Genomic DNA, 132621 nt, shown 5'->3' on the forward strand with positions numbered 1-132621 from the left:
ATCTTCCTCCCTTCCTGTCTGCCATTAATCAAGATTCATTTTAGTAAATTATAAATTGTGCCTGCAGAGACTTGAATGTACTGTCTCCATCACAGTAAACATCCAGTTTCGGTTATTGTTGCTAGGTAATGTACTGTGAACAAAAACCGACTAGAAAAGTCTTGACAGACGCCGATAGTTTAACTTTGCAGCTTCGTACTGAGGTTCTGCTGCCAACAAGGACGAGACACTCCCCGAGCCAGACACCAGGCATTAAATGAGCAGAGCAGGTGAAGGTTTAGCGAGGAGAAGACCGTCTGCGTCTTCTTCAGGGGAATTAAATCACCTTTACAGACATGGAGACAGAGTGGGGAGAAGTGGAAGCGTGAGAGGTCCCTCGCCTCTCTTCTTTCTCCCGGGAGGGCTGCTCCTCTGAGGTCCTGGCCTCTTCCCTTCCCCTGGGCACTCGGCATGCCCACGCTGAGGGAGGGCTACTTTGGTGTGACCAAAGGGAAGCAGAGCGATCAAGAGTGAGACAGAGAGATGGAAAAAATCTGAGCAAAGAAAAGAGAAAAAAAAGAAAGAAAAAAGATAAGGAGAGGGAGAAAAAAGGACTTAAAATATAAAGTGAGAGCGACAGGAAGAAAAAAGGGGGAGCGAGACGAGCGCAGCAGCCCATGGTTTGTCTCAGGGCTGCAGGAGCTTCCAGAGCTGGTGTGCAGCAGACTGAAGAGAAGCACGTCTGCCCCAGAGGCAGAGACTGGAAAACAGGATCAAAGAGTCGCCAGGGCAACCTGCATGACACACATTGTATTAAAGCCACACGGTTAATTTGAAAGAGAGGGAAGAAGGGCAAAAGGAGAAGAAAGGGGGAGGCAGAGGTAGCACAGAGTAGAGTATATTTATCAGGCACTCCTGTCTCACTCTGTTAACTTTCCACTCAGAACTTTCTTCAGCTGCTCCACTTTGACTCTCTCTCTTTTTTAAACCTCTGGCTCAAACTCCTCTGTGTCATCTGCATTTTCCTGATTATCTTCCAGCAGCTCAGGTTTCCACGGGTCACGCTAAATCACAAACCAGAGGTACTGTGAAGAAAACATGCAAACTTTAAATTCTTTAAATATTTTGTGCTAAAACATGGAATGCAAATAATCCATTATTCAAATATTTTCCCATTCATACCCATTTTGACCAAATTTATGCACAAAACCCCTTCAGCTCCACAGTTCTGCAATTATTCTGTGAATAACTGCATTATGCCCCTCGATAGCATTCAGAGGAAGTAAGAGGACAAATGTATCAGATGTTTTACTTCCACAGTTTAAGAAGCAAAAGTGATTAAAATGCCAACAAGAACTGTGACGGTAATTTTCGTTTTAAAACGTAAATTGCCTTTTTTGAGACAAATGCAAGATGAGATAATAACAACAACAATGTAAATACTGCATTTTTAAAGGTTTGGGTAATGAAATGACATGAAAAAGCCAACACTGGTGTGATCCCTAGTCAACAGATTTATTTTGCTTTCAAGCAAACAAATGCATCATTCTCACATCAGGTACAAAAAGTGGTTAAATCTCTACAAACCTGACAAAAATACTGATCAAAATAACAACAAACAATACAGAGTACGCAGGAAGGAGGAGGTGTGAACATTATTCATAAGCACATCTTCGGGACAACCACACACCTGTGGCACAATGAACATGACTCATTTTAAGAGGTGTGGAGTCCACCTGAGGGCAGCCGCACTGAACTGGCTCATCTAGGCCAAAGAAGCCCCATCGAGCAGTAATGGAAACAGGGAGCAGAGCTGGAGTGGAGGGGTAGTGTTGGTTTGGATGAAGTGGGGCAGAGGTATGTGATAAACAGCAGACGGGGAGGGGTCTTCAGACAGTTGGAAGGCATTAGTGTGTCGGACAGCGACTTGTCAGATGCAGCTGTTGCTGTGGCTGATTGATAGTTTGTATTTCACCCCGATGGGAGTCTGCAGTCACAAGCCAATGCTGAAAGGGATTATATCAAATTCAAAAGAAAAAGAAAACATACTGTAAAAAAACAAAAACATCATCAAAAAGTGACAATTTTAGTGTTAAGCAACCAAGTCCATTACATTTCTCTACTTGTGGAGAAATCCAGCCTGGTCAATCATTGTTTTTTGTTTCTTTTTTTCTTCTTTGATTTGAAAAAATTCCTAAGTGTGACTCGTGTGTGTATGACATATAAAAAAATCTGAATGCAGCTCTAAGAGGTTAAGACACAGAGCTAGAAAATATATCCTAAGTTGCACATTTACAAAAGCATTCAAACTCATTTCCACTTTCTCTGAAAGAATAATGTCTCCATAAACTCACCTAACACTAGTCACATGATTAGTAGTACTTGTGTATGGCTGCACAGGAGGGTACACAGCAATATACTTGTCTGCATGTGCATAAGATACATGAGATACTCAGACTACACTATTCAGATTAGATATTCAGACACGGTGTGACACACCGATATGTAACTACCGTTCATAACACAAGGCTTTGGACTATGCACTCCAATCACATGATGGCATTCGCTGTTACCGAGTCAAAAGGAGAAGCACACTTGACAGCCATACAGTACTTCCCAGTGGAAAGAACTTCAACCATTCCCACCCAAACATCCTGCAAAGTAATTAGTGGAGATGTTAAACATATCTACAGAGAACCTGGGCTCCACTGTGTGTGTGTGTGTGTGTGTGTGTGTGTGTGTGTGTGTGTGTGTGTGTGTGTTAGTGCTCAATAATGACCAAAGGAATGCCATACCTTCCAAATGCCATTGATTTAATCACAATGGCACAAACAGCAGTAACCAAGATTTCTGTTGTCGGCAAAGTTCAGTGATTTCTTTTGACAAACTGCTTTACGCTGGGTGGGTTTAACAGTCGCGCTCCTCTGTCAGGCTGTAGTAGTTGACTGTCGCTTGTGCACGCTCTTCCAATTTGAAAAATGAGACCGCAGTGAAGGGAGGATAACATACAATACACATCTCACAGAGAGAAACCAACAACTGCTGTATTTTCTTGTGTGTGTGTGTGTGTGTGTGTGTGAGAGTGTGCATGTGTGCGCATGTACATGGGCACCAGCAGGATGTGTTGGTGTTTAACCGCTAATGTCTCCTAGCATTAGCAGCTTTAGCATCATATCCTTGCCGGCTCTGTGTCTTTGTCCTCCAACAGGCTAATGAACTGACCGAAGCTCTCCTTCACCGCCTCCATGTTGTCAGTGGTGCTGCCCTCCAGGATCCAGCGCTTTCCTCGGGCCAGCGGTTCCAGCTCAAAGTACTTCTTGATCTGCAGCCAAACACACGATGCAATCAGCTAAAATAATCATTTGAAAAAAGTTAAATCTTATATTTAGCATCTAACAACAGCTCCTGTTTTCAATACGAATAAAAAAATATGAATCAACATTTTAATTTGTATAAAGTATAAAAAGTAAAATAAAGCAAAAACACAATCGTCAAACTACAGCTTGTAAAGGCATGTAAGCACATTTTCATCTCATATCCTCACCACACTAGGTCAGTTCACACATTACGTCACCCTCAAACATGTGGCAGAAAGTAACTTTATAACGTTGTTCTTTAGTAACACATAAGACTGAAGACATGGTACGTTTTTTAGACCAGTATCCAGTAATTGCTGCTGTTCGACCCCCCCCTCACACACACACACCTAAATGAAACACAACAACCTCTTCATCTGAGGAATAAAAGGGTTGGCACTGCTCTTTGTAACAGTTATTATAAAGTTCATATGTTGGCTTTTGGCTGCTCTTGACAGTGGGGGTGCTGTGAGGTTCGGGGGAGAACCAGAACCAGCTGTTATGTAAAAACAAATCTCAGCAGAGGGAAACAATATCTTAGACCTCCACTGAAGGTACTGCAGGTTGTTAGGGTTTCTGACATTTTCAAGCTGAGAGATATGGAAACAATTTTTTTGCCCGATGTGAACCCAGTTCAGCCATCTCCTCCCGTTTGCCTTATAGCCAGTGAAGAATGCACAAAACCAAATGTGTACTGTCAGCAGCTCTGGGAGAAAAAGGCAAAGCTTCAAATGTAACAGATGCAATAAAAACACAATTTCCCACCTTATTAACTAATTTAGTCAGTTTCACGCTCAGTTTGACAATGTGTACAGACGCTGGGTTGAAATATATGAATATAGGCATCTCTATTTCACACTCATCTTTATTAGAATATTAAGCTACAAGCTAAACTACTGCGTTTTTTCGAATGTAATATTTAGATTAAGTATTGACAGGCTGGAAAGAGGACAGCACAAAGCTATGCTCTGAAGCTATTTAAATCATTACATTAGCTATTATCAATTTAATTGATTTCTTTAGTGCTCATTTCTACACATTTCTGCAAATATCAAACCGAGATTAATGACTGCAGACAACCTCAGTGTTCTGAATTATACAAGAAAACAAGGAGCTATGTGCAGCAAATAAACACCACAAAGTCCACAAGGATCGTCACACAGTCAAATTACTTTTCAACTTCAAGTGAAATTGCTTTTGTCTAGACCGTGCTGGGCTGTCTAGCTGTGCCATGGTGTGTGGCATGAAGAGGACGGAGAGGAGGAGGAGGGGGTGCGCACTCTTTGTGTCTGCTCAAACCCAGCCAGCCATGCCAGCGAGTGGGAGAGTGAGTGCCGTCTCTGCCCCCCTGAGCCGAGTCTCTGTCCGGGTGTAATGTGAGTTTAATGACAGATTAAGTCACCTCAGCCGCGTTTGGCTCAGAGGCCTGGCTAGAAAGCCGAGTGGACCCAAACAGTGTTAACAAATCTGTCTGGGTAACTTGAGCTGCCCTAGCCCAGGCTCTAGCCCCAGACCTAGACTGTAGACGATGTGGCTGGCTGCCTGTCTGGCTGGCTTACTTGTCAGCCTGTAGCCAAGGCCCTCTTCTGGAAGACTTTGGCCCCTGCACTGGCAGACAGTCAAAAGTCCAGAAGTGACCTCTGTGCAAGTGCAGACAGGCTCAAGCTTCTCTCACTTCCCCTCACGGGCCAATAGAACACACCCAGGGGCATCTCATAGTGTGGCAAATACCTTCTTTAGCACTGTGCGACAGATGAGCGGCCTTACCAACGACGGCAGATGACTTTTCAGTTTTCAGTGCAGCTTTACACTTACGTGCGCATGATAAAACCACTAATCTGTGATCTCAAACAATCCCCTTTTTACTTAATAGCCAACTGATATGAACACCTTCTTGAGAGCTACATTTAGACACTGCATATCAAATCCAGAGACTTTAATCACACAATTCAGCTATTATATGCTGCTAAAAACACTGCCTCAGTATTACATTACTGAAAGAATCAGCAATGTAATGCAATCAGCAGTGTGGCCCAAACCAGTTTCTCTGAGATTAAATCCTCCTAAGCACACTTATGCTTGCTTAAGGAATTGCGTGAGGCAGTGGTATGGGTAAGCCACACAAGACGTGGATTGCCAGATGGCTCCAAGGATGACCACTGGGTCATCCAGTCTAGCTTCTTCTAGGTCATACAGACCGGAGCGTCTTGCCTTGTGCATGTTAGAAAGCAGCTTATACATGCATGAGGGTGTCAAAAATTCTTTAATCGCTTGTGTCTGTGTCAGCCGAGTTCCTGCTGCTCGAGCCTATTCATGTTAGCCAACAGTCTGCGCTCTCAGGAGGACAGACATGAAACCCAGGAAAGGTGAACTCTTTGGTAGCAGCCCTGAATAGTTAGTAACTTCTGAGACTATGAAAAGTCTAAAGACTGGGAATGTGTAAGGAATCTAACATACCCAAGGGGCAGAAGACAGACATATAAAATAATGTTAAAGCATGATTTCTTTTTGGAATATGAGCCTCGACTTAAGTAAATGAATTATAGATCTAATTTTTAGGTTGTATAATATGTGACCCAGTGTCCGCAGGGAGTGGCTGTATAATATAGTCAGCTAAGCTTAAGCTCCAACCCTGGCAAGCCTACTTTGGGCTATTTAAGATACCCAATGGGCATATATGGCACGTGCATCCAGCTGCTCCCTGACCTGTGCCGGATTACTGCATGTATGGTCACTCTTGGCATCATGCCATGTCAAGAGGATCTCCTGGCAGAATAAAAGAGCTTTAATGAGCTCTGCTCTGGCCTCTTGACCAACTAAACAAACCGTGGAGCCACCTAAAGGGGCAGGGCAGCTATGGAGATACCTGATATTGCTGTCTGATACTACATGTGAAGAAAAAAAAAAACCCCTAACAAATTTATATCCTCTCCTCTGCAGTTGTCTTCACCTTCTAAAAAAGCATAAAGTAGAGCAGGTGGCAGTGGGCTCAGATGTCTATATTTTAAATTATAAAGCAGAGAAAAAACAAAAACAACAAAAACTGCCAGAAGTTTTTTCTCAGTATGCTTATTTAGCATATATTTAGGTACACCAGTACAGTTTCAGCTTCTCCCAGCATGCCCTGGATAACAGGTTTCCAACCCCAACCCCAGTAATTACCTCCAAAAAGTCAATTTCATGGATCATTTTCATTATTTTATTGGTACGCAGTGTTCCTTGTAGTTATTTCTGCTGTTGAATTTGTGCTGAGTAATTTGTGGTTAAGCACCTTTTCAATAGTGCGATGGCAGAAGTCCAAGTTAACACGGTGACATTAACATGTTCAGGATCTTTCTGATAAAGCTTACTACGGTTCAGTAGGTTGGTGCTATGTTTTTAACATATTCGCAGAGGTTTACAACAAAGCCAGATGAAAGAGATTTAGATTTGTTGGATACACTTCTACAGCAGATTAGGACCGAAAGAAAGTTAAATGATCTGTGCTGTAAGCTTTCCATTTCTCATGTAAGGTTGACACTTTCCTCGGGTTATAAAAGCCTGAAAAAACAATTAAATTAAATAGAGTATTATCAAATAATACTAATAACATCTTACTGTTTAAGTAATAAGACCATAAACCGAAGAACACAGAATGTTAATCTGAGAAGATGTTGGTTCTTTTTAAACAAACGAAACAAAGTCAAAACCTAAAGAAAAGCCGTTAAAAATACTCAGACAAGTTATGATTTCCTCCACACAACAATTGGTCAACCAACAGTTTCGGCCTAGAGCTTTTAATTAGGCTAAACTTCAGCAGAGACCCTTTTTAAACAAAAAGAGCATCACTTCTTCTCACAGGATGTGAGCAAAACACATCTTTTTATGTGTATGCAAATAAATGAATAACATGGCCTTCGATGCCCTTCTCCTAATATTTACCATGACAACATATCTATGAAGCGTCACTGTCACATGTCAAAACCTCACCACACGAGCAGGCACAAAACTGGAGAGGGAAGCAATAGGGGGTCTCTTAACCAGGGAAAGTGGCAGACTCAAATATCCAAGACAATCAATTACACCATCCCTTGACATGTTGGCCCCTGTGAAGATATCAGTCACTTGGAAAATGGCCCACACTGGCGACTGCATTGAAACGGGAGGGTAATGTGAGATCCACTCACCATATAATAGATATGCCTTTGTTTGCTTTTCCGCCTTACCTAAAGAGCCTTAAAGACATGAGAAAGCCTGGAGGTCCCCAAGAGAGGAACACCTGGGAAGCCTGTGAATAAACAAACACTGTGCCTCAAATTGAGGGAGGTGTGAAACGAAACAGCCCACTGGCCAGTAAATAAACCCCAAAGCCTATGTAAGCACCTATTTAAAGCTATAACACTTTCAGTAATGGACTGAAGATTTTGCATCTAAGGTGGGCAAGTCAAGGTAGATCATGACCTGATCACTTGTTTGGTTAATGTATTAGCAGTAAGTAGGGCATGAAGTGAGCACTGCAGAATCCCTCTTTGAATATAGTTGAGACAGCCAGCAGCTGGCACAGCACAGCGAGAATACAATAATAGAGCTCAACAGGATCTCCATACCAAACCCTTTCCTATTGTGTGTGCACAGCAATATGTATACAAGGGCTTCCCCCAACCAAAGACTTTCCCAGCCATTAGTCGCATAGTCATTGCATGTTGTTGATGATATTAATTAAAACATTTAACTATACTTTTGGGATTCTTTTAAAAACGGTTTGAGTTGCTGAGCCCAGAAGAGACACTACAAAGGGTAACACTGTTGATGCTTTGCTAAATCACAAGGAAAAACGCCATATTCTTGGGATTTTGCCTCTCCAAAAGATCCAAAACTTTAAATTGCCTGCAAATCATATATACTCATCTAATAACAGCAGACACCAGTCTTTTACATGTAAAAGCTGCCACATCACAAAAGGTTTGAGGTTTTGTTGTGCATTTGTATGTTTCCAGTCAAATCCCATTTAAACGCTACATGGACTACGAATCTCGTCATCGACCAAGCTTGGGTCCATTTTAAGGGAGCAGTGATATGATTTACATGACTCCACTGTTGTACAGCAGAATAATAGCTTTGCTTTTAGATGCATTTTGTTCAACTTTGTGTACATAAACTGACTAACGTGGCCCAGTGGACCAATCGATACTCTGACTCCTGGCCAGCGGACGTTTGTTACCGTACCCTACGCTATACACTGACCGACAGACACAGGTGAAATGCCAAATACACAAAAGCACATTAGCTGTCTGGTAGCAATTATATTTTTGAGGGATACAGAAATGGAAGCAATCAGCTTTTGTATACTAAAGACCAGAGCAATCACCAATAAGAAGTGCACAGCCGAAGACCTTGATGTTTCAAGCTGCAGTAGATTTAGGGCACACTCAGGAATGCAAAGATCCATGAAGAAACCTACAGCTGTACTTTGAAGCAAATAAAGAAAAATGGATGTAGGAGGTTTAAGAACACACCAATGGTGTCAAAAAAATATCTTGCAAAGACTTTAAACCTGAATTCTGAGCATGACAGGAGTGAGCGGGACAAACAAAGATGTGGACTTTGAGTTAAATCCTTTCATTTGCTGTGGAAACAATCCAGGTCTAGCTAGCATGTAAAAGCGCTGAGGCCACCCTGGAACCAGACCAGAGTTGTAGAACTGTTGGAGCAGGCAAAAAATGTCTCAAGTCCCAATGTCACAATGTAAAACCTGAGCAGCCTTGAGATTTACTGTCGTGTTCCACTCAGGTGAGACCACAGGGCTTCCCTTGGGCTCAGCTTAGCGCGGGTTCAAAGTGATTCACTTGCAGTACACTTTTCTTCAAAGCCAACTGACCACTGCCAGATCAGAGTTATCCTCAGAGGCTCTGTAAATCAAGGATGCACAGGGGACATTCTTACAGACTCCTTCACTGTGCTCCTTGGAACAATGTTATTGCTTTTAAGAGGTTACACGGTGATAATGTTCTTTCCATATAAGCATTTTGAAAATTTATCTAGAAGATGTGCATGAGAAAATTCCCATTTGGACAATGAACAGGTAGATCTTTTCTTTTTGTTTTTGCTTTGTTTTTACAAGCACAGAGGTATTTGCTTTTATTTTTCTTGCAGCAAGTCATATGACTTCCAAAAACGTCTGGCTTCCTCATGGGTAAATGATGCATGTTTCAAATTTGGTAGTGACAACATCAGATGCAGTGTTTCTGCAGAACACATCCTTACATATCTACATAGGAGAAAAGGGAAAAAAAGAAAAAAAAACATGGCATGGTATGTGGCATAGTGAGACAAGGGTCTAGAGGACAGGCTAAAAATATCTAAAGCAATCTGACCAACAGAAAAATAAGTAATGACTCAAAAACACCAGAGGAAAAAAAAAAACCAGGATGGCAACCTCTTTGGTGTCCCAGTGAACGCACTGGATTTTGTCATTTTTAGCAACTGATGGCAAGAAAACCTTTTTCCAAACAATCGCAGTCCAACTTGGATTAATGGCAGTCACTCTGAGTCAGACTGGCAAACATTTGCAAATTAATTTCTATTCTCCTCTTGGAATGGAACAACTAAAGAAGATGTCATTAAGATTTGTTTAGTGCAAAGTTAAAATGAAAAAGTTCTTGTCTGAATTTAATAAGCTGATGTAATGAAATGGGCAATTAGAGGCCTTAAAGCTGTGGCTGATTAATTTATATGCTGATATTGGTACAAAGATGTCCAGAAGATCACTTGAGAAAGGAAAAGATAACATGCTAAAATCATACCTGAAAAACAGGGCGCACTTAATTTCATAAGCTTCTGATGCTATATATATTTAGATCACAACATCTAAGAGACCTCTTTAGTTGTGGTCGCTGGCATATATCGTTAAGTGAAGCTTAGAGATGAGGTGATGTTACAGGCCAGAAGCATGAATGGCATTTTCTATAGAGTGTGGGCTGGGGGCAAAGGGGAAGGAAAACATCCGCCCTCTTGTGCAGGCTGGAGAATAATTGGCAGGTTCAGTACAGGGAACAAGGCCCCTTCACCAGGGTTTGACCTGCAGGACACTAAGAAACGTCTGCGAGGGTAGAATATTTGGGAAGTGTGTGTAGTGGGTGGGGGGATGCGTGCGCATGTTTGGCTTGCCTTATTAAAGATTTACAGTATCTCAATTTATGAAAGGCCAAGGGCTCCCTGACAAGGAACATCTGGTCTATGGGACTTAAACGGGTGAGCTGGCGTCCTGCCCATGCTCCCTGCTGCAGGGGCCAATGTGCCAGCACCTTCCTTTAAGCCCGCCCTTTCTCTCTTCTTCTTGTGAAGGGGGCTGCCTTGCTGTAGCAGCCCACACAGAGGGCTCTCAAAGCCCAGGAGGTCTGTCCCAAGCCACCGCCTCCTTCTCCAGGACCCCCCTAGTGGGACTGTCCACCCCTTTCACTCTGAGGCCCCCCTTTCACACTGCAGTTCTGACAGTTAACCAGCTTGAAAGCTGCAGCAGGCCCCCGCTTCAGCACACAGCACGCGGCAATAGAATCAAAGTGCTCCACTCCTGCAAAAGATTTAAACCATGCGTCAAGTTGGAGTCTGTACACACACCCTCACATAGCAACTTCTCTTTGCAACGCTTACTCTCACAGACACAGACGTGCAAATCAAAGGCTATCAAATTTTTTTCATTCAAGGTTGCAGGCTTTCATACTTTTTTGTTGTTGCTTTGGATACCTTCTCATATTTATAATCGTAATCACATAATCAAAGGATTCAAAAGCATACATGAACATGTTTGCTTGTAATGTGTAAACTAATCACAACAAAGCTTTTCCCCCTAAAAACAACCAACTGGCAGGCAAAAAGGACGAAAGGCCAATCAGAAAACAAAAGCTATGATGAAACCAAGGCTTGTTTGTTCAAAACACACATTTCCCAACATGTGTTCCAGCTGCTTCAAGCAAATTTCACTAATTAAAGTGCACGTCACTCTATGAAACCAATTTTCGGGAAATTCACACATCGGTGGTGTCTCTGTGGATATGCATGGTTGTGGAGCTCATCATCAAACATGAGGTTTGATGTAGTTTGAGAAATGTGTTTGTTTTTGATGCATGGTTCAATGCCCTTAGTTAGAGAACTGCTTCTGTCTGGTTTTAATCTCTTCCATAATAAGAAATCAGTAGTGTATACCCAAAGATGTGGATCAGTACAAACAAAAGCAGCCATAACCACACACGATCATTTTCGTACCGCAACAGGCAAGGAAAGCCAATCCTGTTCTTTTTATCGCATCAATTAATTATCAATAAAGCCAATAATGGCCTTTAACACTAAAGCATTTAAGAAGTTAAGAACAAACTTCTGTGAAGCCTGGATATAAATCTACCAGGAGCCCCACATTTGTGAAACAGTGCTATATCCATCAAACTTTTAGAAAACTTGTGAAAAAGGGTACATTTCAATGGATGAAAAACTCAATGGAAGGGAACCCCCCCGAGATTCCCAGCGTTTGATCCATGTGAGTCAGCAAGGGAACTTTGGGGTCAAATCGCATACTGAATAGGCTTTTCGGAAGTCTTGTCCTGGCTTGTGGCGGCCGGTCGTCCGACCCTGCTTGACCGAAAACAAAGGGAGGGCCACTGACCACAATTGGGAAAGACGGGATTCTTTTCTCCTACAGAGGAAAGTACGGTGCTGAATAGGGTCTGGCTGTCTGAATTGCGCTCCAAACGGATTCTGAGAGTGAGGACCCACTAGGGTCAGGGTTCAGCGGCATTTGACGTGGGCTATGGGAAAATGCGTGCACAGTGCCCACACAACCTGCCAACTGCCCTCTCACCCACAGTGCCCCTTAACCTCCCAGAGGGACAGACCACCTGCCCAGGGATGACAGGACGAGAAAGGCGGTATGGGTGGGAAAAGGAAAGAAAGCAGAAATGAAGGTGGGCGGGAAGGCTGCGCTAGTGGGTTAGACAAAGATGTAAGCGAGATAAAACATCAAAGAAACAAGTAGTCTCTAAGTAACTTCACATACTGGTCTTCCAAGGTCTAGCACACATTCTCCAGAGGGTAATCAATATGTGCTGCTTGACTGATTTTCCAACTTTTGCATCCCAAGGTGGGCTGGATGAAGCCCCGGTTACATGTCTAAGATCTCTCTTGAGATTTGCAGTGCTTTTTTTTGTAATCACTCACAGACTACAGCACATGGAAACAGAGGTTAATAGCAACATGGAAATGTATGTTACAGTACCCCTAAAAGTGGCTCATCATTTATCAAAGACTCAGGTATATCTATCAGCTAAAACATCTGGAGTCAACTTTTCCCTTCTCAGGAGTACAGTTTCACATGGGACCACCAAGAAAGACAGAGTTTATCAGCCCAGTCTGCTCTGAATCCTCTATTTTTTTTGTAAGCACTTTCTGGTTATCACTACCAGGAGTGACAACATCCTGCTATGTCTGTTCCACCATCTGTAAGAGGATATGACCAAGCAAGAGTCAGGAGCAGTGTACCACATGCAAAATGCAAAGGGGACGGTCACTCCGGTGCTATCACCAAGGATAAATTCCTCTGTCCTGTTGATAAGAAACAAAAGTGTTTTCACAAGCCCATCTTATTACAGTCACCAAGAAATATTGATAGAAAAAAAAAATCATATTGAAATGCAGTGTGAGTTGAGGGGAAATCAAAAGTATCAATTTAAAGTGTAAAAAGAACCAAAAACCTGACGGGACTTGTTGAGTTCTAACACCTTGAAACATCTCTGCATTAAATTACAATACTACCTGAGTGAATTGGAAAAATGAGAGCACAGACTGATTAATTGTAATAGAAGACGTAAAGGCAGACGCTGACATTTAAAGACAGCTTAATTGCAAGAGTCTGTTGGAAAATCAAGCTGTCAACACCGTGTTTTACCAGAGAAGATAGAGTCATCTAAGTGCACATGGTGGGGCCACTGGCTGGAGACACCTCTTAAAAAAATATCACGCGCCGCTTTACATGGAATGTCACACTTCGGAGTGCCATGCGGTTCACCTAATCAACTGACGGAAGGGAACTGAACTCAGAAACTACACCGAACCGTGTGAAGTGTTAGCAAGCATATCTGTGTGAGATAAAAATCCACCATTAAGTGCATGTTGTAGACTTTCATCATCGCTATTCAGTTACAGTTACATACTATTCTAGTGTTTCAGTGCTACCGGAACACAAAGGAATGCAGGACCGTAATCTCATTCTTACTGTACATTTCCCCAACCAAATGATATTTGTGTACTCTGTACAACAGCATGGACCTCGAATATAATGAGCAAATATGAAGTGAATACATTTGATGCTAGTGGCGCCTGCAAGAAGAAGTTAAATATTACTCATAAACTGAAAGTCAAACGAATAACAGCCAGCAGAGTGGAAGAGTGCATTTTATAAATCCATAGAAAAGTGTACTCTTATTTAAAAAAAAATACCTTCAAGAAAAGACACTGGATGAACTTACTCTAATAAGCAACAGATCACCAACATATCGTTTATGTAAATGGGCTGAAAATAATATATATATTTTTTTATCATCTGTACAGATAACTGCTGTTAAAATGCTGTCAACGTGTCCGGAGGCTAACTCAAGCTCGGCTTTCTGGATGTTGCTACATTATGGTCAATATGTTTATATAATGTGACCACAGAGTCATTTGCACTTGGCAAGAATTAAGGGACAGAGCTCAGCAAGGGCACCTGCTCCTCATCCATTTTTCTCCTGTAGCCAGCAACACAAGTCTGGGGTTGGAGAGAGGGAGGTGGGGGTGGGGAGCACTGGTTGCTGACCGGCTTCAGTCTAGACGGCTCAATACGCAGTTGACTTTTTAAACCCGCTTGTCTGGAAAAGAGCAGACGTGAGGTAAGAGGGGGGTGAGCTGCAGCAGAGAGCTGGTGGTGCATTTTGGCTGCCATAGCCAGCGGGCTAAACTCACTAGGCACAAGCAGAGGGAGAGAGTAAGAGAGGGAGAGAGGGAGAGAAGAGGGGGGGTGGAAGAAAAAAGGAAAGAGAGGAAAAGAGAGCGAAAGAGAAACAGATAGAGGGGCAGAGAGTGCAAGCAAGAGACACTATCAGAGAGAGCCATCAGAGTCAGTGGCTGGGGCTCCATTGTCAAGGTCAGTGAGCGGCAGAGTAAAAAGTCACACCACCTGACCCCCCCCCCACCTCCGCCGCCTGTCTGCTTTCCTGCTGTTCATCCCCTGTCCTCCTGCTCAGTACCGCCATCAGTCTTGTCTGCTCACTCAGCACACAGCAAGGAAATCTGATCTAAGTGACCGAAAAAAAATATTCTATAGTGAAGCTGTCATTGTACGGGATGTATTTTACAATTCCTCTATTTACTTAGTTTGATAAGGGGAATACACCCCAGGCAAAAACAGCTGTATATGATTTCGGTTAACATCTGAATACATTCCTTTTTCGCATGAAATAGCCCGTCGATTCCCCAGATCTGTGAACACTATGGTGGTCTCCCTGCTGATGCCGTTTTTAACTCTGCACCAGAAATTTTTATGCAACAGCTGGACCTTTTAAGTTTGGAGCCCATTCATCTTCATTTGGCATCGTGGAGAAAGGTTTTATTGGGAAATTAGTAGAATTCAAAAAGAATGTCTGTTAGAAATGCTGACTGCACTCGAGCTGCAGTTTTCATTAGTCCCAATTTTTGGCAGTCAAGCTGATAAAAATTATTTGACATTGCACAATGATCTCATCTTTACAAGACTGGCAACGAGCCCGTTTGGAATTTGTCTTAATTATTATTCTGCAGAGAGCAGGAGAAAGATGAAATTGGCTCACTTTTACTTTTGCAACATTACTTAACTCTCTTAAGGCGAAAGCAAACCGCTGAAGAATACAGACATCTGCTGAATCATTTGACGAGGCTGCAGCACTCCTTTACCAACGTACGTGATTAAACCTAGATGAAAAGACTAAGACAGGTCATAGCTCTCAGACTGCCCTTGTGGTGATTAAGCACTGACCGCAGCCTTTTCTGCCCATGAGGTATGTGAAAAAACAAAGGGCAAGCCACGCAACACATACATGCCGTGCAGCGTTAAGCATAGCATCACTTTTGTCGTGAGCATCAGTGTTTACAGACCAGCTGAGTTGTGCAAACACTCCTTTCGATATCACCGCCCCTTCCTTTTCCATCAAAGGCAAACTGAGAAAGGACATCCATTAGGACCTCTCATAGATTAAAGTCAGTCAATGGAGAGACATTTAACATCATCATATAAATAAATAAATAGCACAGAACACTTGTGATTAGATCAAAGTTTCCTTTTCAACGCTTCGTGTCTGTGTAGAGTTAAGACTTGTGAGTGTGTGTGAGGACAATAAGAGTAGCCCCCCCACTCCAAAACCTAAATCAGTGAGATCAAATCTCACAGATTTTGCCCTAAAACTTGTCTTTTTGAAGTTCCCTTCAAAGAAGTCAAATTATGATCCTTCACTTCAACTGCACGACCGCGTTTTAACTAAACATGACTGTATTCTGCAAAGCGATCAAGACTTTAATGCTCTGCTGTCCCAATGACTAATTTAGCATTTTACTGAAGGACATTTTTAAGGTCAGCCTATCACATTTTTTTTTTTCTTTCATTTTTCACTCTTGAAGACGTGATTTCATGTGTTTCAATGTGACTGTGTGTCTTTTCCCTCCTCTACTCGGGTCACTCCTGCAAAAAAGCTCTTAACACTGAATTTACTACCTCCCTTTTTGCTTGTGCTAATAATTATTTTCTAGAGGACAAAAAGGAGGAAAAAAGGTTGGTATTGGCAGCCTTTGTAAACTCTTGTTTAATAGACTAGTAGGGGAGGACTGAATAAAATAAATTGTCACATTTCAGTCTCATTTGTGACGTATGTGGTGCACAACTTTTATCCCGATGATTATTCTAAATGAGCTGGCAATTATTAGACATTTGCACTCAGTAATGACGCAAATGCAAGGTATTGTAAGGGTGATCTTAACAACTTAGTTATGGCCATTTGGTAAAGGAGTTGCTCACGCTGTGTTGTTTCCTTCTTAAGGTTCATTGATTGGCCCTCATCTTCTAAACAACCAATCAGCAGCCACTGGGGAATTTTGAGCCACCAGCGTCACAGTCCACAATGACACACACACCATGTGCCAGACGTTTGACGAAAGTTTCAGACACTGGGCGCCACATGAGTCACTGAGCACAGCCACCACCCAATGTGTGCCAAGACCTGCAAGTTCACCATGTGCAAAATGTGACAGAGGACAGTGGTTGACTAGCCACTTCCGTCTGGACTATTCCCAACACAGTTTGATCAAAAGTTGTGAGAGGACTTTCTGCAATGTTAAATTACTGTCACGGACACTAGAAAAAAAGAATACTGTTCCAGCTACATAAGAGAGTCAAAAACCTATAGACTCCGTTTAGTAAATTAGGGGTCTTATGCAGCAGAAATGTTGTTCTGAGGACCCTGCTTTTTCCCCCCCTCTATAGAAAGCCTAATTTGGTCTGCATTAAATTTCCTTTAAGTCATATTTGCAAACTAAAATAGAATTCTGATGGTTTTATATTAACTGAACAAATGTTTTTAAACTCAGTTCCATCATAACCACATCCGGATATATATACTTCCTGGGCTTTGTGTGAGAATTTATGGTGAGTCATCTTAAAAGCCTCAATTTTAACAAATTACCTGTTTTGGTCATAACTGCCAGATCGCATGCCAACACAAATTATTAGGAACCCCTCCACATTTGGATCACATTAATGCACTGTATATTCAATTAGCAAAGAGTAGGCAAGATTCAGCATGTGCAAGAGCGACATAGTTTGTGCAGGGTACAACTTGCAAAAATGTATTACTAACCCGGCAGTGCACCTACGTACATGCTGCATGCTGAGATAACTTATGAACTAATTAATGGCTAAAAACAAGCGATCAACTGGATGTAACATTCAAGTAGCCATCTGGATGTCTACCACCTGTCGTGGGTGAGTAAGAGCATTATGTGGCTAGGAAGAGATGTGTCATATTTCAAACAACAAGTCAGTGGATTTTACAAACTTTGTCCATTACTACAATTGCTAAAGGGCATATTTTTAAATTAACAGATTAATTTATTTATAAATACTTTTACCATTTGATCATGTGTGTCTCTCTAGTTTTAATTGTAATCTCAGTTTTCGCACAAAATGTGATGCATTCACGTGACTGATTTATTAAATCCAACCTCTATCTTGTGCAACAGGTATAGATAGCAAAAAAGGTTGCATAGTAACGTCATAGTCACTTTTCTAATGGTAAAAGAAATGATCAATATATTTCAGTGAAAGCACACAGTGCTTGTCTTTGTGCTTTTACTGCTCACATAAAGATAAACCCTGTAAAGACAGACAGATGACTTGTGTTTGAGATATCCCACAGAAATAAACAGATAAACCATAAATAAAAACAAAAACAAAGGTTTTAGAATTTCTAGTAAGAACACCAGTGCAGTACATTACTTCAAATTTATGCATCATCACATCACTGGCTTAAAGTAAAGATAGTACAGGACTTTCTCTGATGTTAAGCTAGAACAAAGATATAAAATATGAACTAAACTGAAAAGAAATAATAAAATGAAGACATGACTTTAAAAAATACACAAGGGTGCTGTTTTGTTTCATTTACTGTGTGAAATAAACAACATGAAAATATGTCTGGCAGCTATTCTCTGACCAGCAGTTGTAAAACAACACCCGACTGTAATTAACTTGAATTAATTTAGCATGCTTTTCTAAGTTTGGCTCAGAAAAACATACAAATAAGAATACGCACAGTGAAGAGAGTCGTCACTATCATAATCAACAATGAATGACTACATTAGAAAAAAATACAGATTTCAAAAAGCATGATGAAACATCTAAAAGGGTAATTATGACTGCACGTAGGTTTTCATAAGAAACATAAACAGCAGACTGTCAGAGCTTTGCAGGGAGGCTTGCAACGCTTCCCTGCAAAAAAAAACGACAACAAAAAGAAACAACCGTCACCAGTACAAAGATTTCTGTTCGGTGTTTTTCTGAAGAGAAAACAAGGATGCTGCATCAGTGCTGTAGAAAAAAAATACTAATAACTGATGCACCTTAAAAATGGTTTCTGTGACATCCATGGAACAAAAGGATGAGAAAGGAATACTTTCCACGCGTTTCACCCCTTTACTCAGTTAATTAAATAGAAAATACTGCTATCAAATGACTCTTGTCAGATTAAGTGGGCGTTAATGACGATAATGAAATGCCTGCAAGGGCAGAGGTTATTAGTTACTAGAAATTGTATATATATTATTGTGCAACATTAAAGTATCTAATATGCAATTAGAGGTGAGAACCTAGAAAATGAGCTACTTTCTGAAGAGTTACAAGCAATTTAACTTTAACTGATTAAGTGACACAATCACCAGAGGGAATGAACAGTACTTTTCAGATAACTGAAGTAAAAACGTAATCAGAGAAGATGAAGCAAAGCCTGCTAAGTGAGCAACACTTGGAACTGCACCAAAACTTACCAGTAGCTTTTTTATTTCCACAAAGTACTTCTCATTTCCATTGTCTGGCTGTCTTTCCAAAGCTTTCATCTTTCTTTACTTAGACCCTTTGGGACTGTCTCTTCAAGCGAGTTGGTCTGCACAGAAGTACTAGAGGGGTATCACCTGCAGCTGCCACAAACACTGCAGAAAACAGGCTTGGGAAAGACTGACTCCATCTGAGGTGTCAGCTATACCGTTTGGTGTGCATGACAGGTAAACAATAACATCCCTTAACACCCACGGATTACTTTAAAACGCATCAATTACGAAAGATTATTTCGACGCATCCGTTAAGCATGCCATTATCCGGATGTATACACATTTCAACAATAATCGTGAGAGTTGGAATCCCATCCTCTCTATTGTCAATGACTGGAAGTTCATTTTCACAGATGATAAACAGATTCCATCTGTCTACAGGCTAGGATTACTACTGAAAAGGGGGAACAATATCATACATGTTTAGCAGAAAGCCCGTTCTGCACAACAGATGCTAAAGAAGCCATTTAAAAAGAACAGAAACAAGCAGAAATCATATTTCAGAAAAGAAAAGGTTTTTGGCTTTTTACCAGTTTAACAGCACATGGCACACATCCTGTTTGTACTTCCACATGCTCAGAAAGCAGAGCTACCACAGGCTTCAACTGGAGGCTATGACACCCAAAATCATTTGATTCACTTGCAGACAGTTAGTGCCCTAAACTATTCATCAGAAACACGGTGTTCTGAGTGGATGTTGGCACTGAGGACTGGTCATGCCGCAGCCCACGTAGAGTCCTTCTGGTCATATGGTCATTGGAGACCTTTAACATTTCACTATTAGCTCCCATTAGGTCTTAGGGGGCTTAGTCACATCCTTAGACATTCTGTTTATTCTCTCACAATTACTGGTTAAACCTGAGGGGCAGTGACTAGGCTTTATGATTGACATTTCTTGCCACATGCAAGCAGACAGGATGCAGTCATACAGATTCACTGATCAAATGTTTTTTGTAATTTGATTCACAAAAAAAGAGAAGAACTAAAAAAATAATAAAGTTAACAGTTTTCTGTGCTTGCTTCCAAAACTGCTTCCACTCTGCCAACCAACACCAAAAACGAGTCATGTTACCAGCCCACAATTCCTTCATGGTATAATGCAACATGGCACAGTGATGTTAATGCTTTAAATTTGTGCTCACGTATCCACAATGACAACAAAAAACAAATATGTGGGCTTGCAAATCTGGTACATGCTGATGGTACAGACACAGATTTGTGCTATGCCCACAGTATAGGAGGCAAATTGAAAACAATTACCACCACCCACTTTGGGACTGGAAATAATACTGTTCTGAGTGGGAAATGAGAAAGATTTCCTTCTATATTTGTACTTAATAACACAAGACATGGCATCGTGACGCTATGACTATGATGCACACTACACTTGTCAGCAATACTTTGATAACAACTTAGGTGTGAAAAGCTACCTTAAAATCTCGCTTAATACTTCAGACACAAATGCATATGAAACACTGGTAAAACAACTATTCTCAAATGTTTAGCGCAGATCAATGTAACATTTCACCAATGCTGCACTAAGAAGGGTTTAATTGGTTTCAAGAATATTTCATAATTTCATTTATGAAATATTCATAAATGGGTGCAAAAGTTGCAGAGTGAATGAAGTAAACAGTCTTTGGGCCGAAAAACTGCAGAGACAATTGATGAATACATCAATAAAACACATTCACCAATCTTTACTTTGATCACATGTGGTGCAACATTCTTATTTTTATCACTTGATATTAATTTTGTTTGTTTTTTGGCAAAAATGTGTATTAGTTTATTAGAACGTGTGGTGGGGATTATTGCTCTCTGGATGTCGGTGTTCCCCCAGAGGAAAGTGGTGGGAAAAGGAAAGTCTGGACATCCCTGCTCAGACTTCTGCAGCTATGATCAAGACCAGTAGCAGAAAATAGATGGCTGTCTATAAGTTTCAGAACTTTGTTTATTATCCATTTTAACAAACACAAACCACAGCCATTCTAGTCTACTGTTTGTCTGTACCATGTATTATTTTTATTATTTTGCGTTTTTAATTTTTTATACCCTATAAACATTTTGTGGTTAAAGTTGTTACCATCTGTGCATCAGAACTGCAGACTGTCTTAGGGCGACATTTACAGAAATGTCTCGGTGTCCATGTTCCTTAGCAGTGATCCAATAAGAGCCTCTAAAAACTTTGTTTAAACAGACGCTCAAACTCTCGGCCTCTCAAACGCACCTGTATTAGAATCTTTTTTTCCCCTTTTAGAAGATCACTAAAATCCAGTCGTCTACCTGGTTTTGTTTGTAAAGAAATGCTTAATGGTTGAAAAAACACACAAAGGACGAGTTAAGTACCATGTATACATGGCATGGTACTGTGTTGGTGAAACATGGAGCTTTATAGTCCTGCACAAGGATGTTCCATGTGTCTACTCCCACTTAGTAACAGTGTCAAAAATCTGTGGTAAAACTGTTAATGTGGGGTGATGTTTGTTAACCTTAGCTTTTTGGTGGTAGAGTAAAACCAAGAGTTAAAAACTGCAGCCATTGTCTGTGCTTCTCTTCTGAATGTTTTGATCTCTGAAGTCATTTTTTTCTTCTTCTTCATTTTGTGGTCAACTTTGCCGTGGCCATTCCCTTTCATCCTGAAGCAAACTCTTCAACTAATCAACATACAACAAAAATGATGAACAAATTGTCACCTTGCTGGATGTACACAAGCATGACTCCATATCCTCTGTCTTGGCTGTGTCCTCTTAGCCTGTCCCTCTGCACAGCCAAGACACAAATGTGGAGAATTAAAACTGTCTTTGGATGAAGACCCACATTAGTCCCAAAACTAACTTATTCCTTCTGACTGAAACATGAAAATTATCTATATATGAATCTGTGCTGATTTAAGCCAGATTTGCACCTTCACACAAATGTTCCTGTCATGGCAATTCAGACTGAAACAACTGTTACTGTTGCCATTTTATTTGTTCTGGTTTACAATGGTTTACAGATGGGAATCCACCTGATGGATATCCATTAAAAAAGATGGAGAACTTAAATCATCTGGAACTACATTAATCAACTTGTGTATTACAGAGCACCATCTACATAGAGACAAAATCTTGGTTTATCAGTTAATTATTCTTTTGAATCTTACAGTCTTTGAATTTAAAAAGAACAATCAGATAAACAAGGTGGATCACAGGATTTGGTGTGTATGAGTAAACAAGCAGAAAAGTAAAACGGTCACGACTAAGCTACTTTTTCACAGTTCTTTGTATTTGAGTTAGAAGATGTTTGCATTTAAGAGTTTCACTGAGGTTCAGGTGCAGACCCCGAGGCTTGACTAATCCTACTTGGAGTGCCAGTCCCATTAGACCATGTAATCAGGAATGCACTGCAAAGCAGGTGTGTTAATAATGCTTATTAAACTAACGCCCATTTACTGCTGTCTGCTTTGGATACCTGATGTTTGTGATGTCATGACAGACATGGGATGGGAGGGAGAGAGGAGGAGGTAAGGTTAGTGAGGAGTATTTTCACAGACTGGCAAGTCCAGACAGAGAGGCAGAGCGAAAATAGCTCTAGGGGCAAACAAGGTAACCTTTTTCAAAAGACGCTTCAGGGGGTGTCTGCCAAGTCCCACACAATACTGTCTGCAGTGAGTGTCTGTGCTGCAGTTGTATTGTACTGCCGAACAAAATATCTTAAAATGTCTGGGTCCATCTTCTTAAGGCAGATCAAATACACTGCAACAGTCCAAAGCTGCTCATATAAATGCCAAAAGTTCATCACCACCTGCAAATTCACCTGAACCCCCCCCCGTTAAATTATTACTGAACAAATGGCAGGAGTTCTGCATGCAAACAAAAAAAAGCTAAGAGTACAATATGAAGCACTGCTCTGGACTTTAATACCACTTTATTACAGGTTGACTAATGCAGAAAATTATTACCATGCTGAAAAAAAAAAAAGCTATTTAGACTATGAGGGAACAAGGTTTAATCATTCCGCTGAATTGTGGTATTGCATTTCCTTAGAGATTACAAGCGGAAAAGCATCTTATAGATTACATTTTAACTCTGTGATTATAGGCCATTTATTTCTTACTGTACTTGTGTTTGATCATTACCACTGCTGTCTGCTGTTATCTGTTTTTTTTTCTGGTCCATGGAAGTTTGGGACATTTGTTTTTTCCAACTGTAATGATAAACATGTTATACATGTCTATCACACTGTTATACTGTGGAATGCAGACCTAGTCTCCCCACTGGTGCCCCGGATTAAGCCAGGCACATAAACATGCTCCACTGAGGTCATGCATATCTCTTGTGTTCATGATATCATGACCACAAAATAAGCCGTGAACACCTAGGATGTAGCTATAATCAGATGTCCTACATGGTAACTGTTGTTAAGAATAAGACCCAGAAAATAACACTGCCTAAATCATTTGAAAGATGAGCATATCCCTTCTGAGACATCTCCGTGATTCACAGGGAGGGAGAGAAGGGGGGACATGTACAACAAGTCTGGGCATATCCATGCCAGCCAGGACATCCCCATTAAGGGGCCACTTGCTTCTAAAAGTGGAGAGAGATGGGCCATGTGGATCAGATGGCCAGTTGTTTACAAGGTGGGTTCCCACTAACATAGATAAGAACTGACAAGAAAGTAGGTGATGCTTGACCTTGCTCTGACACTAGGATCAGAGGAAGAAAAAGAAAAGGGGAACATACAGCCCTCTTTCACAAGTGTTGGGACATACTATAAGATGTAAATAAAAACAAAACAAAACGTTTCAAAATTTTCAATTCACCTTTTACTGAAGGACAACATATCAAAAATAGAGATATGACATATACCATCTGCTCAACCTTCGCATAAAATAACTACAGTAAACTGCATTTGAATTTAAGATTTACAGAATCAGTGGCCAGAATTATTTTCTCTTTGCGTTCTCTTTATTCTAGGACTGCATCCTCTTTGAGTTTACCGATGTGTTCTGGTCTCATTCACGGGTAATGTACCAGACAGAGCAGATTACTGCCTTTCTTCATTCTCTCTGCTTGGCTGAGGAAGTTCTCCCTGCCCATTTCCTTTTGCCAACTTTCTCCGTTGTCCTCTTAGTCAGGCTGACAGGGACACCAGTAGTAATTCTGGAAAGCCCTACCTTGTTTTTCATAAAGACCAAATAGGTCAATGCAACTCAACCAATTGCATCAGAAATGGGAAGTAAACAGACTTAGTTTGAATTAAACAGGATAGAAACCATTTCAGTTGCTTATTTGTTCTTGCTCCATGACTTTTGCCCACTGTTTCTTTTGAAGCAACAATTCAGCCACAAGGACTGTTTGAAGTGATGGTTACAACTGGATTTCTGTGACTGAGTGATTGCTATCAGTGACTTGTGTTTTCTTAAGTCCTTCAAGAGCGAACTGAAGAGTTCCACATTGGCTTTGCACTATGAGAAGACCTGGGACCCAATGCAGTGTTTACATACACTCACTCATCCATCTCTCACACAACAGTGACTGAGGAGTGTTGGGCAATGAGGCGTTCAGATCTTGTCCACGGTCTATTTGTCCCCAATGAGCGGTGGCTTTTTAAATGCAAATAGCTGAAAATATAGTCATGTTTCTTGGCTATGCCATGTAAGGTGTGACACACTAAAAGAAATTAAAATAATAAAACAAATGTCTTGTCTACAATAACTTGTAGAATGGAATGAATAAAACTCCATATTACAGAAGTAGCTATATAGGACAACCCACTAACGATTGACCAGGCAAAAAGAAAAATGTTATGTATGTTCTCTTACTGTCTGGAAGTAGTTGTATTCTCATCATGCGTGCCTCAAGAGGAAAGTAGCTCAGGAGTATCTTACAAATATACAGATTCTACTTTGACACGTACCACCCACCCAAACAGTATTGGCAGCAGTCTCATCCAGCGTGATAATGCACCACGCCACATAATTTTAAAGTGTCCACAGTGGGCTTGGGAACTGCTCGAGAAACATGAAAAAGAGCTTAAAGTGTAATTTGGCCACCCAACTCCTTGGGCAGCCACAGGATATGGCACAACCCATTGGACCCAAGGGATCCACTGCCAACATCTTGGTGCCAGACACTACGGGACACCTTCAGAGCAATCTGTGTCCATGCCTCGACAGGTCAGGACTGTTTTAGTGACATGAGACTGACCTAAACAACATCAGGCAGTCTGTTTTAATATTGTAGCTAAGAGTTTTATATTGACATTTGTTCAACTGATTAAAAGCTTATCTACAATTTGCATCTGTCTACTCTTTCAATTTCGACTTAGGCTAATACAGTACAACAGCCATGTGGACAGTACCTTTTCAGGACCTTTTACCAGTGACTTAAACCCTGCCGGTGTCATGTACTCAGACGTACTCAGACAGACACAGTGAAAGAAAAGAAGGAGAAAGAGAAGAGCTGGCACAGAAGTAAGGTCCACAGGTTTGGCATTCACTGTGGCTGGCAGAAACATAGCTAAAGATGGCTGAGTGCATTCCCAGCCCTGGCAGAACAAATGGAGCTGTTGTTTGAGTTCAGAGAAGCTGGCCATCAGAAAGGACTCTGCAGGAGGGAAGTGACAGGGTGGGTAAACCAGACAGGGACATACGAGGACACTGGAACAGGGTGGCAGGGTTGCATCGCTGACACCACCCACTTCAGCTCCAACAAACAGCATCGAACAGTTCCCGCAGGAGAAAGCTTATGTAGAAAACAAAACAAAGGGTCAAACTCAGTGTAAGCCGCCAAGTGAAATGCAAAAGAGTTTGTACTATATACGAAGAATGTGATCTGCTTGGAATGTACAACAAAAATAAAGGAGTTACAAATAAGATGAGCAAACACGCCGTGACATGCTACTTTCTCTAGGCATTTAAACTGCATAATCAAAGCCCGTTTTGTTTATATTTTCTGAGTGAAAATGACTGATTCACAAAACAGAGCTTCAAAATGTTAAGAGATTATTTAACCTCAAATTATCCGTTAGGATAAAACTGTCAGGATTTTCCTGTCTTCTTTTGCTTTCAAGCACTTTGGGGGGGTAATCTAGATCACAGCGAGCTGAGGAGGACCGTCTCATGTGGCACAGATAGCCCAGGGGATTCATCTGTCATCGGATGTGATTAAGACATACACTGAGCTGGAACAGTATCACTGCCCAATGCAACACACACTACGAGCTGCCACAATCTAAAGTAAGACCTTTAGGTTGTGTGTGGAGGTGATGGATTTGAGCTGACTTGAGGTAGTAAGATGCTTCAAAAACCCTTTGGTCCAAACAGTTCAAGTAACTAAAGTTGCTTCACGTCAAGAATTATAAAGAACACAATGCTTTTCCTTGAGAAGTAAAATTTTCAAGACGAGCCAAACCAAAACAGTTACAGTGTAATGTTAAGTGGCTCTATACTGGAAACTATTTCTATTTGAATACTTTTTTTGTTTAAATAAATATTTTGAACAGTTGTGAAACTATGCCTAAAGTTTTGTTTTTGGTTGTTGACAACCGCATGCAAGTCATATTTAATCCCATAACTGTGTAGGGTCTGTGGATACCGACTAATGAAAAACTAAAACACGCGTAACAAGACCACAATAATATTGTTCCTTTCCATAGAAACATTTATAATTATTTCTAATCAGATGTACATGATGCAACCAGCCTGCTCGCTAACTGGAAATGATGTGAGGACTGTGTAATGGCGTACAGATTGGGTTAAGTACAAAGCAGCCAGTATGGTTCAGTAACCCTTTTAGCATGATACGTTATCTTGTGTGAAGAATGTTTGAGATAATGCTGCAGCTTTAATCATACCCAGGCAGGCTTGTGGTGCTCACAACACCTGGCTTCCAAATCCTGTCCGTCACATCTCCATTTTTGGTAGACATTTTTTAGAGGCATTAACGGTGCCTCGGTGTACGTCTGCAGACAGGGTGGCTATGGCTGTTTACCAGCTTTGGCTACAGCACTAAAACAAAAGAATGCTGCTTTTGACAAAAGACAGGATTTTATTACAACTCATCTTAGAGTCATTTGTTTTTAGGTTTAGGAATTTACAAACAGAGATGGGGTTTTTTTTTTTGCAAAGTCCAGACACGACTACCTTTTTCTATGCTCTTATTTTCTGAAGAAGAAGAGCAAAACCAACATATCATTGGCTTTTAGCAACACTTTAAACATTTCATTCTTCAAACACTGCTCAAAGGAAATATTAGCTACTTTACTGGCCTGTTCTTTTTGACAGCACCGATAATGTAAAAGCAGTAAACATGTAATCTGAACCCCAGTGTGTCTGGTCTGAATTATACCTCAGAGCTCAGATCGTATTTTAAACATATATACGTAGACAAGACTGAGATTACAAAGACTATGAAGAAGACTAGCTTGTTAAAATTCCATGCATCCGCTTAAAGACCCCAGACCTTTTTAATTGTTCATCCATTTGCCTACTATTAGTACCCAATACTTACACATTATGAAGCTTACTTATGTTCATTTGTATAATCACTGGTAGAATCTTAGTGCAATAACATGAACGGTAGTCCAATGGTATGGGGGAAAAAAAATACATGGCTCATTTTAAGTTTAACAGCTTCAAAAGAAACAAATGATTAAAAAAGAAAATCAGAAATGATACTTTAGGAGGTGATATTTAACAGACAGGTTCTAGGTGACTCTGAAGAGGCCGTGTAGCTCTAATACAAAACATTTTGACAGATGTGCACAGAACTTTATCAATCCCCAAAATGTACAGGTGTGCAAAGCTTAACCCTCATGCACAAAAGCCTGTTTCCACATCCAGCATCACAAATCTGTTCTCTCTTTGACGGGTATGGCCATATACTGTTTACATGAAAGATGATGCTTGCTGATGCAGATGAGCACCTCCCAAGCAGCTACCTCACTCCCCACCTCCCTTTTGGCAGAGCATACCAATTTCCACCTGGATGGTCTTCAACTATGTGCCAAGAGGATATCACGGCAGCTCCATATCCTCTGTGTGACAGTGTAATTCCCTCTGCCCTGCAGCCATGTCTGCTAAACTCAGACAGTTTACATGTTCATGTAGCTACATTGCACTGTGGAAGAATGAATTGCCAAGTATTCTGTGCATTCATTTGATTTCTGGCACACACGGTTTAACCCCTCCAACATGAGCTGTCAGAAGCGCAGTCAAAAGGTTAGCGTGTTCAATCTTTCTATCGGTTCAGAATACAAATAACTCGAACACTACTGAGTTATTAATGCACATTCTCCTTTGTTATATTTTATTATATAATTGTATTCTGTAATTGAAATGTATTAAAATATCTCAATTTAATGCAAAGCAGCAGAGAAATGAATATAATACATGACTGAGTGGCTCTGCGGTACAGAGATGTATCAAATTCCACAATAATTAGGTATTATACCATTTCACACTCCATTACAGTACAAAGGAAACCAGTTATATACATTTCAATCACTTAAAGTCAACATTTAATTAAAACTTCCAAAACATGCCAAAAGCTTCAGATAGTTGACAGCTGGAGATTTTTTTAAGTGGTGTTGAAATATAGCATGATTTCATTTGAATAAAGCAAAGTATAAAAACTGCACAATTAATTTTAAAGACTCTGTAACTGTAAGTTACTGAAACTAAGACTCTGGCTTAGTTTCAGTAAATTACAGTAACTAAAAGTATAATACTACCTGCACTGCACAAGTTAAAAGGAAGTGTAGTTACAGTTGAATAAATGCACTGGAGAAAACATTCCAGATTTACTCTTAAACAGAAGAAGTCAGATATTAAATGGGATCTATTACAGTTTTCATTGTTTTCTTTCATACTGATACAGTTATACTCATAGATGCTTATATTTAACAAGTTATAAGGTCAACATAACAGCAAGAATTTGCTGTGACTCAGAACCTCAGAAAACTCTTTTTTCCCCCCACTTGCATTTCTGTATGATGTCAAATATAGTTGATATCCCTAATATGGCAAGCAGAAGAGGTGGTTCCCACACATACAAGGTTCTGGTGGTAGAACCTAGGCAAAGCCACTTAGAAGAATGTTGCCATAAAGGGAAGATGAGCTTAAATGGAAGGTAGCTAATAGCTAACTTTGCTACAAAAAGAATGAGTGTCAAGTATATTATCACCAGAATTATCACCTTGCACTTGTATTCCTCCACCAGCACATCTACATGCATGCAGGGTACATTCATGTCTGTCATACAGTAGTTTAACTGTTAGGCACCAGAGTATCCATCTCCTTTGAGTGTTTGAACAATGGCCAAAAATACGTTCTTGTAGAAAATTATGAAGTCACAGTAAAGTTCACCCATGACCTTTTTGGATATGAAATGTCATCACTTCATTACTTTATCTTACTAGACAGTTGCATTAAATGTTGTCATAATCACTAAATGAATTTTTGAGTTATGGCCAAAAGCGCATTTTGTGATGTCACACTGTTCTTGACATTTGTCCAATGAATTCAGGTTTGGAGCTGATGTAATGAAATACCCTTCAGATGTACCTGAGGTATTGCATTCACAAGACTGGGACCGACATGACGTCGCAGTGACCCTCACCTCTGAAGGAAGAAAAAAAAAAAAAAAAAATCTAATCAGTTCTTCCTCAAGGGTTCAAAAGATGCCATGTTCACGACAACCGGACAGGCAAAAATAAACCCCAAAAATATAACGCTTCCAACTACAGCTGTTCTTTTTGCGGAGGCATAAAAGTCTCACCTGATGTCAAGCATGACTAAACAGGCTCTGAATCATAATGTCACTGACCTTTAAATTTATGGCCGCTTTCAGATGCATTATATTCTTAAATGATTCATAGTGAGCAGCGAATGTAGCCTGACCTTTTAAGTAGTACTGTAAACATATCCTGTATTTTGGAAGGACTGGATAGTCCCAGTGTAACTACAAACAGACATTGCTGATCCCATATAACTTGTATACTTCTAATGAATTGAGATGATTCGAGCCTCTGATTAGGCTTGTCTTAGCTGTTTTCTGGCCCAACTGGGAGGAGACACTGTGATAGTCTCAGAACCTGTTAGAAAGTTTATCTAAGATGGTCTGGGAATGCTTTGCGATCTCCAGGAGGAACTGTAAAGTGTTGTTGGGGAGAAGGCTGTCTGGAATACCCTGCTTTCTTAACAAAGCTAAAATGCTAGTACTTCATCTGAATTTCAATTTAAGCTTAAAAAACTAATGTATTTGACAAATTTGAGTCTAAAACATTTTTCAAACCTAACTTTCCAATCATGTCAATGTTTCATAATGGCCAACTTAACTGGGTGCCTTCTCTCAGACGTGTTATGGGCTTAAAGATAGACAATGCACCCACAGAATGTGAGAATCCATGACAGGTTCCCAGACAGTATAAAAATTGGCTAAAGGGTTTTTGTAAATAGGATGTAACACTCATTTGAAATAGCTTGAGACAGTAACAAACAGACAAGGGCAAACAGAGGCATACGTTCATCAGCTTTTTAGAACCGATTCTCTATCGTAGACAGCACCCAATACCCCCCACCCTCTACTTCAAGCTAAGGCTATCAGACAACTAAAGCTGCAAAAGTAAAATGACCTGGTGACTGTTAAAGCCCTTGAGAGAGTTTCTGTCTGGTTTCTGGGCTCATCCATCAATCCTTAGACTAGCTTATATATACACACACTGTTCCACAGAGCAAAAGAAAGGACTGACTTCTGCTGCACACAGCTCAAAGAATGACATAATTTGATTTTGCAAAAAAAGCTTTCTGGTAAGTGCTGATTGTTGATTTTATGCATTTGAGTAAATGCTACCAAAAATCGCGTCATGAATAAACAGTAGCTGGTGAAGGTACAACCAAATAAACCTGAAAAAGGGTCCACTGCAGCTTTTATGTGTTTAATCGATACATATTTGTGTTAAGATGTTTTTATTATCTTCACCCTGATGTCTGAGAACACCCGTTGCGTGGGTACTTCAATTCATGTCCTTGTCCACTTCTATCTTCACATACACACAAGCTAACAACATCATTGTGGGTCCTGCCCTTGTGGCCTTCAGGTCAGTGGACGTGCCGATTACCCGCAAGACCTTGACAGAAGACAAATCTTAGCGCTTTGATCAGTGTCGGTGGGTCACCCCTCAAAGCCTTGTTGCAGGATTGGCGCTCGCCAATTAGCACAATTAGCTTCTGGCAAGCTGCCAAGGGTGTCACATGGGACCAGCTTTGCACTGATGATACCTGACAAGCCCACAGAGCTGTCATGGTTGCTGGAAGGACAGGAAAACGAAGACAAATCAGATTGTGCCATGTACCTGCATAGGTCAGTGACAGAACAAGCACTTTTGGTTCAACGTGTAGCAGAGAAATAAAACAACTTTTATAGCACATGATCTAAGTTCAGTTTAAATAAAAAAAAAAAAGCACTGCTTTTAGTACATTCACCATATTGCTGCACAGCAAGGTACAAAAACAGTCCTGAGGAGGCATTGGTTGTGCAATGGACTTGTTAAGTTTTACTCTCGGTTTTTATAAAAGTGGACAGTCATATATCCTTAGCTGTCATTTGCCTTTTAAGACAGGCAGAGATTTTGTTTGTGAGGCCTAGTTCTCTTAATGTTTTATCCAGAATACTCAGCTGAGGGACTCCCATATCTCAAGTCCTCTGTGGAGATGAAAAACATTTGCAAATAAAGTGACTTTATGGGGGGAATTCCAACCCATGCAAGGCTTTGCTGCTTTTACACACACAAATGGGTACATGGGTACAGTATAGAAAGACATCTGGAGGTGGTTGTGCCATAAAGAAATGTAGATATCAAAACATAAAGGCTTGGAAAGTGCAGCGAATCATATCAACGCGATTAAATCTTCAACAGGAGTATAGCTGCTGGAAAAAAAAAAAGATCAGCTGCCTCAGTCACTTTGTGGTCATAAACTCAGACGCCAGTTAGATATACTAAATAAAAATGTAAAAAAATAAAATTAAAAAAAGATCAACTGGATAACAATCACAAACCAGACAGCTGCCAAGAAAGGACAAGGCAGGTGCCCTAAAAATCTAAAAGAAATCCTACTTCTCTTTTGTCACCTAAGCGAAAAAGTTAATGTTTCTGTTAAAATTAGATACATAAATAGAAAAGGGTTCCAGCATACCTACAACTTTGTGCTATATAAAAACCACAAGCAAGAACTGTGGGATGGTTACAATTGGTGTGCTGATTAAAAAAAAAGAAAGAAGAAGAAGAAGGAGGAGGGAAAAAAGCCCCAGACGATGGGCAGAGAGATAAGGAGAAGGGGAGGTCTGGGGCACTGACGTTCTGCCACAGAACCAGTCTCATTTGCAGCTTTGTGTTTCCTTAGTCCTCTCGCTTTTCCTCAGCCCAGTCAGTGTAAACTCTGTGCTTGGCTACACTGAATATCTTAGGTAACACTGCTTGAGATCAGTATCTCCTTTCAAAACAAGAAGCCAGGAAGTGTTCCGTCTGTCTTCATCACAATTCACCCAGCACTGTGGTTTTCCTCTTCACATCAATTCCACTCTTTATGGTTTCCTTCTTTGTGTGAGTTAGGTTTAAACCGTTCCAGCTGAGGACAGTAAAGGAGAGTGAGACCACAGCGTCTGCGTGTGTGGGTATCTACTTGCGGTTTATTCAGAGTGCAGCTGCATTCCAGCGGCTGAGCAGTGAATTGACCACATAACACCATGGTGTGTGCGTGTGTGTGTTTGTGTGCATGTGTGTGTGTTTGTGTGTGGGAAACACAATGAGGAAGGAGATTACAGTGAAAAGGACTGTTGATGTAAAACTGTTTGATTTCCACCGGTGCACGCTTGCATGCATAAATGAGTACATCCGCACAGCTGCTCAAGGATGGGCGTGTTACAACACACCTTGTCTGACAACACTCAGACGCATCTGGAGGTCTTGAAGAAGAGACAACTTAAAAGAAGGACTTAATTATCTGGCCTGAATACCAAAGACACTCTAATGAAAACATTCCCATCTCTTCTTCTCCTGCTCTTCCTGTCATGTTGCTCCTTCTCCATAAAAGTAGATGTTTGCTATCCACATTAAAGCCTCTAAATAAAGAGCGGCCCAAAACACCTTATCATCATCTGCTAATTGCACTGGGAAGGAGGCTTTACAAAGAAAGGAAAAACAGTGACCTCAATAAACTGTATTGCAAAACTATGATTTATGTCAGCGAAACAATAATCAAAGAGAGGAAGCTGAAACTTCAACCTTTTCTCATTATGTCATTATGTCCAAAACTGGTTTTAAAACAACTTTGTGGGATTTATGCACTGTAATCAAATCAAATGGACCACCTGAAATAGTTGCTTCACACCTTGGGTGTTTTTGCAAAATTATTTGGCCTAAGACACTGATAATTCATGTCTTCCCTTCTAGTTCAGAAGGCTTTACATGAACTAATAAATATATGAGTTCACAAGAAGTCATCTAACTTTTCTACAAAGGGCTGATGATGATGTTAAGCTAAGCAAACTGTGTTGGAAATAGACAAACCCTGCTCTTAACGGCTGTCTTAGTAAAATGCACTGTACTACAGCAACAGTCGCGTGCTATCCCCCAATAACTAACATTAGCTTAATATAAAGGCAAAAGGTTTAGATTAATGGCATTCAGTTTATCCATATTTGAATATTTAGTTACAAAGATACAAAGGCATATCCCATTTCTCCCATTACCGTTTTACTAGTAAAATAGATTGGTTTACTTTGCATTAAAGCTTATTTAAGCAGACAAAGATGCTGAAACAGCATCACTGTACTGTTGTTTACTGCATGGCAAATAAAAAGGCAAAATGTCTTTTTACTTTCAGTGCCTAGAACAAATTGAGGCCAGCCAATTAGTGCATTCTAGTGTGGTTATAAGCCAGATATAACTGTCTAAATACATCTGTCTTTTTAAGAAGCACACAATATCTGATCATTATTCCTCCCACAGTGTCTGTAAACATATTCATGAGTTCATCTATTCTCTTAAAGTAAATGTACCAAATGCACTTCTGTGATTTAAAAAAGCTTAACAATAAATCAATCAATGAATTTTTCACAAACCGTTACAAGTTATTGTGTAAAAATAGTAGCATGTATGCACGTCAGCGCCTGAATGTGTTGTTTTGACTGACTGATCAGGATGAAAAAGCAGTTTAAACTGTGGTCTGTTAATGTTGTGTCATCCTGCTTTATGACCTCATTAAATCCATTAAAAAGAATGAGCAATCCCACAGCTATCATCTAGGAATACTGCCTCATTTTCCTCCTGTTTCTACCCGTTTTATCAATAGTCACACCTGATTTATTTGCAGACTAAAGAGATAAATTATTAGTAATAAAACTGATAATCATGATTTCTTTGTGACATCTATGAGCCATCAGAGAGCATAAATATAAACTGGCCAACAAAAATTTCTGTATATTTAAATTGAATGTTCATACATTTTACATGGCTTTTATCTGGATATTAAATACATGAAATTAGTGTAAAAGCATTCACCAACTTGGAAAAAACCTTCCTTTCTCTTAAATCAAAGAATAGTTGACAAATCGGATAAAAGAAAGTCAGAAAACTATAATAATGCATATGGCTATACAACCCCCTACAGCATCTCCACTCTCTTGATAGTTCCCAGTCAAGATCCACCCCTGAAACCCTTCCTTAAAAAATCCTTCAGGAGGTCAACAGAGAGATTAAGACCCTTCGAATGGGGTCATGGAGATCAATGATCAAACAGAGAGCCAGGGACAGGCCCCATACCCCCCCCACTCCACCCACTTTATTTCAGAAAGCCTGATAATAAAGACAAAAAGGCTGGCTAACAATTACTTCCCTACACCATGACCCAGCCACCCTCTTAATCTCAGGAGGTGGCCTCACCTATAGCTGTCACTGAAACTTCCACCAATCAGTGATTAGAACATTTCTATTTTGTGTGAGTCTCAAATATGAGCTAAAAAATACAAATGAGGGCAAAAAAAGAAAAAAAAAGAAGATTTGTCTCAAACAGTTTGAATTGCAAACATTTTAAATAAACTAATGCAATACAACAAAATGCAATTCTGGGCTTTTTAAAAGTGAACATTCCACAAACCTCTTTACATGGGAAGAAAAAAAATGTTAGTTGTGGAGTTTCTATCATTGTGTGAGCCACATTCCTGGGGACCACAGGAGAACAGAAACTGGCTGCGAAGAACCCCACTCAGCTGTGGGGTTGCTGAAGATGTTCCCTGCAGAAAACTTGCCTCCCACTCAGTTACAGCTTTTCACATGCTGGAGTAAGTTCAACATTTTTCCAGCAAACTTGGATTGTAAAAGAAAGGACGCCACAAAGTTTTGCAAGGACTTGCAAATAAATTTTTGGTATAACCACGTATGAATAGACAAGAAATTAAAAGTAAAGTAAGTGAGCATCAAATAAGAGAGGGGCCAGAGATTTTAAACTTCCTGTCCCTAGTGCTTTTGCAGTGACACTGATAAGATTTAGACGCTCTAGATCTCAGTAAAGAGGACAGAAATTGGCCTTAGTTTCTAAAATTTTAAGAAGCTTCACATCATAAAGTCAGATTTACACTGTGAGCGATGAACTGGTAGAGATTTAATTTGATTTTCAGTTTTAAGTTCTTTAATAGCTGGAATCCCTCAACAGACTTGAAAATAAATAAATAAAGGTGAAAATCTGTGCAATGCATATGCAAAGTCTCACTTGACCACTCATCAGATGGCATTTCACGATGTGTAATTTTTTTTTTTTTTTTTAATTTAGAAATGAGCGTGTCTCTCATTTATACATATGCAGTATGTGTTACAACATAGAATACAAATACAAAAAACAAAAACAAGTCCAAAATGCCAAATGTAAAAGTGGGATTTCCTCTTTTCCCCCATTAGCTTAAGCTAAAACAGTAACCACTCTAAAATTGTGTAACTCAGATAAAGAATCACAAAGAGTCACAAACCAAGATATTTCAAAGAAAGTGAACTTTTTTGGATACATTTAAGTATGGACAAGGAAAATATGTGGGGGAGCATACTGGTTAACAGTAGATGCAAAAAAAAAAGTTCATATAGTTATGTACTCCTGCTAGGATCAGCTGAAGGCAGAAACCACGGCACATATAATGCATTGTCTGCGTCTGTGTGCCCGCTGGTGTCTCTGTGTATGTTTGCGCCTGCCAGCCTGTTTTAGTCAAAACATGGCCAATTGATGATCAATGATTATTTGCATGTTTGGTGAGGAATCTGTCAATATCTGTGTCCTCTTTCGTGTCTTAATCTTCTAGATTAGGGGTCGGCAACCTGCGGCTCCGGAGCCGCATGCAGCTCTTTAGTCCTTGTAGTGCGGCTCTGCGTGGTTGGGGAAAATAAATTAGAAGTATTTAGCTGAAGTGTATTTTATTTATGTTAGTTTTTTTTTTTTTAACTTGTAGTTAAAAAGAAGATTATTGTGATTTTGAAATATAAAAATAAAATTATATTTTATTATTTTTTCATCGCTCAAAATAAGCGTCACATTCGCGGAAGCCGGTGTACCCGCCGAAACGCCGTGCATTTATCGAGACTTTCAACCCCAAATAGGCCAGTTATGGATCTTCGGATCCACATTATGTCAGCAGCTGTTCTCCACCCTGAACTATATTAAAAACAAACACCGCTCACGCCTCACAGATGACAGCTTACAGTCCTGCGTAAAGATGAAAGTACAGCCCCGATTTGCAGACGCTGTGCGCAGAGGTTCAGGAGCAGAAGTCCCATTGTAAACATACCACGGCAGACCTGACGATGTTTCCATGAACATGCTTTTCAGCATCTCTTTATTGACCACTTTTCACACACGGTTGCTGTACGCATACAGCCAGCTGTAGCTTTTCAGCTCACAGCCCGACATATACCTAAAACAGCATAGATAGCACAGACGTTAAGGCGGTGAGGCGTGATTGCGGGTGCCACTCAGGGGTGGGGGGAAAAATCGATACTGTGTAGTATTGTGATATTTTGTTTGCTAATAATGTATAGATACAGGGCCAGCAGAAATCGATATTTTGTTACAAAAAAAGTTTTTGTGGACTGGAACATGCTCTAACTTCAGAGCATGTTGATCCTTTTTCTGAGCAAGAATCCTGACATTCCTTCACTGTCCAAATGTGTTTAACTTTTTTTTGGCAGCAATAAACATGACAGTTTACTTATTTTAATTTAAGACATGTTTTATTTTAATTAAGTTTAAAACTTTTTTATTTAATGTAAAATTATATTTTGTTTTAATTTACTTTCAAATTCTTCAGTTGCTGAATGGGCTGCATAGTTTTCATAAATTGCATAGTTCAGAATAGCTATAATTGTACCAGATGGTTGCATTCAGTTAAGTTGGACTAGACTGTAATACAAACCGTTCCAAGTTTGTCAACAATAAAACTGAAATGAGAGAAAGACTGAGTGTGAGACTTTGATATTAGATAAAATGAATATTGATAAAGTTTACCTTTATGTACAGAATCTGAATATCGCAAAATATTTTAAAAAATTGCAATAATATCGTATCGTGCGTTAAGTATTGTGATAATATCGTATCGTGGGATGTATGGTGATTCCCACCTCTGACCACACACATTAACCTGGTAAAATACATATTTAGGCAGTATGTTTCATCTTTTAGCAGCATAGTGCTTTTTTTCCAATTATTTTTTAAAAGTCAGGTCAAGGCTCCAAAAGCCCAAAGGCAATATAAGGGTGGCTCACAAGAGTTTTTGTTTGCTATATGGATCATTTTAGTTCAGCTGGGTTCAGAGAGTTCAAAATGTGTTAATTACATGAATAAAATGTTGCACTTCATGGATTTCATAAGCAACACAGCTTAGTTGTTCACACAAAGCATAAAGGTAATAACAATATATACAGTGTTATCTTCATTTTAGATGTCAAAAAGTATTTGCGGCTCCCAGTGTTTTCTTTTGCGTGGAAACCGGGTCCAAATGGCTCTTTGGGTCTTAAATGTTGCTGACCCCTGTTCTAGAAGGAAAGGCAGACTGGGAAATCATTTTTAAGAAACAATTTAATAATTAACAGACCAACAAAAATTGTTTTTCCTCTTTAAAATGCCCTCCACTTGTCCAGTTATGATGCTTGTCTGTGCAGTGCAACTCTGCAAAGGCAACATGAGATTTCACATGGTACACTGAAAACAGATGTGCTGCAATTCATACCAGACTACAAAATGCTCAAAATGAAGAAAAGCATAATGGACTCTTCAGGTCTGGATTCACTTGAGCTTGAGTGTGTGAGTATAAGTGAGGGAGTGAGTAAATGAGGGAATGAGTGTGAAAAAGAGAAAGAACGAGAATGGGGAAGAAAATAAAAGACAGTACAGTGTGTGCGTACGTGTGCATATGCGTGAATGTGCATGGGGTGGGGTGGGCTTTTCAATCATCCAGGGAAGCTGACCCCAATGTTTCAACGCCTCTGTCTTCAATCCTGCAGGGGAGCCTTTCTAATGGCTCCCAAAGTCAGATATTGCAGCCTGTTCCTTCTTCCTCTGTTTACCGTATTTTTTGTGTTAGTTCCCACACCAGGCATGATGACTCAGTCCAGACCTCCACTGGTTTTCCCACTCTTCATATGCTGTATCATCAGTTTTATTTCTACTTCTGTCTTTTCCTCAGACTACAACTAAAAAACACCAACATCCACGACACTGATAGCATTTTCTAAAACAACAGCACCTCATGGATGCATTCCATTAAGGCCTGCCATCCAAACAGACCTGCTTTGTTGAGGTGTTATATCAACAGGGTGACCTCCCCTCAACACCTCCCTAGCTTCCTTGGGCCCCCCAATGGCAGGAGATTGATGTCAACAAGGAATTTTATCCCATGTTTCCTTCTACCTCCTCCAGACCCAACCTGCTCCCAAAAACACTTGCTCCAGCACAGAGGGCTTCAGTCAGGCCTTAACAGGCTGGCTAAGCTATATTACCCCATTGCCACCTACTCTCACCCCTTGCTCTTACAGTGTCAGAAACACCCTAAGTCACTGATGTGACACCATAAACAAAGAGTGCTCCAGAAAACAGCACTAACAAATGCAAGCATGTGTGTGTTAAGGAAATGATCCTTGTTCTGTCAACAGTGTGGTTGCTGTGAGAAAAAGGTCAACAAGGAGACGTAATTTGTGTATAGTGTCATCGCCAGAAAAGCTGCCAATAGAATTCAGACCAACTAAATTTGGGACTGTTTCATGGGTGGTGCTTGTCAAACATTCACAAGAAGCAAGAACCTGCAATGCAGCTGCTGTCTTTGGAGGTTTGTAGAGTTCAAATGAAAACCTCCTGGAGGAGTAAGGGGTCTGCAACAGCACATTTACAAGTTCCAGTAAAAATTTGCAGCATTACTTAATTCTATTCATCTGTGGCTATAATCTAATATTGCAATCTAGATAACAGCCCTGCAATGACAGATACATGATACTGCTTTTTCAGCAGGCTTCCAGAAAAGCTGTAAAATTATAAAATATTCACTCAGAGGCCAATTTGATTAGATGTTAATGACTGCCAATTAAACAGGTGTACCTAACAAACACTGACATGGCAGCAGATCAATGTATTTAAGCAGGAAGATGACTTGCTAACATTGAACCAGGCCGTCAGAATGCAGAAGAAAAGTGATATAAGTGACTTTTAATATGGTGTGGTTGTTGGTGTCAGACAGACTGGTCTGAGTATTTCAGTAACTGCTGATCTACTGGGATTTTCCCACGCAACTGCTAGCATTTACGGAGAAAAAATAATCAGTGAGCAGAAGTTCTTTAGGAGAAAATGCCTTGCTGATGTCAGATGTCAGAAGAAAATGCTCAGATAGCTTCGAGCTGATAGGGAGAGAAGAAAAATTCCTTGTTGCAACCAAGCTATGTAGAAGAGCATCTCTGAATACACAACAGTTCAAACTTTGAAGCAGATACCTTACCATGTCCAACCCTTTATGACCACAGTCTACTCATCTTTATCACTGCTGCCTCTATATACCATGTCATAACGCTTTGATCATCTAAAACGAATGTCCTGAACATTACTTTGAATTCACTGTTCACATGACCTCCACAGTCACCAGTAGTGCACCTTTTGGCTGTGGTGGAATTAAACAGGGGATCTGCATCATGATTATGCAGCTGACAACTGTGTAAAGCCATCATAGCAATATGGATGAAAAATCTCCGAGGAATGTTTCCATGATCTTGTCAAAAATTGGTGCCATGAAGACTTAAGGCATTTCTGAAGGCAAAAAGAGGTCCAGCAAGCACTTTACTATGGTGTACTTCATAAAGTGGCTGGTGTGTGTTTCTATTAATCATCCTAATTATACACATTAATGTCTAGACACACTACCCCTTTAAATTGAATATGCGTGGCGTCATGGGCGCCAAAGGCTCACTGACTGGCACGGGGCACAACAGCTGGCCCATGTGACTTCATTGGACATAAGAGGTGAGACAGCCCAATTTTCTGAAAATCTCAGTGTTGGCTATGACAGGAAGTTGTCAGAACACACATGCATCATCTTGCTGTGTACGTCTGGGCTGTCCACTGCCTGAGACACCTGTGACAGACACATAAGCATCAGAACTGGACCATGGTTCATCCTTCAGATTCAATACTTATTTTCCTCTTGCATCAAAATGCTGAATAAATAAACACACATAATTTATCTTATGTCTCCAACTAGAACCAATATCATGGGAACCTTGGCAGAAATGGAAACAAACTCCAGGAAGAGACCCCTGTGGATGCTGAACAAATGTTTAGTTAACGTATACAGACGTTTTCCTCTCAGCCGTTCTATTTCCACAACTTTTCCATTACAGTATCAAAGATATTTAGCTCTATATATAACACAGAGACAAAGAAACAAAAGGTTCTTTAACAGTTGGTCTAAAATTTTGTGTTGTCTTATGCAAAGATTATTTATGAGTCACTGAACATTAAGCTCCTTCAGTGACAAGGCATGAGTCAGATATGTGCACACAGGGACGGTAACACTCATAATGACCATAGAAATACAAACACACAAACAGATTACAACGAATACAAATATGGACATGAAATATCATTTCTTTGGTATCTAAACTGGATTAACCGCTGTGAAAAATCCTGTCAAAGTATATTAATAAACCATAAGAATAATTCAATTAAATAATACCTGTTATCACTCGCAGCAGATTCCAGTGCTTTATGTTAATCACTAATTTGTCATATGTGCTAGACAGGATGTATATATACAAGAGCATAAAAGGTAAAGTAAATAGAAATTAAAATAAAATTACAACTGAAGTTTCTTATGATTTGTAATCAATTCAAGTGCATGCATAACTAAGTCAGAAATACTATGACAAACACACATAGAACAGCAACATGGAAAACGTTCAAATTCCCAGTGACGTTCAGCTGATAGTAGACATAGTATAAAAACAACTGCATCGATCCTGAACAACTAGTTTTATGCAAGTCTTTCATGATGAACTAAACTGGGCCTTCCAACGGGGTGCAAAAAAGGCCTTTAGGCAACTTTTATCCAACCCCTCCATCCCCATAAGTCAGTCTCACGTGTCATCAGAGTTTGCACACAGTTCAGCCAAATCAGAAACTGATGACTGACTGATAAGGACACATCATGCCAAGACCGCTCAGAGAACATGGGCAGGCCACAGGCAGATTAATTAATCTGCTATGATTTGAGGGCCAACAAAGGGACCAGTGTTGTTGAGCTCAAAACAAGCAGTTGCCACTTAAATGATCAATAAGATGAGTGGGTTTCCGTGACTATTGTGGCTCATGCTCAAGTGCATCCAATCCATACTAATTAGTTACATTAAGTTAAAACTGATTCTGGTGGTGTTGGGCTCCAGAGTGCTGCAGCTGATTCTTTTATTCATTTCTGCTGCTCAGAGTGCGATCAACACCCACTAGCTGATCTGTAAAATTGCACTCCTGCTTCATGAACTTTGACTCACAAGTGTGGCTAAAATTGAACCGCTGGCGTTTGGTGTTCGATTCCTGCGTCATAATATCGAGTACTCATAGCCCTTTTAAACACTGTACCTAATTAGAGAGAAAAGGGTATAGTTCCGATCATGTTCTAACATTGTCTATGAACAAAGTATGATTATATTTGGAAGAGTTAAGCCAGTTGCTCCACTAAATACGAATGCAAGTAATATATAAAAAACCTAGGTTAGAGGTCCTTGCAGCACAACACAAAAGTTATTATTGTGGCACCAAAGACTATGGTTTGCTTCACAAATTAACTGCTCGCACACCTAAATGCAATATTTTTCTGAAGCCCAGCAGAGTAACATCTTTGCTTTAGTTACAATTACTTTATGTCACAACAGAATCAGTCTCACAGCTTATCCCTTTTTCATTTCCCACAGTGGATTTGACATCCCTGAAGTAGCAACATTGGTGGTCCAGGGTAGGAAATGCAGATGGTGCTCTCTCGATTTAGAAACATCAAATAGGACCCTAAACATGATGTATGTGTGTATATATTTCTGTGCGTGTTAGCGATTTTGAGAGAGAGTGTCCACGATTTTAAACCGTATATAGTGAGCACTGCATAAGAAATGCTAGATATAACATCCTACTCTAAGAGACTTCTTAGAGTCTCTTAGAACTGAATTTTTTGACCTTTTTGTCCTTTATACCCAACACACAAGCAGTCATCAACTTTGTCCCAAGCTGAGGGTGTCACACGGGTTGTTCTGATTGATTACATTAAGATCTTTAGAATCAGAATACTTTATTGATACCTAGGGGAAATTATATAATGCTGCTAATTATGTTATGTTATGCTAAATTTTGTTATCTGAGATAGGTGACACAGTTAGAATGCTTTGCTATAGGATCATTTCACAGCAACATATATAACCAACACCTTCATGTTTGGACTTGGGCATGCTTTGAAATTAAATTAACAGATGGATATTTCTGACTGCTGAACTGATTTTTAAATTAGAGTGTGACGTATATATGCATTTATAGAGATGCTAGTTTATCTTATCTCCTTAACTGCTCTCTCCCCACCCAAGTTATTCAGCAACAAAAATGTGAAAGAGACAAAAAAAAAAAATGGAAAAGACACCGGTCTGGTGGAATTTTCTACTACAAAACTGATCTAAAGAGGTCTTTAATAATCTGAGTTTATCCCCTTGCTGGGGACCAAACTGCCTTCGGAAACAAAACAAAAACAAACAAAGTCCATTGACAAACAAAAGCCAGAACTCCACTACCATGAAAAACACAGACATTTCATCCTTAAGTTTCACAATTTTCAATATCTGGCAATATGTTAAGATTCCAAAAGTCATTATGTTGTCCACAGTAAACTGTGTGACAGCCCTAATGGGCCTATTGTATACAACAAGTTGTTTCAGTGTAAAAAGAAAAGGGTCATCCATGTGTATGTGTATATTTATATGAGTGTGTGCAATGAATTATGCAAAATGATGTCTTTACTAACCCAGATGTGTAAGGGGCAGTGTTTACATCTGCAAGACAAACTGAACTTTGAGAGAAACATCAAATGGAAACATTAGCAGCAGCACTGACAACAAACTAACTTACCTGGTTCGGCGTTCTTGCAGCAGGCTTGTCCTGATGATTTGCAAGGATGAGGAAAGGTAGTGTGCAGAGCTGTGGGTGTTGCAGAGCCGAGTGGAGCTCATTACGTGCCGCCTCCAGGTCCTCATCTGATGATGCGCTATCCAGTACGAAGACTACACCCTGTGATCCTTGGTAGTAACGACTCCAATACTTCTTGATGTTGTCAGCTCCTGTGGACGGATGTGATGCTATTAAATGTAGCCACTGTTAGAGCTCTATACTAGAAAGTATGACACTTGTAATTGTTGTGTTTGTGAATTAACTTTAATGAAAACAAAACATACATAACACTCAAATATATATATATATATATATATATATATATATATATATATATATATATATATATATATATATATATATATATATATATATATATATATATATTATGGATTAAGGAATCTGTTTGGTGTAAAACCAAAACAACCAAAGAGATGCTGACAACACGAGTCAGACATGACCGCCACCTTCCTCTGCAGCCATTCTAATTTTCACTCACAGCAAAGGTTGCAGTTGTAAAAACAAATTTAAAAAAAGACTTGCGAGAAAAGACATTAATAATTAGTTAATAACAAAATAAACACACGTAAAAAAATCTATTATTTTTAGTTTTTAATGTAACCTTAGTGTTTCAACCATAGTATCCTATTACAGTATTATGCTCAAATTCATTGACCTCTTTAGAATGACCCATTCCTCCACAGATGTCACTAAAGGCCTACTGCATGGTTAGGTGTTAGATTTATTACACCTGAGGCAAAGAGATTGAAAACAGACAGAGAGGTGTGGCCCATTACGTTTGTCCATATAGTCCAGAGCATTGTACGGCCCTCAGGTCACATCCGGCTCTTTGACTGTCCCTGAATGGCCCATGTGAGATCAATAGGAAACTAGGATGCAAATATAAATAAGTATACGTCACCCAGGTTGTCCCATTTCAGCCACCAAACACTTTGATAAAATCCTCATCAGTGAATGGCTTAATGATTTTGCTATGTTTTGGATATCACAATACAGCTTTGTTGCTTTATTTTGGAGGTCAATGCTATTTTTGTTTTAAATTTACATATATTTGTGTGCATTTGACTGCAGCTTCACTGTAAATGCATTGGACCAGATGTTTCACAGATGCAAGTTCTACTAGCTCTGAAAGACATCAGCTCACATTAAAAAAAGAAAAATTGATGAAGAACGTAGAGTTTTTCCACAAGACCTGGACTTCTAAATATTTATTTACTGAAGTCTGAGTTAAAGCTGGGTGCTTACTTGGTAGAGGGCAGATTGCTGTTTTTAAATATTACAGTTTAAAATGTCATTAGGAGACTAAACACTGAGAAAAAAACAAACAAAAAAACCAAAACCAAACAAATTATTGATGCAGAACAGGAACTGACATCTGATCATTTGCTAGCAAAGTTGCAAAAGCAACAAGGAAAAAGCTTGGTTCATCCCTGGATGGGGCTTGGTCCATCAAGACCAGCTTAGTGATTCGGGACAACAACAGGAAGTGATTTGTTCACAGAGGTAACTCCTCTGGCACCTGGATATTCTGGGGCTCAAAATGGGACGAACTGGCAGGTGTTTCAAGCAATGGCTGTCCAAATCTGACAGTGAAAAATGTTCCAACTTTTAAGATGAACCCAGAACTGAAATTCAGATTTTTGCAATGTATTACACCTCAGGAGGTGTTGTGTAAGTCAGTTCTAAAATGAATGTTGTTGATGTAGTATCAGTGCAACTTCAAGTTGCAAGACAATCACAGACAGTTTGTTCCACTTCTGGAGGATCATGAGACTGAACATAGTGACATAGGCTACCACACAGCTGTCAGAGGGTTCAGCCTAGGTAAATTGCTAAAAAGAAATGGGATCCGAGGATGCAATTTTGAGAGCTTTGTGAGAAGGTAGGTAAAGACCTTCCAGGGCTCTCAGATGCAGAATAGAAGGCAGATCTTCAATTTACTAGACACTCAATGTGAATTCAATACACTTGTTCAAGTCCAAAACAGAATAGATTTCTATAACTGAATAAGAAAAACGATCTAAACTAACTAAACTACAAACAAAACAGCAACAGCACTTTGCATAAAGTTAAGTCTGAAATTTAGTAGAAACTGCACATACTCATTAAACATCTATAAAATGCTGGTACTTTTATTTTGTCTTTTTCCCATTTTCATTGACTAATTCTATTGACTAATTCTAATATCTACTGTGATAGTAGTTTGTAAAATTAAATCAATATTAATAAATTAACACTGAGCAGAACTGAGTTCAGCTTACTGGTGTAACCCTGCACAACAGCCCCAGTTTCCCATTGGGAAAATTAACTTCCCACCCTAGAAATAGTTTAAAGGTCATTTGTCATCTTTGCTTACTTTTAAATGAACATGTTAAACAAATGGTTAATGTCCTTAATTACAGCACCAACTGTTGGATGTCTGCTATGAAAAATAATTCCTAATCACTGCCACAAAGTGCCATCATCAACATGCTTGTCAGTTAGAGAACCATCTTCAATAACAAGAAGGACAAGCGAGTCCTGCAACAGATGGCATGGCCACCACAGAGTCCTGTCCTCAACATCACTGAGTCAATCTGAGATTATAAGAAGAGACAGCAGCAATTGAGATCACCTAAATCCACCAAACAACTGTGGCAGGTTCTCCCTGATTCTTGGATCATCTTACCTACATCACTTCTTCAAGGCAAACTTGCACTTTTACCAATAGGAACTGGTGAATTTTAAAAACAAAGGGGGTAGCATACAATTTTTTTTAAATCTTTAACGCAAACTGTATAAATGGAAAGTCTGAGTATAAGTGTTATATGATTGTATCTATGGGAGTGTCTTTTTAGACATATAATCATTTATAATGATTTAAATATTCATTTTCAGCTAATAACTTCTGTCTGTTTATTTCCTGGGACTTTTTCTGATGTGCTAAGGTTGGTTTACAATCTTCACTGAACAAACCCCTGCCAAAAATAACCTCAAACAGCAGTGTCCACCCCACAAACAAGAATCAACCTGTTATGTATTAAGAGCTGCAACACAAAGTCTGGTCAAATCTCTGAACCTCTCTTTTGCAAACCGATCTACACTATTTGAATGTACCTTTGTAATTACAGCAAGTCTAATTGGTGTTATTTATGGCAAATCTCACCATGGGTGGGACGGTGTTGCAGTAGTTACCACTATTGCCTCACAGCAAAAAAAAAAACAAAAAACAAAAAACATGCGTGTTAGGTTAAACTGTGATTCTAAATCGAGCATAGATGAGAGGCAAATAATGTGCCTGAAGGCACAGAACAAAGCATTGTACGAATGTATGGTAACATGTGGCTAGGAATCAAAAGACTAGAAAAGCACTGTATGAATGCCATTCCATGTGCATCATTTTTTACTCTGACAACACTTTTCTTAAAGTCAGTAAGGAGTAACCAATAACCGTGATATCGGTCCAATAGTTTTTGGTCCTTCAGCATTAGGAGTCTTGTCTTATGAAATAAGGATAATTCATTTTAACTGATTGAATCCAAACTGAGAACAGCTGCTGATCCTCACGAGGAATGTATGAGGAGGAAAGTACACATTTCCAACAAAATTTTGAAACAAAAAGTTTCGTTTTACAAATTCAAAAAAGTGCACATAAGGGTTGTTGTTTTTCCTAAACAAATCCCTTTCTTATATGAAATCTATAAAAAGCTGAAGTTCCACCAACACTTTACTGCACATCACATTATAAAAAGAATAGCTGTTGTCTGGTTTCAGACTTTTAAATGTATTCACTCAAATGATTACTGCCCTTTCCACATGTTTTCTATTAACAGGTGCTAAATGTCTGTTTTACACGCTCAATAAAGTTGTTGTCTCTGTGTACACTATACACACAAGTATGTCCACTTGCTTGTAGAAGATGTACTTTCTCTGGTTAAAATTATCCCTCTCCATCTGGTGAGGTTCCTTTCTTTGCAATCTTGTGAATTGTTATTTTGTTATAGTTGCTCATAGTAAGGTAATTGCCAAGAAGTGACGAACTGTGAGGCAGGCAAATGTTTAAAAATCACGAATTGCACCCAGTGACATTTACCTCCTTTCTCTCATGCTCTCCTTCTCTCCTTTTCTTCCTTCCTCCCCCACTCTTTCTACTCACACCTCTCACTAGAGTGGAAAGCTATCAGACAAAGTGGCACTTGAGAGATTGACTAGGAAGCTTCTCTCAACTTTGCCTGGAAATGGTGGAATGTCTGTCATGTCTCGTCGGATCTTGTTGGCAGCTTCTGCCACCTATTGGTCTGTGAGCAGGATTTGCAAACATGTCGTCATGATTCTTGGAGGAAGTTACTCATATGATTAATTTTTTAAAAGTGCACCATCGGTGCACCAGACCATCTCTTTGCTTGTTTTTCCTCTCTGTTTTTGACAACTTTCAACATATCGCTTTTATTTATATCCACCAAAAAGAACGTAGAATAATAATTTAAAAACACATTTTATAGTTTTAGACTGCAAGCAGACATAACAAGCTGGAAGTTGTATCACGAGAAGTTAAAAATAGCATGTCAGTAACAGTCACAGCTCCTAGTGAACTTGTCAAGTCTTGACTCATAAACTGGACTGCTTGTTGCCTCACTTATTCCATGTGTAAAACCTGACAAAAGTAACATTAAAATGCCTGCCTCCAATATGACAGATTCCCTGCCTGAACGTGACAAATTACATGGACAAACAATACATCTGAACTGAGTCCTTTTAATCAGCTCGTTGAAAGAATCTCACATAGTGCTGTCAAATCTTATGGTATGCTTTGTTGGGTGCTACAGAAGAAGAATTCACAGCTGAATACTATCACTTTTTCCTTTTTCAATTTTATTTGTCTTCCCTTGAATGCCTCCCATTTACTTCTAATTTAAGTTACAATTTGCATTTCTATGAATGTTCAACATCCTTTCTACTTGCCCTCACACTTTTATCTGTTGGTTCAGCTCTCATTCATTCAAATGTTCCCTTTCAGGAAGAGCTGATTGCACACTTGCTGATAGCAGTAGAATTACATTTGCAAATGATCCAAGCTGTTGTGCCCAAACATCGTGTGTGACCAATGTTCATGCAAATAGATATGCAATGCACAGGGGAAAGTGTAATGTCTGCAATTTTCTGTTGTATAATTTACAAATCATAAATGCTAATCACCTGGCAGACACTCCAATTTACCAGTGTTCCCTGAACACCTCAAATGAAGCCAATTGGTTGTTATGAAAGCATAACAGACAGAAACAAGCACATAACATTTAGGTTTTTAAAAGAGAATAGTCACAAGGATGCATTTAGTGAATGGCGTGCATGTAGTTGTGTGTAATAAATGCAAAACACCTGAAGTGGGCCCGGGGACAAAAACAAATGCTAGCCAAGACATTCATTTCTAAATAATGAAATGGAAACTGACCTTGTATTAGTCACTCGCTTTGACAGACAGGAATTGAGTTGCTGGGGAGACCACTTCATTTATTTTTAGTCTGCCCAAATTTGGCTGCAATTTCACACATGTTGGGAATTTTCTGGTAGTAGTGGGGAGTGCAGCTAAAATTACAGATGTTCCCTAAACACCTCAAGCATTCCGATTTCAGCATTTCTTTAAAAAAAAACCCCAAATAAATAAAATAAATTACACTAGCGAAACACCTTTTTTTATGAGTCTGACATCAGAGTCACTTCTCAGAAATTAAACGGCTAGATAACACATCTGACTCGTTATATTTTTTTTGTTTGACGAGTGCACATTTTTGCAGCACGCGAGGCTAAAGCAAAAAGGAAGGAAAGTACTAACACATTCCATGTACTGCATAAAATAATAAAACATATGAAAGTATGCATGGTTTGAGGTCTGGGACCCATGAATCTTAAATTCATGCCCCAAAGACCTTGAATCTGAATCTTACTTATATTGTATGAACACTTGCTGTGTTTTGCATGCATTTGATGATTCATTGCACATGCACAGCCAACTGCAACAGGACACTTATGTGAAACACTTATGAAGTTATCATGCATTACTAATGCAGCCAACTCTCCACACGCATAAAACATTTTCACATTCTTTCTGCAAAGTTATTGACAATGAACGTTGATATAGGTCTAGGCTTTTGAATTTATTGAAATGTCAGAACTTTTCGACCTGAAAAGGTCAGCTGTTTAGTTAATTAGTTAATCATCTATAAATAAATAACTTTTTTTTTTTTTTAATCAATCAACCCATTTTCTGTGATATTTCTGCAAATATTTCTCTATCACTAGTGATACTTAATGTTCTGCTTGTGGTGAAAAACAAGGCCATTTTAAGTTGCCAGTTTGGGTTTGAAGATATTCTAAAAGGAGCATTTTGACTAGTTTTAATATTTCAAAGACCGTAGAATTACAGTTAGTTCATCATCAAGAAAGAAAAAAAATCTGTAGATTAGTGGAGGGTAAAAATACACATTTGTTCCTTCCATAGTAATCTCCATCTTCCTTAAACAATTAACTTTCCTTGCGTTACAAAATATTGTAAAACCCTAGTCTCAATGTGACAGAAAGTAGTGCACTTTTTCAGTTTATTTTGAAGCATTCAGTGGTTACACTTTACGGACACCATCTGAAGCAAAAAAGTAAAAACACGGCAAAATTAAGATTCTGTCTGAGTTACAATCCCCGTTAGAGGAGAAAGTGGGAAAAGCAGACATTTGCCATTTGTACAAACATGTACAGCATGTTCTGATTTTGTGTTTGACTTTTAATTAATGAATAAAACTTGGATGCAAATGCCAGCAAAACGTCAAGCAGTCAATACGCAGCAAAAATTAAAAGCAGCTTGAATTCAGACTCTTTCTGTTGCATTCAATAGCCTGTGTTTATGAATTCTTTCACAAATTCAAACAGCATGCCGTGCTCTATATTTCAACAATACATTTCAACAGTTGAAACCCTGCCACCCTATACTTCCTTTGGTGTAAATAAGACTACTGTGAGGGCTTGATCTTTTTGTTTTGGTCTCAGATTTACTGTCAGGTTTAGCAATAACTTATTAAATAGTTTTGCTTCTTGGTTTAAGTTTTTTAGCAGCTTTCACCTCAAACAAAAACTCAGTATTAGGTCTTAAAACTTTTGAAAAATAAATCCCGGAAAGCAATCCTCTTTGAAGTTATGCTAGTGCCAGAGACTGAGGAAAACGGCTACAACAGAGTGACGAGCGAGCCTGCTGGGACTGTTGAGCGAAGCTGTTGTAATAAAGTTTGCTTACTTCACTAAGGAATGACCTGGCTGGAACTGGAGTGAGGAGTAAAAAACACTTCCACTGTCAGTACATCTGTCAGCCTACACATTAACCCCTTTCATTTATGCACACAATTAACAGCAATTGTTTATAGAAATGCAGCTTCACAAAATATCCTAAATGACTGTGTTACTGTATGCAATAATTTGGCAGATGTTACTATAAGCAATCATTTGAGTGGTGTTATTATATGTAATATTTTGGCAGAACCTTTCCTTTTTGGGTGTGTAACCCTGGTCTTCGATGGCTGAGCCATTTTCATCATGTGCCACTGTAACTGACACAGCTGTTTACGGTTATGGAAAAGTAATGTGAGTGGTTCAAAGTGTAATAATCAATCACCAAGCCACTGATGTTTATATGACACTACCCACCCCTCTTACACAAACAGTTTCCTGCACTAATATGAACAAAAATATTTAGATGATCTTGCTTGTTTCTGATCTACAGGTTCTGAAATACTGAAAATGTTCAATATTTCAGAAATCTCAACCTCAAAAGTTGGCGTTCCCAGAGCACCCTGAGGATGCGAATGAGTTCTTTCTGATCCACCATTTAACCACAATGAACATGAAGGAAGGTAATATGCTTGAATAAGGCTTCAAATGCAGATCGGTTACACTCCAGACTTCAGAACTCCAAAACCAGAACAGTCTGCGGCTTCCATCATCCACTTTAAACGCAATGCAAATTACTTCACTGTGGTTGGATTTTTTCCCCCCACACAAAGCAAAAGCTTCTTTTCAGGGTAAATTTACACACACAGTGGGGATATTTGATAGGAATGAGAACCGCATATGGTCAGTAGTAACTACTATGTGGTGTTTTTGTTCAGAGATGCGCTTGGTAGCTAAATTTGGCTGTTAAATTTTCTGTCTTGTTAATCTGTCTTGCTCATCTCATCTCATCTCACTTGTGTCCTAGTTAGTCCATTGTTCTGTGGAGAGTGGGTTGGCCAAGAACTACTGGGACAGGTTTAGGGGATTAAACTACTTCAGGTTTTGGGGGTAAATCACAGGTTTGGGTAAATGGTGCCCCTTTACACCGGTAAGGCTTCATGTTAAAAAATGATCAATGACATCTACATCTCAGTAGTCCTCTCAACTGAGACATACTAGTGACACTGACATAAATACTTTGTTTTAAACTCCAGAAATGACAGCATGTGTGCATATTCGTATGTATATAATGTTATGACATGAATATCATTTTACTAATATGATATGCTGAATCATTCATTGTTTGTGAAGGAAGTTAACAGTCATTCATATCTATCCCACTGCTATAGCCTGACATTCACTTGAAACTGAAGTGTGTCTGTCCTTAGCAGAAATGTGTCTACAAAATATTTTTGAACAATGCAAATCAGTTTTGTTTACTCCACAGCTTTTCCAAGTGGGTGCTACTGAGTGCAACATTAAATTATTTGGGGCTACTGACACTAGAGGGATAAATGAATGCAAACTTGCTTCTAAAATGAGAAAACAATTACAAGTGCTTCTAAATTCTATTTATTTGCAGTGATCGTTTTCCTCATCTTACCAATTACAGGCATAAACAGACACTGTGTAATTTTAATTAACTAATAAATCTTCACCTATGTGCACCAAATGTGCATTGGCAAATGGCGAAAATTGAATGAGTAACTGTACTTTATTCATACACATGATTAAGCTGATAAAATCCTACCCATAAAAAAAATTGGGTAAGGCTCCAAATGCTATTTAAATAAACTACTTTTGTAGTATTTTTTAAATAAACAACCATTATTATTACTTACTAAGATGTTATGGTTGCACTATGTTTTACCTTGGAAAGAGGAACTTTAAGAATTAAGGCCTTTTTTGGGATTTCTTTTTCAACTATATGATAATAATGATGCATGCAGCACCTGTATACAGTCATTAATATGATCACACAGACACACATGCTAATCTAGAAATAAAAGGTCAAACTTAAAAATCATACACCAAATCAATATCCATTAACTATCACCAATAGCGAATGTATAGTAATGAAAAATAACAAAGTAATGTAAAGCCTTGTTTCAAATAGTCTACAGCCCGTATTAACAACACCTCTGCATGTACAAAGATGCACCGCTGTTGTTCAAATCAAATGTCTAAATTCTTAACCCCAGCCACATCGCTACAGAACAACAGCAGTGTGTTGTGACTATTAGGGTCACTTCATCAGCTGTCCCTGCGTGACATGAATGCACACTGTGAAATGGCCCGTCTAGACTTGACGTCACATCACTGTCCACACATGTAGACACACACACACACAGTCACACTGGAGGTGCCCTTCCCACCTAATCCTCATACCTGGCACAGTAGCTAATGTGTGTCAGACTAAAGATAAGTACAAAAAAATGAAGCAGTTTTGCTGCAGTGTTGTTGTCCACTGAATAAATGAACAGTATCAATCTCTTCATGCTTCCATCCTAGAATTAAAAAGGCGCAGTTCTCTCTGGGTATTTATTTATTTAACGCCTGATTATAATTTCTAATTAGTCCTGAGAGGGTAATACAGCATGGCATACTGATGACACTGATTGACTCTGTCACTATTTAAATAAAAAGCTAAGACAGAGCAGAAGATTATTTGGATTTTGTCGCCTCTGAGAGCAGACAGACTCTGCAGTGAGATCACACTTTTGCTCTTTTTCCATGCACATTTATCTTAATTTACAAATAACTTGTTCGGAGGTGGAATCCAAATTATTCAGATTCATCTTCTCCAGGTTTGGGTTAAATCAGGCTTGGTTGTGTTTATTTTTGTCCTTTCATCCTGTCATACTCTTCTCGCAGCAAAGTTTTGTCAATCCTGCAGAGCAGTGGAAATTACGAAGTTATTTACAAGCTAAATACACTGACTGGCACGACAGACAAGCCTTGTCTGATACGAGCAGGGTGTTTTATCAAGGCCAGACAATGTGTCTAAATCAATAAGGGAAGCTTGACAGGAGTAAAACAAAGTGAGGCATTGTTTTGGGGAGTTTTTTGGTCTTTTTTTCTTGAAAACATCTAACAGCACAACACAGACACAATTTTAAAGATCAGAAGGTATGGTAGGCAGAAGGAAAAGACAAAAATCAGAGTTAAGGATGAAAAGGACAACAAATTAAAATAAGTCAGTAACAAATGCATGACTCAGACAAACATATCGCCCAGCCTGGTAACATCCATCAGGGCATGCCTTCCCAAAGGCTGATTTGTGTCTTTAGTCTATAGTACATTTTGTAGATATGACAATCTGGTCCAGTGCACTCAAAGCACGGCGATTTAAAAATGCATAACCAGACTTATGCGGCATTTACACAGAATCTACAGCGTGAGCAGCACGTTGCCAGGATAGATCGGCTCCAGAGCCCCATGCTACGTGTAGAAAGAGTTCAGACACAGCACTGAACTGTAGGTCACATGCAGTTCACATGCTATAGTTTAATGCTATAGTTAGGTTCGCCAATATGCAGAAGCACAGAAGCCTTGGGGGGGAAAAAAAGTTTATTCGGGTGTCAAGTAAAATACAAGCTAATTATGCTTTAAGTACGGATTTACTGGCTTAGTATAGCTCAATATAACAACATGCTTATGTGCAGTACTCCATAAACAAAAATAATAAATAAAGACAACACTGTGCTGCCTGAAGGCACAGATAGCATGCATAGGTGGAACGCAAGAGCAGAGTTCACCACGCAAAACAACACACGTACATTATGATCTCTGCCTTCTCTGTAGTGGAGGCTAAGCTAAAGCACAAACAACCGCCCAAACAAATAAGCGTAGCTCATTTGTTTTCTGCATATTTTGATACTATCCCCTGGTGACAATACACGGATCCACCATGTAGGTGGATCTACCATTCCAGTCCTTTTCTATTTTAAAGCGAACTCCAAGTACAACACCATATGATCCAAATGACAGGGTCACCTATACATATGCTCCTAGAGCAGCGGTCCCCAACCTTTTTTGCGCCACGGACCGGTTTATGCCCGACATTATTTTCACAGACCGGCCTTTAAGGTGTCGCGGATAAATACAACAAAATAAAACTAGTACCGGTACCGAAAAAAAGAAGATTTATTCATAACACACGTGAAAAGACCCAGGAAAACCGAGTTAACGATAAAAACGATAACAAAATAACGCTGAAAACCGATAAAAACCCTGAAAACCATACATTTCACACCTGAGCCTCAACTCTTGCGGCCCGGTACCAAACGACTCACGGACAGGTACCGGTCCGAGGCCCGGGGGTTGGGGACCGCTGTCCTAGAGGACCTGCTTGGCGATAGAAACCCATGTCATGAAGTTCCCAGTACACAGCTTTTGTGCTGATGTGAATGGCAGAGAAGGTTTTAACTCAGCAGTTACTGGGTCTCAGCAGAGTCTTGGTGACTTTTTCACACAATGCACCTCAGCACTCAGTGAGACTGCACTCTAACTTTACATGGTCGGAGTTATTTGGTTCATAAGCGCTTTTATCTTGCAGTAACACTTATAGTTAATTGTTGAATATCTATGTAGGAAAAGCTTTCACAAACTGACTTGTTGCTGGTTGGTTTCCATTTGCTGTACCATGCTCGAATTTATGCCAGATCTAGAAATTTTCCTAGAAATTACCCAATGAAGGTGATTGTGCGTGCAAATGTCAGAATCAGCTGCATGGAATATCTTTAACCTGATTGTTAGGTTTTTTTGTGTAATTGTAGGGTCTTTACCTTTCAATATAAAAGGACGACGAGGTGAACGTTGTTGTGATTTGGCACTATAGAAATAAAGAAAAACAAAAACAAAAGAACTGATGCAAAACATCTCCTGCTGCTTGCTACACGTGACAAAGGACAATTTCTGATAATGTCAAGTTTGTATTCTCCTCATATGTTCACGAGTTCAACTTATGAAAGAGTTTGCTGCGTGCCAGAAATGTTGACCTTAACATACTCCCATATGCCCTCTTCCAGTTCAGCTGAAACTACCTTTGTCTCCCAGATGTAAAGGGTTGAGCAATAATGAGACTTACAAAACCAAGGAAATGAAGAACAGCACATAAAAAAAAATAAAAAGCTTGAATGCTTGAGCTTTTGTGAGGAAGTTTTATGTGACTTGGTGTCTTTTAAATGGTTTGCGTGCTCTACTCAAACAAATACTGACAAACGGGTCATCTGACCTAGGGCACATACGTCACCTAAATACGCAAAACTAGCTTTACCTTTCTGACTGTTAAGCGTCAGTACCTCACTGATCTTCAATAGGCTTTCCGGTGGCATGGGAAGGAAATACACGGGAAGTGCTTCACATCCTGACACTTCTCAACAAGAGCGTCTTCTCTTGCCTTAGTCAGGGCTGAGTAAAGAGAACAAGCCACAGAGGCATTGTGTAAAACACGGGTTTCGGGGTCAGGAACACTGATGTCTGTGCGTCACATCTTGTATCATTTTTCTGCATCATTGATGCAGTGCAAAATTACATAAAACTAAAGCAGGCATGTTTGCTTGTTTTAAAGCCATAGGGAGAGGGGAGGAATAAAAGAATACTGACAGAAGTGGGAAGTGTTGAGTAAGTTTCAAACTGTGCAGAACAAGCCTGCCATAATCAGAAGACACTCTGAGGGTCTCTGCATGAAAACTGACCAGTGGAAAATTATGCAAGAACACAAACTCTTCCAATTATATATTTGCGTCATATACAACTGGAAGAAAAGGTGGATGCCTGTGCAGGGAAAACATAATGGCTGAAAATCAACACCTTTTCTTACACACAATATCCAATATCCTAGAAGACAAAGGCGAAGACGAAGAAGAAGAAAAAGAAGAAGGAGACGAAGAAGAAAAAGAAGAAGAAGAAAGAAGAAGAAGAAAAAGAGGAAAAAGGGTAGTTAGTAGAGGCATCAAAACATGTGCTTGTTTTTACCGTCTCCAATACATCCATATCGGATGGCAACATAAATCACTCAACTGCCTGTGCTCTGTGTATTTACAAGGAAAGGAGCAGGGGAGTCAGTGTTCAGGCAAGAGGGCTAAGAGAAAGAGAGAACAGATTTCATCATGCTTTTCTGTGGTGGCAGCCTATACTAACGTCTCTAAATCAAGTGTGTCATCCGTGGGACCAGTGTTTTTCCAACCACAATCATGTTACCACTGTTACCACCAGACTGGCTTTGACCCAATCCAGAAAAACCTCTTTAGAAGAAAAAAAACCCTAATGCGTTCTGTCCAAATTTGGTAGCTCCCTCGTTGGTGGTCCCCCCCAGTGCCTCTTTTTGCATTTGTGTGAGTGTGTGTGCTTCATCTTTTCAGACGCCTAAGTTGGGTGATCCTTGAAAATATGCACTGCACCTGTCATGCACAGGAAACTGAAATTACAAAACAATCTATTCCTTTTATTTCTCAAGGCTCTCTTTAAGGACTTCGATTGCATTAGCTCTGTTTATTTATCCCATCCTCCACCTCAGGTTTCCTCATCTCAACTTAATGGCTTCCTCGAGTGTTGTACATTTCCAGGAATAATACTGTGCACGTTGTTCAGCATTGGAAATTTAAAACACACCAAAAAACAAACGCACTAACACATCTGACGTCTATACACACACACACACACGTCTGTGTCTGAAAGATGTCATGCTACAGGACACAAAAAGAAACATTTTTTCCCCATTCTTGATGTTTGTGCCCACTTGTGTAAATTTCAATTGAGGAGATGGGGTGACGACAGAATCAATTTTATTGTAGATGAAAACCATTAAAGTATATATCTAACGGGTCACATATGGACTTTTGTACAACATATGAGTGTTTGTAATTGAAGAACAAAATATTCCAATGATGTCATTGGAAAAAGAAGCTGGTCATAGTTTGGTGGGTAAACAGATCATAAAGTACGGATTTCAAAAAAGAAAACATTCATTATGGCACAATAACCGTTGCCCACTTTATATTGTAAGGTAAAGACTCTACAGTAATACAAAGAAAACAGAAAATCCCAATAATCACATGATGCAGTTACTGTTACAGTGGCCAGTTAACCTGTTAATGTCTACGATGGCCCAGAGCATTTCATTGCTGGCTCACTCCATTTCATCTAATACAGACGTTACAAACTTGAATTTCTGCATTTACTTCTTACCTCCAAGTTCTTTTACATTCAAGATGGCATTTGGAAACGGTACTGCTTTGATGCTGAAACCTGAGAGGAAAGAAAACAATGAAAATCCATCATTGTAATCACCTAAAGAAATTGTACTTCCCTCTGTGTCAGTGTGTGTGTGTCCAGCACATGCTAGAAGTGATGAGAGTCAGCTTTTAGGAATGCTGGCTCCATTTACTTTTCAATAGTGAGAAAGTGGATTTTTTTTTTTCTTTAAAGAAAGAAAGAAAAAAAGGAAAGAAAAAGAAATCAATTTTATCATTAGGTTTCCCCGGGATATTTGGTGTACCTTTTCCAAACCAGCTGGTGAACACACGCAGGACTGACAACATATTTGTGTTATAAACATGAAAGAAAAACACTTTGTGTGGTCCAGTTTTAGAAAAACAGAAAAACAAGAAGAGCTAAACAGAAAAGTGTTTTGTTCTATGTTGGGGTTAGCGGAGGATACAACTAAGTACTATCGTGTATTATGTGGTTTGTTTATGCGGCTGCGTACGGGAAATAGTGGAGAAACCCACTAAAGGGCAAATTTAATGTTGCTCAAATTATGCTAACTTGTCTTGGTGGGAATTCATTTCCTGACAACATTTACAAATAGGAGGAGAGATTTGAAAGCAGATTATGACTTTATAAGCATCTAAATTAATCACTATGTACATTACAACAGTGCACAATTATGAAGCAGGAAGTAAGGATATTAGCAGGAGAGTTCCCCCTTTATTGGCCTTCCTGTTCTTCCCTCTGTACATTTGGCAGATGGACAGTGCTGACAGCTAAATCTGCTTTCAGAGATGAACACTAATTTTCTAATTTATCTATTAAGGCTTACTCATCAGCAGGCGCAGAGAGCTAGTCACTCACCTAACACACCCCCTGACACAGAAAAATGCAAACTAACTGTTACAGGCAGCACATTTGGGAATTACGTTATATTTAGCTTCTCCTGGAAAAAGAGTAAATCTAAAGTGGGACTTCTGCAACAGCTCACTGCTGCTGTCAAAGCCCGGGAAGGAGACAGGAATGTCAGGGTTCTTGAGGGATTACATATATGGAAAGCAGAGTGCTGACTACCACAAGAATGATGTGCAAACCCTGAAAACTCCTTCTTTTCTGGACATAACACCAGCCTGCCACTTGATTGAAGAAGAAAAAAAAAAAAACAAGTATTGGCAGGTGACATCCTGACATCTATTCTGGCACAAACACTGGGACTGGAAAAAAGTCCTTCCTCTATTGGAAAACTAATACCTGAATAGTACTATCTATCTGTTTCAAGAACATGATGTCCTTCAGATTTGAATCACAAAGGACTAAAAAGGAGAAAGATTGCAAGAACACATGTGAGCGAAGGGAGATAGGTACAAAAGCAGAGGGTGCATGCTTAATTTTTTATGCCTTCTTTTCCACTGATCCATGTCTTATAAGCACATACCTGTTGTAGGAACTATGCCATCAGTGCTCTCACTACAGAGGCGTGAGAGCAAGCTGGTCTTTCCAGCACCTGTCAGGCCAATGCACACCACATCATACTCTGGTCTCGGCGGTGGGGGTCCTTTACAGCACAGTGCCCGAAAACACTAAAACAAAGCATACAAAGCAATGAATGCATTGGAAAACAATTCTACGCGACGGGGGGGGGAACACATGCAGCTGATGTACAAGGAGCAAAAAGTATACAAATGATTGAGCAGAAAGCTTAATAAAAAAAAAAGAATGCACCATGACAAAGAATGATACTACCATGATTTCTACATGTACGATCTAATTTAATCATGCCGCATAGAGAAAATGTCATCGACAAACTATATTCAATCAGGGGGTTAGATGCATGCATCCAAGTGCTGGTCCAACACGTTTTTGTCTGCATGTAAACCTTGTCTGATTGGGCCCTTATGGCAGCCAGAGGCAGACCTGTCACTCCATGAATCACGGCCTGGGACTGAGGGCCTGCTGTGAGACATTAAGGGGCAAATGCAGTGTGAACCGTGAATGAGAACTTTAAACTTGTGTGGGGAGATCAGTATCCAAAACTAAAAAGAGATCTCTTTTATTAGCAAGACAGGAACCAGTCTGGACATGGCAGGGCAGACACACGTACACGCGCACACGCGCACACACACACAGTCTCCTACCCATCTACGATATCACATTTCAAGTACAAGAACATCAACACAAGATTTCCTACTGCTCATGTCAAAGGACGACCCTCCTCAACACACTGTTGCTGCGCTCAGAGACTTTAACAAGAAGTAAAAACATGCGCAAGTCTACATGAACTGCTGCACATCTGTGTGCACGCTGTCCAGGTGTGCCATCAGAAAAAGAATACCTCGGTGGGCAGAAGCAGTTAAACTAATGAGAGGATAAACAAATATTCATCATCAGTTTTCAAGTAGGTCTGTATGTTTGTATATTCCGGCTTTAAGTCACTGTAAAAGACTTTTTATATCAAGTTAAAAGAAGCAAATGAACATCCAATAAAAGAGCAATTTTACAAGATGCATCCATTGCCACTTTTAAATTGGAGGAGAACAAAACAAAGTGCTTCAGCCTCAGTTCATCTACAGAGCCCAAGACATCAATGACTACCGGGGTCAGTTTTCAGAGTCATGCCAAAACAGGACTGCCGTTTGATGGAGATGTGGGGAATCTGCTTCAGCAGAACCAGACGTCGGCTGAGCAACCCGAGCCCCCCCGACTCCTTGGTGAACCCACCAGTCTGCTCAAACAGGAAACATTCTCCTTTTCCAGAAAAACTGTAAGATCAGAAACACACGCGTGTCAGATGGAAGAGCACATGTACAAACTTGGTTTGATTGGGTTATTTTCTTCTCTTCTCTGAAGCCACATGTACAGGTTTCTGTAGAAGGTGAAAACTACCCCAGCTGTCAGCCAAGAGGACTGACAGCTGATGTTTAAAAAGAAGGGTTGAGGAAAGTGAAGATGGAAGAACTCAAGCAGGTACAAATAGATATTGAGTTGAATAACTCGAGTATTCAGAGCCCTATGAAATAATTGCTAAACCAGGAGTAAACATTGCTTTTAAAAAGCCATTGAATCAGGGTGCTGCCCCATTGCGGGAGCAGAATGAGAGGACTACTCCCACCAGAGAGTTGTGATTTCACAACAGTTACTAAAGGAGCATCCAGGCCCTGACCCTGGGGTCCCCATGTACACAGTGGCCCCTGTGAGAGAGAGATGGCAGCTCCCACCTCTGGCCCTCTTTGACAGCTCAAGATTGACGAGGAGAGCTTGCTCAAAAGGCTCACAGGAGAAAAATAAATATGTCGGAAGGCCTTTGCCTACTTCGAGACATGCCCCTCCCCGTCAACCACATACTCAATGTGTCACTGAGACCAAGAGCACAATCACAGAGATTGTCCAATGATGAGTATTTCCATAAATCTCCAAGGTATTTATACACACAGCTTAAATTGAGTTTTTAGTTGTATTTGACCCATACAGTAACCTGTACTTTGATATAGGAAAACATCTACGGAAACTCATAAAAAATAAAACCTACGAGGCCACTTGTCAATCCTGCCAAAAGACTCTGGGAATGACAAGCATTTTATATAGACTCTATTGATTAGTTGCCTCTTATAGTATTGGACATGTTCTAGTTGTGCTTTCCTGAAAGACCTGCCTAGACATTACCTCACTGTTGTTGTGAAAGTTGATTAGCTAGGCTTTATGTAAATGAGAATCATATCACAGAAGATGTAGCCAGGCTCCATTTTCTCCTCAAGAGAAAGATGCACGACAGAAAAAAATGGAAAAAGAAACACCACGCTCCCCAGGCCTCCAATTTTAAAAAGATGCCAAGACTTTTAATGGGTGACACAATTAGGCCTCCTGGCAGCAGAGCATAGCTCAAGTAGACACTGAGCTTATTAGCATTTAGCCTCATCTAAATAATGGGGGGTTCCCATATCAAGAGTTTAAAAGGACAATGATGTATGAAAACTGCTGCAGTTCTTTTTCCTCCCAATGTTTTACTTCACATAATGCTCAAAGCCACACCACATGGTATAGCGAGCACTCCAACAATGTCTCCACAGACCCTCCTGACCTCAAGTTTGTTCATTTGCATATGGTTAACACATGATATATACATGGATATCGGGACTGAAAAAGATCAAGGCAAAGGGTCCCACTGACTAAAGGATTCAGATAGACTTAAAACAAAAAAAAAAGAAAAAAGAAAAGAAAAGGAAAAACAACTAATAAATGAAAACATTTTTGTCAGTGACACATAAACTATCATGGTGTAAATTCACCTGACGTGGTTGGATGGAAAAAGAGCCAGGCTCTTTTTAGAAAATGACTTTGTATTTTTAGAGGTAATAAATGTGGGTTAGAGGGAAGCCGCTATACCCACAGAAGACTAGTTCATGTTTCACTCTCGTACTCTCTTGCTACTGTCGAGACACCACAGGACCGGAAAATAGGCAGTGGCATGACAGCATGTTCCAAATTGAGGCTCACAACAAGCTTACAGTTTGTATGGACAAGCTTTGATCTTGTTGAAGTTATTAAATTAAACTTTAGTGTTGTCAAAGGAGACACAGAGAACATAGAAATCAAATATGCCAGCTTGTAAACGCTGATTTCATACCTATTCTGTTCAACCGGATCTTTGGAAACGGTAACATAACAAGTATGGTTTCTGCATATTGCTAAAACATCTCAACAGGTGTGCAGCATCAACTAATTCTGCTACAGAAATACTCATGACAGCTACATAAATACTACCCAGTAATGGTTACCAATATTTCTGGATCCTTACGATCTTTAAGTCTTAATATTTTTATCAGGATGGTTGGCTAACATTACCCAAATTTAACAAAATCTGACATAAATGCTTTGCCAGAAAAGTTCAGACGCAATAACATTCTGCAGAAACACAGTAAGAGATGAAACTTCAACTTCAGCAATTGAGTAACTGCAAATGTTTATCCAGTGTTTAGTGTTTTTGAAAAAAATAAAAAAGAGACAAAAGAATGAAAATTCTGTAAACCTTTGGAAATAAAGTAATAAAATAAGAAATAAGATTGATTTATAGGGAGCAAGTGCCAGATGACTGAGTCAACTGCTCTCACCACATTATACATTTTGCAGAAAGAAAAAAAAAGTGGCTGAAAAAGCAGCAAATTATACATGAAGAAAATCTGTCAAGCTGATGCATAAGTGCCCTTTTAGCCCCTGTCCTGCCCATTAAGCATGTAAAACACCATGTTGAAAGGTAGATTACTCATCAGTGAGTAAGTCGGAACTATTTGCACTCATCACAGTCATGGTGCTAATGAGTATAATAATGCCTGCTTAAAAACTGCTGTATCACATTTAGCCTTTGGTATTCCAGAACACACAGACATACCAAGAAGTAACTGCAGCCTCCCCCTTGGCTGCAAACACATAAGCTGCACATACTGACTTCCGGTACAACAGAAGGGACAGGATAGAAGAGAGGAGGAGGAGGGAAAAAAAACAAACAGAAAGGACACCCAAGACACTGGCCTCAGTAGTCATGCCCACTGCAGACAGACAGACAAAGAGTATGGGCAAGCAGGTTTTTTTTTTCTTTTTTCTTTCCTCCAGACTAAGTGTCGGGACAACACTTGCGTGCAGGGCTCACTCCTGACCTTTGGAAATGACAGTCCTTTATATGGGTGTCCCCATGGAGGAGCAGTGCTAACAGCTATGTGTGTAATAACACACCAACTACAGTCATAACACAGGCCTGCAGTGGAGAGGAGAGGCAGGCTGTGAGGTATGAAGGTAGTATAGGGAGAAGCAGGGAGGTGGAGAGGGTGTGCAGGCAAAATGGGAGTGGTGGTGGGTGGATGGCTGCATTCATTCATCCTCATTCATCTTCTCCCCCCTTCAGTTGTTGTTATTTGCCACTTTGAAGCTGGATGGGGGGTGAACAGTGGGACACAGTGTGGTTCAGTACAGTGAGGGTAGGGGGTGTGTGGGGCGCACTGCATGCCATTCTCGTTAAGGGGCGAGAGAGACGTGCTAGACACACAAGGCTACTCAATGGACTCTTCCCATGCTAGGTTACTGCAGACTGTTGTTACTCCAAAATCAGATTGGAGTAATCAGATAAGATTGCTTCAGGCCCGGGTCTGCGCCACACCACACCAAACCATGCTCCACCCTTTATTTTGCTTCATAACATAGCACATATTTCTGACCATTAATTTGGCATGCTTAAGTGTTACTGGCATTTTTCTAACCACACATGCCTCTCATAGCAGTGGATTTTCTTCCATTGGTGCAGACAAGATGCTACCAGCATTATGCCTATCAGCACAAGCACGAACGACTGTTTTCTTATACCTTAATTGCAAGTAAAAACAAATGCCATGTGGATTTGGCAGTGAGAACTCTGATATGCTTTCAACTGTAGCTACAGGTGATGAAATACAAGATTTACTGCACTTCAAAAATGATGGCCAGTTAAGGACACTAAACAGGTGCCATTCATTATCCCGCATCAGAAATAGATCCCTGAACAAACACACACACACACACACACACTGAAAGAGTACACTGGAACATTTGGGGGACACGCATCGCTCCCGTTCCATGTGCCTCGACAATACACATCCAGTTGTGTGGAATGTTTTTGATGCAGGGCATGCTGAATATGTCTACTGTTGACTTCAACAGCTTAAAACAAAATATCTCAGAAGGCTGCTGAACTGAAATGACAGACATACAGCAATAAGAAGATGACCCTGTCTGCGCCAGCTCAACATCCCGTCTGGTGAAGTAGACCGTGTCTTACTTAAGTCGACAAAACAACCCACAACCCATTATGCCTGCTTGTCTCTGTGTTTACGGGGAGGTCTTGTTTTAAAGCTGATTTGCTTGTCACCGTTTTGCAGGCACATCATCCCTTTATTCAAAAGCAACATCCACTCTCTTTCTCTCACTTTCTCCGTCTCTCTCCCCTATCACCCCCGCTACCCAATTCATTCATCCCACTTCTGTCTGTCTGGCCCTCGTTTCAGAGCTCAAACACTATTGCCCTGACGTTAAGGTGTCTGGACAAGGAGACAAGCTAGAACACACACACACGCACACACACACACATACACAGAAAGAGTGAAGTTAGAGCGCCCCCCAGCTTTTTGCTGGAACATACCACATCTTTTACACTGCAAAGGAAAGGGCAAAGCTTTGCTCCAACTCATTTAATGTAACTTAAGTAACAAGAAATGGCTCTAAAACCTTCATGTGTCAAATTTCCACCAATTCTGAGATTCAGTTTCATGGCAGCAAACACAGAAAGAGAAAAACTAATTGGTGCTGCCTGCCACTATCGAACAGAAGCGAAATCCCTTCATTAATTTGGCTAAACAAGTTAACGTGACCGACTCTTTGGAACCTTGAGTCCAGTTTTAAAACAACCAAGATATGTCTAGACTATAAATCTCAACTTCGACAAACAAACTGAAACATCTACTTGCTTCCCCCCCACTTCACTTCCCCTTTTCGGTAAGCAGCTCCAATGTTAGCCTTCTCCTATCTGGCCTGACATGGTAGCTTGTGACCCTGCCTGGATGAGGAGAAGGCCAGATCAAAGGCAGAGGAGCAGCCTTGGAAAAACACTTGGGCTGAGAATGGACGGGATATCTGTCAGGAAGCCTTTCCCACTGGGCTCACTAGTGCTAGAGCCTAGGGATCAGGTTACCACCCAAAAACACCGACATGAAAGAGGGGGAGACGCTAATCCGCATACATGGGGCTCTCTGTCTGTCCTCCAGTTGCACTCCACCACCAATAATGTATCCCTTCTTCCCCTCTGCTCCTTACCCTCTAAAATCTCCACAGCTCAGTATCTCTGAGTCACCGCCAAACCACACCAATTTAACTTACCCACACACCCCCCGGGCTTCTCTACACCACCACTCCTCCCTGCTTCAACACCCCGAAAACACTCAAGCTTCATCACAGAGGATTAACAGGAAACCCTGACACACCCTTTTGTTGAGGAGACAGAGGGGGCTTGGGTGGTTTGCCACCCCGAGAGGGTCTTTTTTATCCACTGGGGTTCCAGTTAGAGAAGGAGACGTGAGGACTTCATGTCTCAGCCTTCTTACTAACATCAATGACATGCACACACAAGAACTTCCACAACTCCAAGCTGTATAGACGAGGCCTGCTGGTGGCTATCAGTTTTCCAGTAGCAATGAGCAGGGACTAAGAAAAGAAGGATGCAGTGAGAAAAGAGGCTGGGGCAGGGAGGGAGCATTTGTAGGAGTGTGTGGGATAAAGGGAGTGTTCAAAATGAGGATGGCATATATGTGTATGTGTGTGGCAGGGAGTGGGGGGTGGGTGTCAGTGCTGTAAATCTTGATGTCACTGACAGGAAGACTGTTGCAGGACCATTACCATAAATCTGACAAACGCTAAGTTGATGGGAGGCTGTATCTGTCTGGTCAGGGACCAGTCTAGACGGTCCTATTGAGGGGTCCTACAGCGTAGCCCTGTTTGTTTCCAGCACCATCTGGATGTGGCAGTAAGTACCCGCTGCTGTGGTTCACATATGCAAACAAACACAAAGTATACAATGTGCACCATTCCCATAGCCATTGCAAAGGCCCTGATCTTTGTTTCTCAAACAATAACCACAATTTATTTGTGTAGTGTACTGACAGAAATTCTAGAACAACAGGTTACACACAGTATCAAAGTAATATCAAAGTTCTGTGATCAACTTTCTTGTATAATTATTGCATTAAAATGTTACTCTGAACTTCTGTGGATGATAAATTGGTAGCTAACTATTCAATGGGCTCCTAAGGACTTTTGTTAGATTAAAGCAAATCTAAACCACATACACTAAACCGTTAAGGTTGTGAACACGAGAACTCCACAGTGGTAGATGTTTGCGCTGAAAGCTGGGTATACGCCGCAGGCTGCACGGTCCTGAACAGTTTTGCTTGTTGGCAGGATGTATTCACTCAAGGAAGCAGCCGCTGTGTGGAAGTGGTGCTGCCATGAGGTGGGTGGCATGTGTCACATAAAACCCGAATGAATGTCCAGCAGAACACTGCATGGCAACAAAATGACTACTCTTAGTCACTTCACCTGTCAGTGGTTTTAATGTTGTAGCTGAGTGGTCTACACTCTAATAACTGTGTTGAGGAAGATGTGACTCAGTGATTCATACCGATTACCTCATAGACACGCTATGATTAACAGGGTATGTTCTCAAGTTTAAACCCCCCCCCATAAAAACACCATCTCCCAAGAGATGGAAACACAAAAGCATGATAGTTCTGCAGTGCTGAATGCTTTTCAAGCATCCATAACATTTGCAAGAGTCACTGTGACACAGCTCTTACAGATGCTTTTTGTAGCCTGCGTTTCCTGCCTTAAATCTTATGTTCATTTTCTACAAACGAAGCTTGAAAAACAAGCTCTCGTTTAGTTTATCAAAGATTTTCTATTGAGGCACCGAACTACTATAAAAAAAAAGAAAAAAAGAAAGAAAAACAAAAACATCTCCTCTCTCTCCCTCTCTGAGTCTCTCGCAACAAACTGGGCAAGAGTTCACCTGAGGAGAATCTGGGACTGATCAGCACTGCACGGGTTCCACACTTTGACCCAGGCGTGGGTCACAGTGCAGCCTGAGGTGAACACTTTCACTACAGTTTAATACTTACACTTTGTTTTTGATGAATACAGACGTGTCCCCTCATTAACAAAGTCCTTAATCTTCATGCCTTCATGCTTGAAAGGAATGTAACGAGTAGCATAACAAATGACTTTTTCCTGGAAGTAATTAAGTAAAATATATATATATATATATATAAAAAAAAATTAATATATATATCACAACAAAGAGAGGAAATACCTCAACAAACATGCACAAACATTTGATCCACAGCAAGCAATTCATTTACATGAATGTAATTTCTTTATTGCTGCTTAGAAATGGTGGATGAGGAATCAAAGTCAAGTCCAAGTGATATTGATAATGGAATCGCAATCACTAAATTCGTATCAAAACGTGGATTAAGATTGTCTGAAAGATCTGATGATCTGTGAGATCTTGGTAGGAATAATATAATCCAAACAGAATCTCCCTCTAGACCCCCAGCCCCCTTCCCAGCCGACACATTTATCTGTCTGGAGCCTACCTTGGAGCTTCTGTGTTTCATGACATCTACTGGAAAATTACATTAGGTTGAGAATAAGAGGGACAGCATTAAGGGGCCCACCCACGGGACTGTTTTCATGTTCTTCTCTTTTTGTTCAAGAAAGCATAAGGGTGAGGTGGTGGCAAGGCAGTTGCATTCACAGTGGACACCTTTACTCCATGGGACATCCAGAGGGTAGATAAGGAGGCCACAGAAATGAGGGGGTTGAAGGGGTTCCACTGGGCACCATTACGGTAAATAAATCTTCTAAATTGGGGAGAGCGATTAGCATACTGCGGCGGCAAAAACTTTGGTATCCTGGGCACAGCGTAGGGCAAAAAGATGTTTTTCTGCACCCATATAGAGGATCAAAGCTTAAGGGGCCCCCTTTTGAAGGCCCTGAAACTAGTGTGCGTGAACCAAGGGGGGTGGGGGGCGCCCCATCTCACAGACATAAAAAGGATGGGTGGATGGAAAGGGCACTCCTCTCACTTTCATCAGTTAAAGCTCATTTTCATACAGTATTTATGTATCAATGACTAAATCGATTGTTGATTAAAGCAAAATTAGGGCCCCCAGTCTCCCTGAAAAACGTGTGGGAACGTTTCAAGTTTGTCGTTAAATGTGAAAGACTTTTTCCCATTAGCCATTTCATGGCTCCGGTTTGACAAAAAACTAAAAGCCATCAGAACGAGACGATTTTTATATAGACTGTATGTAACACAACAATAATCATAATATATCTATAATATTGTTTCACTGAACTAGTCCTCACATCATAAGACACAAACAAGGCCCAGCCACGGGGATGATATTAACAGCCTGACCCTGTTGATAACAAAGTGTGTGGATTAGTGTGCGAGATCTACCAAAGATGGTAAATGGAGGTGTTTTAACCCACAAAACAGAAAAGACATTACTTATTATGAATATAGTTGTGGCTAATGATGTAATCTAAACTCAGTATGCAATCCAAAGCTTTCTGAAACCCGTTATTAAATCTTCTTAAGGTCAAATTGCAAGAAACTGAATTTACAAATAACTAAAACTCATGATTCTATCTACTCTTTTGGCTATATTAATCAATACTGACATTTCTTATTTAGTTTAATTCTTGTTTACAACCTACAGCCCAAACTTAAGTGGATCGGCAGATGATGCGAAATGTTGACATGATTAAGAAGTTGAAAATAGGAAGCTGATCAATGGAACTTTAAGCTGTGGTAATTCCTTCTTGTTAAACTCCACTGTAGGACGTGCAGCGATGTGCCCTTTCACTCGCAAACAATCTTTGACAGAGTTCATTCGGGGACTTGGACAGAGAGTTTCAGTAAAGTTATTACAAAATGTGTGGTTTGTAAGACAACTCTCTGTACCGTGTTGAACAGGAACAGAATCCAAATGGGAAGCGCTATCGGATCACAACCCTAGGTGTGGCACTAGCAGTGATGCCAAAGAGAAAACAGAATATTTCCACCGAGATAAGGATCATGAATGATGAGTACTGCAAAAAATGAAGACACTAACATCATTAAATTTATGTGGAAACCTAACATCTGTGAAAACCATACTTCATGTTGTCACAGATCTGGAAGACCTCTTTCATATCTTGCATCCAGATTGAGCGTGTGTGCTCGACAGAGCTTACAACTCACACATGTCAGCAGAACAGGTCTTAAAAGCAGTGACAAACTGAGAAGTTTGCAGTTTCCATTTATCCAAGTAAGTGTTGCCCAACAACAAAAACTTTTGCACATGGCAATATAGTGAAAGGCAGTGAGGCGTCAGAAAGCAAGTACAATCCCTTTGATTCTGTCTGGGTTTGGTTAAGACATCTTGTTGAACTACACATTACAGCCAAAATTCTGACATGACACATAAGCATACACAATATACTATACAATTACATGTATCTCTGACCACCTCAAAGTAGGTACAAGCTGACCACAAAATCCCATTCGGTCTTATACACAATGAAAAATGGCCAGGCTTTCTTGGGTTCCTTTTTCCTTGCATAACCTCAAGATAAAGCATCATTAGGAAAAAAAATAGGACATTTTATATACTGCAAATACTATAAGAAAAAACTGTAGTAGTGTACAATGTCATTTCTGATGTAAAATGTCAATGCACCTGTGATTCCCTTCTACATCCTTCCTATTAATAGAAGCAACAAAGCTCATGCTAACTGATTTTATCTATGGTTTTAGAAGTAAGAGAGCCAAGCTTTCATTCTGTACAACTCTTCTCTCTTACTTCATCACCGCTGAGGTGTGTTTAACTGGCACAGCTCACACAAGAAGTGGTATTTATAGGAAAAAATTAACTGTTTAAGATGCTCTTATTTATTTATTTATTATTTATTTTCAAAGGGTTTTTTATAGGTTTTTATGAAGAGAAGTTGTGAATCATACACTTTACAAGGTTATACAAAGGAATGACAACATTATGCTAAAAAGCCTGTAAGCATACGATTCAGGCAATTTAATACCTGAACATTTGCTATTATGAATCTTCTCTAATTTTGATTTTATTTTATTTTAATTATGAGTCACACATGAACAATTTGTCCAATTGGTACACAAGACAGTACTAAAAAAGAAACCTGAGCCATAGTGAAAACATAAAAGACTAAACAAATAATCCAATCCATTTTCCTTATTTTAGAAACAAACGGGGTTAACATACAAAGATTGAAAGAAAGAGTGGCTTATCACTAATTTCACACAGCTTGTCGTCCTCCTGGATAGTGATAACAGACGTGAGAAACCCAAACACATCAAGTTTCCCATAAATATACTGACTATGAAATTGTTGAGGTCGCTTGGGCATGTCCTTGGAAATAAAATAAAATAAAAATATAACTAGTTAAATGTCTGGATGCTCAGAATTTCTTTGCTTATAGTCTTGACAATAAGAGGAAAAAAGAAAACAGCCGTATAATTGTTAGTACAAATGAGCAGATGAAGACGTAAGAACGGTAATCAGCCCTGAATATTTGTGAAAGAAACAATGAATGAAATGATGCTCAGTGACCGTTTGATGCCATCCGTCAAGTGTGGCAAAGGCCTATAAGGCAGTGATTCCTGAACATGTGCAAATATTTACTGAAAACAAATTTTAAAAGGATAAAATTAAGAAAACTACATGAGATGAGACGCCAAAGCCAACCATCTGGAGGTATTTCAAATCACAGGTCATTCTATGCCGTAACCTTATCCAGCGAGTGAATCTATAAGAGTTCGGGGCGTTTCGGCACGTTTGTCGGACGTTAACCAGACACATTGTTTTAACCTTTGCCGGAGAAGCTTCTGTCTCATTCCCAGGGGCTGGCTGTGTAAAAGGGTCAATGACTTCAATAGGCCTTCATTAAGCACAGTTAGTGTCAACAGTTAATTATGCAAATTAGGGGACCCCTCATGTGGTTTGTGGGTCCCTGGGCTCCCCCTTTCATTGCAGCCTCACACACACACACAAAATAAAAGCACCACCCTGCAGACACACATACTTCATATAGCACATACGTTCACGTACACACAGTATGCCATTCACACGTTACTTTTCCTCCTCACTCATTTCTTGTCAGGAATCAAAAATGCAGTGTTATGTGCTGATATATAAATGGAGGCCAATGAGGCCCCTGAGGTCTCCAGTGGCTTTTCTTGCCATCAAAGGACCTCCGGAAGGTTCTTGCTGGGTGAAGCTGAAAGCCCACCAAGTTCTCCTCATCAAGGCTAGTGAGTGGGGGGTGGCATCCATGCTCCCTCAGAAACAAAATGGGGAAAAAAAAAACTGCATCAAAACAGTCAATTAGGCAAAAATGCATGACAGCCAAATTCGAGCATTGTTTCTGTGATGGTAATGACAGGCCCCTTCCACACATCTGATGTCTGCGGCCCCCTGATTTTCAAATGGTGGGAAGCCATCAGTAATTAATAGTCACACGCTTCGGGCCCCTCAGTTGTGACTGGCGGATTCTTTGTAGGCCCGGGCTAAAAAACTTCCAGTCCACATCTACCTACTTCTTGTCATCCCATCACTGCTAGTTTGTGTCCATCTCCCTCACAAATGGATCCATCACTGCCTGCTGTTTGCTTCATGTACATTGTTTATCAGCCATTTGAGTGGCTCCACTTCATTGTAGGGGGATTGTTATGGGCGCCAATTGTAACCAGCTCCCCCTGAAGCCTCCATCTAAACCCGTTCACCTCCCACTAATTGTGGAGAGATATGGTCTTTGGGGGGTTTAAAAGGGTGGCTAGATGAAACGGCCTCCGTTGTGAACTGAAAACTGTTCAAACACCACAGTTCCTTTTGGAACCGGTCTCTTGTTTGTTATTTTGTTTGCCTTTGCTTTTTTTCCCCAGCAAAGAAAACTTCTCAAAAACAGCAGTCTCAGAGTGATTGTGTGATAGTAAATCAAAAACAGACTGTAAGCCACACTGGTCCAAATCCACCAAGTGAAGCTCTGGGAGCACGTCTCTGTTCTTTCACCATGTGATACAGGTGTCATATACAGGAAAGAATATCTTGCAAGAACCCCATAACCCCACAGCAGTCTATTCCTGAATCATGGTAGATATTTCAACGCCAAGTTGAGCAATGATGATTGCATTACTGGCTTTCATTTGGCTCATCCGGTGGCTTGCTTACACAGCCAGTTCCAAAATTGTTGCTAAACACGTGCTTGGTCCAATGTAAAGATGTCATACAGCGAATCCATATATAAAACTTCCAAAAGGTGAGCCAAAAGGACCGAGCATGGGCCAGGAGACAGGAAGGGTCTGCGCAATTCATTGCCACTTAACTGAGTGGTATGCATTCATGCTGTGATCATTTTGGTGGAATATAGCACAATCGATTTAAAATAAAATAGCAAATTAAAATGGATTTGTCCAACTTTAAAGACAGTGAATCAGGACAGTGATCTGGAGACTAAGCTATTATGTTACAGCCTTGTTTTGTTCCTAGTAACACCCCCCCCCCCTCCCCATTATTCGTTTTTAACGAGCAAACTGAAGCATGTTTGATTAGTCCAGTTAGGTGCCTGACCTCAGATGAACCGATCATGTTTTTCACTTGCTGGAGAAACTGAAAATAAAGAGCTCTTTCAACAAGAAAATAAATAAATAAATAAAGACGGCTGCACAACAGGCCTAGAGGTTCATCACTAGGGCAACAAAACATTTAATATAATGGCTTTATGTTTCATTTGCCCAGTGATTTTAGATCCCCTAATACAAGGGGGTTATATCAAAACCAGCTAATATGGCACAAGGACATAAACCTTAATCCGCTTTAAAATGAGGCTAATCGTCAACATTTTACTTACTATACAGTCACCATTTAATTTCAAATCCAAAGTGCTAGAGTACAAAATCATCAACACCCCTAAACATGTGCAGCTGATACTTTCTACAGGTGTAACAGCATGAAGAAACATTAAGATAGAAAATCTAAGGGCTGAGCTGAGGGAAATGTGTCTCTGCGTGCACATGTGTGCGTGTGCGCACATGTGTGTGGGCTACCACTATGCAAACTGTATAACTAAAATCCCACACAGGGAGCATTTGACTTAAGCCAATAGACTCCACATGTCTGTCCTACTTCAAAGGGGGCAAAAACTCCCCCAAAAAAACAAAACAAAACAAAAAAAACAAAACAGAAAACAACGTCATACAAGCCCGTTCTCATCATCTCCAAGTACAGAGTAAAAACTTGGTGCATGAAGCTAACATTATTCCTCACACAAATAAACAGTTTCACGCATCAACACTTTTGTGAGACTGTTAAATATATTAGTCGCTCGGTAAATGGAGGGTTAACTGTATGTGAACTTCTTCACCAAGTCTTGTTTTCAGCTTATATTTGCTCTGCATTATCCTGACACCTACTGGATGACTAAAAATTGTCAATGCCACACAAGTTAAAAAAAAAATAAGTTACTTTGCTGACACACAGTACACATAGTGATTAAACAAAATCAGGACCCTCTATATGCTTGAGTTACTTTCTGTTCATCCAGTCCTCTGCACGCTTAGAGTGCAACGTCAAGTCTGGGGTCACCTTGATAAGCAGTCATCATATTTAGGCTCAAAGATTTTCTCTGCTTTTATCGACAAGTCTAGTAATTGGGTTAATCAGACAAATGAGAATCTTTTTCCTTGCAACTAAATTGTGAGCAATCGTTGAAGAATTGCCCCTGGTAAATGGCTAATAAATAATTTTATAAAAGCAAAGCCAGTTAAAAGACTGTGCAACATCTTGCTTTGATCAAGAATGTTTCAGCATTACTAATAAAATCAGACTTTACCGGAAGAAGGGAAAGACACACACACACACAGACACACACTAAAAGCCAAGGCTGATGGACAGATGTTGTGCGTATGGAAGTATTGCGCAAAGAAGCTTTCATAAATGACTGTGCACAGAGGGAAACGTTTACTTAGTCAAAGGCAGGAAAGAACAGTCAGAGGCCAACTGTGCCACGATCCATCACAGGCCTGCGTATGACAGTGCACAGTGCAACCTGATTCAAAGGTAGCCTAAGCCCTTCCTGAGACTGGCCCCCAGAAGAGAGAACATCCAACCTAACAATTTTGGATGAATGTGTATGACAAAGGACAGGGAAAACATCAGCATGTCAGAAAATACTGCAAAGATCTAAAGGGTCCGACTTGAAAGAAATCACCTTATGTTAACCTGCCACAGGAAAGATAGGAGGAATTCAAGGTGTTTCTAATTTTGAACGGCATGGGAATAGATTTCAGACTGTAGATGCTAAATAATCTTGAAGAGATTATTAAATCATTTCCCAGGTCAGGTCATCTACCTCTTCAAGTGCTCGCTTTTGTAAAGTCTTCAGAAAACTGAGTGCAAGGAAGCAGATTTTAATACTTTTCTTTATCTAGCGTGACACATTTGTTGTCAAAAATGCCCCATAAACAAATGTAAACACACTTCTTTCACTTCAGTCTTTTCAAATGCAGACAGAACATATGACATTGTCACGAAAAAGACACAGGAGTCTCCGAAACTACAGATGGAGGTGAAACTTAAAATGTGCCACAGCGTCACACTGGGAAAGAGGAAATTTCCATCACCTCCGATCAGAGCTGCAGCTAATACATACACGCAACTACAGCGGAGTCACTTAACCAGAGAATGAAAGATAAGTGTACCCTTTCCTCGAAGACAAAAGCCAGATGTTATTGAGTGTTAGTGGGTTTTAAGTCCAGTGTGAAAGGGGCTTAAGATGGAAAGGAACACATTAACAGGAAAGGAAAACATTAAAAAAGAAAAAAAACATCTACCCACCCACACACACACACACACACACACCCACACACACAAAGCATGGGTAATGGTTTGAGTAGAGTCTTGGCAAATACATCCAACAGGTCATGAAAGAGTGTTTTTGGAACTTTTCACTTCTGATTTAAATGAGTGAAAACGATTGCACACAATAAATAAATAAGAACAAAAGACAGTGTGTGTAATAGATGAAACTTCTTGAATAATACACGTCTTTGGTGTGGTTTCGCATGCTGTTACATCTTGCCAAAAACACCACAAAAAAGTGACCCTCTCAGTTTGCCCTCAGCAGCCCAGAGGTTTTCCATGTATCCTCTTAAAACCAATTTTCTCTTCAAGGAAATCAAAGTCAAGTGTTTTATGTAAAATATTAATCAAAAGAATAAGTTTAATAACCCCAGGTCCCCCTTTAAATACTACTTTAATAACCTGTCCTTTGCTTTCCATATTATTATTAGTATAAATTCAGGTAATAGCAAATGAGCTACTAAGAAACTCATGCTTGTGTGTCTATTTAATGATAAAGTAGGATGTAGTGTATTTCATATTCAAAAATAATAGCATCAGGGGAAATTACCATAACAAACTCAATAGTAGTAAATCTGCAATTGAGCTAATACAAGAGTGACTGCATGGCTCCACCCAGAGGACACAGCAGTAAAATTTTATGAATTGAATCGTGAGTCTCAAATGAATTTAACAGATTTTTTGTGTGTTTAAATAATATATTAAAAAACAAAAACAACAACAACAACAGCAACGTGTCACTTTTGTACAAACCCATCAAAACGTGCAATTTCAAAAGCAATGGCCGACTCTCTCTTGGGTGTCTGTCAAAGACACTATATTAATCAACTTTACTTACTCTCAGATTTCAACAGATATAAGGCAAAGAACATTTAAATTGTATTTCAGGTCAACAGGAACACAATTCTCTAAATATAGTTCTCATTCTGACTGTATATTTATTTTATTTGTAGGTTGGTTGGCTTAAAGTAAATAATTTGTTTGTCAAGCAATATAAGTAGTTTTTCAAATATAAGCATGTTCTGTGATTTCTATTATTAACACATTAATGCATTCCTATTGAATTTGTAGACACATTTAAAGAGCTAAAGTCAAATCAGTTAACTTATTGTTTAAAAAAAAGAAAAAAAGAATTCAAAAAAGAAGGAAAATCCTATTCTGGATAACAAAGCAGCAGCAGCTTCCAAAAACAAGGTTGAAATATACGCTGAGATGCTGCTATTCATGAGTCGACTTGTGTCTATTGGGATATTTCACAATTTTCCCACAAGAAATCCTTTTTGACAGGTGAAAATGATTTGTGTTGTGCAAAACTATATTCCTGAAGATTTCTGTGAAGAGTTGATCCAGTCTTTTTAAAGATATTTGGGAAGTCTCATAAAAACAATACTGATTTCCTCTACTTACATTTAAAGGAAAAATGTTCAACCTAAAAAACTAAAATATCATGACGAGACTCCTCACAGTGGGCTCATATTTATGCATCATTAGGCAGTTACACAGACCAAGTAGAGCAAGCACAAGTAGACATTATGGCTCCAAAGCAGCATTTGACATGATTTCCATGAAGAAGCTTTGAAAATGACTCTTCAAGCAATGCAACTTGTTAAACTTGCCGGTTTTATGCTTCATACACCAGGTTGTGGAAGTCTATAAGGATTGGGTAAAAAGTCTTCAAGCTTTTTTTTGTTAGCTCTGGTTCACAGTTAATGAAGTTTCAAGCTAATTTTCAGTCTTACAGTTCAGTGTTTAGTAATCACCTTCAAACTGTATCTCATAGCAGTACAGTGACATCATCAGAATCTCCAGTTCCCCAATTTGTCATATTCATGGACACAAATATTCCACCCTTACTATGATTTATGCCCACATACACAAATGGGTATTTTTGTTTCACTTTTAAAGGGCAACAACATTCACAGCTGGAGGCTGCAGAGGCTGGTGATTTAGGTTAACAACAGTAGCCACTTCTTTTATGGATCTAATTTCTTGGTTGCCAGGGGGATACATCCCTGTTAAACACTCCAACAGGAAAGAGGACACAAAATAGGCATCCTATTAAAATACATTAGTCAACATAAACCATGCTAGCTGTCATGAATAAAAGTGACAAAATGCATGAATGGACACAAACAGTACTTTTGCAATGAGACCTGAAAAATTAAGTGAGTTAGAATGTCTCTGTCTCAGCTGTCTTTGAGAGTTTCCTACAGAAAACAGCAGAGCATTCCTTTTAATCAAAGGCAGACTTTTATAGACTTGTTTTTAAGTCATTATCTTCTGAGGTTTTCATGTTGTTGCAGTTAGTCTTCATTAAGCTGTACTATTCTGTTTCAATACCTCACTATAAAATGCTGTGTTAACTTTGCAAACCACCTCGCTATGTGAAACAGCTTTGGAACATTAGTCTCCGGAAAAGCAGCAATGTGGGTTTGACCACTGAACTGTTAACTGCCATTTTCTTACAATAAAACGCAACAAAACATAACACCACAAAAAAAAAACAACAAAAAAAAAAACATAAGTTATAACTATCACATGTGCCAACACTGAGTAAAAAGAGGCAATAGATTACTCTTTTTGTAACAGCAAAGTAGTTACTACAAAGGCTGTCCTTTTATCATGTGGTAGTGCAAAAACAAAGACCAATAAATTATTTGTATTGTGAGTTCAGAGAGACGTGCAAGTCAAGCTATAACCCAACTTGACCTGAACTTTAGTAAAGTGTCCTGATCATATGCAGTGCGTTTTAAAGAATGTCTACGAGAGAGAGGGGGACTGTCCAAAAGCAGATCCCTGGATAGTCTTTGTCAACCACAGCAATGTCTGCTCAATAGCAATAGAGGGCGCCATTACCCTTTCTTCAACTCAGCAGCTCATACAAACAAACAGCATGTCCAGACAAGAGTCCTTTACCTCTTTTTCACATCACGGGTGGGAAGCATAAAGCTTGGTGAAAAAGTGCACAGATCTTGTACAGTTCAGATACCCGTGTGACCAAAGAATGGATCCTGGATCTGCAGCATTGTAACTGCAGCATTGTTTCACCAGCACAAAACCATAGGATGATTTGAGATCCGCTGAAATGTGTTGTGGTCACATAGTGGGTTCCACTAGCATTACATTTGAATGACCTAAAGACCCATCCCAAACACCGTACATGTATTTAGTTCCATTTTTTTCCTCTTAAAATGGGTAAACAGTTTTTTACTGCAATGTTTGAAGAAATAAAGCATGTTTTTTCCTTTCATTAATTCTTTTGAAATTACATCAAAACAGAAAAACATCTCAATATGTCCAAATTTGGTTTGTTACCAGTTTTGAAAACCATGTGTGCTACAGATTTATTTTGGCCTTAGTCAGCATGAATGTCCTAAGATGCAGCCAAGGAGCAGGCTGTCCCTCCGGATCACTGTGTGAATATTTCAGCTGTCAGTCCAGAGTTTATTTTTAAGATTTTTACCTATAGAGGGAAGCTTTCTGTCTTTACAAATGATCAAATGTGGGTTTTTGCATATGTGTATGTGTATGCCCACATAGACAAAAAAAAAAAGAAAAAAAAAAAAAGACACAGCTACCAAAATCACTTGACACTTCCTCCACATGAGGACAGAAATATCTGTCCTCAAAGAAAAAAAAATTGGAACAGGAAACCCCTTTTTATGGGATTGTGCCGCTTTCATCACTCATATAAAAGAGGATTACATCTGAGGCCGATAAGGCTTCAGTGGACACAACATTTGTTTGTTACAAGTGTTGTCTAATATCTTCATTTCACAGACTTGATAGCGAACAATACAGAAGCCCCTCAGCAACAACTGTGGGGTTGGCAAAACGATGACCTAATTTCACTTTTGTGGTATAGCAGTAACTGATTTCATTGCTCAAGGAGAGATGTCCCGTATAAGCTGCTGCTGCAATAAAAGAGTCGTCAGAAATAGTAAATGGAGCGCAATTTTCATTATAAGGAATCCCACAGAGATTCCACAGACTGATGCTGATAATAACGGTGAAACGTCTTCTCGCATTGTGAAGGTACCTGAAGTCTCTGTAAAAAAGACTGAGCAAAAATCTAAGTTAATGTCTTCTAAATAAATCCCTTGTATTGAAAAGCCACAAAGCATTTGGAAAACAACACAGCTATAAATGGAAGCACCAGAAGTGGGTGGCAGGGATACAACTATGGCACGCTTAATCCAACTGATGGAAAGGAGTGGACTAGATTTGCATCCAGTTTGAGATGGCACATCTTAGTCAATCACGAGCCGAACTATGAATGACACATGCAGACCTGTTGCAAATTAAAGGTAAAAAAACTCAATGTATTGACCTAGTAATGCACTGAGTGACTAAAAATGCCATAACACCATCATCAACATCATCAGTCAGTATGATTGACTTGGGGGAAAAAATGGGGGGGGAAGGAAACAAAACAAAATAAATAAAGCAATGCATAAACTTAGACAAATACATCACTACCAAAAACACCCTGTAGCTAAACTAAATTGTTCCACTAAATTAGACAAAACACAAATTACTCCAGCTGTGGAAGGATTAAGAAAAATATGTCCCGTTGAATTTACAGTCTGCATGTAGAGATTCTTGAGTTCACTTGCTCTATGGAGTAACAATGATGCATACTAGAAAAAAAAAATGATAGAAGAGAAAGAGCCCTTCTGGCTTGGATTAGGAATTTGCAACCCATTCGTGTATTACAATGTCTTGCGGATAAGCATATTACAATATGTGCTTTAGGGTCTGAGCTGGGGCTAAAGATGGGTCCTTGTCATGTGAGGTGGACAAAGACTATTGTGTAACAGAAAGACGCTTTAAGGCGTCCCTTAACAAAAAGCCCACGGGGAGTGTTTTCAGATTCAAGGGCGATGTAAGGGAGGCTTCTGCAAATATAGGCCAACAGAACAGATTTATGTGGTGAAGAAAAACAGATACATGAGAATAAATAATTTAGTAATTCAAATAAACATACTTTAGCTGCATGTTATCAGACTTTATGACGAGCGCTTTTTATCCAATTGTGTGAACTAATATTACATCCACCCATTTTCTTCCACTTATCCATTTTAGGGTGTTGCCAGTGAGGTGGAGGGCTATAATTTTACTTTTGTGGAACTGCTATTTCTTTTTACTCTTTTTAAATTATGTTTAAAAAACAAACAAACAAACAATATTCAAAACATTCCTGAACCACTTCAAAAGGAATGTGAGCCTGTGAATGTGAGAAATTTTCCTAGTTCCTGATGCACATGGTACACAAAGGCCGAATGCGGCATCGCCCTGCTCTGTCAGCCAATACATCTCATACAGGAAGTTTTTCTTTGTTGTTTCTCAAACATGTACAGCCAAACTCCTGCCCAAAACGTCCTTGACAAAAACAAAACAAACTAATAAGGACTGGCAGACCGTTTTTAGGAAATGGTACTTGATCGTTGGGGAGTGACCAGTAGATACTGTGGTTATTTTAAAGTGTATTCGTGGCCCAGTCTGGGGCAATAGCTGCTCCCATCCTGCCTTTTTAAAAGGACGGAAGCAGTATGGAAATTTACACTGCAAACACCCTGTGTTAAGAAAGGTTTATTTATGGTAAAATAAATCTGTCTGGCATATGACACAATACACATTTCAAGAAATTGTTTTGTTTTGTTAATCCTGAAACGTATTGCAATGAATTCTAAAAAGGTCAAAGCAACTTTTAAAAGTTTCTCATTCACTCTGACACAATTCAAATAAATTCAAAAAACAAAACATGAAAAAATATGTTATGAGATTATGTTAACTGCTGCACAAGTTGATTACATCCAAAAATAAGGTATCTCAAGATAAGAGAGCTTAAAATATGTCTTCCAGAAAACAGGATGACTTTTTCTCTAGGACTATAAACATAACTTCAAAGATGTGAATTGGGATTTCCTGCAAGACGGGAATTATTTTTCCCCCTAAAATCTGCTCTTCAAAATAAATTTGGAGACTAAATGTTACATAGAAAAGCACCAACTCTATGCTTAGGTTTATTCATTGTGTGTCCCTTCACCTACTTACAATAATATAGCCTTGTGGAAAAAAAGAAATAATGCTGTTTACCCTTGCCAAATCAACCTATCAGCATTGAACCAACAAAAAGCCAGAAGACAAAGGATGCAAAAGAAAGTACATCTAAGTACAGAGGTAGGAAAAGGAAGAATTTAAAAAACACAACAACAACATTTTCAATCATTTTTAATGATGATGAATCTAACTCACATCCTCACTTTCAGCCAATTTTGAAACGCCAGCCTAATGTGGATGCCTTTTGACTGTGTCAAGCAAACCAGAGCACCCAAGCAAATATAAGAAAAATAGAAACGCCATACAGAAAAGATCCCAGGAGGGTTTAAACCTAAAACCTTCTTTCTATGATGTGCATGTGCTGTCTACTGAGCCAATGTGCTGCTGTGCATAAAAAACAAAGCAGATAACTTAAATGATATTACCATAAGAAAAGTACTTTTGGTTTATGGGAAAAATACTAAAAAAAAAAAAAAATTTCCTCTTTAGATGAAAATCGATGCATGTGTTACCAGTGTGGTGACAGCTGCACAAATCAGTAAAGTTTAAGAGAAACCCCTCTTCAATTAGTGATGTTTTTCTGATATTTAGTGTGCCTTTATAAGGTTATTTACTTTGATTCTGAACAATTGAACGCATCTACTGCGTCTTACAAAGAATCTCTTACACAGCACCTTAAACAGTTTTCACTACTATCCAATAAAAAGACTTATTTTCTGACTTTGGTTCAGTGAGTCCTGCATTAATGTGAAAGAATTAGTATGCTGCTTCAGGTTTCTTATATGGGCCACCTTGGGTGTAAAGCTGCCATTATCTTGTGCACACTCTCTAGCCTTTCTTTCCAAATTAAGCTCAAAGCAGTCTTGAGCATCTTGATCTAAATAGTGTGACCTGGGTCTGAAAATTAGAAGCAGCATGTATGAGAAACACTTTTCCACTCCATTAAAAACATAATGAGTTAGCCACGAAGTGACTAATGCGATCACTTAGACCCTTAATGGTTAAGGGTCCAAAGAGCAGTAGCTATGGTACCCATAGCACGTGGCCACATACTAATATCCCAGGGCACCTGCTGCTACAGAGAACCTAACCAACATCTACCTGCACTGCTGTAATAAAAACAGAATAGATACATGGTTTGTATTGGAAAAGTTTGACTGAATAAGCAGATGGACATAGAGTGACTCAGCACAGAGGTTTCAGTGAAAATGTGTCCAATTGAAAAGAAACAGGTAACTCGAGATAAGGAAGGCGTGAGCTGATAGCTGGATGATATCAGTCTAAACCTGTTCTCAAATAGATGAATCAGGTATCAGTGACAACATGCTGATTCTGTGAAATTCTCGGTTATTCTCTTTTAACTGCTCACACATCAGCAGTTGTGCACAAGATGCCAGTGGGAGACCTAGCATAGCATGGAGGAAGAGAACAGCAAAGGGTCAGCAGTTTGGAGGTATTTCATGCCTGCCATGCCAACGACCTCTTTGACAAGACTGAAAAGATCAGATGATGACTGTGGGCTTCTCTCCCTCTCTTTTTACCTCTCGTGTTTAGTGAGAGACAGCAGAAGCTATGAGGACATTGGATAGATGTAATACTTGTTGAGGAGCATTTATTGCATTTACAATAACATAATGCACTGTCAACTCTATTAGTAGCATTTCACATCAGCCGTCTCTTATCAGCTTATCAGCTATGGATGCAAAAAAGAAAAGAAAAGAAAAAACGAGAAGACAGAACAACTGTATCCCTAATCAAAATAATTCTACATGCTTTATTATTCCTTTATCAACACACAGACACACACACACACACACCCACACAAAGTTCAAGGAGTCAGTTTTTCCTGTCCCACCACACAGCCCCCATAGACCAAGGCAGATGGGGCTATATTAACAAATTTTGTCAAACAACATGCTCCGAGTATCCATGATGGCACGAACAAACTTACTGTGTGTAGAATTGCTAAGCCTACTACATAAATGTGTTTTTTTCTTTTTTGTGTGAGATGTGTTAGTACTGCTCATTTTCCATTAAGATTGGGTTAATGAAATATGAGTACATTTCTTATTAAAGTGCAGCTGCTCTAATTTGTTATCTTCCCACATTATGTGACTTGGAGTCAGCTTCTTCGCTTTTTTGTTGGCCTAACTATAACATTTTGGTTCAACATAATCGCCCCGCTGACAGCAACAGCAGGTTCAAGTTCAGGTACAAAGCAGGACAGCGGTGTTGACAGAGGAAGGGGATCATCGGACTAACTTTCCCAAGGAGATACAACCCAACACATAAACCCTGCGACCCAGAACAATAGTTTAACCTCAGTTCAACCTTGCTTACAGCTCGATTTTACTTGGACAAGTTCATGTGCCGCTCATAGACAGTATAAGACGAGTACGTAGCTATTGAGACATCAATCACTGGTTTCTTAAGTTGCACTTTGAAGCCTCGAGATCAGTGTTTTCATTATCTCCCTCTTGGTTTCTAAAAAGTAGATATGACAAGAAAGGGCAGGTCTGACTGCTCACAGCTTAGCAATCACTAATCATTAGCCAATGACCATACCACTGATAATCATCCTTTTTAAAGCACAATATGACAGATTTACACTTTACACAGATTTAGACTCAGAATGACCCAAAAGACAGAAACAGACACAATTTCCCCAAAGACTTCGACAGGACTTAGCTTTTGCCACCTAGTGGATTTGTCACAGAATGCAGGTTTGAAGCGCCTCCAAAATGGCTTTGTTTTTCTGACCTGAAAGCTACGTCTGTTCAATTCTGGCTTTGGAGCTGCTATGCTCAATTCTCCAAGGCTCCAGAGCAGAACAGGGACTGAAGCATGGTGGCTGTGGGGGTCGTGTGCAGGGTGGTTCATGATCTTGGTTAGATCCAAGAAATCTTTCCTTGTCACACTACAATACCTGTATTTATTTTCCTAGTGGTTTATTCATCCACCCATCCAGATAGTCTTTTATTTATTAAGCTCTAAGAACTTTATTCAACTAATTTACACTATTTCATGATTTTTGTTTTTTTATGTAACTCCTCTTTGTTATTGGCCATTTTTTTAACCTAACTGAGCGCTTTCTTTATTTCATATTGCATCATTTTTACTGAGCTACTATATTTAGGCTATTTTGTTATGGGTTATATTTAATGTTTTGATTGCTGCGACCCAGTAAATGCTCAAATTTTGAGATAAGTACAGCTTATCTAACAATCAGCTGCAAAGTGATTTGTGATGAGATAAACGCTTTATATGAGAACAGAGCTTTACTGAGGCGGCAGCTGATTACATTCCTCCAATTACTTCGCAAATAAAATATATTGCAAGTGGCATTATTTAATGAAATATTTAATTTACATGTAGCTAAATCTGTGTGGGGAAAAAAAACAGCAGTTAACGTCATTTTGCTACAGATTTCCCTTTGTTAGTCCCAACCCACTCAGTCAATAATATAATAAAAACTTTTCATAATCTGTGTTACAGGAACAACTAGGAGTACAACTGACAATTTGCACCACTTAATATAACTAGAGATTTAAGAGCCCAGCAGCATTGTTATTGTTGTTTGGATGTTGATGGTGCCTCAAGGATTAAGCAAACTGACAGAAAAAAAAAAAAAACATTAAAAGCCAGTCAAACAGCAATAAAAAATAAAAATAACACAATTTAAAAAAAAAAAAAAAAAAGTATTACCAGCAACAGTTGCTACTATTTTAATTTACAAGGTCTATTACTTTAATTCCAATACACCTAATACCCATCTGCTTATTCCCACTCATTTGATTTAAGAATGGCTGAAACGATGAGTCAATGATGAGTCAACGATGAGGCACAACGTTTTAATCAAACAAACGCTTACTGTTAAACACTTATTTCAGAATCAGCCTTTCTGTTTATGTTCATTGAAAACGATTTACCAGCTGGTGAGAGAGTAACAGAGGAGCAGACAAAATGCAATGTGAGTCATCAGCTGCTGTTAAAATACAACTATTTCAAAACATGTACCAAATACTGCAGTGCTTCTAAAAATACGTCTATTTGTCTATTTATGTTAACCAATTTCTCTCTTACAAGTCACATGGCAGTAGAAACTCAAAAACAAATTTGGCAGTTATCACTATTTGAATAATATAGATGGATTCGTTTAAAACTATGATGCACTTAAGACTGCCTGAAGCCAGTTGCTAGGAGCTCAGGTAGAAAAGAGACAATAATCTGTCTTTTTGCTTGCATCCACCTTTTCCAGCTTAATATTATGCCAACATACACATTAGAGCACACTCTATATTCAGTGATCAACCAACCGTAAAGCACTGCAAGGAAAGATTAAAAGCATACTAAAACTAGTAGTGTTCAATCTAACACATAAACACACAGACTGCATCCCTCCTGTTCTCCAGCAAACAAATACCAGCATGTTTGCATCTTCTTACCGTGTAAAGCCCAATCCTGCACAAGGCAAGGGACAGCTGCATGTGCTCCGACATTGCGCTCAACAACAAGTGTAACCCGCGGCAACAAACAACCCAAGCCTCTGGAGTAAGTGAATGGGTGGAGGAGGATCAGGGATAGCTGAGCGGTGCCAGGTCAACACCATGAGTCCCGTTCTTCACCGTGTCACGTTCAGCAGCCCAAAGCCACAGTTCAATTCTTTTTTTAACACTTGAGATTGAGTTTTGAAAGACTGCAGATGAGCAAGACTGACGGTTGTCCAGTGTTTACTCCCTACATTCATTCATAGAAAGAAAAAAAAAACTATTACCACAAGGATCAGCAGACTGACACAAGCTTAAGATTAGTTTGTGAGGATCTCTCTCTCTCTCCACAGAGATTAAGGACTCTCTGACAACTAGGGATCCAGAATAAGACTGCAAATTGGATTAGTCACCATTACACACCCACACACTATGGCCATACTGTACGCACAGCTTTATGGAGAGGAGAATATATTGCTTTCCATGCATGGAGGAGGATAAAAGGATCGACCACTTGAGTCTGCAGCGGTCGTGGGGATTTCAATCATTGTTGTGGAACGTTTTGTTGGAAGTCTGTTAACTGTGAGTCATCTTCAAATTGCTTGCTTTGGTCAGCTCGGCAGTCTAGTTCTAGCTGCTGCCACTATCATCTGACACAAATTTGTAGTTAAAATATAAAATGCTCAATATTAATTCAATACGCTACATGATGAATAATTTCACCAGGAGGAGGCAGGAACAGTTATGGGCAAGAACAGTTATTGTATTGAGTGAAAGTATCTGATATAGGAATGAAGAAAGGTCATGTCTGGGGAACTTATTGCCAAGTATAAAATTGCAAGTGTTACACTTAAAAGTGACAATCAAAACTGTAATTCCAATTATTACATATAATGTTTTTTCTGCAGTTATGAATAGAAATTTTTGCCATGCTCTTTAGTGCATCTCGGGCACAAACACTGATTTATATAATCTGAGAATTTCTGGGTCATTCCATTTAAAGTCAACAAAATCTGAAAACAGTTTCCACCTGACCTTCTCAAAAATCATCTGATTCTTAGCACAATCATTTTAGCATACCTGTCAAATCATGCAAAGTTCATATTGTGAAGCAGCAGAGTGAGCACCAGTGTTTTTTCACCATTTCACAACCATAAGCTGGTGCAGTTTTTCAAGCAAAACGATGATATATCCTTTCATTTTGACGTGTAAAAGGGATTATAGATAAATAATTCTGCTGAGGAAAAGATTCTGGCATTAGACTGTGGCATTTGGAGTAAACCTGCTTAGATTGGATTTCTTTCAACAGAAAGAAATGTTTTTCTGCCCTGAAAATGTAACATGGCTACGAGGTTAGGAGGGCTCACAAATTCTGGAAAAAATAAAAGATGCTGTCAAATTTAAGAGTGACCCACATCTGTACTTCAAGGTCCTACCATTCAAACAAACAAACGAAAAAAATCTTACTTTCAAGGTAAAATTTTGCACGGCTTCATAACATGAAGTTATTGTACAAAAAGAATCAATTTCAGAGGTTGATTTTGTTATGGATTTTTTTTTAAGCCTACAAACAATCCCAAAGTCAACAAAACAACTTTTCATCTAGTTGTTCTCAAATTACAATGTTCTTTTTCTTCATTAATTTAAAAACCAAAGCAACGGTGCAACTTTAGATCAGAAATCTGATTTTTTTGTAAAGTGTTTCAAAAAGTCACTTTCAAAAAGTGCTAAATAAATAAATCAAAATCTTGTTGAATACAGTATATTCAAATCATATGCATGTCATAGTTTTTATAGCAGACACCACCTTCTGTATTGGGATTAGTTATATGACAGTCTATGATGGCCCATTGTAAAGCACTTTATCCGATGATTGTAGGTCAGTAAGATGAACTGTACAATCGAAATCTTGGTAATAAAGCTACATGTATTTAATGGTTTGATAGACCAAGCCATTTATTTATTTTTCAAGTAAAATGAGTATAAATCAAACAACAAACTCATTTGCATTTCCTTAATCCAGGAGCGTATTTTCCCCAGTAAAGAAATGTTTCGTCGTACCCAACGCTATGATATCATTTATGGACTGAGACAGAGTAAAGGAAGTGGAAATCAAGACAACATATCAGTGGATGTCAAGATAAAAAAGCAAGTCAAAGTGCCAGTATTGGATTATGACCCATTATCTTAACAGCAACACTGATCTTGATCCATTCCAAGATACTGATCAGTGGTCCTCTCCATAACACAATGAGCTAAACAGCAGATGGGAAGGACAAAAAACATGCAGGTTTACGATCAGTGAACACCGTAACCAAACTTAAACCCTCCAAGTGAAACCTGACTCAAAACTTGTTGGCTCAAGTAAATGATTAGTCTAATATCGACCGAACAATAAAAAAGCATATACCCTACTGAAACATTTTGAGTTTTCTTATCTGGATACAATAGGTCGTTTTTGTTTGCCTCTGGAAAAGAAAAGAAAAGAAAAAAAATACTTGGCACAGATCTTTGCCAGCGCCAGTGAGGTGTGTAACACGGTCAGACAGGGGACAAAACATCAGCCTTGTGTCACATATGCCAACAAGATATATTCATTCTGCCAACAACTTCCCATCAGTTCTCTTTCCTCTGTGCTTCAGCTGTGAGATGTCAATCTGCCACAGCCTGCTGTGTGCCCTTGGAAAGGAGCTCTTCTGAGCCAAAACACATGCAGGCTTCAATATATTTTCATAAAGGTATGATCCTAATGCTGACTGCGTCAACAAAAGCATGGCTATTTTAAATGTTTTATTAAAAAATGTTGCCTGTTGTACCCTCGTGAAATCTCCAAAACACCCAAGGCATCATTTGAGCTTTTAATTCCTGTAAGCTAGTGGGATCATGTACCAAAATGCTTTCAGTGTAACGATAGCAATCATCAGAAGACATCTCATGTGATCCATGGTATCACAATACAGTGAACAGGAAGTATAGCTTTCCCTTAAGCCTGCATTTGTGAGTTTCGTGTTCTTCACTGCAGGTTAGTTAACTTCAGTGACTTGGAGGAGTCATTATAACTCTGGAAAAGTTTACAAAAACATCTAAATGGGCTGATACTTATACAGCACTTTATATAACATGCCTCATTCACACCCATTCATACAAGCACTTTTTCTCTGGAGAAGTGCTTTCTATCTAACATTTAAACACATTTATATTCCAACTGATGCATTGGAAAGCAACTTAGGGTTGGTATCTTGGCCTGAACTGAAGCAGCCCGGGATCAAACCACCAACCTTCCAATTAACAGATGACCTGCTCTCCCTCCTATCTACCCAACATGTGACAAGAAATATCATATATAATCGTATCGATACTTTATTCCAGACCAAAAATTAACATATTATACATTAACTTTCCTAAAAGTAATGCAGCATTTTACTTCATTACTCCCCATAGAAAGTAATCAGTTACACAGTTAAACATTACTTTCTTGTTTATGACCATCACAGAATATAAACCTTATGCTTCAGTCAGACACACAGACAGAAGTCCCTATCCTTTGAAGGATGTACAATTGATTTTTATTTTAGCATTTGTTTGAAAAGCCAACGACACAAAGCAAAATTGACACACACAGTTAGAAATGGAGGCTACAATGCTACAAGCCTGTGGAAGTTTAGATTCTGACTGCTAGGCTAGGGATGGCATCCACTCAGTTATCATTACTCGCGTTCTTTACTAGCTTTGCGTTAGCATGCTGTTTGTGCACATGCTTGCAAAGAGCCTGTTGTGTCAGCAGTATAATGCGGTTGTTTCTGTCATATCCATTACTCCCTAGACCTTTAATACAAGAAAAATAAAAGTTAATGTCCATGTCACATGCACACACACCATTTCCCTACTGACTGGCTCACTCACCAGGTTGCAGTTGTGGCTATGCATGTCAAATAGTAACTTGTCAGGGAAAGATAATGGCAGTGGGTTGGACTGCGAACAAAACATGGATACAGGTGTTTAGTCCTTCAATAAATCCTTTAGTGTATTAACAGTAAAATGCAAAAGTTTGCTCAAAATTTCTAAGCATAAGATGAAGTGATCTCCAAAAGGTAAAAAGCAAGTAGAAAAAATTCTCACAGAATTTTTGAATGAAAAATGAATGGAAAAAGTACCCTGCAGGTAACTCTTAATAAACTGTGAGACATTAAGAAATGAATTTACACAAGGAAAGGCAAATGCATGAACATTTCAAAGCTTTATAAATACAATATTATACATGACTTTATATTATATATAATGTCATGTATACCCATTAAGTAGAAGGCATCTCACTGCAAAATTAAGCATTAAAGGGTGGAAATTAACATTTACACAAGACTGATGCATACAGGAAGTAATTCCTATGCACTGATGAAATTAAAACAGAATTTAGTGGCTGAAATAAGAACACTTCAACTTTTAAGGGCGAGATTAGAGAGTGAGCTTACAATCGATTACAGTTTAAGCTTGTGTTGCAGCTAGTAGTACAGACAATGTTTTACTGGTAGTTGGAAGAATGTATTCGGTTTGATACCAGCTAACTATGGAAGCAAACATCACAACAGTATGTTTTATAAAGCGGGATAATGATCTTAAACACATCATAAGTGGCTTAAAGTTTTGTCATGGCCCCCACAGTCCCCTGACCTAAATATTATCAGAAGTATATAGACAGGCCTCTAAAGAGGAGTGCATCTAAGATAGCCTGAAGGTTTCACATAACTTGAAGTCTTTTCCATGAAGATTGGGCAAAAATCCATTTAAAAACAAACAGAGAGCTTCTTAGCTGATTTACAAAATCTCTTTTCAAGCTGTATGAGACTTGCCAGTTCAAGTGTAGGGCGCCCCAACCTTAACATTTTTATTCGTAGTATTCGTAGAAACTTTTCCATGCCACTGTGCCCATCTCATAAGTAGTTTAGTTTTACAAACTGCAAATACTACACTAAGGCCTTAAGTTTTACTTTGTGTTACTTTCTAATTATGGTAAGAACCAAATACAGTCCCGATCAAAAGTGTAAGACCACTTGGGGAAAAAAACAAAAAAACAAACAAACATACAAACATATTTTAGAACAAGGTTCCAAGTAGAGCTTCAACATGCAACAAGAAGAAACAGGAGTGAGACAAAACAGGTTTTTGAGCATGTGGTTTATTGAAAACAACGCTTAAACTGAAACAGGCTGTTTTACAGCTGATCAAAAGTTTAAGACCACACCTCCAAAAAACCCGTAAACCCCCCCAAAACAGAAATCAAAGTTCCAAACATGAACTCAGTAATAAGTAGCTCCACTGTTATTGTTGATCACTTCAAAAATTTGTTGCGGCATGCTTGATGCAAACATTTCCATGAGGTGAGTGGTAACATTTCTCCATGTGGTGAAAACTGCCGCACAAAAGGCATCTACTGTCTGGAACTGTTGTCCATTTTTGTAAACTTCCCTTGCCATCATCCCCAAAGGTTCTCAATTGGATTTAGATCAGGGGAATATGCAGGATGGTCCTAAAGAGTGATGTGATTCTCCTGGAAGAAGTCCCTTGTCCTGCGGGCATTATGTACTGTAGCCTTGTCCTGTTGAAAGACTCAGTCGTTACCACACAGACGAGGGCCCTCAGTCATTAGGGATGCTCTCTGCAATATCTGGACATAGCCAACAGCCGTTCGGTTTGATGCCCCTGCACCTCTTGAAGCTCCATTGTTTCACTGAAGGAAAAAGCACCCCACCGTTATGGCGCCCCTTCCAATGTGGCGCGTAGAAAACATCTCAGGTGGGATCTGCTTGTCGTGCTAGTAGCATTGGAAACCATCAGGACCATCAAGGTAAAAAAATGTTTTCATCAGAGAATAAAACTTTCTTCCACCTTTCAATGTCGCATGTTTGGTGCTCTCTTGTAAAGGCCAAACGATCAGTTCTGTGATGTTTAAAGAGACGAGGCCTTTGAAGACGTTTTTTGTTTTTGAAGCCCTTCAGTCTCAGATGCCGTCTGACGGTTATGGGGCTGCAATTTGGCACCCAAATTAAGGGTCAAGGAACGTCCAATGTCTTGACGGATAGCCAAGTGCATCCTCTGGCTCAGTGCTGGTAAAAAATTTTGGGTGTCTTCCACTTGACTTTTTTTGTTCCATAACCTTCAGGATCATTAAAAAAAAAAAATAATCAAAATGACTGTCTTACTGCATCCCACCTCAGCAGTGACGGCGCAGAGCGAGAGACCCCGCTTATGCAGTTTAACAGCCCAACTATGTTCAAAAAGGGAACTTTCTTTGCCTTTGCCATCAGAAAGTCATGACAGTGCGACTACCTGACAGAAAATGACTATGAATCCACATTTTTGCACAAATTTGGCCTTTTAAAGGCATGTGGTCTTAAACGTTTGAAGGCTATAAAACAGCCTGTTTCAGTTCAAGCATTGTTTTCAATAAACTGCATGCTCAAAAATGTTTTTTCTCACTCCCATTTTTTCTTGCTTCACATTGAAGCTCTACTTGGCACGCTGTTAACCAAAACATGCAAAATATGACTTTTTTTAACCATTTTTCAAGTGATCTTAAACTTTTGATCAGGACTGTATGACTCAAGCATCAAGGCTTTCCATTTGATAAGGATGGTAAACAACAACTGTTTAACGACAACCATCACAATTAATTTACAGATTTTTGATTTTATTTTATTTTTTTTTAAATCCAATTGTGTCACAATCATATCAGCTCAACAACATAACATTAACAACATTACATATATGAAAGGATAAAATATTGGATGAATGTCTGGCAGTCACTGTCACAGAGTCTTTGCATAACTTAATTTTTTTTTTTTAAAGTGCTGGTTGTTTGACATTAAACAACGTCAATATTTACGTCAATGTTTAAGTACACAGCAAAGTTTTCACCAGAAGGTCAGTCCATGAGGGTTTATTCATTCGTGTACAGGAAGTAAATACGTCATCACAAAAGGCAAATATTGTGTAAGACTGGGGGAAAATGTGTAAGCTGTAAATCTCACCACACCCATAAATGAGACGAATGAGTGCTCTCTCAGACCCACTGTCACAAGGACAAATACAGAAAAATAATTCTTACCTCACAACACATATTTTGATTTTTCTGTATTATTCCCTAGTTCGTTATATTAAGAGTTTTCTCCATTAAACCCTTTTTTGAGCTACTTTGCCTTATTATACATTTATTTTTTTGGAGCCAATATACTTTATTTGAGTTTTTTTTTTTTTTAGAAAACATTTTTTTTTAGCTTTGTTGTTAAAAGTTGTATTTAATGTGCTGGCTGATGTAACACAGCAATTTTCCAACTTTTGGGATAAAATATTTCTTATATGAATAATACATAAAGCCTTACACTATAATAAGCAAATTTCTATTTAAAAAGGTCATGTCTGCTAGAATACCATTATAAATAACCCTATATGTTCTTGTGTGAGCTATAGAAATTAGCCAACTAACAGTACTGCCATGTTTGTGTTTTCACAGACAGCTGTGGTCAAAACTCTCCACACACTCATCGTGGGAATGAATGTCACGGTAATGTTAGGATTTTAATTATGCACTTTAATTATTTTTTTATTTTTTATTTTTTTTTTGGGGGGGGGGGGGGGGGGGGGGGGGTCCTAGATTTAAATGAACTCTATCGAATGTGCCAAGAAGAGTGATTAAATATACATCTAGAATTATGCCACAAAAGCCTCTGGTTAAGGTACAACTTGCTAAGGGACATTTAACCAAATATTAGTGGGGACACAAATTTATTTGAGAGTGCATGTATACTTTTTAAACATGTGTGGATTAGAGAAAATCCAAAATAAACTCCAACTTGTGCATGAAATTCTCAATTTTGATTTGATTTGATTTGATTTGATATACTTTATTAGTCCCACAAGGGGAAATTTCATAAGGCTGCCGATCTATTGCACGCAATGGCGGCGCCATCGTACCCTCCGACCATACATATATTACACAAAAACATCACATGGGGAAGACAGTAATTAAAGTAATTAAAGACATATGCTGTACAATCAAACCAAAGGCACTGCCAAACATTACAAGTGTACCATGGTAAGACTGCGTCATGGCAACAACTAGCACCAAATTCCTACGTGGATGCAGCAGGTCAGTGTGGCCTTTTTTTTAAAACACAATGCTGACCTTGCAGAAGTACAGCCTCTTCAACGTGCTCCAGCTCCCAACTGAATACACCACATCTCAACTACTGTCAAAGCTCAAACCACAGTTATTTCCCAGCAATGTGCAGTAACTGTCAGCTTCCATTCCTATTTGTGCTACCGCTGTACACAAAACCTGATGCAAAACCTTACCAAAAAGCCCGAACAGGAAGCAAGACTAGAATAACTTATTAAAAGTTTAGCAACACATTCAAATTAATATAGGAAAGCAAAAGAGGCGCAGTTCTGGCCTAGGCTTGTGCCAGGTCTCCAGTGTTGCACAGCAGGAAAGGAGGCCCTGCGCCTATTGAGTGCCTGACCTCAGAGGACAGCCAAGCACTCAGCTCCAACAGCCCACAGTTACAGCTGTGCTTTCTGCACAAAACTATTTGTCACACCAAATCTTAAATCCTTCAAGCACGTAAGCTGGAAAGTATTTACATTCCTGTCAATATGTACATAGAGGTAATTTTACTTTGTGCTTTATGATGAGGAGAATATATGGCAGACTGTTTTCCGTGCAGTTGTTACAAAATGATCTGAAATCATTGTAAATGCTGTCATGTCTGTGAAGCACCTGCTGGGTTTTTGTTGGCTCAAAATGGTCATTTTGAGGGGATTACTACACATACAAGGATGACTGGTCCTCATATAACTGAGGCAAGGAGTCTGTGTTACCTGACTTCAGAGGAGTCTGCACATTTGATTTTAAAAAAGTGTATTTTAAGCTTTAGTACATTAAACAGCACTTAAAAAAAATGCTTATTTGCAGAAAAAAACCTTACATCAGAAAAACAAAGGAGGCTAAGGCAAGCTAGATTACATTAATTTCATAACACATTGCTATTTTTGACAACTGTACCTTCACCCTTTGATACCAAGAACTTTCCATTACCATCTAACAGAGTTTACAGTATAACCCAAGTAAACTAAAAGTGTGTCACAGAAGCCACAAGCAAGGTAGGCATTAACAGTACAGCTGTTCTGGTGGCAGCTGCTGGATAAGACTTTGTCATCTTTGCTCAAGAAATGTCCCAGCGAAGCCAAAGTTCAAAGTTCCTCTTCGGTCACATCTTGGGAGGCCCACTATAAACAAGCTGATAACACTGGGTGGGCAAGTTCCTTTGCATTTCACACTGTCATGTCCCCCATGTGAGATGACAGCACATTGTTTGTGTACACTTTTTCCTCCGGCTTCATAAATTCCCAGGGAAAGCCTTCAGTTACAGCTTCCTCTCCATTGTTGCACTGTTTCAACAGCACCCATCCCATTCCTACAATGTGGGCAAAGACCCAAAAAACATAATCTCACGGTTTAAAGCTGGTGCACTAGTCCGGATTGAAATAAATTTCTTCTTTTTGTTTTTAAATAACAGATATTAAAAGTGTGCAGGGGAACTAATTTCTCAACCCAGTGACAAACTGTCACTTCAAGTGACAGCTTGACTCCAAGTCCAACATAGTGCAGCTTTACCCCCAGCAGCAGCGAGTTTTGTGGAGCATAGCAGCTTCGTGGCACATTGCAAACACCTGAAGAGTGTAGCTAGATGGCTAGACTTGTGTCGAACAGCTAGAAACAGCTACCAGGCAAAACCTAGAGGCTACAGCAGAAACCTGACATTAGCATAAAACAACACATGTCACCACGCCTATAGTTAAACACAAAATTAGTTAATAGTAACAAACACCTGGCTGTTAAAAGGTCACACACCTGCGTGACACCAACAGCTTCATTGGGAGCCCAACTGCCAGGAAAACAAACGTTCAAAGCGGTCTCTTATTGGCACAAGGAACCCCACGGCATTTCATTTCACGTACTTACCAGATAATCCATGTACTATCGCTGACCAGTCACAGCAGCACGAACTGGCTCTGTAGCAATTCCGTTTTTTGTTTTCTGTTTTCTTCAGTGAGTCGAAAATGTTACGGATTTTCACCGTACGTCGCTTCGTATCCCCCGCCTTTCGACAGTCAAAGCAAAATAAAAACCAGCCCTTTTCGGAGGGTTTACAGGCAGAATGTAGCCGCCTTCTTCGCCACTGAACCAACTTTCCGTGCAGCAGAGTCTCCGGTTGTTTCAGAAGACGAGGGTCGCCAGGTTGGTGAGTGTATTTCTCAACAAACAGCTCCTTCTTCCACCGGCAGACTTCCAGTTTTTATCACACAATATCAGTTGAGTGTTTGGTTGAGGAAACTGTTACGAAGCCTTCCACGCTACGTCACGCACGTCGATTTGCGCACGCATCGCGGTCACATGACCAAACACATGGGTTGTCTATTTTCACTGTGAGGCTGAATGTCGCTAAATTTGCCTTTTTGTTTCTTTATTATTATTGAATTTTAAGTAGATTTCAGAGATGATTTATGTTTATGTTTTCACTCCGAAACATATGATTTAATAGCAGATAATCCCCTGACACTGAAGATGAATAGATTTTCTCACATCCTAATCTGCGTTACAGCCACACGCCAAAGTAAGGATTATGGACTATACAGAGAGCTATAGATTATTAAATCATTATGTAACATTAAACATTTGGCTCGCATGTCCTTTTCAAAGGAAGCGGACAATTCTGGCAGCATCGAGCATGGAATATTAATGTCATGTCAACTGGAATAAAAAAACATCCTGTACTTATTTACATTCCACCAGATTACTGGTGTTCACGCTGATTTAACACATCTTTCAGCTTCAGCTGCAGTTTTCTACAGTGTTATCGAGCTTTCGAGCAGACTAAAACAAACTCTGGCATAATATAGCACGCTATGCATAATGAATGAGAAGAGATCACATGATAAGCATACATCAGAGTGAAAGACTGGTTCCTAAACGTGGCTATTAATCCGAAGAAGAAGAAAGAATGCATATGCAGGTTCATAACACCTTTCACGCAAAGGAAATCGAACTTAAGATCAAGCCTCAGAGTATTGCTAGCTACTACTATGGCACCCTATGCAAATATGGTTTCATCTCTTCACCTTCCCCAAAAAGACTGCAAAGAAAACTATCCGTGGGCAAAACTTCAAATTAGCGGGATAAAAGTAGTAAGAACTATCTAGAGCAAAGCACGATTAGAGCTCACGCAATGCAGTTATGTTATATCAATGTAAAAAGTCTGCTTATGTGATGGAAGCTGAATACTGAAGTTATTTATATCTCTGGAGATCACATTCTTCTTCAATATTTAATGTGATGTGCTATTAAGGAAACCTCCCTGAAGTCAGTAAAGTAAGGTGAAATGGATGTCCCGTGGACAAGTCTGTAAGTTGTGGAAAAGTGGGAAGAAGAGTCCAAAGGATAACATTGCTTTTGATCTCATCTACAGAGAATGTCAAACATGTGTAAACGTATACGTGTCTAGTAATGTTCTTTTTTTCTGGAATTTGGCTCACTCAAATGTCAGTGGAGAGACCCCTGGTGGCCTGTAGGTATATAGTGGTTGAGATAACACAGCACCAGAAGTAAAGAGCATCAGGACCTTCAAGGACACCTATCCATATCCACATCCAGGAGAGAAACCCAGAATCACAAACCTTACATGGCTCAAAGCAGACTTACTCTACTACCTGAGCTCAGAGTGATCAAAAATCTAAATGTGGAACAAGCACTGCTTTTGAAAGACAATATGGGACAAGTCCGAGTTTTGAGTTCTCATTTTAAAATAAAAATACAACAAACTGTGCAGGTTATCAGATTTTCATACCTTTTGTGAGGCTTATGTGTCAATTTTAGTGATATTTAGCCACTTATGACCAGAGATGGGCAGTAACGCGTTACTTGTAAGTCTGTAAGTTGTGGAAAAGTGGGAAGAAGTAACGCGTTACTTGTAACGCGTTACTGTAATCCGATTACTTTTTTCAAGTAACGAGTAAAGTAAGGGATTACTATTGCAAAAACCGTAATTAGATTACCGTTACTTTCCCGTTGGAACTCTGCGTTACTGCGTTACTAAAACCGTGATTTTCTTGCGAGAATGTCTCATGACAGCGAGTGCGATGTTAGTGACAACAGCTGTGTGCAGATCAACAATGGATAATATATCGAGTGCGGGAGAGAGTATGAGCGTGCAGCGTTTAAAGCGTGGAAGTACTGACCTTATTTTGAGTTTGATTCCATAAAAAGTGACAAAAACATTAGTGTCCGCTGTGCGTGGGAAGAAAACTTCTTTTTACAGCGAAAAAAAAACCCCTAAACTTCCAAGCAAACACCGAGTAGCTACGACGTAATGAGAAACTCACAGAGAAACTGCGGTATCCTTCCACTGACCGCTGCGGCACACCTGCACCAGGATAAACCTCCGCCTACTCTACTCCTGCTTTACAGGTGAAAATAGAGCAACAGGACCGCTAGTCTTTGACTTTATTTATTTTCTGCTGTATTTTCCTTGCATCTGAAAGAGTGAGTGTAAACACACACAAATATATATATATATATATATATATATATATATATATATATATATATATAGATATATATATATATTTTATGTGCTGGAATGTGCAGAAAATAGGTTTAAATGTTAAACTAATTTCTTCCAGTCAGAGAATGGTGCATATAATTAAAATTTTGCTTCATGCATAAAGTTAAAAGATTAAAACTAACAAAACAAGTTTTAAAAAGAGACTTTTCCATTTGATTACATTTTGTATGATGGATTATGTAGAAAAAGTAGAATTGGGCTGAAAGAGCTATCGCTTTATCACCTATTCAGGTTGTAAATCATGTTTTTAAAAAGTAACTAAGTAACTAAGTAATTAATTACTTTTGAAAATAAGTAATCAGTAAAGTAACGGGATTACTTTTTTGGGGAAGTAATCAGTAATTAATTACTGATTACTTTTTTCAAGTAACTTGACCAACACTGCTTATGACAGACACGTACTGTCACTTCACACCATATTTTCATAACCATCCATCTCTTTTCTCAAAATTTTGAAAACATTCTAGAAAAAGAGAAGAAAACTCTGTGCCAGATGAACCAAACGCTGATTCGCTTCATATGGATGTCGTGTTTTCAGTGAAAAGGTGAAAAAGTAAATGCTGGCATTTTATTTTCTTTCTGGTAAATGCCATTATATTCATCAGCATCTGCAAAGCTTGTGGATTGGGTGACTGTTTTGATGGATATAACATCAGATATGCTATCCTTCACTTGAATGTAATTTAAAAAGGCTGTCCCTGCTTTCTTCACACGCCTTGGGTAATAGTCAGACTTCAGAAAAGTGTCCTGCAGAGTCAGTCCAAATATGAGACAACGAGTCAAAATGTGGGACAGGAGAACAAGGGATAAAAATGCTGTGTAGTCCCACATAAACCCGCACGTATGATTAACTTACCGTACTTTGAACTAAAAAATGTCATTTGTTTTATTATAAGGCCATTCACTAAAATAGATTCTTTTAATTTCATGTTGAGTGAACCCCCCCCCCCCCCCCCCCCCCCCCCGCCCGCTGTTTAATCGTTTTCATTTATATTATTTGTACCAATAGCACTTTGGGTAATGTAAAGAATTCACACACTTTCACTGAGAGACAAAACAAAAAAGTGCCACATGGGGGCAGTGTCTACCAGGCAAAATGAATTTATGGACGTCCTTGTGCAGTGCACCTCTTTCCCAAGGAAATGCTTACCTGCTATATGTAACACCATTTAAACAAAGCTTTTCAGCTTTTATTCAATTTAGAATCGATAAACAGTACTTGGGATGGAAGGTGGAGCGACCGCATGTAACAATTTTCTGATACTAGGAATATAAGTTCGATAATCGCGTTATTAATCATCAGAATAATTGATAATGGAATCCCGTGTAGTTTCTCCCACACTTTATTGTCTATGTGTCCTTTATAGGTGGCTATGTTGAGGCATGCAAGGTTATCAGTGGAGAAAACAGAGGGAATTTTACCATTTATGTCTCGGTTAAATTATCCAAAGACTTATTGTATTTTTTGTAGTTTATTAACTTATAAGTTGGACATTAAACTGACTTAAAATACACAGAAGTAATTTCCCCATTGATCTTTTAACTGAACGTATGAGTGTTTAGAATGCGAACAAAGTCAGGATGATATCAGTATTTTGCTGGCATTACTTTTGACTGAGAAACCACCGAAATCCGAGCCTGACTCCTGATATCCGAACATCATTTGCGGTCTTATCTCAGACTAGCGGGTCGTGTTGTGTGCAAATATTTGCCATTTGCTTTCATAAGACGGTAAAATTTTAAGCATTGGAAAATTCAATGACTCCTTGGTTTGTTCTCGATTATAGCTACTATTAAGGACAGTGAAGTTAATTCCTCAATATTTTGAGAAATAAGTAAAACTTTTGCTGTTTTTTGTTTTGCTGGGAACACTTTGTATTTATAATCACTGACAATAAGATACAGCTTAAGCTTAAGCTGAATGCCATAAAAACATGAAGAACTAAGACTCCTGCTGTATTTTCATGTACAGAAATGGATCAAAGTACTTATGAAATGTAAATTGATGCAGGAGAATGACCCCTTTCTTCTTCGTGCCCTTGCGCTGCACTGTTAATTATTAACTAGAGTTAACATCATCAACAGTCAGGCCTCTCTTTAAAAAAAACCTAAACAATGTACCTGGTTACAGTTTTCACAGGTTAATCATTATGTATCATCTTAATTTGAAGTAATTATGCAGTGAAAAAGCTCTGGGATTTGATGCCTATAATAGTCATTACTTTTCTGGAATTTGTAGACTGCATATAGAGCGTTATAACTGTATGCAACGCCTCTTATTCACTAACACAATATGTTAAACTCCTGACTGTGACCTCAGCACATACTTTAAGCCTTAAATCATGTGCTGAGGCTTCATCTTATCAGCTGCTATGTCTCTGCCGTTGCTCCCCGCAGGCGCATCGGTCTGTTTCCGATTGGAATCAATCAGTCATCGAGTCTAGAGAAACTCGCAGCGCTCACGGCAGGTTGATTTGTGTCGTCTGGGCGGATCGCGGCGTGCTGTTGCTCCACCCTCGATTATTCAGCCTGGTTGACGTGCGGTTGCTGCGCAGCTTGTGAAGGCAGAAGCGTACGAGAGGGATCGGAGGGTGACTGCTGGAGCTCAGATTAGTGTTGTTGTAGAGAGGAAAGAAAAAAACACTAATCCAGGTTTGCACGCTGCAGGATTACAAACACCCCAGTGCTTTTTTTCCCCCAACACGGAGGACCGCGCTGAGAGCATCTGCTTGAAGACGCTGTTGTAGAAGTTTGTTCTCGGAGTTTTGAGAGTAGTTACTGTTGGGCTGACCGAGCTAGCCCGGCTGCCCGCTGTGCCTTCCTCTGTCCCGGCCAGCCAGCCGTAAGTGAGCCCGCTGTCCTGCTCTCCTTCCAGCTGTGGTGAATCATGGCGCTCAGAGCCAGAGCGCTGTACGACTTCAACTCTGAAAACCCCGGAGAGGTGTCGGTGAAGGAGAATGAGATCCTGACTGTGTACAGCGAAAAGGACATCGAGGGCTGGTTCGAAGGGGTGAACAGCAAAGGGGAAAGGGGACTGTTCCCCGCTTCGTACGTGGAGATCCTGCGGAACGATGCCGCCTGCACCACTGTCAACAACAACAGCTGCAACACATCTGGGGACGCTAACCCGGACTTTAGATACGCCAACATCCCATCCGGAGGTTTTGACGGCTCTTCTAAACCTAAAGTTGAGAACTTTTCTAAACCGTCTCCTCCTGTTTTCCCCGCTTTCTCACAGCCGCTACAGCAGCAGCAGCAGCACGGCTACCAGCAGCCCAGCCAAGGCAGCGATGATGACTGGGATGATGACTGGGATGACAGCTCTACTGTGGCAGATGAGCCAGGTACTGTAGGAGGACGGTACCATGACTATGAAGGCAATGGACCGTCCACTTACAGAGTGACAACATCATCAGCGCCACGAGGTCATGCTCAGCAAGCCAAGAGCTCTGCTACAGTGAGCAGGAACCTGAACAGGTTTTCGACCTTTGTGAAGTCAGGGGGAGAGGCGTTTGTGCTCGGAGAGGCATCCGGCTTTGTGAAGGATGGGGATAAAATCTGCGTGGTGATGGGTAATTATGGTCCAGAGTGGCAAGAGAACCCTTACCCATTCAACTGTGCGATTGATGACCCCACTAAACAGACCAAGTTCAAGGGCATGAAAAGCTACATTTCCTATAAGCTGACACCCACCCACACACAGAACCCGGTGAACAGGAGGTATAAGCACTTTGACTGGCTGTATGCTCGGCTAGTGGAGAAGTTTCCCGTAATCTCGGTGCCACACATTCCAGAGAAGCAGGCCACGGGGCGCTTTGAAGAGGATTTTATCTCCAAGAGGAGGAAAGGCCTCATATGGTGGATGAACCACATGACCAGTCATCCTGTCCTGGCCAGGTGTGATGTTTTCCAGCACTTCCTCACGTGCAACAGCGCAGACGAGAAGGCCTGGAAGCAGGGGAAGAGGAAGGCAGAGAAGGACGAGATGGTCGGAGCCAACTTTTTCCTCACCATCAGCCCCCCGCCGGTTCCGTTAGACTTCCAGGAGGTGGAGAGCAAAATAGATGGATTCAAGACTTTTACTAAAAGAATGGACGACAGCACCTTGCAGCTCAATGCCACCGTCAGTGAGTTTGCCCGAAAGCAGATCAGTGGCTTCAAGAAGGAGTATCAAAAAGTAGGGATGTCATTTAAGGTCCTCAGTCAAGCCTTCGAAATCGACCAGCAGGTGTATTCTGCAGGACTCAACCAGGCAATCTCCTTCACTGGGGACACATTTGAAACCATCGGAGAATATTTCGCCGAGCAGCCCAACAAGGATCTCGACCCAATCATGGATTTGTTAGCTCTTTACCAAGGACATCTGGCAAACTACCCAGACATCATCCATGTTCAGAAAGGTAACCACAGTCATACACTTTTACTAGATTTGTGCCCTCTGAGGCGCCTCAGCTATTTTGCTTTACGTCTTTGGATCCTTGAGACGTCAGTGGGGAATTTATGATGATTACAAATGAATTTTACACAGTAAGCATAAAGACCAAACTGAACTACAAAGGCAGAAAACTATCAGATAAAATGTTTCGTAATCCCAGTGACCCACATATACACTTAAAGTAAAGCAATATGGCAGCTGTGGGATCATTAAGACTTCAGTTTCAACCACAAGTTTTTCTGAGGTTTCAAAGTAGAGAAATAAGCATCTTTTCTTGGTGTGACAAGATAAACAGGGTAATTTTGTCTGAGGCATATTTGCTGTTGTTAAACTGCAGTCAGGTTACTACACAGGCTATTGCACTTTGCCAAACAAATAGCCGTTGTTTGCATTTGGAAATTGGCTTACATGCTGCTGCCTCTGTTTGTCCCACCTGTTGAAATGATTGGGTGGAACCCTTCGGCCTATGTTTGAGTTTGCTGGTGAAGCATCACGTGTTAGTGGACGGAGAGAATGTCCTTCCACGGTGAAGCCTCGTCAGTCTTTGCACAGATTAAGTAAATTGTTAGACTAATCTAGGCCATCCTCCTACAGTACCCTGGCCCAGCAATTGTTCATTGTGTGGCAAAATGTCACTCATGAGAGGATACACTGTTATACAAAAGGAACTGTGGAACTGCTCTCACAACCGCTGCCATATATGCGGTACAGTTAATGCAAGAGAAAGACAAAAAGCAAACCACACCTTTGGTCTGTAGGTCATACCTGACAGACTGCTTTCCGCCTTTGTAGTTACAAACTGAAAGTCCTGCCTCAAACAGTGCAATGTGGGACATGACAGAGGACACGGGCTAGTATGCTCTCACAGGCTAATCCTTCTCATTTTTGTGCACAATCCCACTAAGAACATCTTACTTGTGCTTCATTGATAAGACATACAATTTTACAAAAGATGCTAAAAATGGCATTTTGCCAGTGCCACTGCCCCCAAACCACTGGGTCCTTTCACTCCACAGTTGATGACAGAGAGTGAGGAAACAGGACAGACTTTGTAGTGGCTGCAGTGGGTCACAAACATCCCCGTCACTTCAAATCAAGATCACCACGTAGGCCACATACAGCTCCAAATAAGGCAACAGCCATTCACACAGTCTGGTGTGATAAGCCCAGCCCAATTCCACAGATAAGATATTTGGAAGACCTTGCTGCAGGCACAATGTTGAGAAAAGATCAAGGAGTAGTGCAAACACACAGCGGTAGACGAAAAATAAAGCTGAAGGAAAAGACGCGATATGCAGGAGATTAAAGGAAGAGCATATTGAATCTAAAATTGCTTTGATCTCATCTTGTTCCTTTATTCTGAGTCCAGTTGAGCCAGTTTTTTGGGTTCCATATGAGCTTTCATTTCCTTGTAATCATTCTTTTAGCCAATAATCAATTTCAAACAAAATTACAAGTCTGTTCCAGCTTATCATACCTATTAGAGGCTGTAAACATTTATAATCCTACGTAGAAGAACAGTTGACGTGCTTACTGTGCATCCAGTATTTCCAAACGTGTGCTTGTTTATGACACCTGAATTGAAGCCTGTCACTCAGACTGCCTGAGGAGCATTAAATGCAAATATCTACTGCAAAAGTATTCATGCAGGTATCATCATATTCAGCCTCCAGTGTATATTTATGATGTCTACTCACTGTAGTATCTTTTATAATTTTCCATCATTTGAAAACTGCTACTGCTGTAGCAAAACACTAAAATTAAAAAGTTAAAAATCTATTTATCTATCTATAGACACACACACACACACGTGTGTATATATATATCTATATCTATATATATGTATAGATATAGATATAGATATATATATACACACACGTGTGTATATATATATATCTATATCTATCTATATATCTATCTATATATGTATAGAGAGAGATAGACCATAGTTTTTATATATATATGGTATAAAAACTGAGGGCTTAGGTTTCACTGTCATATCACTGTTTGAAGACACAGCTGTGGGGCTGGGAACGTAAAGGTACACCAGCCACATACATACTCATTAGTAATACTCTTTAATAATTTTAATGATGAATGAATTTTCATTCATTTCCATCTATTGCTCGGTTTACAACCACCGTCACCACATGTAGAGGAAGTGTGATTCTTCTTTCCCATTTGCCTCTCTCCACACCTGAAAAGAGGACTGACCACATCCTTTGTTGTCAGAAGCCAAACTGCACGTTTCTGGAGAAGTGGTGCACAAGTGAAATCGGCTGGGATTGAAAGACAAAAAGTTAAAAGAGGATCTATATCATGTTCATTTCCTGTTTGCATTTTTATGTGTAGACTCCACGAGAGTAGCTTCACATGTTCAAAATAATTATTTTGTCCAGCCCTTTCTCTTCGTCCTCTGTCTGAAGCAACGCATTTGATCTCCTTTCTACTTCCTTTAAAGCCTGCTTTCTTGTGATTGGCTGGATCTTGTAAACGGAAGGTTAAAACACCTCTGTGCTCGCAGACGTTTTATGCCTGGTATATCCATATTAAGCAGAATTTATGGTTCAGCAGGTGTAGCATGTTCACAGTCTGTTGGCAGTGTGGGGATGGCCTGCCTACCTGCAGAGAGTTCTGCTGTCAGATGGAGGCAGTATATAAAGTATATGGTGCAAACAGTCTGCAGTGTTATTGGTCCATCAGCCAGCCATGGAGAAAGGCAAAGTTATAGCATATAAGAGGCTGAAGTGAACTCTGAAATAGAGTGTCTAGAACACGGTGAAGCCTGAGCTTATGCCACACAGGGATTATTTGAACATACGCTAACCCCATTATTTGAAATTTTAGACATATTTATGAGCATCCACATGATAACAGCTTAGGGAAATAATGACATGTAAACTTTAAATCGCACACAGAGAGACAAATCACAGTGTCTTGACTCCCTTTTTGGAAGCTTATCTCCAGCACTGATATGATGGTTTCTATCTCAAAACAAAACATACCAAAGCAGCTGCTTGTCAGACTTTATCAATACCTGCATTCCATTTTTAGCCTCCTGTTCCTGTCTCACTGTGGCCAGAGACTCCAGACAGGTTTGAATGCAAGTGACTTGTGAAATGTGAGCTTTCCCACAGAGGGACATTGACCATCACCCTATTGATCTCCACCTCCGCAGGGACCAGATTAGCTGTTAGAGTGCAGCCTGGCCGCAATAGTGCTAGCTCACACTATTGACATCATATATGGCTTTGCTTTCCAAAGCTGTTTAGCTTTACTGTAATCTAATATTGACGCCCTAAGTATTGTGTTGTTTCTAATAACTTAAACCTCTTGAGAGAAGAGAACGTTTATTGTCAGAAAGTTTATTGTTAGAAAGTTTATTGTTTAGGGTCTTACCATGCAGGATTAGCGGTGAGTACAATTTGTGTTGATTATCAAAGAATCTGCAGCTGTTTTTTAAGCAAAGACAGAACAATTTAAATGCTTTTGATCGGTTTAAATAACATCAAAAGAGAGGAAACATGAATATTAATATTAACAAAGAAAAAAACCCAACTTTTGACTGCTTATGTTTCAGTCTAAATTTGGTTTAGCTGCCACCAGTATGTAGAAGTGAAAGCACATCTTCTTTTTTTCTTGTGTGCTGACCTTCTGCATTAGCCAAATTTAAACAGAAGACGCTTCTGCTGCTGAAAGTTCCTGTTCAGATAAAGCTTGGTGTGAAAAAAAGTGATCTTGTAATTGGTGCTTCTTTAAGGAAAACACAAAAGAGCACAACTTTATGCTCTGAGCTGTGTAGTCACAGTGATATAGTCAGTAATAAGTCAGTAATAATGCTCAGTCACCAAGTTTTCATCATGTTTATGAAGGAGGAGTAGTAGTACTATAGATAACACATCATTGTATTTCGATGTAAAGAGGAAGTTTACTGGTGCATGCTATCTATCTATTTTAAATCCCACAGACTGTTTGCAGAGCACAAATTCAGTAAGGGAGAACCTAGAAGTCAAGCTGAACCCTTAATACTTTTTCTTTTGCCTCCTTATCCTTATTCACATTTTTTTTTTATTTATGCATTTTATTCCCTCCTTAATTTTACCAGTTCAGCACATCCTTAAGATCAGTATTTTCTCTGCTCTCATCAGTTTTTATCACCACATGGTGTTATAAAACAATGGCAGGCGTGCAAAGTAAACCATCGATTTACAAGGATGTCAAGCTTTCCTGCTGAGTCAGCCTTTCAGCGTGCACTCCTGTGCAAACTCTGCGAGTCTGTTCTGATATATTGTTAAAGCCTATTTAAATGTGCAAGCGGATGGCAGAGGTGACAGAGTGATGAGAGGGGCATTGCAGCTGGTTGTGCAGGTCACAGGCTCGCTGTAGCTTGGTGTTGTGTAACTGGTGATTATATAAGACCTAAAACGGCTTCCTGCAATGAGCCCAGGAGGGCTGGGTGCCACCTCCATGCGGGGAGGACTTCTACACAAGCGAATATCAGGACTAACCACGTTCATCACTATCTGTGATGTTGGGTTTGTGCATCTATTAGTATTTATATATCTAGCAAATATAAAATAAGCTTCAGCTCAAATATAATGAGTAGATTTTAAAACTGGAAGGTAAAGAAGCCATAAGGAGAAGTAAGTAAGAAGAACTAATGAGAACTAAGACGTCACGTACAATTTGAATATTAGAGTTTAGAACTAAACCGAGTGTTGAAGAAATAACTAAAGAAAGATCACCCTTCTCACTATTTTTGTTCCAATAAATACACTATATGTACAGCCACAAATTGGGGTTAACCAGAGCAGCAGACCAAGCACGAGACAAATGAAGAAGAGTGTGCGTGCAGGGTGGAGTGGGTGGAGACGAGTATTAGGGGTGATGCATGACAGAAGGATTGCAGCAAGAGGGAAATGGTGTATAGTTTGGAGGTGGTAGCACTGATAAGCAGGACAGGAGGCCGAGCTGGAGGTGGTCAAGTTTTCATTGGGCGTGTTTAGAATAGACAGGATTACATATGAGTATATCAGAGAGACAGCTCAGGTCGAGTGCTGTGAAGAAAAAGTTAAACAAGGAAAGGTTGAGATTCAACTGTAAGAAGCAAATAAGCTTCATAAAAATGTTGATGCATTGAAAGAAATTCTTAGGTTTTTAATGATTGACTCATTTTACCTGGTGTAACTTATAGCACTTAAATAAGTAGCCAGTGTGTGAGTGCTGGCAATAAAAAGACAGATTAAGAGCAATAATAATGAGTCACATGAAGACTGCTCAAGACTGCTTGAGACATGCATAGCTTTCCATTAATCTGATGGCATTTCAGCATGCCAGCCTCATGTCTGATTGAGCACCTGCTGACTTTTCTGTCTGAGTCGTGGAGCAATCACACTAAGACCTGATTTTTATTTCTGCGGGGAAGCTTCGTAAAGCCTACGATGTAACCTAAGGAAGTGGCCCACGTCGCCGCCAGCATTCATGCTTGTGCTGATACATTAAATGCAGATTGCCTCATGGTCATGTCCCAGTGTTTTATATGGGATGCCAGTCAGAGAAGGAAATGAAATTCCAGGGTTTTTTTCCCCTCCTGCATCCAGCTGCATCCACTCAATCTGACCTGACATTTCTAAGTAGGTGGCAGAGTTTACAGGGTAGGATTTCAGAGGGGTTTTGCACTGAAGCATAGATCCCCATTAAGTTGGACCTGCATAACATTTTCATATCATTTTTAACGCAGTATTAGCCTGAACTGCATACGGTCACATTTATAGACTTGTTGCATGATTGGGTCAAAGTTTATCAAGCCCAAATGTACCCAGCGTACCAACGTTGTTTTAAGACCTATGAAGTTTGCAATGTTGCATCTTCCACACCTGAAACAAAGCTTCTCTCTGTGATCAGCAGCTCTGTTTGTGCAACAGGTCTGCAAAACTTACTTGCACCTGTGAAAATCATGTAGCTTTCCATATTACACTCTATATTACACTCTACAGTCTCCACGGTAACAGTTATTCTGTCTTAATCCGTTAGTGGGCTTTAAAACAAAGGAAGCCGGAGACCTTTAAGGTGCAGGTAAACACCATGTTTCCGCTATCATGCCGTCCATCGGTCAAATTTTCAGTTTACTTATTTAAAATGTTTCAAAATTGAGATAATGACCTGAAATTTTGACCTATAGATTGCAAACATTTTTTTTTCAGTGGTGGAAACAAGCATCCATACTTTCAACATCTGTGGTTCCCTGATCTGTTTTTTTTTTTTTCTCCATACCCTTTCACCTCTCTTTCTGTCATATTCAGTCCGCTGTACATCACACTAATCTCAAAGATCTGGGTTAAACTTCAGCTGAAGGAACTATAGCCAGAAGGCAAACTGAGCAGATTTTGGTGGGGGGAAGGGCAACGCGTTGTCTTTTTTGAGGGAGGATTTTCAACATTTTTTTTCTCAGTGTGATCAAGTTTGGTCTTTGGTCTTACAACTCGAGTCTAAGAAAAGAAACTTAATGGAAACAAAAAAGGTAGTGACTTAGGTCAGTATGCCCTTTGTGGTGTCACATTTCAGGAAACAAGTAGGCTGCCTCTGAGTTCTTGCTGAGTGCTGGTGACTCAGCTCATATAACGACAAAAAAAATTCCCATGACACAACAACACAGGAAGTTTTGCATGCCTTAAGGCCACAAATCACACCTCCAGACTCTGCTCTGAAGCCAGGATTATAATTGGCCATGCTGTTCACGCTTTTTCACCGCTCTTGCTACATCTCTTCAGTGTCAACACTCAGTAACTTCCACATATAGTACGTCTTACACTGGTTTCCCACGTTTTAAAGCATGGGGCAAACCAGTGTTTCAGCAAGGACCAGTGAAACACATGTTTAGAGCACATTATTACTTCAAACTATTCGGGGCTAAGTTACTTTGTGAATAATTTTAAGTGTTTGTTCCATCAAATGCCAGAACATGTTGAAAAATCCCAAACACAGCATCATATTTTGTCCACTCAACAATCCATAGAAAACACAGGGAACGAGCAAGTCTTCACAATCAGAGACCTGAACCACACTCAGGGATTTTTGACAGCATATTTCAGCTGTAAAGCTGATTTCATGCTGTTTAAAAGTCTAACCGAAACATTAGGGCCAAATTCTAAGAACCAGGAACCAAAAAATGATGTACGCACACATAACTTTCATGTTCGCATCCTCACCAGTGGCTCCATGGTCTGTGGCTTTCCTTTTTGCTACCAGCTGTGATATGTGACCATATTTAAGTAGTGAGTTCAGAGAGAACATCATTTCCCACCACTTTCTCGCGCCGTGCAGCGTAACATTAATTTCTCATGACATATATTCCTTTCAGCTGGTCAGCAGTTTGATAAGTCATCAGCCACGAGCTCCTGTTGTTGTGACTCTGCTTTCCGCTCTCAATGAACCATCTGTCTGGAAAGCCGGAGGCTAATTTCTTATGTTTTGTCTCTTTTGACTGAAGGCTTGTTTTGTGGCACTGAAAAGGTAGTACTTTCTTGTAAAGGAAGTGTCAGTTAAGCGTGAAATGCAGAAATGCAGGGCTGTAAACCATCATTTCTGGTGCTCTAATGCCGCAAGACCCCACCACAGCGATGATGGAAAGTAGCTCTTTGTGCATGTGCGACAAACTCGAGCAGGCATTTGTGCAACTTTCAGTATGAGTATGATTCTGTGGATTTGTTGCAGTGGGTTTTCGTTAGGAGTTTAGTAAAGGTGCAATCTTAGTTTTTCACGCTTTCCACAAATGCACAGCAAACATCCAACAGTTGAAGTCACACAGTTATTAAAATGAGTGCACTGTTAATCCTAAATAGCCCTGGTAGTTGGGAGAAACTGCCAGAAAAATCCCTTAAATGGTTCGAGGCTTTGAAATGACTTAATAGATATTTTTAGAGTTGTGCTCCTAAATATAGATACAGAGAGCCTGTCATGCTCATAAGTGTTCCCACTATTTTTGGTCAGCTTAAGGTTTTTTGGGGGGGTGGGGTGGGGGGGTAGGGGGGTTGTGCTAAAAAACAGAGTTAGAAAAAAAAGGAACATGCTTGTGGTTTTGTTTTGTCTGGTTGTGTCTGCATGGGTTTTTTTTTAACGTGACTGGAAGACTTATATGTACAGTGTATGCTAACAAAAATCTGGGACTTTCTGGAGTTTTGTGTAAATAAACAATTTGTACAGCGGTTGAACTCTTATTAGTTCAGAATGGTAAAAAAAATTATGGTTAACACTGAAATTTAATTTCTTTTTTTTCATCTGAATCTCATCCGATTCAGATGGGGTGGACCCTGGCTAGGTAACCCTCCTGTCACAGGGCTAACATAGACCACCATTATCACCAGTTAACTTAACAGACCTCCCTGCTGTGAAGTTTTAAATACATGCTCTCGCTACATTTTATTTCTAGCAACATATTTGCTCACTGAGCAGCATATTACATCAACTAGCAATTATTGTTTTTCCATTGCTGAAGAATACATAACTGCCCAAATATAGCAACAGAAAGCCAGGCTACAGGTGTGGCCAATATCAGGTAGTGACAACAGCAACTTGGAACTTGGTGAAAAACCCATAGACGCTACCATGACATCACCCAGTGATTCATCCTTTCTATTGTTACTATTAAAAGGGACACTAAATATGTGTAGCAAACAACAGGATTGAAATAAAACGGGCCTACCAGAGAAACTGAATAACCAACTCCTTTGAGTGGTTTTTTTTTTTAGAGTGTACACTCTGTAGGCACAGTCACCAAGCACAATCATCCCAACTCCACCTTTGGTCTGCACTTGTATTTTACATGAAGTCATTCATATGGTCCTGTCACGTGCTTTAACCGTGATTTTTTTCACTGAGGTAACCGTCATAGGGGAACCACTGGACTTCCTTCTTGGGTACTTCTAGGGATCACGCTGCAGGAGTTCCCAGTCCTGCGGTTAAATGTGCCCAGGTGTGGCACACAGTGACTCAAAACAGACACACCGCTAACCTTGAATACATTTATTTAAAAAATATTACCCCAAGTGCTGATGTCACAAAGGTGAAAATTTGCTATAAATACTGAAACTACTTCCTTGTTCCAGGCTGTAAATATTCAAAGTTGGATATAGTGTGGCCAGAAATTTGCATTTTGCAGTTCTGGTTTCCTTATGTTGAAGTCGGTGGGTTTTGAGGTGATTTAGACACTTTCATATTTTGTTCTACAACACAAGTAGGTCAGTTAATGCCCCACTTGTTAATTTTGTACTGCAGGTTTAGTGGTGTGCGTGCTTTTCGTGGACTAGAAAACAGAAAAATATGTATTAGTTTGATTAGAAAAGAAATATGAAATTCCTGCTCTTTTTAATCCCCCATACAGGAGCGCTGACAAAGGTGAAAGAGAGCCAAAAGCACGTGGAGGAGGGAAAAATGGATCGGGCACAGGCAGAAGGAATCAACGAGCGCTGCAACATCATCTCCTTCGCTACGCTGGCTGAGATCCAGCATTTCCATCAGATCCGCGTGCGAGACTTCAAGGCGCAGATGCAGCACTACCTACAGCAGCAGATCACCTTCTTCCAAAAGATCACGGGCAAGCTAGAAGAGGCTCTGCAGAAGTACGACAACGCGTAACGGATCGTTCGCCTCGATCCGTCGGTTTAGACCTCGCTGATAAATGGCCAAACGCTCCCTTTGGCCAGCCTGCGGCATCTTGGCAAACAACAGCCAGTTCCTCACACACAAACACACACATACACACAAACACAGACACGCTGCCGATGCTGCTTATCCAGCAGGGAGGGATTTTAAAGGAGATTATGGTCCAGTAACAGCAAAATTTCAACCAAATCCAGGTTTCAGTGTATGTTGGGCCACATTTTCTTGGGCACTGGATGTCCTTGTTTTAGAGACGATGGGTACTTGGGAGTTGGGTTAATTCATTAAAAAAAACACTCAAATTCTTTTAGATTTCTTGAGAATCAATAAAAATGATGGTGCACCAGTTTGGTATGTGGGTGAATTAAATAACCTTGTATTCACTGCTGCCTAAACATCTGGTGCGAGATTTCCTACATTAAGTGTTTTTAGCCTTAAAACTGTGGTTTGAACTGTTGGAGTGGCTGCCGCGTCAGCAGCAGCGGTGCTGTCGTGGCCAACACACTGCCTTCTGGAAACACTCGAGCCCTTCCTGCTACACTTCTTCTTGGACAAACAGGACAAAATGTTTACAGTCTCCTCACTGTCACCACTGTGTCGCTGTGCCTTCTGATCATGTATCTCTGGTTATTTTTGTTAATAGCTACTTCAAAGCTTTATATACTGATTGTGTAGAAATATATTGTATTTGTTATTATAAAGCTACAAATTTTGCAGTCTTTGTTGGGAAATGATATCAGATGATTATTTGAGGACTTGTTTCTTAACACTTGCAGTGTGACGACATCAGGATCAAAGATTACCTGCTCTGATAATGATCATGCTTTACTTACCTACACAGCAAGCTGATTTTAGGGGAGGAGGATGATGGACACTTACTGTAACCATGCCGGATGCCGGTTTTCGGCCTTAGTTTTTGGGCGTAGTGTTCATAGGCAGGCTGTAAGGGGGTTCGGGGGTTCCTCACCTGTTTTAATAATGCAGTCCTTTTGATAGCACACTGATGTTTTTAACATTTACGATGCTGGCTGCATCGTAAGGAGATAAATGTAGAAGCAGAGAGGCAAAAATAAATTCCTTCTTCACAGAAATATTGTTTGGTTCTTTGCATTTCTCAAGTACTTGACAAAACTCAATTATTTAATCTTACTTGGTTAAAAGCCAGCAGATAATGGTGTATGTGGTGCCAGCGGTCCTTCGTCGGCAGACAGGTCAGACAAGTGTCATGTATCCGGCTCAGCAAAATAACAAAGGGAGCGAACTGCACGGCTCTGTACGTTTCCTTGGCCGCGTCCCCGGAGGACCGCTGCTGCGTTTGTGTTTTATGCTAAGCTCACAGACAGATCTGCTGACAGCACAGGAGCCTGGGTGGCCATATGGGACATCTGGCCACTTTTAAAAGTGTCTGCAGCCGTGCCAGCAGCTGTGTCACTGTGCTTTACTGTAATTGCTCCCTGCGATAACATGTTCACGATGTAATATTTGTTCATCAATATGTTTAGCAGCCAGCGGGTGGCGACTCCTCTGGTTGCAAAAGGGCACGTGCTTTTATAGAAGTCTGTGGAAAAACAGCCCCCGCTTCCGTTTTTCTGTGTCAATTTTCTGATGAGCTGATGGGTTCAGCTGCTAGTTTCAGGTCACACTTGCAAAAACATGAAGTTTAAATTGCAAATTACAGTCTGTGCAAAGGGAACTACCTGCATGTTTGTTTAGCAACCTAAGGTTTGATAGTTGAAATCTGGTGACCAAAATCCACTTTGGGGTTCATCCGATCATCCGGTGTAAAACTTTAGCAAATTAAACCCCTTGTGACACCGGAGCGGCTAAAAGTAGCTGCCTCATTAGAGTTTGAAAGGGGAATTATCCAGGGTGTGACTGAGGCTAACAACTTTTCAGTTTCTGGTTTCGAGACCTCAAAATGATGGCGCTGAAAATGCTCAACAAATGCTTCATAATTTGACTTTAGTAACCAGTGGGCGACATCCATCTTTTATACTGTTCATGACACATAAATGTCCAACTTCTGTCTACAAAGTCTTGAAACATTCTCTCAAAATGTACAGATATACTGGTGCTGTCAGCGTTAATCTCGTTAAAATGTAATTTTCTGCCAATTCAGTTATAATAATAATGGATTGCATTTATATAGCGCTTTTCGGGACCCTTCAAAGCGCTTTACAATACCACTATTCATTCACTCTCACATTCATACACTGGTGAAGGCAAGCTACAGTTGTAGCCACAGCTGCCCTGGGGCAGACTGACAGAGGCGAGGCTGCCATATTGCGCCTCTGGCCATCACCAGTAGGCGGTAGGTGAAGTGTCTTGCCCAAGGACACAACGACCGAGACTATCCGAGCCGAGGCGCGAACCGGCAACCTTCCGATTACAAGACGAACACCCAACTCTTGAGCCACGATCACCCACTCCATTGCATCCATTCTGTACTGCTTATTCTTATAAGGGTCTTAGCTGGTTGTATCCCAGCTACAAGACATTATATAAAAGTTAGATTTATATTTTAAAAAAATTATGGTGATAGATGAAAAATCAGAGGATCGCTGAAGGTGTCTGTGAAGGTTCTCATGGATCCTTTTGCTGAAGGTTTCATCCTCACATAGAATATTTTATCCAAATTTACAAGAGTCATTATCAAGATACTGGTGATACTGAAGTAGGAATTACAACATGACTTCCTCTTCTGAGGTTTTTGTGGTGATGCTTCAAAAAAATTGTTGAGACAATTCACTTCAAAGTGAGGGACAAAATGACATGTGGGAGCACTCGCCTTCTCTTTTCCTGTTTTCTTTAGTTTCTGTTGAAATCGCTTTCCTCTCCAGCACAAACTCAACAAGATCCGTTCAGCCTTTGGAAAGCTCATCCTTTGGAAAGCTCATCCTTTGGAAAGCTCATCCTTCAGGCGTTCTGTCAGTCTGCCAATGCCTGAGGAAATGGGTGCTCCTGTTTTTACATTTGTGTTCTGGCTGGCCTGAAGCTTTGGGGTTTCTGAGTGTGTAAAACTCATAAATATTAGGCAAAAGAGGTTCATTGAGTAAGCTTAAGCAATGCTACTCTTTTTTACCTGTGATTGTGAAAAGTACAAACTGTCATTATTTTAAAATCCTCCGTACACACACATTTATCATCACGCGATTGTATCGTGTATTTGCAAGAGTGTGCCTTTGTCTAATGTCATCGTAAAGTCTGCAAATGTGATCTGAAGAAAAGGGTTGGTGGCGCTGGTGGGCGGTGACGGTGTTTCACTCACCGCAGTCTAGCCACTGCAGGAAACAAACAGCTCTTAACTGACACTTGGATTGCTTGTGAGACAGAACAGTGTCAGCAGCTGGCCACATTCCACAGAGAAAAAACATCAAGTGTGCAAAACCAACAACAAGCAGAGCAGCGCCGGAAATACCGGCCGGGGGGGTTAAGGGGTTACAGCAAAGCACGGTGCGAGCGTAAATGCTGGTGAGTAAAAAACACGGAGCAAGAGTCGCTGCATTTCAACACTAATGAAAAACATCATGTGTCCGAAATAAGTTAGCGCTGCTCCTCTGAGACTTGGCTGTCTTCCTTTTGGATTTGCAGTGGATCTCTGGAATTCGCAGAATGTAACCCCAAATATATTCGGCACCCTTTCCAGCTGCTCTCACACGAGAAAAAAAGAAATACTTAGATAGCATGCTTTCACCTTTTTCATCAGAGAACAGCTGTTTTCACCTTTTTAAATTTATTTTTATTAAGAAACTATATTACTCTGTCAGCTTTTTAGTAATGCTGACAGGAGGAAGAGTATCAGTTAAGTAAAAAGCATTTCTCCTGCATATGAGCCGGCACCGGCGCTGCATTTAACCACATTAATGTCATTAAAACTGAATCAGTGTCTCGAGGTCCTTGCCTGTGTAAATAATATCTTTCAATATTCAGGTCAGATTCTACTGATTCAACTGGGACAAAAAACACTGAAACACAACCCTCTTCAATGAATCCTCTATAACTGGAACCTACCCTAAAAACCTGTGCAACGTTTCACATCTGCTACTCCTAACTCGTACGAACTGAATGGATCGCTTCCTTCTTGAGAGCTCTTGCACTCATATGACATAATTTCACCCTGAGTGCCATTGTGAGTTTGACCCTGGCTTCCTCTTATTGCTCCAGCTCATTAAAGGCTTCCAAAAGTTACATTATAATACCAGGAAATGCCCTAAGGCAAACCGCAATGATTTCATCCCTCTCGTTCCTCTTGTGATATTACAGAATTCAAAGAGGAAGAACAAAACCAAACACAGGATTTCTGTTAAAGGAAATGGCTTGTTTCAAATGGCAGTACAATATTTCGAGCTAAGGTGCGACTTTGAAATAACAGAACATGTTGTTCCTGCTTGCCTGTTGAAACTGCTTTTGTGGCTTCAGTTGTTTCAGTAACGTATGATCTCATCCGTGTAATCCAGGACTGTGCGCTTGTACTTGACAAAAGGTTTCTGGTATAATTTCATCTTCTGCAAATGTGCACAGAGAGCAGGACAACTTGTGAAGATTTTAACACTCCAACGCATGCTTATGGGATAGAAAATAGTTTTGTTGTCTTCATCAGGTGCAGCATATACAGAAAACATTTTAAAAGATTAGTTCAGTTTAACTTGGTTTAAAGCTACAAGACCATAAACCCAACCCATCCTTGTGGGTGTCTCAATAACTGCCATGAATGAGAGTCAGTAGCTTGTAAAACCTGCTTTAGCAGCAATAATTTGAAGCTAATATTTTCTGTATGACTTTATCAGTCTTTCACATCACTGTGAGGTATTTTTGACCCACTCAGCTTTACACCCTTCCTTCAGTTCATTTAGGTTCGTAATCATTGGTTTATGCACAGCTCTCTTAAGGTCCCACCACAGCATTTCAGTCAGGTTGAGGTCTGGATTTTGACTGGACCATTTCAACACGTTGGCTGAAATAGAAAAGAATCATCCTGCCGGGCATTCCTCGGAGTGTTTGGGAAAGTTGTCCTGTTGGACGACCCAATTTCAGCCAAGATTTAGCTGTCGGACAGTTGGCCTCACTTTTGACTCGGGAATATTTTGGTATACAGAGTTTATGATCTACTAAATGGCTACAAAAAAACAAGCCTAAATATCACACGTTCACTGCTGTGTTTGACAGTTGGTTTGAGGTGTTTGTGCTGATATGCTGTGTTTGGTTTTAACTAAACATAGCACTGTCCATTATGGTCAAGCATCTAGACTTTGTTTCGGTTTGTCCAAAAGACATTTTTCCAGAGGTCTTGTGCTTTGTTCAGATGAAACTTTGCAAACCCAACAGTTCTGCCACATTCTTTTTAGAGAGGCTTTCTCCTGATAGCCCTTCCAAGCAAGCCATATGCGTTCAGTCTTTTGCTTTGCATGCTTTTACTGTCATGGTCCTGGGTCATGTGACCCAGTATTCTGAGTTTCTTGATGTTTTTGTTATTCTTTTCAGTCTAGTTTCATTTCAGTTTATCTAGTTACATTCTGTCATGCCTAGGTTACAGTTTTAGTTCATGATTTATCAAGCTCCCCATTTGTCTCATCCCTGTGTGAAGCTTTCTGTGTCAGATTGTCATGTTAAGTCTTCGTGTGTTTATCTGTCATGTTTCATGTCCAAGTTTTCTTTGTTTGTCAAGTTCGAGTCATTTCTGGGTCTCGTTATGTTTCCCGTTTTATTTTGAAAGAGCCTTGTGTTTTTTGTTTATTGTATTTAGTTTCACGTCCCCTGTCCTGTCATTATGTTAATTGTTGTCAGCTGTTTTCCCCATGTGATTCCTCTTCCCTTGTTCATTCCTTATGTGTATTTAGTCTGTGTGTTTCCGCTCAGTCAGTGTCAGATCGTCTGTTATCCTCACCACAGATTTCATAGGTTTGCCTCATTGTTTCACTGTGTTTCCTAGTTTACTCACAGCCCTTTGTTAACACAGTGTTCATAGCCTCCTTAGATTCCCTAGTTTCATGTTTCTTGTGCCATCAGCCACAATAAAGGCTCGCTTTATTTTTAAACTTCGTTCTGTCTCCACCGTGTCTGCATCTGGGTCTACCTCGTCGTCACACCGGCGCACCCTGCCGTGACATTTAGTTGTTGACGCAGTTGGATCCTAACTCTTCAGGTTTATCACTACGAACACCTCACCAATAAGCAGTTCTAGCCACTAGCTTATGTGATTTTCCCAAAACGCCAAACTACTTTTCTTAATAGCCAGAGTAGAATTTATGTCATGAAAATGATATAAAAGATATCAATTCTCCAAGTCTGCATAGAGAAAGAAATACACATAGATAGAAAAGATCACTTCTGCACACTTCAGTGTTTCCTCAGGCTTGACTCTATCAGGTGTAATGCAGTCAATTTTACCTGCTTGAAAATGATGATCTCATTTCAGAAATTTCAGCTCTGTAAATTTTATTGCTTATAAAATCGCGCGTCGCGTGTCTGCATCACCCTGCAGCTTCTTTGCCTGCGTAGCTGAACATCTTTCTTTCTTGTAGAGTTCATGCTTTTGGAATGCGATGTGTTTGCTTGTACTCAGCATATTCTAGCTGGAGGGGGGGGGGGGGGGGGGATTCGAGCTGGATCTGTTTTCAGTTACTGGTCTTTCATCTGACACAGGGGAGGGATCCTGTCCTGACACAGCCGGCAGACTCAGGTGCAAAGGCGATATCAAGCACCGAATCTCGGGGATAAACCCATTCTCTTTCTCCAGGGAAAAACAGACAACCACTCCTCCCAGCACAGGATTCACATCGCAGTCTCAGTGGAACAATTTCTACATGAAAAAGTGTGAATGAAGATCAAAGAAGCATGTTTCATGTTAGCCTGGGAGTTCTTTTTTCTCTTTTAAACTGAACACCTCTGCTATTTCTCATAAAAATAAAAGCAAAACCATCCACATTTGTTATTTTTATTCACTTACTGCATATTCAGTGGCAGTGGAAAATTACAATTACATTCTTTGCTGTCAGTGTCTCGTGAGACGTGGTGTCATCACTCGGCTGGAAAGGTTGTTAAGTAGGGTTGTTCCCACAGCTTTAAAGATCTGAAGGTAGATAGCAGGATGACGTATAACTTGTTCCCTTTAAACAACCACTACATCTGAATACCGTCCTGTTTTGTTAGCTCATCGTGCAGCGTGCCTGGAATATTTACACCCTGTCGTATTTTTGAAAACGAAAGCACCTAATTTTTATGAAAACAGTTTCGTGAGTACAGGATGAGCCATTGGTGTGAACGATTAATGAGGTGTTAATTAAGTCTATCAAGCGCTTGTGTTACTCCCAGGAGTCTGATTGTTTAGCCCACAGGGATACTGCTCACATACTTGAACTCAGAGAACGTTGGCGGAATAAACCAAAGGAATTTTCTGATTTTAATTAAAGTCTTTCTCTTCCCAACTTCTTCCCAATCAAGCTGACAGTAGAAAACGTTTCTCTTCTTTGTTTATCTATTACGGTTAACTCTACAAGTAGATCTGTTTGTGCTTAGAGATTTTCGTGGTTTAATGTTATTTTGCTCAAATCCAATGCAAGCAGTTCTTATTTGTGCAGGAAGTGTGATTAGGCAAACATGCCAGCAGCTCCCATGAGATCATCCACTGACCTCAGCAACAAGCAGCACCCTGCCCACTGCTAGGGCGAGGCTAGTCCTCCTGGAAAAGGCTCAGATTTGCTACACCCTGCTTATAAAACATTATTGTAGGCTAAAAATCGCATTTGCTGTTTCTAAACCTTTCACTGTTCCTAATCTGATTTGGAATGAACACAGTATAGTTTCTGTAGGTGGCTATGGTCTGAAATAGCACTAGAAGCACAACAAAATATTTCATTTTTGGGTTTGTTTAGTACTGGTATCATGAAATGAACATCCTGGCAGAGGCACACCCTCTGGAAAATGTCCAAATACTACGTGCTAAAAAGACTTAAAGAGACCAGCTTGTGGAATTATTTTCTGAGGTGCTCTTTTTCTTTTTCCTAGGACAGAAAAAAGTTATAAACTCCTGATATTGTTTGAAGAAACATGTTAAGTCACTCATGTAACACACAGCAGGAGATGATGCAGTTTAGATCTGTTCTTGCTACTGAAAATACCGTGTTTGGTTTAAGCAATGGAGGCGCCCATATAGTGCACGGAGGAGGCAGGAAGAAACCGAGCACCTCTTTGTAAGTCATTGGACAAAAACCTGCACTATCTGCATGTGTGGACATCAATCAGATTTGTACTAGAGAGCTTGCAGGGTCGGAACTGCTATCCAAAAACGTTTCGAGCTGCCTTTCATCAGTCAGCAGCTTAATACAGAATCGCATTTAAATTTCATGGTCCTCAAAGGGTGAACCCCCATTTTGGCGACCCCTCTGACCTGTCCTCTATCGCTACCATCAGCCCACACAAATACTTGGGGACCTGATGACGGACATTTCCTATTTTGCTTCTTCATCGTTTACCTCTTGCATGAAAGCTTGAGTAAAACCGACACGAAAGACAACGCGTTTCCTGATGGGCTTGTTTAAACCACATGTAGCGCCACAAAAACAGAAAAAGAATCTTTTTCTTCTCTGCTGTGTGCAACATTTTCTTATTGCAGTCTCTAATGACTGTGACAACCTTCATGGACCACCAGCCGAGATTTTAAGTTAAGCCCTGGATAAAAATATGTAGGGTTTTTTGCTTTTCCTTAGGGGTATACATGTGCGTGTATCCATACAAATGCAACATGGGAATTGTTTTATTTCTCAGCTGATACAAGGGAAGAGTGGAGGACATGCTGTATGTCCTGTACCTGGCAGAAGGTTCAGGAATGTGGGAGCACTCTGCATTCTTTAGCCCCGGTTTTGTTTTTATAGCCCTCACACAGGAAGCTCACTGCAGCAGGGCCTCATTCATGTTGTCTGAAAAACGCTGACTGCCATCCCACCCCCACCTCTCTGGCCGCTCTCCAAGACACACACACACACACACATGCATGCACACACACACACACACCAGACAACACACAACATGCATTTTTGTAGTTGTGGGCCACAGTGGATTCTCCCCTCCCCCACCCCCATCAGAGAGTTTCATTTATAGCTCTAATTACAATAAACAAGCAAGAAGAACTGGGGAAGAGGCAGCTTAAACAACGATTTTCTCAGTGATAGCAGTTAATCAAATACTAGCTCACAAGTTTTAATAGGCATTTTTAATATTTCTTGTCTTCTCTGAATTAGATGGGGCTTTTTCGGTTATGTTTCCTGTAGCAAACATAGGTTTTCAAGTTGCATTTGCCAATTTTTACACAAGCTGGATTATACAAACTAAAAACAAGTTACATTTCCCTGCATACTTTTTGATAATGTCACAGGATTCAGGGCGGGACGTCTCCGTCTTCACTGAGTTTGCACATTTAAAAAACTTCAAATGTAACTTTAAAGTAAAAACTGGAAAATCGTAGGTTATTTTTTCCCTTTCCACCCTCTTACTCTCACACAACAACCCTATCAGCTTGATCATCTTTGTCTACTGCTACCCACAGACCTCAGTTGACAGCAAGCTGGCCTACCGAGTGACTACTGGTGGTCTGACTTAGCTTAAATTCAGCACGTACACTCCTCCCATTGTACGTGTTCACTGCTCAGAAATTAACTGATTGACAGTTGACCAAGATCAGCGCCTAAGCATACGTGTTAATGGGAGGAAAAAGTGAATATGTGTGACCAGTGAATCAGTTTCAAGATGACTACAGATTTATCACATCCTCTCCATACTGTTCAATAATGATTTAATGTCGAGAACATGCTCCTCGGGGTGTTACAGAGAGAGAGAGAGCATTTGAGGCTAAACATCTGTTGCATGACATGTGATATTATCCCACTGTGGATGAATCTACTGACTAGATTTGACAGGGAGTCGTCCTGTCAGTGGACAGTCGGACTCGTGGGAATTGTCCGCGTGAGCGTGTGTTTGCATAGAGACACTGTTGTTGTTGTTGGAATCCCAAAAAGTTTTAAAAGCTGATGATCCAAATCAGGTCAGACTCGCAGGACCAAATCACTAAAATGTAGCCTTAAATTTGACACAGAAAAAAAATGTTATTTAGATCATATTAAAAACAAAATGTCCTGCAGCTTAATCATCAACAATTCAAGCAGCTTTTGGTTAAATCTAATAAGTTAAAATCGGTGCTGGCTTATTTGGCAAAGAATGCAGCCATTCAATGACAAGTAAAAAGGAACGAAAATACACACATGCCCCAAAGTGCTCTCATATGCTATTTATTAAGCATAAGTGTTGACAAATTTATAGAAGAGCAACACATGCATGTCCAAGAAAAATCACTACACATGCAGAGCCATCCTTACAGACACTCAGAGAAAAAAGAAACTTTTAACAGGACTTTATGAGGTCCTTTGAAAAAAAGCAGCACACCCCATGAGTCAATAGACTGCAGAATCACCTTTAGCTGCAATAACTTGTAGTAATAATTTCCTAAATGATTTATCAGTTGCTGAAAATTTTCTGGATGACTTTTGGCCTAGTCTTTATGCTTCAGTTCAATCACCTCTGCAGGTGTTTGTTTATAGACAGCTCTCTGAAGTTCCTGCCACCGCATTTCAATCAGATGAGGCACTCTGACAGGGTCATTGCAACACTTTGATGAGCTTGTTGCATGACCCAGTTTTAGCCAGGCTTTATCTGTTGGACCGATAGCCTCACATTTGACTTCAGAATACTTTGGTATGCAGAAGAGTTCATCGATGACTCAGTGACTGCATGGTGCCCAAGTCACAGCCCAAATCATCATCCCCCCACCACCATGCTTAACAGTTGGCTTGAGGTGTTTGTGCTGATATGATGTTTGGTTTTCATGAAAGGTGGCGCTGTGCATTGTGGCCAAACATATCCATTTTTGTCTCATGCGTCCAAAGGCCATTGTGCTGCCATGTTCTTTTAAGAGAGAAGTGGTTTTCTCCTGGCAGCTGTTTTCTAAACTTTCAAATTTAACATGCTAACTGAGGCCTGAAGCGTCTTGGGGATTTTTTTTTGCATTGCATGGTCTGACAGTAGGGTTGAATATGTTGGGGGCATTTACTCCTGGGAATATTGGCAAGTGTCTTGAATATTTTCCACTTGTGCAAAGTGTGCATCTATTTGCTTTCAGTGCCACTTCAGATCACATCAGCCATGCGCAGAGAAGGGAGAAAAGCACCACTCAATGCCAAAACATAGGGGGGAAAAAGCCTGTCGTGTCTGTGGATCAAGCAGCTAATCTCTTCCCCAGCAGAGGAGAAATGTATAAGCGCCCAGATTAAAAAAAGGGCGCCTGATACTCATCCCACATGGGTAAAGAACTCTGGGAAGGAAAAAATTAGATCACTTGCAGCGAGGCCTTTTTGTTTTACCCCATCATTTGCACAGCAGTGCTTTCTCCTAAAAGAAAACCATCTTGGCTTTCGGCACCAGCATGATAGATTCTGAAAGCTTTTGCAGTATTTTACATGCCTTGATTAGCTTTTACGAATACACTAAATGACACTTTGTGGCTTTTTCAAGGCAGCGACATTGAATATTCTCTCTAGAGTAACAGTCTTTTTCAAAACTGCAACACAGTCTTTGTAAAATCCAACTGTAAAGGGAAGAGACTCAATTAACCATCTGGGTTTGTCTATGTGGAACCTTATTAAGCCAATTGAGCCAAGACACCATTGTCTCTCTTAGTCTTGTCTTACAGGGTGCTATTGTTCTTTAACCTTCAGCCCCATAATTTCCAACCCTTAAATTACAATGATTACTCTGAGATCTAATATCAGAGGGCAAGAACCCATCATCTCAGAGTCTCAATCGCTCCATTTAGTTGCCCATAAGTACAAAGGGACAATATGTTATCGGCATTAGCTCACTTTTACTTCCCAGAGCTGCAATTTTAGTACTGCACTAAACTGTACTGTTGCAACTTTGGCACAGTTAAGAGAGCCAGTGTCATGTTTATTCGAGATTCATTTGTATATTTAATGTAAAACTCATATATGCAAACTGATATTCAACTTCTTTTATTTTTCTTTTAATTTGCCAGAAGGTTCAATAAAACAAAAACTATTTCTAAAAACATCCATCCATTTTCTTCTGCCTACTTGGGACTGGGTCATGGGGGTAGCAACCTATGCAGAGAAGCTGAGACCTCCATCTCCCCAGCCAACTCCCCCAGCTTGTTCAGGAGAACACCAACGCGTTCCCAAGCCAGGAGAGAGATATAATCTCTCTGGTGTGTTTTGGGTTTGCCACGGGGCCTCCTCCTGGTGCTGGTGTGTTAAGGAGGTCCTTGAAGTATTTCTTCCACCTCCCAACAATAGCCTCAGTCGAAGTCAGCAGTGCTCCACCAGCACTATACAGAGCACAGATTTCCTACCGTAACCTGTCAAACCGTTTGCCAGAATCTCTTCAAGGCAGTCTGAAATTCTTTTTCCATGGTCTCTCCAAACTCCCACACCAAAATGTTTATTGCTTCAGCCGCTGCCTGAGCTGCGCGCTGCTTGGCCTGTCAGTACTTATTGGATGCGTCCAAAACCCCAGAGGCTAACCAAGCCTGATAGGACTCCTTCTTCAGCCTGATAGTTCTTTTCACCTCCGGTGTCAATCATCTGGTTTGGGGGTTACCACCATGACAGGCACCAACCACCTTGTGGCCGCAGCTCAGTGCAGCAGCTTCAGCAACGTAGGTGCTCCAATCTCCCTCGAAATGCTATTGAAGCTCGGATGTCGTGATTCATGGGGGTTTATGAATTACTCTTTGTCTGGTCCCTCACCCAGGATCAATTTGGCATGAGACCCTACCATGGGGTAAAAGCCCCCTGATAACATATCCTCTGGCATCCCTGGGACACACAAACTCCTCCACCATGATGAGGTGGCGATTCAGGGAGGACAAAACAAGCAACAATGTAATTTTTTGGCAATTATTTCATGGTTCAGGCTTTATAGGGTTAAACTAGCTCAAACTTCCAATAGGTACATCAGTGTTAAAGTTAGTCAAAGGGAGATTAGAACTGATGACACGTGCATGACAAGCAGTCAATAGTGACGTGGCATGTCACGCTCATTCTTTTCTCAACCCCATGAGACTTGCTAGAGGCATGACTGGGATAGCGACGTTACTCCACCATTTTGTTCCCCACTGAAACTTCTTAACAATTAAATAAACTGGGGCAGATTCTTTGTCTCCAACTCACAATTCCTCAGATAATCCCTTGACCTGATCGATGCATGAATGCACTGGAACATACTTTTGTAGACCTTTGTTCCAGGGGAATTTTAGGAACACTGAACTGTGATTTAGTGCCAGTATTAACACTATCATTCTTAACACAATGACACTAGCAGCAGGGATAAAGAAACACTAAAATACAACAGCACAGAGCCACTGGGAAACTGTAAAAGAAAGCTCCTTGTCCATCATTTTCTCTGACAGTTTACTGGATCCCATATATATGATACCCCTGAGATAAAAGTGGTAAATAGAAAAAACAAAAAATATTTACATGAAAAATCCTAATTATTCTTTGAGATTATAAAGTGATACAGTTGCAAAGAAAAACTAATTGTGAGTTTAAAGTCACATGTGTTTTTTCTGTCATGGAACCACCTGGCTTTCATTTGCAAAATTGGATCAATCTCATCACACCACAGAATCCTCTCATAAATATGGGACACACATGTTTGAAAGGATATGCAACAGTAACTGATACACAAAAACCTTTCGCCCAATCAAAATCTGTATGTTGTCTCTTCTGAATTGCCCCAATTTATTCTGATAACATGTCATCTAAAATATCAAATTACTCCTAATTACAAAGTATAATTTGATTGGATCATCCACTGTACATAATTCAAACAGGCAGCAACAACTCTGGGGCAATGAGGTTATATTTTAAATGATCTCCAGAACTACTCCCCTAAGAAGTGGCAAGTCTAAAAAGTAACAGATGAACAGCATCTGAAAGTCATGCCCTTAAGAAATAGGAAAAATAGGAAAAAGTAAAGTAAGTAAAGAACTGACACAGGACCTAAAAGATGAAAAGGAAAGAGAAGCAGGGAGGAAAGGCTGATGTATGGCAAATTACACAACAACTGGACTGAAAATCACTGGCAACAGGTCTGATAAGAGTGATGAATCCAAATTTAAAATTCTTGGTTCAGCATGTATGGAAGACATCAAGAGAAAAGTAGACCTGTGAGTGTCTATGGCCATCTATAAAACACGGTGGAGGCTTGGTCATGGTTTGGGTCTACACTACAGTTAGTCATGTTGGGGATCTTTTCAAAATTTATGGATTTATGAACGCAGAAAAGTACGATCTGATTTTGATTCACCACGGAGTACTATCTGGAATGTGTCTTATTGGCAATAGCTTGGGCAGCAAGAGCATACCTGGACAAAAAACAGAAAACTGAGGAGTATCAATCAAGGATTGGCCTCCCCAGAGCCTGTACCTCAACATTGCTGAAGCTGTGTGCAATCATTTTGAACAGAAAAAAAGCTGGAAAAAAGAAAAGAAAAGCTTTTTAAGTCCTTCAAGACTTTAAAAGCTTTCCATGAAGATTGGAGAACTCCTACTTAAAGAAACTACAGGAAAGCTGCCTAAGAGAAGAATTAAGGTATTCAGATAAAATATCGACTTTTAGGCTCAGTAGCACTTTTTAACTTGCATAATAGATTTGGTTGCATTTTGGAAAGTTTTAATAAAATGCTGAAAATATTTTTACTATGAAAATAAAAAAAATGAGGGCAGCTCAAGACTTTTGGACACTAGTGTAATTTAATAATTTTAATATTTTTTAAAAGTGAGATTAATGGTTAAACACTGACTTTATATCCAACCAACTTCACATGTGCCTCAGTATCCTCTCTTTTTTAACACCCTGCTCGGCTCTGCCAAACAAAAGATTGTAAATCATTTGTGTAAATCACAAAACAAACCATGCAAATTATTCCAGACAATAGATCGGGTAGAGTGGTTTGTTAACAGCTACTTCAGTCCTTCCTATCGTCTGCATTCCTAAACCAAACAGGCAATCTAATCATATATAACACTTGCGGGTGGTCTCACTATGAATATGTGTGTTTATATGATTTATCTTTGGTTTTTGTGATGATGAAAGAATTCAAACAAAGTGGTTTTGGCACAAAAAATGTTGGCTTGATAGTTTGGGACTGAGGTCGGAGGTTTGGATTAAAATACGGGGAAGTACAGGAAAGGACAATGACATGCCTGTGTGTTTGTTTATGTTTGTGTGTGTGTCCGCTGTTTACCCCCGTCTCTACTGAAAAACCATTACGCTAGTATTTTTCAAACTTCCTCAACAACTCCTAGTACTGTGGTCCCAGTTTAATAAGTATCGTGAATGGTGCTTTTATTTTGAAAGCTGTAAAGCTAGGGGATTATCCTAGTATCAAAATTCAGTTATATAGAAAACCTTTCACATATCAACTTGTTTTGAGCAGCCTACTCTCCCACGACATGATGTGACCTTTGGAAGTTTACCCAAAATTCAAGTTTTCTCTGTTGAATTATCAAAACACAAAATAAATGAATAAATAAAATAGAAATAAATAGAAAATACAAGGTGCCTGTGCCCGTTTCTGTTACTTTATATTACAGACTATAACCCATGATACTGTTGCTCAGAGCTGGTCCTGGGAAAATGTGAGATTTGTTACATTGTGACACTTGAAACTGGTTCAGTCATTCTTATCAGTACGGTGGACCTACTGAAAAAGTACTGGGCGCTTCTGATGACTACTCCTAATTGTTGGCACAGTGTGTGGTGAGTTAATAATAATCCTTTAAACATCTTTTAAGCCATTCTGCTTTTTCAATCCAGAGCCGTCCACCCCAGACAAGTCACTCGTCCATTACAGGGTTAACATTGAGTGGCAACCTCACACTCTCTGATTATGTCAATTTAGATTCACCAATTACCCAAGAAGCTGGAGAGAATCCAAACACTCCCAGGGAGACCATGTAAACTCGACAGCGACAAGACTCAGCTGACCGAGTGTTTGGATGGCTGCTTTAACCAACACGTCCCTCTGCAAGCAGAATCTAACCCTGCTTTACACCACGAGTGGGGGTGTTACAGTCCCAGCAGGTCCACTGTGGGTTGTTGTGCATCTCTGTGTAGTGTTGCTCTCTCACTTCCTCTTCTGGGTTAGGTACCACCACTCTTCCTGTGGAGCAATGATTTGCACACAGCTGACTCTACTTGGCAAAACACCCTAGGAGTGCAAAGTCTAGGAGTGAGAGGAAGTCTAGTTCCCCTGTGTCATTATGCTGGCAGCGTTTGGGTAGTGTGTGCCGTTGTTTAATTCTCTGGGTAAATGAGTGGGTTTGCTTTACCTTTTTAAATTTCCACTTAAACCCTTCCTGCCTAGAACACATGTTTTTCTGTTTTCCTAGTCATTTCTTTCAATTAATGTTTGTAATATGTAATATGCAATGTTTGCTCTTTGTCTTCTTTTTCCCTGGAACACTCTTATTGTCACACCTTCTTGGAATTTCTGAAAAATGTTATAAACTATGCATGGAAACAAACGGTCCAAATGAGAGTCCAAGGCAAGGATTTTCAGCATTAATGTACCAATCTGGAGAGGAAAAGGGGATATTTTTGAGTTCTCCTACTATTGCCCCATCCAGATGTTTAATTAATTTAAATAACAAGAATGTGTTCAAGACAGGATTTCACTTGAGCTAATCTGGTAAAGCATGGGCATCAAGAAGAAAGGATAAATGTCAAGGGAATAATAACACAATAAATGGTCAGTTGAAATAGAAGACGTTAAGAATGTAATAAAACTCAGGTACCTTGGATTAGTGAAATGTAAAACTATTTCACGGTTAAAGCTTACTCTATATGGAAACAAATGCTAGCCTGCAAATCATGCCAATCCTTCACTCTGACATTATTTGACTAGGTCACGGTATGCTACGGCTCCTAGCTGAAAGCAGTAAGTGGCGAAGGCAGCATTTCTAAATAATACAGGAATACATCTTAGCCAAGAAAGGCCATCTTACCTAATCCAAAGATAACATCCAAGGGAGCCAAAATTATTCCTGAAGATCCCCTGGTCAAAAGCGTGTGACACCTTGCTTGTGTCAAAAACAGAGTATAAAATATGGATTTGCCTCCCACTGATTTGACTGAGCTGACTTTAGTTATACTTGGTTACCAAGCTGCATTCATAAGCTATAAATGTGCAACATACAGACACAAACACTGGGTAGTTAGTGGTAACTGAAGGACTAATAAAACACTAAAATGTCAGTCATCAAAACTAAAGCACAAACTTCTGGGATGGTCAGCAATACAAAGCAAGCCGTAATACAAGACAGATAATACATTAAAGACAGACTGAAGAGCTCCAGTTTAATAACTAAGTGGGGCATGAGGCCTAGCAGACAGTGGCTCCAGCTGCCAGTCAGAACACCTGACAATCAAAGCTATCACACCCCCTTTAATTATCCAGGTATATGAGTTATTATTAAAATAATAATAACAATCATCATCATCAGCCCAAGGACAGTTGCTACGAGGATCTAAACATGCTTTTTAATGTTGTAAAGTTGGACATTTCAATACGAGTCTGTGGGGACTGCTTCCCTTCTGCAGTCCCGACAAACTGCACTTCTTGCAGCTTCCATCTTGTATTCATTTTGCAGTTGCAAAGGCAGCTCCTCTTTGTCGAAAAGCAGTCAAACACCAAGAAAAGATAAAGTGACTTCTTTCTTTTTACAGTGCCTTTGGTCCCGTTTTGGAATTGAATTGCAAAAGCTGTGGAATCCAAAAAAATAAAAATACATTTAAAGTTTCATTTACCTTTTTTAAAGTATTCACTTTGCAGTATAGAACACCGTGCAGCTATGTATCTGTTGGTGAATTGATGCAAGACGTTTTCAATTTACAGCAGAACTTGTTTATGTTTAGGCGAACATTCTGTAAGGACCCTACACACAACCATGGCAACAATAAACTCAGGTCTTCCTATGCTTTGTTGCACTTTCCCTTTCTGAATGTCATTATTGTGGTTAGCAACAGTATCCCCGTGAAGGGCAGTTGACATCACTGTGTTAATTTTCCAGCTCACATGTGATGCAGCTGCTCACTGCTTTCTGTAAATGAGCTCCATTAGCTCATTTACAGTCAACAAGACACCCCCGGCTGCCCAGCACTGATTGTGTACGAGTCTTGAGCTGAATGTGTTTTTTGCATACTTCATGAACTCACTGTCATCTTTAATTAACACCTGTAACGTCCCCTGTGTTTGTGTGCTTCGGGTCAAGAAAACAAGTAATTGCTTTCTTCACATGATACCATCAGCCATGTGGACTGACTCACAGCAGGGAAGCTTCAGCTAGAAAAAAAGACCCATTTGGTTTTGCAAATCACATTACATGGCAACCATGTTTGCAGCCACTCAGATTCACTGGCATTTGCTTTGAACATATTAGGTATTTGAACAGACATTCTTATGGAGGGGACAAACACATCTTAGTGCAGATAACATCGCATGAACATTCATTAAAGTAATTGCAGGAAACTGTGAGAATTCATGATCACAACACATCTTTATCTAATGGTGTAATTCGTCTTTTTTGTAGCAAGCATAGTGCCACAAAGTGGAGGGTAACAAGCAGCAAGATAGTTTAAATTACAGTGATAGCGGAAACTGCCAAAAACCCATTTAGGAAGGAAAGAAATAAGTGATAATTTGGTTGCTAAACATTTTTTTATGAGGAGAAGTAAACTAATAATTGACCAGAAAGACTGCACACGCATATTACACTGCTACTGCAGAAACTAAAATAAAAATAAGCTGTTTACAAACATTAGGTTTATTTAAAATATGGTATAAATAAATATGACACTTCTGTTACATAACAAGTTACACAACTGAGTCGAGACTAGCATAAAATAAAAGGACAATTCTCTTCAGTATAAAATAATGTCATGCTAATGGTAATTTTATCTGACCGCAGTCTCATCCCCCAGAGCAGTACCATTCATTTACAGCAGTTACATTACAGTGTACAGCAGACGTATTCAATAATTTGACCACATAAGTTAGAACTGGTTTATCAGTGATAAATAATAATTATATATCGTACAAGGACTCATTTCAGTCACAGAAAATCTGCTCTTTTTCTAGGAAAGCCCTGTCAGCAGCTGTACTACAGTGACGTTTTGTACACAAAAGTCACTCCTCAATAAAAAGCAAACATGCTACACCTCAGGTGAGTTGTAGATCAATGAGCCTATTAATAAATTATAGAATAATCCTTGTGTTTTATATTTAATAACTGAGGTAAAGATGAGAAGAGTAAGAGTAGAGTTGTATAATTTAAAAGATTTCTACCTTGATTTTTTTGTATGCACTTCTTTAAATATAAAAATACTGGGAAGAGTAAAATAAAATTACATGAAAAAATATTTAACCAAATGTGTTATCAATGACTTGATCGGGTCTATGAAGAGAGTGGTACAAAGCCATGCTGGGAAACATTTCGGGCAGATTTTCCTTTATGTTATGTCCCATAATTTTAAATGGACCTCAGTTTTCAACAATACATGTAACCCTCAATAAAGGTGAATGACAAACTTCCTGAGTTTACAACATT

The 132621-nt window shown here is 39.8% G+C and overlaps 2 protein-coding genes across 7 annotated transcripts; one reads left to right on the plus strand and one right to left on the minus strand.

Annotated features, from left to right (window-relative positions):
- Positions 1-1473: 1473 nt before the first annotated feature.
- On the minus strand, positions 1474-96591 carry LOC102792470 (ADP-ribosylation factor-like protein 15). 6 transcript variants are annotated; one of them, XR_015719858.1, is made up of 6 exons: positions 86135-86813; positions 59558-59702; positions 58102-58161; positions 43621-43829; positions 2775-3301; positions 1474-1985 (listed from the first exon to the last, which is right to left on the minus strand). XR_015719858.1 is itself a non-coding variant. In XM_035907266.2 (6 exons), exons 1-6 carry the CDS (start codon positions 86186-86188, stop codon positions 1951-1953), a joined length of 603 nt encoding a protein of 200 aa, XP_035763159.1. In that variant the 5' UTR covers positions 86189-86815; the 3' UTR covers positions 1474-1950. The 6 variants fall into 6 exon arrangements, 4 of the variants coding, with proteins under 4 accessions (XP_035763159.1, XP_087705411.1, XP_006790050.1 ...); XR_015719857.1 differs by having other exon boundaries at positions 1474-2633; XM_035907266.2 differs by having other exon boundaries at positions 3202-3301; positions 86135-86815.
- A 4833-nt stretch (positions 96592-101424) lies between these two features.
- Positions 101425-114069, plus strand: snx18a (sorting nexin 18a). Its single transcript, XM_006789988.3, has 2 exons — positions 101425-103253; positions 112668-114069. The coding sequence occupies exons 1-2, from the start codon at positions 101741-101743 to the stop codon at positions 112919-112921; spliced, it is 1767 nt and encodes a 588-aa protein (XP_006790051.1). The 5' UTR covers positions 101425-101740; the 3' UTR covers positions 112922-114069.
- Positions 114070-132621: the final 18552 nt, after the last annotated feature.

The sequence above is a fragment of the Neolamprologus brichardi genome, chromosome 12, assembly GCF_056152115.1.
Source record: "Neolamprologus brichardi isolate AB-2024 chromosome 12, ASM5615211v1, whole genome shotgun sequence".
Classification (NCBI taxonomy): domain Eukaryota; kingdom Metazoa; phylum Chordata; class Actinopteri; order Cichliformes; family Cichlidae; genus Neolamprologus; species Neolamprologus brichardi.

Bases quoted from the DNA above. Each gene is read 5' to 3' on its own strand.
- LOC102792470 (XM_006789986.3), bottom strand. From the start codon at position 86,188: ATGTCGGAGCACATGCAGCTGTCCCTTGCCTTGTGCAGGATTGGGCTT. The intron at 59,703-86,134 runs GTAAGAAGATGC...GCTTTGTTTTAG, and splicing joins GCAGGATTGGGCTTTACACG to TGTTTTCGGGCACTGTGCTG. The intron at 58,162-59,557 runs GTATGTGCTTAT...CTTTCCTCTCAG, and splicing joins TGGCATAGTTCCTACAACAG to GTTTCAGCATCAAAGCAGTA.
- snx18a (XM_006789988.3), top strand. From the start codon at position 101,741: ATGGCGCTCAGAGCCAGAGCGCTGTACGACTTCAACTCTGAAAACCCC. The intron at 103,254-112,667 runs GTAACCACAGTC...TCCCCCATACAG, and splicing joins CATCATCCATGTTCAGAAAG to GAGCGCTGACAAAGGTGAAA.